This window comes from Tympanuchus pallidicinctus, unplaced genomic scaffold, assembly GCF_026119805.1.
Source record: "Tympanuchus pallidicinctus isolate F22 unplaced genomic scaffold, pur_lepc_1.0 scaffold89, whole genome shotgun sequence".
NCBI classification, from domain to species: Eukaryota; Metazoa; Chordata; class Aves; order Galliformes; family Phasianidae; genus Tympanuchus; species Tympanuchus pallidicinctus.
The window spans coordinates 1-120,785 of record NW_026294812.1 but is presented as its reverse complement, the minus strand read 5'-3'; the positions used below and the strand labels follow the sequence as shown (position 1 = coordinate 120,785).

Genomic DNA, 120,785 nt, shown 5'->3' with positions numbered 1-120,785 from the left:
AAAATGTAAAAGATTGAAAAGTTGCTGACTAAGTAAGCGACTTACATGCCGTACCTAAGATGAAGACTTGACGAAAAATAGCAAGTGATCACATGATTCAAGGCCGTACAATAATGGATCCTCAATAGCACATGAATAACATTTCATTGGGAAATATTAAATGTAGCATTTGCAAATGTTTACGTGTCTGACTTTGCGCTTCAATACTACTATTTCTCTGCAAGAGTTCTGTTATCTAGTTAGTACATAAAACAGGAATACTATCAGTGGCTGACAATTATGCAGGAGTATTCTTGTCAAGTATGGCAATACACAAGGGTCTGAAGCCTTCTTTTTTTTCTTGGCTCCAGGCTTGCTTTTTGAGGTATTTTTGGGGATAAGACTCTAACTGACTTACCCAGGAGGTGACTGATGAGTGTCACCGTGTGGCAGTCAACATAACTTTGTGGACATTTGAAAGCATTTCCTTTGGAACTCCTTGCCTTCAGAAGAGAGTTCTCAGGAGCTTTCACTAGCAGAAGATCTGGCCTGGGAGCAAATAACTCCAGCTTTGTGTGGGAGACTGGGGAATTATACCATCACGTACTGTGAAAAACAGGATGCAGGTGAGCACCTCCCCGCTCCCTCTTCTTTGCTGACGAGGTGTGGAAGATGGGAACAAAGGAGTTTCTGCTGAGATCCCAAAGCCAGAAGCTGCCGCTCCAAAGAGAGCTGACTCGATCACTTTGGACTTATGTATAGAAGTTGGTACTGCTGCCACTGCTGTCATCATCACCCAAACAACAACCCTTGACAACCCACCACTTCTGAAGATCAGCGTCTGAACTATGAACCAAACCTAGTGGTGACTCTCTCTCTCCTGCTTTCTGCAAAGACTCCTTGCTCTTATTTCCTGTCTTTACCACCCACCTTCCCTTCCCCACCTCCTTCAACAACTAGGACTTGTAGTAATCTGGTTGGGCTAGCATTTCACCCATCGTCCCCTAATCTCGCCATCAGGCATATGTATATTAAAAGAACCTTCTCTCCCTCCCGTATTAGGGAGACAAGGGTACCATATTACAAAGAAATACCAGTGGAATGACGATAGAGGTAGAAAGATACAGAGATGTTAATTTAAACTTGTATTTCACTAAATAATACCTCTGGATTTATTTTTGGACTTCATTTCATTTTGAAAAATTTTCACCAATACTACCCCCAGTCTCTGAAAAAATTGGTCAATGGAACACGAAAGAAGTTAAGGCACTCCATCTCCAAAGCTGCTTCAACGTCTTCAATGTCTTCCCGGGCTCCTGTCAAACAGAGTAACAGAGTGTGCATTTATTACATCAAAGGATAGAAGCACTGGAGGAAGGTCTCGTTATCTGAGCTGGAAGTGCCTTGATAGGATCACAGTGCTAAATAAGCCCCTTTGACAACAAAACAAAGTCCAAAATGGACTCACAAATCACAAGTGTTTAAAATCCAAGAGTAGAAATAGCTTTGTTTTAGATAGGTTGTTGTTAGCATTTTGTTTTGAGCCCTGCTGGTGGCAGTGGGGGGTCCAGGCCATCAGCCCCCTGCCGGGAGCCCGGCTGCTGGCAGCTGGGCACAGGGCAATTAGGGGACACTCACTGCATCCAGAAGGCGAGCCGTCGTCTCCTCACCTGCTCCTTCTTCTCCCGCAGGTGAACACGGGGCAGGGATGGTGGTCGGGCCCTGCTGCACATCCAGGGCTCGTGCAGGACACTGGGAGCCTGGCAGCGCAGTGGCACAGGCGGCCTCTGTCACCGCAGGGGCTCCCCAGCAGTGTGTGCCCACCCCAGGGGGCTGGGATGGGGCTGCTCCGTCACGCCACATGCCAAACGGAAGCCGAGCCCAAAGCCCAGCAGCCCTGCAGCCCCATTGTTGCCCCAGGTGCAGGCATGGGCTGCAGGGCCCAGTCCCACTCGGCACGCATTCTCCAGCTCCAGCTCCTCCAGCTCCTCTTGCAGGCGCTGTTTCTCCTGGAGCAGCACCTGGCAGACAAAAGTGTGAGTGCCCGTTGCCTGCTGCAGCCCTCCTGCAGGTCCCCAGCCTGGGGGCAAGCAGCCCCGATCCCCGCACCCCTCCACACTACCTCGATCTCCTCCCTCTTAGCCTGCAGCTGCTTTGCCAGCTGGGCGATGAGCTGCTTCTACTGCAAGACAACGGCTGGGCCACGTGGGATGGCTGTTCTGGGACCCACGGACCCCAGGGACCAGGACTGAGGTCCTCCTCACAGCCAGAGCTGTGAGGACGCCAAGCTCTGAGGACGCGCCCCTGCTTCACCCTATCTGCTCCAGCTCCTATTTCCTGGCAGCCACTCTTTTGCCCTGTGCTTGCTGGGATGCCTGCAGGAAAGGAGAAGAGGAGCAGCCATCAGGGCACCAGCATCAGCACATTCAGCATCCACTCACGCTATTCTTCCCTTAGAGCAGGACTCTGAATCCTGATGTCCTGATGTCACTCTGGAAACGAGAGAGAAAAAAGAGGCAAAGAAGAGAATAAAAAGTAGAAAGCAACACACGTCACTGTAGAGAAAGCCAGCAGGAAAGCTCAGCATAGGAGGGCTGTGGACACCCCCTGTGTCACAGCCCAACGTTTGGGGCAGCCCTCTGGGGCCCCATCTGTGCCCTCCCCCACAGAAAACTTGGTTCCAATGGGGTGGGGTTGACACCCCTCTCCTTTGTAATTAAGGTTTACTTGTTGATCATGGGGATTTGGGGATGTCCTCTGCATGTAAATAATAAGGAGAGGAGGAGTGGCTCTGGGGCTCCATATGTCACCCTGGGGGTAAACTTTGGGGACAGAGGTCAGTGCAGCATCCTGGCCCCAGAGCCCCAGAGCCCACTGCGGCCCCATCTCATAGCCATCCCTTATCCGTGTCCCACAACTTTATCCCATCCCATCTAAGGCTGTTGATGTGGTCTACCTAGACTTCAGCAAAGCCTTTGACACTGTCTCCCACAGCATTCTCCTGCAGAAGCTGGCAGCCCGAGGCTTGCATGGGTGCACTCTCGGCTGGGTGAGGAGCTGGCTGGAGGGCCGGGCTCAGAGAGTGGTGGTGAATGGAGTCAAATCCAGCTGGCGACCGGTCGTGAGCGGTGTTGCCCAGGGCTCGGTGCTGGGGCCTGTCCTCTTCAATATCTCGATTGATGACCTGGATGAGGGCATCGAGTGCACCCTCAGTAAATTTGCAGACGACACCAAATGGGCTGGAAGTGTGGATCTGCCTGGGGGTAGCGAGGCCCTGCAGAGGGATCTGGACAGGCGGGAGAGCTGGGCTGAAGCCAACGGGATGAGTTTCAACAAGGCCAAATGCCGGGTCCTGCACTTGGGCTACAACAACCCCAGGCGACGCTGCAGGCTTGGGGCGGTGTGGCTGGAGGACGGCGTAGAGGAAACGGACCTGGGGGTATGGATGCATGCTGGGCTGAATATGAGCCGACAGTGTGCCCAGGTGGCCAAGAAGGCCAATGGCATCCTGGCTTGCATCAGAAACAGCGTTGCAGGCAGGAACAGAGAGTTCCCCTGTACTCGGCACTGGTGAGGCCGCACCTCGAGTACCGTGTCCAGTTTGGGGCCCCTCACTGCAAGAAAGACATCGAGGCCCTGGAACGCGTTCAGAGGAGGGCAACAAAGCTGGTGAGGGGTCTGGAACACAGGCCGGATGAGGAGAGGCTGAAGGAGCTGGGAACGTTCAGCCTGGAGAAGAGGAGGCTCAGGGGAGACCTCGTTGCTCTCTGTAACTTCCTGGAGGGAGGTTGTAGCGAGCTGGGGGTCGGCCTCTGCTCTCGTGTCATCAGTGATAGGACCAGAGGGAATGGTTTCAAGCTACGGCAGGGGAGATTCAGGCTGGACATCAGGAAGTATTACTTTTCAGAAAGGGTGGCCAGGCACTGGAATGGATGCCCAGGGAGGTGGTGGAATCACCGAGCCTGGGGGTGTTCAAGGAAAGACTGGATGCTGTGTTGAGGGACATGGTTTAGTGGGAGCTATTGGCAATAGGCGAACGGTTGGACTGGGTGATCTTTGAGGTCTTTTCCAACCTTGGTGATTCTATGATTCTAACTGTTCTGTTTTCAAAGCACAGTTGGAATACTATGCGGTAAATAAGGTATCGGGCTGTTCACAGAACAGAAAAATGTAAAAGATTGAAAAGTTGCTGACTAAGTAAGCGACTTACATGCCGTACCTAAGATGAAGACTTGACGAAAAATAGCAAGTGATCACATGATTCAAGGCCGTACAATAATGGATCCTCAATAGCACATGAATAACATTTCATTGGGAAATATTAAATGTAGCATTTGCAAATGTTTACGTGTCTGACTTTGCGCTTCAATACTACTATTTCTCTGCAAGAGTTCTGTTATCTAGTTAGTACATAAAACAGGAATACTATCAGTGGCTGACAATTATGCAGGAGTATTCTTGTCAAGTATGGCAATACACAAGGGTCTGAAGCCTTCTTTTTTTTCTTGGCTCCAGGCTTGCTTTTTGAGGTATTTTTGGGGATAAGACTCTAACTGACTTACCCAGGAGGTGACTGATGAGTGTCACCGTGTGGCAGTCAACATAACTTTGTGGACATTGGAAAGCATTTCCTTTGGAACTCCTTGCCTTCAGAAGAGAGTTCTCAGGAGCTTTCACTAGCAGAAGATCTGGCCTGGGAGCAAATAACTCCAGCTTCGTGTGGGAGACTGGGGAATTATACCATCACGTACTGTGAAAAACAGGATGCAGGTGAGCACCTCCCCGCTCCCTCTTCTTTGCTGACAAGGTGTGGAAGATGGGAACAAAGGAGTTTCTGCTGAGATCCCAAAGCCAGAAGCTGCCGCTCCAAAGAGAGCTGACTCGATCACTTTGGACTTATGTATAGAAGTTGGTACTGCTGCCACTGCTGTCATCATCACCCAAACAACAACCCTTGACAACCCACCACTTCTGAAGATCAGCGTCTGAGCTATGAACCAAACCTAGTGGTGACTATCTCTCTCCTGCTTTCTGCAAAGACTCCTTGCTCTTATTTCCTGTCTTTACCACCCACCTTCCCTTCCCCACCTCCTTCAACAACTAGGACTTGTAGTAATCTGGTTGGGCTAGCATTTCACCCATCGTCCCCTAATCTCGCCATCAGGCATATGTATATTAAAAGAACCTTCTCTCCCTCCCGTATTAGGGAGACAAGGGTACCATATTACAAAGAAATACCAGTGGAATGACGATAGAGGTAGAAAGATACAGAGATGTTAATTTAAACTTGTATTTCACTAAATAATACCTCTGGATTTATTTTTGGACTTCATTTCATTTTGAAAAATTTTCACCAATACTACCCCCAGTCTCTGAAAAAATTGGTCAATGGAACACGAAAGAAGTTAAGGCACTCCATCTCCAAAGCTGCTTCAACGTCTTCAATGTCTTCCCGGGCTCCTGTCAAACAGAGTAACAGAGTGTGCATTTATTACATCAAAGGATAGGAGCACTGGAGGAAGGTCTCGTTATCTGAGCTGGAAGTGCCTTGATAGGATCACAGTGCTAAATAAGCCCCTTTGACAACAAAACAAAGTCCAAAATGGACTCACAAATCACAAGTGTTTAAAATCCAAGAGTAGAAATAGCTTTGTTTTAGATAGGTTGTTGTTAGCATTTTGTTTTGAGCCCTGCTGGTGGCAGTGGGGGTCCAGGCCATCAGCCCCCTGCCGGGAGCCCGGCTGCTGGCAGCTGGGCACAGGGCAATTAGGGGACACTCACTGCATCCAGAAGGCGAGCCGTCGTCTCCTCACCTGCTCCTTCTTCTCCCGCAGGTGAACACGGGGCAGGGATGGTGGTCGGGCCCTGCTGCACATCCAGGGCTCGTGCAGGACACTGGGAGCCTGGCAGCGCAGTGGCACAGGCGGCCTCTGTCACCGCAGGGGCTCCCCAGCAGTGTGTGCCCACCCCAGGGGGCTGGGATGGGGCTGCTCCGTCACGCCACATGCCAAACGGAAGCCGAGCCCAAAGCCCAGCAGCCCTGCAGCCCCATTGTTGCCCCAGGTGCAGGCATGGGCTGCAGGGCCCAGTCCCACTCGGCACGCATTCTCCAGCTCCAGCTCCTCCAGCTCCTCTTGCAGGCGCTGTTTCTCCTGGAGCAGCACCTGGCAGACAAAAGTGTGAGTGCCCGTTGCCTGCTGCAGCCCTCCTCCAGGTCCCCAGCCTGGGGGCAAGCAGCCCCGATCCCCGCACCCCTCCACACTACCTCGATCTCCTCCGTCTTAGCCTGCAGCTGCTTTGCCAGCTGGGCGATGAGCTGCTTCTACTGCAAGACAACGGCTGGGCCACGTGGGATGGCTGTTCTGGGACCCACGGACCCCAGGGACCAGGACTGAGGTCCTCCTCACAGCCAGAGCTGTGAGGACGCCAAGCTCTGAGGACGCGCCCCTGCTTCACCCTATCTGCTCCAGCTCCTATTTCCTGGCAGCCACTCTTTTGCCCTGTGCTTGCTGGGATGCCTGCAGGAAAGGAGAAGAGGAGCAGCCATCAGGGCACCAGCATCAGCACATTCAGCATCCACTCACGCTATTCTTCCCTTAGAGCAGGACTCTGAATCCTGATGTCCTGATGTCACTCTGGAAACGAGAGAGAAAAAAGAGGCAAAGAAGAGAATAAAAAGTAGAAAGCAACACACGTCACTGTAGAGAAAGCCAGCAGGAAAGCTCAGCATAGGAGGGCTGTGGACACCCCCTGTGTCACAGCCCAACGTTTGGGGCAGCCCTCTGGGGCCCCATCTGTGCCCTCCCCCACAGAAAACTTGGTTCCAATGGGGTGGGGTTGACACCCCTCTCCTTTGTAATTAAGGTTTACTTGTTGATCATGGGGATTTGGGGATGTCCTCTGCATGTAAATAATAAGGAGAGGAGGAGTGGCTCTGGGGCTCCATATGTCACCCTGGGGGTAAACTTTGGGGACAGAGGTCAGTGCAGCATCCTGGCCCCAGAGCCCCAGAGCCCACTGCGGCCCCATCTCATAGCCATCCCTTATCCGTGTCCCACAACTTTATCCCATCCCATCTAAGGCTGTTGATGTGGTCTACCTAGACTTCAGCAAAGCCTTTGACACTGTCTCCCACAGCATTCTCCTGCAGAAGCTGGCAGCCCGAGGCTTGCATGGGTGCACTCTCGGCTGGGTGAGGAGCTGGCTGGAGGGCCGGGCTCAGAGAGTGGTGGTGAATGGAGTCAAATCCAGCTGGCGACCGGTCGTGAGCGGTGTTGCCCAGGGCTCGGTGCTGGGGCCTGTCCTCTTCAATATCTCGATTGATGACCTGGATGAGGGCATCGAGTGCACCCTCAGTAAATTTGCAGACGACACCAAATGGGCTGGAAGTGTGGATCTGCCTGGGGGTAGCGAGGCCCTGCAGAGGGATCTGGACAGGCGGGAGAGCTGGGCTGAAGCCAACGGGATGAGTTTCAACAAGGCCAAATGCCGGGTCCTGCACTTGGGCTACAACAACCCCAGGCGATGCTGCAGGCTTGGGGCGGTGTGGCTGGAGGACGGCGTAGAGGAAACGGACCTGGGGGTATGGATGCATGCTGGGCTGAATATGAGCCGACAGTGTGCCCAGGTGGCCAAGAAGGCCAATGGCATCCTGGCTTGCATCAGAAACAGCGTTGCAGGCAGGAACAGAGAGTTCCCCTGTACTCGGCACTGGTGAGGCCGCACCTCGAGTACCGTGTCCAGTTTGGGGCCCCTCACTGCAAGAAAGACATCGAGGCCCTGGAACGCGTTCAGAGGAGGGCAACAAAGCTGGTGAGGGGTCTGGAACACAGGCCGGATGAGGAGAGGCTGAAGGAGCTGGGAACGTTCAGCCTGGAGAAGAGGAGGCTCAGGGGAGACCTCGTTGCTCTCTGTAACTTCCTGGAGGGAGGTTGTAGCGAGCTGGGGGTCGGCCTCTGCTCTCGTGTCATCAGTGATAGGACCAGAGGGAATGGTTTCAAGCTACGGCAGGGGAGATTCAGGCTGGACATCAGGAAGTATTACTTTTCAGAAAGGGTGGCCAGGCACTGGAGTGGATGCCCAGGGAGGTGGTGGAGTCACCGAGCCTGGGGGTGTTCAAGGAAAGACTGGATGCTGTGTTGAGGGACATGGTTTAGTGGGAGCTATTGGCAATAGGCGAACGGTTGGACTGGGTGATCTTTGAGGTCTTTTCCAACCTTGGTGATTCTATGATTCTAACTGTTCTGTTTTCAAAGCACAGTTGGAATACTATGCGGTAAATAAGGTATCGGGCTGTTCACAGAACAGAAAAATGTAAAAGATTGAAAAGTTGCTGACTAAGTAAGCGACTTACATGCCGTACCTAAGATGAAGACTTGACGAAAAATAGCAAGTGATCACATGATTCAAGGCCGTACAATAATGGATCCTCAATAGCACATGAATAACATTTCATTGGGAAATATTAAATGTAGCATTTGCAAATGTTTACGTGTCTGACTTTGCGCTTCAATACTACTATTTCTCTGCAAGAGTTCTGTTATCTAGTTAGTACATAAAACAGGAATACTATCAGTGGCTGACAATTATGCAGGAGTATTCTTGTCAAGTATGGCAATACACAAGGGTCTGAAGCCTTCTTTTTTTTCTTGGCTCCAGGCTTGCTTTTTGAGGTATTTTTGGGGATAAGACTCTAACTGACTTACCCAGGAGGTGACTGATGAGTGTCACCGTGTGGCAGTCAACATAACTTTGTGGACATTGGAAAGCATTTCCTTTGGAACTCCTTGCCTTCAGAAGAGAGTTCTCAGGAGCTTTCACTAGCAGAAGATCTGGCCTGGGAGCAAATAACTCCAGCTTCGTGTGGGAGACTGGGGAATTATACCATCACGTACTGTGAAAAACAGGATGCAGGTGAGCACCTCCCCGCTCCCTCTTCTTTGCTGACAAGGTGTGGAAGATGGGAACAAAGGAGTTTCTGCTGAGATCCCAAAGCCAGAAGCTGCCGCTCCAAAGAGAGCTGACTCGATCACTTTGGACTTATGTATAGAAGTTGGTACTGCTGCCACTGCTGTCATCATCACCCAAACAACAACCCTTGACAACCCACCACTTCTGAAGATCAGCGTCTGAGCTATGAACCAAACCTAGTGGTGACTATCTCTCTCCTGCTTTCTGCAAAGACTCCTTGCTCTTATTTCCTGTCTTTACCACCCACCTTCCCTTCCCCACCTCCTTCAACAACTAGGACTTGTAGTAATCTGGTTGGGCTAGCATTTCACCCATCGTCCCCTAATCTCGCCATCAGGCATATGTATATTAAAAGAACCTTCTCTCCCTCCCGTATTAGGGAGACAAGGGTACCATATTACAAAGAAATACCAGTGGAATGACGATAGAGGTAGAAAGATACAGAGATGTTAATTTAAACTTGTATTTCACTAAATAATACCTCTGGATTTATTTTTGGACTTCATTTCATTTTGAAAAATTTTCACCAATACTACCCCCAGTCTCTGAAAAAATTGGTCAATGTAACACGAAAGAAGTTAAGGCACTCCATCTCCAAAGCTGCTTCAACGTCTTCAATGTCTTCCCGGGCTCCTGTCAAACAGAGTAACAGAGTGTGCATTTATTACATCAAAGGATAGAAGCACTGGAGGAAGGTCTCGTTATCTGAGCTGGAAGTGCCTTGATAGGATCACAGTGCTAAATAAGCCCCTTTGACAACAAAACAAAGTCCAAAATGGACTCACAAATCACAAGTGTTTAAAATCCAAGAGTAGAAATAGCTTTGTTTTAGATAGGTTGTTGTTAGCATTTTGTTTTGAGCCCTGCTGGTGGCAGTGGGGGTCCAGGCCATCAGCCCCCTGCCGGGAGCCCGGCTGCTGGCGGCTGGGCACAGGGCAATTAGGGGACACTCACTGCATCCAGAAGGCGAGCCGTCGTCTCCTCACCTGCTCCTTCTTCTCCCGCAGGTGAACACGGGGCAGGGATGGTGGTCGGGCCCTGCTGCACATCCAGGGCTCGTGCAGGACACTGGGAGCCTGGCAGCGCAGTGGCACAGGCGGCCTCTGTCACCGCAGGGGCTCCCCAGCAGTGTGTGCCCACCCCAGGGGGCTGGGATGGGGCTGCTCCGTCACGCCACATGCCAAACGGAAGCCGAGCCCAAAGCCCAGCAGCCCTGCAGCCCCATTGTTGCCCCAGGTGCAGGCATGGGCTGCAGGGCCCAGTCCCACTCGGCACGCATTCTCCAGCTCCAGCTCCTCCAGCTCCTCTTGCAGGCGCTGTTTCTCCTGGAGCAGCACCTGGCAGACAAAAGTGTGAGTGCCCGTTGCCTGCTGCAGCCCTCCTCCAGGTCCCCAGCCTGGGGGCAAGCAGCCCCGATCCCCGCACCCCTCCACACTACCTCGATCTCCTCCCTCTTAGCCTGCAGCTGCTTTGCCAGCTGGGCGATGAGCTGCTTCTACTGCAAGACAACGGCTGGGCCACGTGGGATGGCTGTTCTGGGACCCACGGACCCCAGGGACCAGGACTGAGGTCCTCCTCACAGCCAGAGCTGTGAGGACGCCAAGCTCTGAGGACGCGCCCCTGCTTCACCCTATCTGCTCCAGCTCCTATTTCCTGGCAGCCACTCTTTTGCCCTGTGCTTGCTGGGATGCCTGCAGGAAAGGAGAAGAGGAGCAGCCATCAGGGCACCAGCACTCCCACGGAGCTCCGTCTGACAGCAGCTCCGTGCCGCCGTCCCCTCCCACCTCCTCCATCGGGGCAACCGGCGCCCGCAGGGCTGCAGCTGCAGACCCGCACGGGGTCTGAAAATCACCAAGCTTGATTGTACAAATCAGCACGTAACATAGCAACTCTTCTCTCCAGCAACCAGAAAAGAGAGATAGCAAAGGAATAATTGATTCACAGGTCTGGAAGACAAATACTGACACATTAAGAGCATGAGACAAACCCACTCTAGTTCAGACATAGCTGAAAGCTGTTGTCAGCCAAAGCCTCAGCAGTTACCAAAACGTAAACAAAGCTACGCTTAAGGCGTTCATTTTTTAAGTTGAACGCAATGCCTGGCATTACAAAAAATCAAAATAATCCTAAGTTCCTCTGGTTTGAATCAAAAAACGGGAGAAAATCACTCAGAAGCAGAACATTCACGACTTCTAAAATCACTCTGCCTTTTAGTCTTTGCATCCACCTGCCTTACCAAGAGAAGAACAAAAGCCTGTCTGCTAGGACCTCGGGGTCCTGATGGACGAGAGACTTAACATGAGCCAGCAGTGCGCTCTGGCAGCTCGAAAGGCAAATGGGATCCTGGGCTCCATCAGGAGAGGGGTGGTCAGCAGGGACAGGGAGGTGATTGTCCCTCTCTACTCGGCTCTTGTGAGGCCCCATCTGGAGTACTGTGTCCAGGTGTGGAGCCCTCAGTACAAGAAAGACAGAGAGATCTTGGAAAGGGTCCAGAGGAGGGCGACTAAGATGATCAGGGGGCTGGAGCACCTCCCCTATGAGGACAGGCTGAGGGAGTTGGGCTCGTTCAGCCTGGAGAAGAGAAGGCTGCGGGGTGACCTCATGGCAGCCTATCAATACCTGAAGGGAACCTACACCCAGGAGGGGAGTAAACTCTTCCAAAGGGCTGACAACAGCAGGACTAGGGGAAATGGATCCAAGTTGAAGGAGGGAAGATTGAGGTTGGATGTTAGGGGGAAGTTCTTCACAAGGAGAGTGGTTAGGCCCTGGAACGGGCTGCCCAGGGAGGTTGTGGATGCCCCGTCCTTGGACGTGTTCAAGGCCAGGTTGGACGGGGTCCTGGGCAACCTGATCTGAATGTGTGTGTTTGGTGGCCCTGCGAGGCAGGGGGGTTGGAACTACATGATCCTTGAGGTCCCTTCCAACCCGGGTGATTCTGTGATTCTGTGCTAGCCAGCAACCGGCCAGCAAAAACTACTGAAATTATCCGTCAGCAATGAAGAAGCAACAATACAAGGAAAAGTACATCAGCTGAGTTATTCACGCTTCAGAAGACCAAAAGGTACCAAGATCTGAACTACCTGAGCTCCACGGTCAGCCTTGCTCAAGCTACACCATCGCCTACTGCAGCTGGGACTTACTCTGTGTTCCTAAGCCTACTGCTTCGGTAGATCGGAAAGTCTGGTTGCATCAGCTGTAAAATACCAACAGCTCAGGGCTCTGTCTTACATGCAGCAAAACTTCATCTTAGCAGAGACAATTCCAACTAGTTTGGAAGCCACCCACTGTTGCCTGTGGATAGCAAAGATAAAATGGAATCCCACAGGCTCGTACTCTTAGCCTGTACTCCCACAGGTAGTGACAGAGCGCTCTAGAGTGGGATGTGACAATGACACGAGTCCCACAGCAGACAGAAACATTTAAAGGCAACAACACTGCTCTGAGGCAGTACCAGCAAGCGCACTGCGCTCTCCCCCCACGCCCCTGCTCTCACCAGTAACCTGCTGCTGCTCGGGGTCCTGCCGGCAGGAAGCTGCCCCAAGTGCTGCCCCACAGCCACCCCAAGCAGCCTCACCAGCACAGGGCTGCACTGAGCCCAGCAGCAGGCAGGGCACCCTGCACGGTGGAGGCCAGGCTGTGGCCGGCTCAGCTCCCACCCCGCTGTGCCTGCAGGCCCACTGACCCCACGCACAGCAGGTGCTGTGCCATCACAGCACAGGGGCAACAGAGGCATGTTCTCTGCGGGTTCTGTCCTATAAAGGCCACCACACAACCTGGCACTCTGAAGCTTACATGGATTAACACCTCGGGAGCCCCTCTCTTCAAGGAGCTCATTCTACAGGTCTGAGTCCCACAAAGGCTGTGGGGCGACGACAGTCGGCACTGCGGCAGATACCCTTCCTAAGCAAGATCCTGCTCCTAAGACACTCCAATTAGTGTGGCAGAACCCTACCTTATTTTCTGTTTAATCTCTGAATCAATCTCACGTGCATCCAAATAACAGACTCAGCACCTGCAACGAGTCTAGATTGAGCAAAGCCTTCGACAGAGGGAGCAAAGAGATCAAGACACCATGATGCAATGGGATGGAGTCCAAGCAGCTGGCCAAGCACACACCACGTGCATGCATTTCCAAGCTGAGCGTGCGCCTGGTGTTGGGACTGCATCATTCCCTATCAAAACAATTCCTGAGTACCCTCATGAAGAAAGCTATATGCCAACATCACTGGATTTAAGATTTAAGATTTCTAGATGCTTGTTTTCTTAATACGCACTGTTCACTTCTCCAAAGCTCCATTTCCTTTAGCCTTTCCATCTGAAGGGCTTCGAAAAACTCTTTGCAATAGCAATTCCATGATTGCTGTAATATACTTGGGTAGGTATTTGGACTTCAATCCAAATCATTTACGTGCTTTAGTGCCTGTGGTGGCAATGGTGATGGGAGGACGGGTGGAACAGATGGTCTTGTAGGTCGTTTCCTACCTTAGGATTCTATGACTTACCAATGCAAACAGTAATTAATTCCTTCCTTCTTCACAGATCTTAACAACTTGGCTTCCTCTTCCTCTCAACACTCTCTCCATCCACATGCCAGCAAGTCCTCTCTGATGCTTTCAACTGCTCTGCAAAATCAAAAATCACAGAAACTGTTCTCTGCTCTGGGAGAGTTCCAAAGCTTTTTGACCCGGCATAAAACTTGGGTCCCTCACATGATTTTTCCCAACTGTTAGAACTATCTTTTGTCATGCGCACATCACGTCTTTTCACATTTACCAACAGTTCTTGGAGATCCTCGAGAAAAGAAACAAAGGACATTCTTCCTTATTTCTCCTATCACTTGGCTACTACTTGGTGCTCCTCCACGACAGTGACACTACTAGCATATTCATTGTTGTTTCTGTTTTTAAGTAACAAAATATTTTTTTCCCATGAACTTCATTTGAAAACCAGAGACGGACAAACCTCAAGCTTTTGAGAGGTCTGAACTGGTCACGAAAAGCACTCCGAAGCTCAGAGGCTTATCAAAGCTAATCTGAGAATTTCCAAACGTCTCTGCTCTAGGCAGAGGCACAGAAACCCGTTGGCTCAGGACTGCCATCACTGACCGGGCTCGCCTCTCTCCCTGCTCCTCTCCCAACATCCAGGACTGGTTTTTACCATGTCCCTGCTGAAGAGCACACAAGGTACGCAAGCACACCGCTCTCCCTAGGAAAAACATGGCTCCTAGGCACCTGCACTGCAAACCTGTAAGCAGACGTTCAAGTCTCACAGCAATCAGAAAAACTTGAGACATACCCGAGGCCCCTGCTTAGCAATAATGTTTGCTGAATTTGGGCTCACACTATGATTCCAACGCCTCACCTTCCTGCCTTCCAACTGCCTTCACTGCGCTTCAAGCTAAGATCCAATGCCTTCATGCCCTTACGTAACAGCAGCTGCTTCATCAGCACAGAGCAAGGAACGTCTCCGTAATTACATCACACACCAGCCAGGCTGCTAAGGATCCATAACTCTTCTGGGACAGCCTCATCAAACCTTTCTGCATTAGCCTTGCTATCACCCGGAACTCGTCCCATTACTGCTTGGAGGGGTCAGAGCCTGAACTCGACTAGAAGGCCACCTGTCCTCAGGAAATCAGGCACACCTGATACAACCACACCCCTGAGGCTCCTCTGCTCAACTTCAGCGATTCCCAATGCTCGCTTAAAAAATAAAACCCACCGAGAGCATCAAACGCCAACACGTTTCGGTGGCACAGCCCAGCGCAGAGCTACGATCCCAAAGCCATTGTAAGGTTTGATTTCACAGTGCTGGGTGGGACGATTCAACTGCTTCAAGCTCAAACGCGATGCAAGGGAGTGATTAATCCGTACATCTCAGCGACCTCAAAACCTGACGCCTTGGAAAAAACGAACACAACAGACCATCTCAAAGAGCAGATAATCAATCTACAGAACTTAAGCCAGCAGGCAGTCCTGTGGCCAAATTCTGTGCTGGCAGCAGAGTCTTTTCACGACCATTAGGAACATTCCTAGTTACAGAGCTACCACAACTTGGGCACTAAATACACAGACCCACCTGGCAGAACAGCAAATACAGAAGCAACTTACCCTCCCCTTATCCAACTCCGCTCTCACATTTACAAGTGAAACTACAAGTTTAAATGCCGTGAAAACATCAGGGGATAAAAAAAAAAATCACCTGGTATTTTCCAGGCAAACCACCAAGATCATAGAATCACAGAATGCCCCAAGTTGTAAGGGATCCACAAGGATCACCAAGTCCAACCTGATGCTCCAGGAAGGACAACCCAAACGCAGATGGTCTTTCAGCTGCAGCAGCTCAGGACCAGGCCCACAGCCCTGGGGAGCCTGGCCACAACCACTGGTACCAGATGCAGCAAGCACAGGGAGCAGGCAGGTAGGCACAGCAAGCAGCTGTGACCAACCTGAGAGGGGGCCTGCTTACACAAATCAACCCGGGGCCTGCCTACACAAAGCTTTCACTCCAGTAAAGCTCCACCATTTGGACAGCCAGAACACAAACTGCCATTTCACTTCTCGTGGCTCTTCCCTGAACTCCCAGTTACTTCAGGGCCCTATCGCACTGCAACTGCTCATAATCGATAACCAAGATGATATCTATCAGACATAAGCAGCTCAGTTCTGCTTGGTGGCAATGACAGTCCATTCCCATTGCATCCCTTCATATGAGGAAAATCACGGCTGGCTTTCTGACAGCCTCCTGCACGATTCCCCCAGAAGCAGCCAGCACTTCTGAAAAGTGAAAGAAAGGAAGGTTCATGCAAACGGGCACACAAGGCTTGCAAGAGATGCAGTGCTCCACATCAGAGACAGGACCACCACAGTGCCGAAACACAGTTTATCACTAAAGGAAACATTGGAGAGCATATTCACAACTTCGGCATAATCTGCATAAGTAATGATTCAGCACGTATAGTTTTCTTATCATTCAGTTGGAGAAGGCAGGTGCTCTCACACATCAATCAGCAAGCACTTGGATGAGCCAGCCCTCTGGTTTTCACAGAGACAGACAGGCATCGCTACTGCTGGCTCTGACACCTAACCAGGAGATGCTTCAGCTCTTTAACGTGGACTTCATTCCTTCCATCAGCAGCTGCTCCTGAACTGGCCTTCATTCACACAGCCACACCACCAACTTCCAGCACGAGCTGACCTGCAAAACAGAGCAGAGAACGCTGGATGACAGCCAACGCAGAGATAACATGCTTGAATATTCACGAAGAACAAAGCAACGACAATACAGAAGAGCAGCTGCAACAACACAGCAGCAAAGAAAAAAAAGGAAACGCCCCGGCCCCCCCCCCCCGCACCTCCGGCCGCGCGTCGCCCCGCCCCCCGGCCCCGCGCAACACAAAAAGCAAAGCAGAAAGAAAGCCATCACGCACGTTGCGGCACAAACACCAGCACAATATCTGCATATTACAACAAACTCCACAGCACAGAACCTTCCAGAAACAAGCCCTGCCCCCGGGCCAGTCAGCCCTTACAGGAGCTCCAGGAGGGGCAGCCAGGCTCCGCCCCTTCCAGCCAGGCTCCATTGCCTTCAGCTGCGCTCGCACGGCTCACCGGCTGCTTTCCTCAGCTGCTCCGTCAGTGGGTCAGGCTGCGATTCAACGCTTCTCATGCAGCAGAGCAAAGCAAAAAATAGCAAAGCAAAGCTATCGATGAAATCGAAACAACAAAGAAAGCTTGCAGGATTCTAGGAAATAACAAAAATCCACAGGAAGCGATGCAGAAGGCAGGGTTATGGCTGCGTGTCTGCCTGAAGGAAACAGCTGCACATCTTCACTGCTGCTCCATGCACCCATCGCAGACAGCTGCACACAACAGGGCTCCTGCAGCACTCACAGCTCCTGTCAGCTTCACTTTTAAAGCCATCTGATCAGCTTCCAACTCCGTATTGCAAGTGCTTTAAAGAAAGAAGCACTAAAGCTGGCAAACGCATGACGGCTCCAGATAACAAACACCAAGTCAAATGGCACTTCAGGCAATAGGCATCCTTAAATTCGACCACCTCTTTTGGTTTATCCAGAGAGGCTTCTAGTTCTTTCAGAGCTTCTTCTCATCCCTGGAGCTGGAAAAACCAAGGGAAAAATGTTGAAATGGCTCCAAAACTCGTTCAATTTTCACTTAATCTCAATCTTGCCCTGCAGGTGGGTTTTTGCTCTACACAACATCTGACTACTTGGAAGAGCCCTAATGGCCGTCTGTCTACATTCAGCTATTGGCAATAGGCGAACGGTTGGACTGGGTGATCTTTGAGGTCTTTTCCAACCTTGGTGATTCTATGATTCTAACTGTTCTGTTTTCAAAGCACAGTTGGAATACTATGCGGTAAATAAGGTATCGGGCTGTTCACAGAACAGAAAAATGTAAAAGATTGAAAAGTTGCTGACTAAGTAAGCGACTTACATGCCGTACCTAAGATGAAGACTTGACGAAAAATAGCAAGTGATCACATGATTCAAGGCCGTACAATAATGGATCCTCAATAGCACATGAATAACATTTCATTGGGAAATATTAAATGTAGCATTTGCAAATGTTTACGTGTCTGACTTTGCGCTTCAATACTACTATTTCTCTGCAAGAGTTCTGTTATCTAGTTAGTACATAAAACAGGAATACTATCAGTGGCTGACAATTATGCAGGAGTATTCTTGTCAAGTATGGCAATACACAAGGGTCTGAAGCCTTCTTTTTTTTCTTGGCTCCAGGCTTGCTTTTTGAGGTATTTTTGGGGATAAGACTCTAACTGACTTACCCAGGAGGTGACTGATGAGTGTCACCGTGTGGCAGTCAACATAACTTTGTGGACATTGGAAAGCATTTCCTTTGGAACTCCTTGCCTTCAGAAGAGAGTTCTCAGGAGCTTTCACTAGCAGAAGATCTGGCCTGGGAGCAAATAACTCCAGCTTCGTGTGGGAGACTGGGGAATTATACCATCACGTACTGTGAAAAACAACAAGATGCAGGTGAGCACCTCCCCGCTCCCTCTTCTTTGCTGACAAGGTGTGGAAGATGGGAACAAAGGAGTTTCTGCTGAGATCCCAAAGCCAGAAGCTGCCGCTCCAAAGAGAGCTGACTCGATCACTTTGGACTTATGTATAGAAGTTGGTACTGCTGCCACTGCTGTCATCATCACCCAAACAACAACCCTTGACAACCCACCACTTCTGAAGATCAGCGTCTGAGCTATGAACCAAACCTAGTGGTGACTATCTCTCTCCTGCTTTCTGCAAAGACTCCTTGCTCTTATTTCCTGTCTTTACCACCCACCTTCCCTTCCCCACCTCCTTCAACAACTAGGACTTGTAGTAATCTGGTTGGGCTAGCATTTCACCCATCGTCCCCTAATCTCGCCATCAGGCATATGTATATTAAAAGAACCTTCTCTCCCTCCCGTATTAGGGAGACAAGGGTACCATATTACAAAGAAATACCAGTGGAATGACGATAGAGGTAGAAAGATACAGAGATGTTAATTTAAACTTGTATTTCACTAAATAATACCTCTGGATTTATTTTTGGACTTCATTTCATTTTGAAAAATTTTCACCAATACTACCCCCAGTCTCTGAAAAAATTGGTCAATGTAACACGAAAGAAGTTAAGGCACTCCATCTCCAAAGCTCCTTCAACGTCTTCAATGTCTTCCCGGGCTCCTGTCAAACAGAGTAACAGAGTGTGCATTTATTACATCAAAGGATAGGAGCACTGGAGGAAGGTCTCGTTATCTGAGCTGGAAGTGCCTTGATAGGATCACAGTGCTAAATAAGCCCCTTTGACAACAAAACAAAGTCCAAAATGGACTCACAAATCACAAGTGTTTAAAATCCAAGAGTAGAAATAGCTTTGTTTTAGATAGGTTGTTGTTAGCATTTTGTTTTGAGCCCTGCTGGTGGCAGTGGGGGTCCAGGCCATCAGCCCCCTGCCGGGAGCCCGGCTGCTGGCAGCTGGGCACAGGGCAATTAGGGGACACTCACTGCATCCAGAAGGCGAGCCGTCGTCTCCTCACCTGCTCCTTCTTCTCCCGCAGGTGAACACGGGGCAGGGATGGTGGTCGGGCCCTGCTGCACATCCAGGGCTCGTGCAGGACACTGGGAGCCTGGCAGCGCAGTGGCACAGGCGGCCTCTGTCACCGCAGGGGCTCCCCAGCAGTGTGTGCCCACCCCAGGGGGCTGGGATGGGGCTGCTCCGTCACGCCACATGCCAAACGGAAGCCGAGCCCAAAGCCCAGCAGCCCTGCAGCCCCATTGTTGCCCCAGGTGCAGGCATGGGCTGCAGGGCCCAGTCCCACTCGGCACGCATTCTCCAGCTCCAGCTCCTCCAGCTCCTCTTGCAGGCGCTGTTTCTCCTGGAGCAGCACCTGGCAGACAAAAGTGTGAGTGCCCGTTGCCTGCTGCAGCCCTCCTGCAGGTCCCCAGCCTGGGGGCAAGCAGCCCCGATCCCCGCACCCCTCCACACTACCTCGATCTCCTCCCTCTTAGCCTGCAGCTGCTTTGCCAGCTGGGCGATGAGCTGCTTCTACTGCAAGACAACGGCTGGGCCACGTGGGATGGCTGTTCTGGGACCCACGGACCCCAGGGACCAGGACTGAGGTCCTCCTCACAGCCAGAGCTGTGAGGACGCCAAGCTCTGAGGACGCGCCCCTGCTTCACCCTATCTGCTCCAGCTCCTATTTCCTGGCAGCCACTCTTTTGCCCTGTGCTTGCTGGGATGCCTGCAGGAAAGGAGAAGAGGAGCAGCCATCAGGGCACCAGCATCAGCACATTCAGCATCCACTCACGCTATTCTTCCCTTAGAGCAGGACTCTGAATCCTGATGTCCTGATGTCACTCTGGAAACGAGAGAGAAAAAAGAGGCAAAGAAGAGAATAAAAAGTAGAAAGCAACACACGTCACTGTAGAGAAAGCCAGCAGGAAAGCTCAGCATAGGAGGGCTGTGGACACCCCCTGTGTCACAGCCCAACGTTTGGGGCAGCCCTCTGGGGCCCCATCTGTGCCCTCCCCCACAGAAAACTTGGTTCCAATGGGGTGGGGTTGACACCCCTCTCCTTTGTAATTAAGGTTTACTTGTTGATCATGGGGATTTGGGGATGTCCTCTGCATGTAAATAATAAGGAGAGGAGGAGTGGCTCTGGGGCTCCATATGTCACCCTGGGGGTAAACTTTGGGGACAGAGGTCAGTGCAGCATCCTGGCCCCAGAGCCCCAGAGCCCACTGCGGCCCCATCTCATAGCCATCCCTTATCCGTGTCCCACAACTTTATCCCATCCCATCTAAGGCTGTTGATGTGGTCTACCTAGACTTCAGCAAAGCCTTTGACACTGTCTCCCACAGCATTCTCCTGCAGAAGCTGGCAGCCCGAGGCTTGCATGGGTGCACTCTCGGCTGGGTGAGGAGCTGGCTGGAGGGCCGGGCTCAGAGAGTGGTGGTGAATGGAGTCAAATCCAGCTGGCGACCGGTCGTGAGCGGTGTTGCCCAGGGCTCGGTGCTGGGGCCTGTCCTCTTCAATATCTCGATTGATGACCTGGATGAGGGCATCGAGTGCACCCTCAGTAAATTTGCAGACGACACCAAATGGGCTGGAAGTGTGGATCTGCCTGGGGGTAGCGAGGCCCTGCAGAGGGATCTGGACAGGCGGGAGAGCTGAGCTGAAGCCAACGGGATGAGTTTCAACAAGGCCAAATGCCGGGTCCTGCACTTGGGCTACAACAACCCCAGGCGACGCTGCAGGCTTGGGGTGGTGTGGCTGGAGGACGGCGTAGAGGAAACGGACCTGGGGGTATGGGTGCATGCTGGGCTGAATATGAGCCGACAGTGTGCCCAGGTGGCCAAGAAGGCCAATGGCATCCTGGCTTGCATCAGAAACAGCGTTGCAGGCAGGAACAGAGAGTTCCCCTGTACTCGGCACTGGTGAGGCCGCACCTCGAGTACCGTGTCCAGTTTGGGGCCCCTCACTGCAAGAAAGACATCGAGGCCCTGGAACGCGTTCAGAGGAGGGCAACAAAGCTGGTGAGGGGTCTGGAACACAGGCCGGATGAGGAGAGGCTGAAGGAGCTGGGAACGTTCAGCCTGGAGAAGAGGAGGCTCAGGGGAGACCTCGTTGCTCTCTGTAACTTCCTGGAGGGAGGTTGTAGCGAGCTGGGGGTCGGCCTCTGCTCTCGTGTCATCAGTGATAGGACCAGAGGGAATGGTTTCAAGCTACGGCAGGGGAGATTCAGGCTGGACATCAGGAAGTATTACTTTTCCGAAAGGGTGGCCAGGCACTGGAATGGATGCCCAGGGAGGTGGTGGAGTCACCGAGCCTGGGGGTGTTCAAGGAAAGACTGGATGCTGTGTTGAGGGACATGGTTTAGTGGGAGCTATTGGCAATAGGCGAACGGTTGGACTGGGTGATCTTTGAGGTCTTTTCCAACCTTGGTGATTCTATGATTCTAACTGTTCTGTTTTCAAAGCACAGTTGGAATACTATGCGGTAAATAAGGTATCGGGCTGTTCACAGAACAGAAAAATGTAAAAGATTGAAAAGTTGCTGACTAAGTAAGCGACTTACATGCCGTACCTAAGATGAAGACTTGACGAAAAATAGCAAGTGATCACATGATTCAAGGCCGTACAATAATGGATCCTCAATAGCACATGAATAACATTTCATTGGGAAATATTAAATGTAGCATTTGCAAATGTTTACGTGTCTGACTTTGCGCTTCAATACTACTATTTCTCTGCAAGAGTTCTGTTATCTAGTTAGTACATAAAACAGGAATACTATCAGTGGCTGACAATTATGCAGGAGTATTCTTGTCAAGTATGGCAATACACAAGGGTCTGAAGCCTTCTTTTTTTTCTTGGCTCCAGGCTTGCTTTTTGAGGTATTTTTGGGGATAAGACTCTAACTGACTTACCCAGGAGGTGACTGATGAGTGTCACCGTGTGGCAGTCAACATAACTTTGTGGACATTGGAAAGCATTTCCTTTGGAACTCCTTGCCTTCAGAAGAGAGTTCTCAGGAGCTTTCACTAGCAGAAGATCTGGCCTGGGAGCAAATAACTCCAGCTTCGTGTGGGAGACTGGGGAATTATACCATCACGTACTGTGAAAAACAACAAGATGCAGGTGAGCACCTCCCCGCTCCCTCTTCTTTGCTGACAAGGTGTGGAAGATGGGAACAAAGGAGTTTCTGCTGAGATCCCAAAGCCAGAAGCTGCCGCTCCAAAGAGAGCTGACTCGATCACTTTGGACTTATGTATAGAAGTTGGTACTGCTGCCACTGCTGTCATCATCACCCAAACAACAACCCTTGACAACCCACCACTTCTGAAGATCAGCGTCTGAGCTATGAACCAAACCTAGTGGTGACTATCTCTCTCCTGCTTTCTGCAAAGACTCCTTGCTCTTATTTCCTGTCTTTACCACCCACCTTCCCTTCCCCACCTCCTTCAACAACTAGGACTTGTAGTAATCTGGTTGGGCTAGCATTTCACCCATCGTCCCCTAATCTCGCCATCAGGCATATGTATATTAAAAGAACCTTCTCTCCCTCCCGTATTAGGGAGACAAGGGTACCATATTACAAAGAAATACCAGTGGAATGACGATAGAGGTAGAAAGATACAGAGATGTTAATTTAAACTTGTATTTCACTAAATAATACCTCTGGATTTATTTTTGGACTTCATTTCATTTTGAAAAATTTTCACCAATACTACCCCCAGTCTCTGAAAAAATTGGTCAATGTAACACGAAAGAAGTTAAGGCACTCCATCTCCAAAGCTGCTTCAACGTCTTCAATGTCTTCCCGGGCTCCTGTCAAACAGAGTAACAGAGTGTGCATTTATTACATCAAAGGATAGGAGCACTGGAGGAAGGTCTCGTTATCTGAGCTGGAAGTGCCTTGATAGGATCACAGTGCTAAATAAGCCCCTTTGACAACAAAACAAAGTCCAAAATGGACTCACAAATCACAAGTGTTTAAAATCCAAGAGTAGAAATAGCTTTGTTTTAGATAGGTTGTTGTTAGCATTTTGTTTTGAGCCCTGCTGGTGGCAGTGGGGGTCCAGGCCATCAGCCCCCTGCCGGGAGCCCGGCTGCTGGCAGCTGGGCACAGGGCAATTAGGGGACACTCACTGCATCCAGAAGGCGAGCCGTCGTCTCCTCACCTGCTCCTTCTTCTCCCGCAGGTGAACACGGGGCAGGGATGGTGGTCGGGCCCTGCTGCACATCCAGGGCTCGTGCAGGACACTGGGAGCCTGGCAGCGCAGTGGCACAGGCGGCCTCTGTCACCGCAGGGGCTCCCCAGCAGTGTGTGCCCACCCCAGGGGGCTGGGATGGGGCTGCTCCGTCACGCCACATGCCAAACGGAAGCCGAGCCCAAAGCCCAGCAGCCCTGCAGCCCCATTGTTGCCCCAGGTGCAGGCATGGGCTGCAGGGCCCAGTCCCACTCGGCACGCATTCTCCAGCTCCAGCTCCTCCAGCTCCTCTTGCAGGCGCTGTTTCTCCTGGAGCAGCACCTGGCAGACAAAAGTGTGAGTGCCCGTTGCCTGCTGCAGCCCTCCTGCAGGTCCCCAGCCTGGGGGCAAGCAGCCCCGATCCCCGCACCCCTCCACACTACCTCGATCTCCTCCGTCTTAGCCTGCAGCTGCTTTGCCAGCTGGGCGATGAGCTGCTTCTACTGCAAGACAACGGCTGGGCCACGTGGGATGGCTGTTCTGGGACCCACGGACCCCAGGGACCAGGACTGAGGTCCTCCTCACAGCCAGAGCTGTGAGGACGCCAAGCTCTGAGGACGCGCCCCTGCTTCACCCTATCTGCTCCAGCTCCTATTTCCTGGCAGCCACTCTTTTGCCCTGTGCTTGCTGGGATGCCTGCAGGAAAGGAGAAGAGGAGCAGCCATCAGGGCACCAGCATCAGCACATTCAGCATCCACTCACGCTATTCTTCCCTTAGAGCAGGACTCTGAATCCTGATGTCCTGATGTCACTCTGGAAACGAGAGAGAAAAAAGAGGCAAAGAAGAGAATAAAAAGTAGAAAGCAACACACGTCACTGTAGAGAAAGCCAGCAGGAAAGCTCAGCATAGGAGGGCTGTGGACACCCCCTGTGTCACAGCCCAACGTTTGGGGCAGCCCTCTGGGGCCCCATCTGTGCCCTCCCCCACAGAAAACTTGGTTCCAATGGGGTGGGGTTGACACCCCTCTCCTTTGTAATTAAGGTTTACTTGTTGATCATGGGGATTTGGGGATGTCCTCTGCATGTAAATAATAAGGAGAGGAGGAGTGGCTCTGGGGCTCCATATGTCACCCTGGGGGTAAACTTTGGGGACAGAGGTCAGTGCAGCATCCTGGCCCCAGAGCCCCAGAGCCCACTGCGGCCCCATCTCATAGCCATCCCTTATCCGTGTCCCACAACTTTATCCCATCCCATCTAAGGCTGTTGATGTGGTCTACCTAGACTTCAGCAAAGCCTTTGACACTGTCTCCCACAGCATTCTCCTGCAGAAGCTGGCAGCCCGAGGCTTGCATGGGTGCACTCTCGGCTGGGTGAGGAGCTGGCTGGAGGGCCGGGCTCAGAGAGTGGTGGTGAATGGAGTCAAATCCAGCTGGCGACCGGTCGTGAGCGGTGTTGCCCAGGGCTCGGTGCTGGGGCCTGTCCTCTTCAATATCTCGATTGATGACCTGGATGAGGGCATCGAGTGCACCCTCAGTAAATTTGCAGACGACACCAAATGGGCTGGAAGTGTGGATCTGCCTGGGGGTAGCGAGGCCCTGCAGAGGGATCTGGACAGGCGGGAGAGCTGGGCTGAAGCCAACGGGATGAGTTTCAACAAGGCCAAATGCCGGGTCCTGCACTTGGGCTACAACAACCCCAGGCGACGCTGCAGGCTTGGGGCGGTGTGGCTGGAGGACGGCGTAGAGGAAACGGACCTGGGGGTATGGATGCATGCTGGGCTGAATATGAGCCGACAGTGTGCCCAGGTGGCCAAGAAGGCCAATGGCATCCTGGCTTGCATCAGAAACAGCGTTGCAGGCAGGAACAGAGAGTTCCCCTGTACTCGGCACTGGTGAGGCCGCACCTCGAGTACCGTGTCCAGTTTGGGGCCCCTCACTGCAAGAAAGACATCGAGGCCCTGGAACGCGTTCAGAGGAGGGCAACAAAGCTGGTGAGGGGTCTGGAACACAGGCCGGATGAGGAGAGGCTGAAGGAGCTGGGAACGTTCAGCCTGGAGAAGAGGAGGCTCAGGGGAGACCTCGTTGCTCTCTGTAACTTCCTGGAGGGAGGTTGTAGCGAGCTGGGGGTCGGCCTCTGCTCTCGTGTCATCAGTGATAGGACCAGAGGGAATGGTTTCAAGCTACGGCAGGGGAGATTCAGGCTGGACATCAGGAAGTATTACTTTTCCGAAAGGGTGGCCAGGCACTGGAATGGATGCCCAGGGAGGTGGTGGAGTCACCGAGCCTGGGGGTGTTCAAGGAAAGACTGGATGCTGTGTTGAGGGACATGGTTTAGTGGGAGCTATTGGCAATAGGCGAACGGTTGGACTGGGTGATCTTTGAGGTCTTTTCCAACCTTGGTGATTCCATGATTCTAACTGTTCTGTTTTCAAAGCACAGTTGGAATACTATGCGGTAAATAAGGTATCGGGCTGTTCACAGAACAGAAAAATGTAAAAGATTGAAAAGTTGCTGACTAAGTAAGCGACTTACATGCCGTACCTAAGATGAAGACTTGACGAAAAATAGCAAGTGATCACATGATTCAAGGCCGTCCAATAATGGATCCTCAATAGCACATGAATAACATTTCATTGGGAAATATTAAATGTAGCATTTGCAAATGTTTACGTGTCTGACTTTGCGCTTCAATACTACTATTTCTCTGCAAGAGTTCTGTTATCTAGTTAGTACATAAAACAGGAATACTATCAGTGGCTGACAATTATGCAGGAGTATTCTTGTCAAGTATGGCAATACACAAGGGTCTGAAGCCTTCTTTTTTTTCTTGGCTCCAGGCTTGCTTTTTGAGGTATTTTTGGGGATAAGACTCTAACTGACTTACCCAGGAGGTGACTGATGAGTGTCACCGTGTGGCAGTCAACATAACTTTGTGGACATTGGAAAGCATTTCCTTTGGAACTCCTTGCCTTCAGAAGAGAGTTCTCAGGAGCTTTCACTAGCAGAAGATCTGGCCTGGGAGCAAATAACTCCAGCTTCGTGTGGGAGACTGGGGAATTATACCATCACGTACTGTGAAAAACAGGATGCAGGTGAGCACCTCCCCGCTCCCTCTTCTTTGCTGACAAGGTGTGGAAGATGGGAACAAAGGAGTTTCTGCTGAGATCCCAAAGCCAGAAGCTGCCGCTCCAAAGAGAGCTGACTCGATCACTTTGGACTTATGTATAGAAGTTGGTACTGCTGCCACTGCTGTCATCATCACCCAAACAACAACCCTTGACAACCCACCACTTCTGAAGATCAGCGTCTGAGCTATGAACCAAACCTAGTGGTGACTATCTCTCTCCTGCTTTCTGCAAAGACTCCTTGCTCTTATTTCCTGTCTTTACCACCCACCTTCCCTTCCCCACCTCCTTCAACAACTAGGACTTGTAGTAATCTGGTTGGGCTAGCATTTCACCCATCGTCCCCTAATCTCGCCATCAGGCATATGTATATTAAAAGAACCTTCTCTCCCTCCCGTATTAGGGAGACAAGGGTACCATATTACAAAGAAATACCAGTGGAATGACGATAGAGGTAGAAAGATACAGAGATGTTAATTTAAACTTGTATTTCACTAAATAATACCTCTGGATTTATTTTTGGACTTCATTTCATTTTGAAAAATTTTCACCAATACTACCCCCAGTCTCTGAAAAAATTGGTCAATGTAACACGAAAGAAGTTAAGGCACTCCATCTCCAAAGCTGCTTCAACGTCTTCAATGTCTTCCCGGGCTCCTGTCAAACAGAGTAACAGAGTGTGCATTTATTACATCAAAGGATAGGAGCACTGGAGGAAGGTCTCGTTATCTGAGCTGGAAGTGCCTTGATAGGATCACAGTGCTAAATAAGCCCCTTTGACAACAAAACAAAGTCCAAAATGGACTCACAAATCACAAGTGTTTAAAATCCAAGAGTAGAAATAGCTTTGTTTTAGATAGGTTGTTGTTAGCATTTTGTTTTGAGCCCTGCTGGTGGCAGTGGGGGTCCAGGCCATCAGCCCCCTGCCGGGAGCCCGGCTGCTGGCAGCTGGGCACAGGGCAATTAGGGGACACTCACTGCATCCAGAAGGCGAGCCGTCGTCTCCTCACCTGCTCCTTCTTCTCCCGCAGGTGAACACGGGGCAGGGATGGTGGTCGGGCCCTGCTGCACATCCAGGGCTCGTGCAGGACACTGGGAGCCTGGCAGCGCAGTGGCACAGGCGGCCTCTGTCACCGCAGGGGCTCCCCAGCAGTGTGTGCCCACCCCAGGGGGCTGGGATGGGGCTGCTCCGTCACGCCACATGCCAAACGGAAGCCGAGCCCAAAGCCCAGCAGCCCTGCAGCCCCATTGTTGCCCCAGGTGCAGGCATGGGCTGCAGGGCCCAGTCCCACTCGGCACGCATTCTCCAGCTCCAGCTCCTCCAGCTCCTCTTGCAGGCGCTGTTTCTCCTGGAGCAGCACCTGGCAGACAAAAGTGTGAGTGCCCGTTGCCTGCTGCAGCCCTCCTGCAGGTCCCCAGCCTGGGGGCAAGCAGCCCCGATCCCCGCACCCCTCCACACTACCTCGATCTCCTCCGTCTTAGCCTGCAGCTGCTTTGCCAGCTGGGCGATGAGCTGCTTCTACTGCAAGACAACGGCTGGGCCACGTGGGATGGCTGTTCTGGGACCCACGGACCCCAGGGACCAGGACTGAGGTCCTCCTCACAGCCAGAGCTGTGAGGACGCCAAGCTCTGAGGACGCGCCCCTGCTTCACCCTATCTGCTCCAGCTCCTATTTCCTGGCAGCCACTCTTTTGCCCTGTGCTTGCTGGGATGCCTGCAGGAAAGGAGAAGAGGAGCAGCCATCAGGGCACCAGCATCAGCACATTCAGCATCCACTCACGCTATTCTTCCCTTAGAGCAGGACTCTGAATCCTGATGTCCTGATGTCACTCTGGAAACGAGAGAGAAAAAAGAGGCAAAGAAGAGAATAAAAAGTAGAAAGCAACACACGTCACTGTAGAGAAAGCCAGCAGGAAAGCTCAGCATAGGAGGGCTGTGGACACCCCCTGTGTCACAGCCCAACGTTTGGGGCAGCCCTCTGGGGCCCCATCTGTGCCCTCCCCCACAGAAAACTTGGTTCCAATGGGGTGGGGTTGACACCCCTCTCCTTTGTAATTAAGGTTTACTTGTTGATCATGGGGATTTGGGGATGTCCTCTGCATGTAAATAATAAGGAGAGGAGGAGTGGCTCTGGGGCTCCATATGTCACCCTGGGGGTAAACTTTGGGGACAGAGGTCAGTGCAGCATCCTGGCCCCAGAGCCCCAGAGCCCACTGCGGCCCCATCTCATAGCCATCCCTTATCCGTGTCCCACAACTTTATCCCATCCCATCTAAGGCTGTTGATGTGGTCTACCTAGACTTCAGCAAAGCCTTTGACACTGTCTCCCACAGCATTCTCCTGCAGAAGCTGGCAGCCCGAGGCTTGCATGGGTGCACTCTCGGCTGGGTGAGGAGCTGGCTGGAGGGCCGGGCTCAGAGAGTGGTGGTGAATGGAGTCAAATCCAGCTGGCGACCGGTCGTGAGCGGTGTTGCCCAGGGCTCGGTGCTGGGGCCTGTCCTCTTCAATATCTCGATTGATGACCTGGATGAGGGCATCGAGTGCACCCTCAGTAAATTTGCAGACGACACCAAATGGGCTGGAAGTGTGGATCTGCCTGGGGGTAGCGAGGCCCTGCAGAGGGATCTGGACAGGCGGGAGAGCTGGGCTGAAGCCAACGGGATGAGTTTCAACAAGGCCAAATGCCGGGTCCTGCACTTGGGCTACAACAACCCCAGGCGACGCTGCAGGCTTGGGGCGGTGTGGCTGGAGGACGGCGTAGAGGAAACGGACCTGGGGGTATGGATGCATGCTGGGCTGAATATGAGCCGACAGTGTGCCCAGGTGGCCAAGAAGGCCAATGGCATCCTGGCTTGCATCAGAAACAGCGTTGCAGGCAGGAACAGAGAGTTCCCCTGTACTCGGCACTGGTGAGGCCGCACCTCGAGTACCGTGTCCAGTTTGGGGCCCCTCACTGCAAGAAAGACATCGAGGCCCTGGAACGCGTTCAGAGGAGGGCAACAAAGCTGGTGAGGGGTCTGGAACACAGGCCGGATGAGGAGAGGCTGAAGGAGCTGGGAACGTTCAGCCTGGAGAAGAGGAGGCTCAGGGGAGACCTCGTTGCTCTCTGTAACTTCCTGGAGGGAGGTTGTAGCGAGCTGGGGGTCGGCCTCTGCTCTCGTGTCATCAGTGATAGGACCAGAGGGAATGGTTTCAAGCTACGGCAGGGGAGATTCAGGCTGGACATCAGGAAGTATTATTTTTCCGAAAGGGTGGCCAGGCACTGGAATGGATGCCCAGGGAGGTGGTGGAGTCACCGAGCCTGGGGGTGTTCAAGGAAAGACTGGATGTTGTGTTGAGGGACATGGTTTAGTGGGAGCTATTGGCAATAGGCGAATGGTTGGACTGGGTGATCTTTGAGGTCTTTTCCAACCTTGGTGATTCCATGATTCTAACTGTTCTGTTTTCAAAGCACAGTTGGAATACTATGCGGTAAATAAGGTATCGGGCTGTTCACAGAACAGAAAAATGTAAAAGATTGAAAAGTTGCTGACTAAGTAAGCGACTTACATGCCGTACCTAAGATGAAGACTTGACGAAAAATAGCAAGTGATCACATGATTCAAGGCCGTACAATAATGGATCCTCAATAGCACATGAATAACATTTCATTGGGAAATATTAAATGTAGCATTTGCAAATGTTTACGTGTCTGACTTTGCGCTTCAATACTACTATTTCTCTGCAAGAGTTCTGTTATCTAGTTAGTACATAAAACAGGAATACTATCAGTGGCTGACAATTATGCAGGAGTATTCTTGTCAAGTATGGCAATACACAAGGGTCTGAAGCCTTCTTTTTTTTCTTGGCTCCAGGCTTGCTTTTTGAGGTATTTTTGGGGATAAGACTCTAACTGACTTACCCAGGAGGTGACTGATGAGTGTCACCGTGTGGCAGTCAACATAACTTTGTGGACATTGGAAAGCATTTCCTTTGGAACTCCTTGCCTTCAGAAGAGAGTTCTCAGGAGCTTTCACTAGCAGAAGATCTGGCCTGGGAGCAAATAACTCCAGCTTCGTGTGGGAGACTGGGGAATTATACCATCACGTACTGTGAAAAACAGGATGCAGGTGAGCACCTCCCCGCTCCCTCTTCTTTGCTGACAAGGTGTGGAAGATGGGAACAAAGGAGTTTCTGCTGAGATCCCAAAGCCAGAAGCTGCCGCTCCAAAGAGAGCTGACTCGATCACTTTGGACTTATGTATAGAAGTTGGTACTGCTGCCACTGCTGTCATCATCACCCAAACAACAACCCTTGACAACCCACCACTTCTGAAGATCAGCGTCTGAGCTATGAACCAAACCTAGTGGTGACTATCTCTCTCCTGCTTTCTGCAAAGACTCCTTGCTCTTATTTCCTGTCTTTACCACCCACCTTCCCTTCCCCACCTCCTTCAACAACTAGGACTTGTAGTAATCTGGTTGGGCTAGCATTTCACCCATCGTCCCCTAATCTCGCCATCAGGCATATGTATATTAAAAGAACCTTCTCTCCCTCCCGTATTAGGGAGACAAGGGTACCATATTACAAAGAAATACCAGTGGAATGACGATAGAGGTAGAAAGATACAGAGATGTTAATTTAAACTTGTATTTCACTAAATAATACCTCTGGATTTATTTTTGGACTTCATTTCATTTTGAAAAATTTTCACCAATACTACCCCCAGTCTCTGAAAAAATTGGTCAATGTAACACGAAAGAAGTTAAGGCACTCCATCTCCAAAGCTGCTTCAACGTCTTCAATGTCTTCCCGGGCTCCTGTCAAACAGAGTAACAGAGTGTGCATTTATTACATCAAAGGATAGGAGCACTGGAGGAAGGTCTCGTTATCTGAGCTGGAAGTGCCTTGATAGGATCACAGTGCTAAATAAGCCCCTTTGACAACAAAACAAAGTCCAAAATGGACTCACAAATCACAAGTGTTTAAAATCCAAGAGTAGAAATAGCTTTGTTTTAGATAGGTTGTTGTTAGCATTTTGTTTTGAGCCCTGCTGGTGGCAGTGGGGGTCCAGGCCATCAGCCCCCTGCCGGGAGCCCGGCTGCTGGCAGCTGGGCACAGGGCAATTAGGGGACACTCACTGCATCCAGAAGGCGAGCCGTCGTCTCCTCACCTGCTCCTTCTTCTCCCGCAGGTGAACACGGGGCAGGGATGGTGGTCGGGCCCTGCTGCACATCCAGGGCTCGTGCAGGACACTGGGAGCCTGGCAGCGCAGTGGCACAGGCGGCCTCTGTCACCGCAGGGGCTCCCCAGCAGTGTGTGCCCACCCCAGGGGGCTGGGATGGGGCTGCTCCGTCACGCCACATGCCAAACGGAAGCCGAGCCCAAAGCCCAGCAGCCCTGCAGCCCCATTGTTGCCCCAGGTGCAGGCATGGGCTGCAGGGCCCAGTCCCACTCGGCACGCATTCTCCAGCTCCAGCTCCTCCAGCTCCTCTTGCAGGCGCTGTTTCTCCTGGAGCAGCACCTGGCAGACAAAAGTGTGAGTGCCCGTTGCCTGCTGCAGCCCTCCTGCAGGTCCCCAGCCTGGGGGCAAGCAGCCCCGATCCCCGCACCCCTCCACACTACCTCGATCTCCTCCGTCTTAGCCTGCAGCTGCTTTGCCAGCTGGGCGATGAGCTGCTTCTACTGCAAGACAACGGCTGGGCCACGTGGGATGGCTGTTCTGGGACCCACGGACCCCAGGGACCAGGACTGAGGTCCTCCTCACAGCCAGAGCTGTGAGGACGCCAAGCTCTGAGGACGCGCCCCTGCTTCACCCTATCTGCTCCAGCTCCTATTTCCTGGCAGCCACTCTTTTGCCCTGTGCTTGCTGGGATGCCTGCAGGAAAGGAGAAGAGGAGCAGCCATCAGGGCACCAGCATCAGCACATTCAGCATCCACTCACGCTATTCTTCCCTTAGAGCAGGACTCTGAATCCTGATGTCCTGATGTCACTCTGGAAACGAGAGAGAAAAAAGAGGCAAAGAAGAGAATAAAAAGTAGAAAGCAACACACGTCACTGTAGAGAAAGCCAGCAGGAAAGCTCAGCATAGGAGGGCTGTGGACACCCCCTGTGTCACAGCCCAACGTTTGGGGCAGCCCTCTGGGGCCCCATCTGTGCCCTCCCCCACAGAAAACTTGGTTCCAATGGGGTGGGGTTGACACCCCTCTCCTTTGTAATTAAGGTTTACTTGTTGATCATGGGGATTTGGGGATGTCCTCTGCATGTAAATAATAAGGAGAGGAGGAGTGGCTCTGGGGCTCCATATGTCACCCTGGGGGTAAACTTTGGGGACAGAGGTCAGTGCAGCATCCTGGCCCCAGAGCCCCAGAGCCCACTGCGGCCCCATCTCATAGCCATCCCTTATCCGTGTCCCACAACTTTATCCCATCCCATCTAAGGCTGTTGATGTGGTCTACCTAGACTTCAGCAAAGCCTTTGACACTGTCTCCCACAGCATTCTCCTGCAGAAGCTGGCAGCCCGAGGCTTGCATGGGTGCACTCTCGGCTGGGTGAGGAGCTGGCTGGAGGGCCGGGCTCAGAGAGTGGTGGTGAATGGAGTCAAATCCAGCTGGCGACCGGTCGTGAGCGGTGTTGCCCAGGGCTCGGTGCTGGGGCCTGTCCTCTTCAATATCTCGATTGATGACCTGGATGAGGGCATCGAGTGCACCCTCAGTAAATTTGCAGACGACACCAAATGGGCTGGAAGTGTGGATCTGCCTGGGGGCAGCGAGGCCCTGCAGAGGGATCTGGACAGGCGGGAGAGCTGGGCTGAAGCCAACGGGATGAGTTTCAACAAGGCCAAATGCCGGGTCCTGCACTTGGGCTACAACAACCCCAGGCGACGCTGCAGGCTTGGGGCGGTGTGGCTGGAGGACGGCGTAGAGGAAACGGACCTGGGGGTATGGATGCATGCTGGGCTGAATATGAGCCGACAGTGTGCCCAGGTCGCCAAGAAGGCCAATGGCATCCTGGCTTGCATCAGAAACAGCGTTGCAGGCAGGAACAGAGAGTTCCCCTGTACTCGGCACTGGTGAGGCCGCACCTCGAGTACCGTGTCCAGTTTGGGGCCCCTCACTGCAAGAAAGACATCGAGGCCCTGGAACGCGTTCAGAGGAGGGCAACAAAGCTGGTGAGGGGTCTGGAACACAGGCCGGATGAGGAGAGGCTGAAGGAGCTGGGAACGTTCAGCCTGGAGAAGAGGAGGCTCAGGGGAGACCTCGTTGCTCTCTGTAACTTCCTGGAGGGAGGTTGTAGCGAGCTGGGGGTCGGCCTCTGCTCTCGTGTCATCAGTGATAGGACCAGAGGGAATGGTTTCAAGCTACGGCAGGGGAGATTCAGGCTGGACATCAGGAAGTATTATTTTTCCGAAAGGGTGGCCAGGCACTGGAATGGATGCCCAGGGAGGTGGTGGAGTCACCGAGCCTGGGGGTGTTCAAGGAAAGACTGGATGTTGTGTTGAGGGACATGGTTTAATGGGAGCTATTGGCAATAGGCGAATGGTTGGACTGGGTGATCTTTGAGGTCTTTTCCAACCTTGGTGATTCCATGATTCTAACTGTTCTGTTTTCAAAGCACAGTTGGAATACTATGCGGTAAATAAGGTATCGGGCTGTTCACAGAACAGAAAAATGTAAAAGATTGAAAAGTTGCTGACTAAGTAAGCGACTTACATGCCATACCTAAGATGAAGACTTGACGAAAAATAGCAAGTGATCACATGATTCAAGGCCGTACAATAATGGATCCTCAATAGCACATGAATAACATTTCATTGGGAAATATTAAATGTAGCATTTGCAAATGTTTACGTGTCTGACTTTGCGCTTCAATACTACTATTTCTCTGCAAGAGTTCTGTTATCTAGTTAGTACATAAAACAGGAATACTCAGTGGCTGACAATTATGCAGGAGTATTCTTGTCAAGTATGGCAATACACAAGGGTCTGAAGCCTTCTTTTTTTTCTTGGCTCCAGGCTTGCTTTTTGAGGTATTTTTGGGGATAAGACTCTAACTGACTTACCCAGGAGGTGACTGATGAGTGTCACCGTGTGGCAATCAACATAACTTTGTGGACATTGGAAAGCATTTCCTTTGGAACTCCTTGCCTTCAGAAGAGAGTTCTCAGGAGCTTCCACTAGCAGAAGATCTGGCCTGGGAGCAAATAACTCCAGCTTCGTGTGGGAGACTGGGGAATTATACCATCACGTACTGTGAAAAACAGGATGCAGGTGAGCACCTCCCCGCTCCCTCTTCTTTGCTGACAAGGTGTGGAAGATGGGAACAAAGGAGTTTCTGCTGAGATCCCAAAGCCAGAAGCTGCCGCTCCAAAGAGAGCTGACTCGATCACTTTGGACTTATGTATAGAAGTTGGTACTGCTGCCACTGCTGTCATCATCACCCAAACAACAACCCTTGACAACCCACCACTTCTGAAGATCAGCGTCTGAGCTATGAACCAAACCTAGTGGTGACTATCTCTCTCCTGCTTTCTGCAAAGACTCCTTGCTCTTATTTCCTGTCTTTACCACCCACCTTCCCTTCCCCACCTCCTTCAACAACTAGGACTTGTAGTAATCTGGTTGGGCTAGCATTTCACCCATCGTCCCCTAATCTCGCCATCAGGCATATGTATATTAAAAGAACCTTCTCTCCCTCCCGTATTAGGGAGACAAGGGTACCATATTACAAAGAAATACCAGTGGAATGACGATAGAGGTAGAAAGATACAGAGATGTTAATTTAAACTTGTATTTCACTAAATAATACCTCTGGATTTATTTTTGGACTTCATTTCATTTTGAAAAATTTTCACCAATACTACCCCCAGTCTCTGAAAAAATTGGTCAATGTAACACGAAAGAAGTTAAGGCACTCCATCTCCAAAGCTGCTTCAACGTCTTCAATGTCTTCCCGGGCTCCTGTCAAACAGAATAACAGAGTGTGCATTTATTACATCAAAGGCTAGGAGCACTGGAGGAAGGTCTCGTTATCTGAGCTGGAAGTGCCTTGATAGGATCACAGTGCTAAATAAGCCCCTTTGACAACAAAACAAAGTCCAAAATGGACTCACAAATCACAAGTGTTTAAAATCCAAGAGTAGAAATAGCTTTGTTTTAGATAGGTTGTTGTTAGCATTTTGTTTTGAGCCCTGCTGGTGGCAGTGGGGGTCCAGGCCATCAGCCCCCTGCCGGGAGCCCGGCTGCTGGCAGCTGGGCACAGGGCAATTAGGGGACACTCACTGCATCCAGAAGGCGAGCCGTCGTCTCCTCACCTGCTCCTTCTTCTCCCGCAGGTGAACACGGGGCAGGGATGGTGGTCGGGCCCTGCTGCACATCCAGGGCTCGTGCAGGACACTGGGAGCCTGGCAGCGCAGTGGCACAGGCGGCCTCTGTCACCGCAGGGGCTCCCCAGCAGTGTGTGCCCACCCCAGGGGGCTGGGATGGGGCTGCTCCGTCACGCCACATGCCAAACGGAAGCCGAGCCCAAAGCCCAGCAGCCCTGCAGCCCCATTGTTGCCCCAGGTGCAGGCATGGGCTGCAGGGCCCAGTCCCACTCGGCACGCATTCTCCAGCTCCAGCTCCTCCAGCTCCTCTTGCAGGCGCTGTTTCTCCTGGAGCAGCACCTGGCAGACAAAAGTGTGAGTGCCCGTTGCCTGCTGCAGCCCTCCTGCAGGTCCCCAGCCTGGGGGCAAGCAGCCCCGATCCCCGCACCCCTCCACACTACCTCGATCTCCTCCGTCTTAGCCTGCAGCTTCTTTGCCAGCTGGGCGATGAGCTGCTTCTACTGCAAGACAACGGCTGGGCCACGTGGGATGGCTGTTCTGGGACCCACGGACCCCAGGGACCAGGACTGAGGTCCTCCTCACAGCCAGAGCTGTGAGGACGCCAAGCTCTGAGGACGCGCCCCTGCTTCACCCTATCTGCTCCAGCTCCTATTTCCTGGCAGCCACTCTTTTGCCCTGTGCTTGCTGGGATGCCTGCAGGAAAGGAGAAGAGGAGCAGCCATCAGGGCACCAGCACTCCCACGGAGCTCCGTCTGACAGCAGCTCCGTGCCGCCGTCCCCTCCCACCTCCTCCATCGGGGCAACCGGCACCCGCAGGGCTGCAGCTGCAGACCCGCACGGGGTCTGAAAATCACCAAGCTTGATTGTACAAATCAGCACGTAACATAGCAACTCTTCTCTCCAGCAACCAGAAAAGAGAGATAGCAAAGGAATAATTGATTCACAGGTCTGGAAGACAAATACTGACACATTAAGAGCATGAGACAAACCCACTCCAGTTCAGACATAGCTGAAAGCTGTTGTCAGCCAAAGCCTCAGCAGTTACCAAAACGTAAACAAAGCTACGCTTAAGGCGTTCATTTTTTAAGTTGAACGCAATGCCTGGCATTACAAAAAATCAAAATAATCCTAAGTTCCTCTTGTTTGAATCAAAAAACGAGAGAAAATCACTCAGAAGCAGAACATTCACGACTTCTAAAATCACTCTGCCTTTTAGTCTTTGCATCCACCTGCCTTACCAAGAGAAGAACAAAAGCCTGTCTGCTAGGACCTCGGGGTCCTGATGGACGAGAGACTTAACATGAGCCAGCAGTGCGCTCTAGCAGCTCGAAAGGCAAATGGGATCCTGGGCTCCATCAGGAGAGGGGTGGTCAGCAGGGAGAGGGAGGTGATTGTCCCTCTCTACTCGGCTCTTGTGAGGCCCCATCTGGAGTACTGTGTCCAGGTGTGGAGCCCTCAGTACAAGAAAGACAGAGAGATCTTGGAAAGGGTCCAGAGGAGGGCGACTAAGATGATCAGGGGGCTGGAGCACCTCCCCTATGAGGACAGGCTGAGGGAGTTGGGCTCGTTCAGCCTGGAGAAGAGAAGGCTGCGGGGTGACCTCATGGCAGCCTATCAATACCTGAAGAGAACCTACACCCAGGAGGGGAGTAAACTCTTCCAAAGGACTGACAACAGCAGGACTAGGGGAAATGGATCCAAGTTGAAGGAGGGAAGATTGAGGTTGGATGTTAGGGGGAAGTTCTTCACAAGGAGAGTGGTTAGGCCCTGGAACGGGCTGCCCAGGGAGGTTGTGGATGCCCCGTCCTTGGACGTGTTCAAGGCCAGGTTGGACGCGGTCCTGGGCAACCTGATCTGAATGTGTGTGTTTGGTGGCCCTGCGAGGCAGGGGGGTTGGAACTACATGATCCTTGAGGTCCCTTCCAACCCGGGTGATTCTGTGATTCTGTGCTAGCCAGCAACCGGCCAGCAAAAACTACTGAAATTATCCGTCAGCAATGAAGAAGCAACAATACAAGGAAAAGTACATCAGCTGAGTTATTCACGCTTCAGAAGACCAAAAGGTACCAAGATCTGAACTACCTGAGCTCCACGGTCAGCCTTGCTCAAGCTACACCATCGCCTACTGCAGCTGGGACTTACTCTGTGTTCCTAAGCCTACTGCTTCGGTAGATCGGAAAGTCTGGTTGCATCAGCTGTAAAATACCAACAGCTCAGGGCTCTGTCTTACATGCAGCAAAACTTCATCTTAGCAGAGACAATTCCAACTAGTTTGGAAGCCACCCACTGTTGCCTGTGGATAGCAAAGATAAAATGGAATCCCACAGGCTCGTACTCTTAGCCTGTACTCCCACAGGTAGTGACAGAGCGCTCTAGAGTGGGATGTGACAATGACACGAGTCCCACAGCAGACAGAAACATTTAAAGGCAACAACACTGCTCTGAGGCAGTACCAGCAAGCGCACTGCGCTCTCCCCCCACGCCCCTGCTCTCACCAGTAACCTGCTGCTGCTCGGGGTCCTGCCGGCAGGAAGCTGCCCCAAGTGCTGCCCCACAGCCACCCCAAGCAGCCTCACCAGCACAGGGCTGCACTGAGCCCAGCAGCAGGCAGGGCACCCTGCACGGTGGAGGCCAGGCTGTGGCCGGCTCAGCTCCCACCCCGCTGTGCCTGCAGGCCCACTGACCCCACGCACAGCAGGTGCTGTGCCATCACAGCACAGGGGCAACAGAGGCATGTTCTCTGCGGGTTCTGTCCTATAAAGGCCATCACACAACCTGGCACTCTGAAGCTTACATGGATTAACACCTCGGGAGCCCCTCTCTTCAAGGAGCTCATTCTACAGGTCTGAGTCCCACAAAGGCTGTGGGGCGACGACAGTCGGCACTGCGGCAGATACCCTTCCTAAGCAAGATCCTGCTCCTAAGACACTCCAATTAGTGTGGCAGAACCCTACCTTATTTTCTGTTTAATCTCTGAATCAATCTCACGTGCATCCAAATAACAGACTCAGCACCTGCAACGAGTCTAGATTGAGCAAAGCCTTCGACAGAGGGAGCAAAGAGATCAAGACACCATGATGCAATGGGATGGAGTCCAAGCAGCTGGCCAAGCACACACCACGTGCATGCATTTCCAAGCTGAGCGTGCGCCTGGTGTTGGGACTGCGTCATTCCCTATCAAAACAATTCCTGAGTACCCTCATGAAGAAAGCTATATGCCAACATCACAGGATTTAAGATTTAAGATTTCTAGATGCTTGTTTTCTTAATACGCACTGTTCACTTCTCCAAAGCTCCATTTCCTTTAGCCTTTCCATCTGAAGGGCTTCGAAAAACTCTTTGCAATAGCAATTCCATGATTGCTGTAATATACTTGGGTAGGTATTTGGACTTCAATCCAAATCATTTACGTGCTTTAGTGCCTGTGGTGGCAATGGTGATGGGAGGACGGGTGGAACAGATGGTCTTGTAGGTCGTTTCCTACCTTAGGATTCTATGACTTACCAATGCAAACAGTAATTAATTCCTTCCTTCTTCACAGATCTTAACAACTTGGCTTCCTCTTCCTCTCAACACTCTCTCCATCCACATGCCAGCAAGTCCTCTCTGATGCTTTCAACTGCTCTGCAAAATCAAAAATCACAGAAACTGTTCTCTGCTCTGGGAGAGTTCCAAAGCTTTTTGACCCGGCATAAAACTTGGGTCCCTCACATGATTTTTCCCAACTGTTAGAACTATCTTTTGTCATGCGCACATCACGTCTTTTCACATTTACCAACAGTTCTTGGAGATCCTCGAGAAAAGAAACAAAGGACATTCTTCCTTATTTCTCCTATCGCTTGGCTACTACTTGGTGCTCCTCCACGACAGTGACACTGCTAGCATATTCATTGTTGTTTCTGTTTTTAAGTAACAAAATATTTTTTTCCCATGAACTTCATTTGAAAACCAGAGACGGACAAACCTCAAGCTTTTGAGAGGTCTGAACTGGTCACGAAAAGCACTCCGAATCTCAGAGGCTTATCAAAGCTAATCTGAGATTTTCCAAACGTCTCTGCTCTAGGCAGAGGCACAGAAACCCGTTGGCTCAGGACTGCCATCACTGACCGGGCTCGCCTCTCTCCCTGCTCCTCTCCCAACATCCAGGACTGGTTTTTACCATGTCCCTGCTGAAGAGCACACAAGGTACGCAAGCACACCGCTCTCCCTAGGAAAAACATGGCTCCTAGGCACCTGCACTGCAAACCTGTAAGCAGACGTTCAAGTCTCACAGCAATCAGAAAAACTTGAGACATACCCGAGGCCCCTGCTTAGCAATAATGTTTGCTGAATTTGGGCTCACACTATGATTCCAACTCCTCACCTTCCTGCCTTCCAACTGCCTTCACTGCGCTTCAAGCTAAGATCCAGTGCCTTCATGCCCTTACGTAACAGCAGCTGCTTCATCAGCACAGAGCAAGGAACGTCTCCGTAATTACATCACACACCAGCCAGGCTGCTAAGGATCCATAACTCTTCTGGGACAGCCTCATCAAACCTTTCTGCATTAGCCTTGCTATCACCCGGAACTCGTCCCATTACTGCTTGGAGGGGTCAGAGCCTGAACTCGACTAGAAGGCCACCTGTCCTCAGGAAATCAGGCACACCTGATACAACCACACCCCTGAGGCTCCTCTGCTCAACTTCAGCGATTCCCAATGCTCACTTAAAAAATAAAACCCACCGAGAGCATCAAACGCCAACACGTTTCGGTGGCACAGCCCAGCGCAGAGCTACGATCCCAAAGCCATTGTAAGGTTTGATTTCACAGTGCTGGGTGGGACGATTCAACTGCTTCAAGCTCAAACGCGATGCAAGGGAGTGATTAATCCGTACATCTCAGCGACCTCAAAACCTGACGCCTTGGAAAAAACGAACACAACAGACCATCTCAAAGAGCAGATAATCAATCTACAGAACTTAAGCCAGCAGGCAGTCCTGTGGCCAAATTCTGTGCTGGCAGCAGAGTCTTTTCACAACCATTAGGAACATTCCTAGTTACAGAGCTAGAGTAACAGAGTGTGCATTTATTACATCAAAGGATAGAAGCACTGGAGGGATGGGGTGCGGATGCGCGGGAGCGAGCGGGGCAAGGCAGAGCTCCGGGGATGGCGGCCGGGAGTGGGGCTGGGGGGGGAGATCCGCAGGGAGATGCGGCGAGGGGAAGATGGAGGAGGGGGGGGAAGGGTGGAAGGGAAGAGGTGAAGAGAGGGGGGGAGGGAGGGGAGAAGGGAGGGCTGGTGGTGACAGGACAAGGGGAACGGCTTAAACTGAGCCAGGGGAGGTTGAGGTCAGATGGGAGGGAGGAGGAAGTTTTTCCCCCCGAGGGCGGTGAGGCACTGGCACAGGCTGCCCAAGGAGGCTGTGGGTGCCCCAGCCCTGCAGGCGGTGGAGGCCAGGCTGGATGTGGCTCTGGGCAGCCTGGGCTGCTGGTTGGCGACCTGCACACAGCAGGGGGTTGGAAGCAGGTGAGCGGTGCGGGGCTTTGCAGCTGGTCAGGGGGCTGCAAAGGCAGGCTGAGGGACGTGGGCTTGTTCAGCCTGGAGGAAAGAAGGCTGCGGGGTGAGCTCACTGCAGCGTGCAGCAGCTCAAGGGAGCCTGCAGACAGGAGGGGAGGGAAGTCTGGGGAAGGGGAGATGGCAGCAGGACGAGGGGAAACGGTTTGGAGCGGAGGGAGGGGAGATGGAGGTTGGACGTCAGGGGGAAGTTCTGCACCGAGAGATGGAGAGGGGCTGGAACAGCTGCCCAGAGAGACTGTGGATGCAGAGCAACGGTCTAGCATGGAAAGCAGAGAGCCCCTTCTGCAGGGGCTTGGAACTCGATGATCTCGGGGGTCCCCTCCAACCCAAACCGTTCTACGATGCTGTGCTTTACAGACCCAGCCAGGTGAGAGAGCTGGGTGCCTTATGGCACGGCGTGCTTGGCCACAGGGAGCTTTGGCAGCAGAGGTTTGCTGTCAGGAGGCACGAAGGCCTCCTTCCTGACCATCGCAAGTCTCTCTGCTGCTTCAACTCGTCCATGTGGACACCAACAGTGGGATTTTCCGAGTGCCTTTAAGGACTGATCCCCCCTTGACGCCTGTTGGGTATCTCAGAGCAGCTGGGAGGAAGCAGACAGTACAGAAACGTCCTGAAAATGTTCCTGCGTGTCCCTAAACTGTCGAGCTGCAACAAGAAATCTGCCTTAAGAAGAATTTGACTTCAGCAGAACACAGGAATGATTCCTCTTCCTTTTATTTCTCTTCTCAGTAACTCCGTTTGCTCTGGCCTCTCTTCCTCTCCTCTGTGTCTTGTGTGTGTTGTGGGTGAGAGTCCAACCCACTGATGGAAGTGACCTCTTACAGCAGATGCTGTAAGCTGGCCAGACCCCCCAGACTCACACGAGCCCCCCCTGGACACCCCAGGACACTTCTGGCACCCTTCTGGATGACTCCACCACGACTGAGACCCACATGAGGACTGCCTGGACCCTACCAGACCCTCCTGGGACGGCTCCAGACTCAGTCTGGGACGCTGCTCCGAATTTGCCCCCAGCGATTCCGGGGGGGGACAGTCAGAGAGCTGAGGACGAGCGGCTGGAGGAGTGTGGAGAAGAGAAGGACCTGGTGGTGCTGGTTGGTGCTCGGCTCGACAGGAGCTGACGGCGTGCCCAGGTGGCCAAAGGGCCAATGGCATCCTGGCCTGCATTGGAAATGGGGCAGGGAGGTGAGCGTCCTCCTCTGCTCGGCATTAGGGACCATTGGGATCCGCAGGGTGACATGGGGACCCATACGGTGCCTTAGTGACCCATAGGTATCCACAGGGTGCCCTGGGGATGGATTAGAATCCACAGGGTGCCATGGTGACCCTTAGGGTGCCTTAGTGACCCATAGGGATCTGTAGGGTGCCATGGGGACCTGTAGGGTGCCTTAGGGACCCATTAGGACCCTTAGGATGCCTTAGGGACCCATTAGGACCCTTAGGGTGCCTTAGGGACCCATTAGGATCCATAGGGTGCCATGGGGATCCACAGGGTTCCTTAGGGACCCATTAAGATCCATAGGGTGCCACGGGGACCCATACGGTGCCATGGGGATTGATTAGGATCCACAAGGTGCCATGGTGACCGTTAGGGTGCCTTAGTGACCCATAGGGATCCATAGGGTGCCATGGGGACCTGTAGGGTGCCTTAGGGACCCATTAGGACCCTTAGGGTGCCTTAGGGACACATTAGGATCCATAGTGTGCCAGGGTAACCTGTTAGGACCAATATGGTGCCATGGGCAACTGTATGGTGCCTTAGGGAACTATTATGATCCAGAGGGTGACATGGCGACACATTAGGATCCATAGGGTGACCTAGGGACCCATTAGGATCCATAGGGTGCCTCAGGACCCCTAGGGTGCCTTAGAGACCCATAAGGATTTATAGGGTGCCATAGGGTCCTGTAAGGATCTTCAGGGTGCGTTATGGACCATTAGGATCCATAGGGTGCTGTGAGGACCTGTAGGGTGACTTAGGGACCCATTAGGACACTTAGGGTGCCTTAGGGACCCATTGGGACACATTGGATGCCTAAGGGACCTATTAGAATCCTTATGGTGCCAGGAGAACCTGTTAGGATCAATATGGTGCCATGGGGAACCATTGAGTGCCTTAGAACATTAGGTACCCATTAGGTTCCATAGGGTCCCCATTAGCACATTAGGATCCGTAGGTTGCTTTAGGGACCCATAGGGATCCATAGGGTGCCATGGGGACCTATAAGGTGCCTTAGGGACGTATTAGGATCCATAGGGTGCCTTAGGGACCCACTGGGACCCACAGGGTACCTTAGGGACCATTAGGATCCGTAGGGTGCCTCAGGACCCCGAGGGTGCCTTTGGGACCTGTTAGGATTTATAGGGTGCAACAAGGAACTGTAGGGTGCCTTAGGGACCCATTAGGATTCACAGGGTGCCAGGGAAACCCTTAGGGTGCTTTAGGGGCCCATTAGGATCCATAGGGTGCCTTAGGTCCCCCTTAGGATTCATAGGGTGCCATAGGGACACATAGGATCCTGAGGGTGCCTCATGAACCATTAGGATCCATAGGGTGCTACGGGGAACGTACCGTGCCTTAGGGACCCATTAGGACCCATAGGGTGCCAGGGGAACCGGTTAGGATCAATATGGTGCCATGGTGACCCATTGGGTGCCTTAGAGACCCATTAGGATCCATGAGGTGCCATGGAGACTTGTAGGGTGCCTTAGGGAACTATTACGATCCATAGGGTGCCATACGGACCCACTCGGATCCATAGAGTGCCATGGGGACCCACTAGGATCCATAGGGTGCCATGGGTTCCCATCAGGATCCTCAGGGTGCCTTATGGACCATTAGGATCCATAGGGTGCTATGGGGAACGTACGGTGCCTTAGGGACCTATTAGGACCCATAGGGTGCCATGGGGACCCATAGGGATCCATAGGATGCCTTAGGGACCCATTAGGATCCATAGGGTGCCAGGGGAATCTGTTAGGATCCATAGAGTGCCATGGGAACCCATTGTATGTTTTAGAGAACCATTAGGATCCATAGGGTGCCGGGGAAACCCATAGGGTGCTTTAGAGACCCATTAGGATCTATAGGGTGCCATGGGGACCTGTAGGGTGCCTTAGGGACCCATTAGGATCCTTAGGGAACCAGGGGGACCCATTAGGATCCATAGAGTGCTATGGGGACCTGTAGGGTGCCTTAGGGATGCATTAGGATTTATAGGGTGCCATGGAGACCTACGAGGCTCCCTAGTCCACCCTTGGGTGCCATAAGTATCCATAGGGTGCCATGGGGACCACATACAGGCCACACCTCGAACGCTGTGTTCAGTTTTGGGCCCCTCACTGCAGGAAAGACGTTGAGGCCCCAATGTGCAGAGAAGGGCAACGAAAGTGGTGAGGGGTCTGGAGCACAGGGCTGCTGAGGATGCCGATGGCATGGAGAGCAGAGGAACGAAGGGAGAGCAGGCAGAGGGGGGCCGGCACTCCCAGCCGGGCCGGGCAGCAGCCACCGCCTCACAATGCATCACAATGGGCCTCACAAGCGCCGTCATGGCGTCGCCGCGACGACGTTTGTGACACGGGCGCCCAGGGGGGTATAAAGGCGGAGCGCGGCGGCGGGTCCCACATCCTGAAGGAGCATCTGGCCGAGAGCAGACGCATCCGCAGGAGGAGCTCCAGCATGGCTGGCGCGAACGAGGAGCGAGCCGCCGGCACGAGGCGGAACAGGAGGAGTGAGGCCGGCCCCGCAGCGGGGCGCGCCTCCGGACCCATGGACACGGACAGCAAAGGTGTGCGGGGCCGCGGCCAGCTCGGAGCGGGGCTGCAGCCGCCCTTGGTGCTGAGACGGCGCGTCGCTCTGCCGCCTCGCTCCCGCCTGGCAGCCGGAGGGGCGCCGGGCAGCGGCAGATCGGAGCGTGACCTGCTTTTCCTCTGCCCTGCAGAGCGAGTCGCCGTCTGGGACGCGGTGGCCGCCTACGTCCGGGAGCAGCTCGTGGCACACAAGGTGCGTCGGCCGGCAGTTCCTCCTCTCCCCGTCCGGCCTGGGCTTCCTCTGAGGCTTTCCCTGCATACGCAGCGGGAGACTCCCGCCGCACTTCTCTCCTGGGCGTCCTACGGGCTCCCTGCAGACGCACGATCCCTCGTGCCGGGCGCTGTCGGATCTCGGGGCCGATGCCACTCTCTGGAAGCCTCTGGATCCCGCGAAGCCGCTTCCGCCCCGCCTGCTGTGCCGCATCTGGGAGGGCAAGGGGCAGGAGAGCGCCATGCGGCCCTTCCCAAAGCCATTCCCGACGCCCCGGCTCGTGCCTCTGAGTGGCGGCAGAGGCTCCTGAGCTCTGTCCCTGCGTCGGAGCCCCTGCGGCTCTTCCCGCCGGCCGGCCCGTAACCCTTCTGCCCTGCCTTTCTCTTCCGCCCACAGGGGGTCTGGATTCCCACCTTCGGCTCCTTTGACACCGTCTCCAAAGACGTCTGGACCGAGGACGGGACCGTGACTCTGCGGTGGCCCGTGTTCCACCTGGCCGCCAACCTCATGGCCACGCACCACCTCAAGGCCCGCAGGGAGTCCCTGCCAGGTAGGAGGGGGGATTCCGCTGCTTCCGGCTGCGTGGACGGGGCCGAGGGCCGCTGCCTCTGTGCCCACCAGCAAAGCTCCCCCTCTGAGGAGCCTGTCCGAACGCGGGGCTGTTCCGGCTGAGCTCCGCCAGCAGCTCTTCTAGGGAAGCGCCTGTGGGAAACCAACCCTGCCGTCAATTCTGTCCCTCGCATCTTTCAGTGCACAGGAAGTTGGAACCGCTGATATACAGCAAGGCGGCCGCAGGTGCCGCCGTGAGCTGGCAGAGCCTGAGGACCGGCATCCAGAGCACCGTGTCCCTGCTCTCCGGCTGCCTGCGGGACGGGCAGAACGTAGCCGTCGTGCTGAAGGACGTCGGCGTGCTGCTCATAGACGGGCTGACGTTCCATATGAGATTCTACTACGGCTTCCTGGAGCAGCTGTCTGGGAAAGAGGAGCTCAGCAGAGCTGCTCTCAAGGTGAGCCGCCATTTCTGCGCGGCCCAGGCAGAGCCGTGACCTCGCGGTGCCCGCACGCGGCCCACCAGGAGCTGCCGGCTGCTCGGGCCGTGTGAGTGCCGAGCTGCTGCCGGCTCTCCCTGCCTCGGGCTCCCCGCGTCCCCGGCGCCTCAGCCGTGACCAGGACGTCCCACCTCCTCCCCGTTTCTCCCCCGCAGGCCCCCTGGCTGCTGGACGCGGTGGTGTCCCCGGCAGCACCGTTGGCCTCCCTGGCGCTCTCCGGCTGCCTCATCGTCTTTCCCATGTGAGTGCGTTGGTGGCTGTGGCTGCTGCCTGGTGCGGCCGCTCGGCTCTCGTTGCGCAGCGCTTGTTCCTCGTGTCCGTGCCTGTCCTGCCCGTGAGCGTGTGTCGTGGGATCGCAGACTGAGCTGGGCTGGACGGAACCCCGAAAGGCACCTCGCCCACCCCCCTGCGGGGAATAGGGACCCCAGAGGAGGTTGCTCTGAGCCTGGTCCAGCAGGCCTCGACTGCCCGTCCGGGCGTCCGCCAGCTCTCTGGGCAAGATGCTGCGGTGCCTCGCCGCCCTTCTGTCCAGCGCTCCTTCCTTACGTCTGACCCAAACCTTCCCTCCTGCCCTTGGAAGCTATTTCCCCTGCCCCCGTCCCGACGGACCCTGCTCGAGGCTTTAGAAAGCAGCGTCCTGCACGCAGTGTGACAACGTGCCTGAGAGCAGACGGCCAGAGAGCAGCAAGGAGCGCTGGAGCGCTGCGTCACACCACTCCCTGTCTTCTCCTCTCGCGCAGGTTTCACATGGAGTTGGTGCCCAAAGCACTGCCCACAATGCGCCGCAAGGCCTCAGCGAGCCTCTCTGGTCGGGAGAAAACAAAGCAAGACGACGCTTTGCCACCTCTTGCACCTCTCGACCAGGGCAAGAAAGGTAAAGCAGCCGCCGGCTCCTTCCCGCGGCACGGGCAGCCAAGCGGAGCTGGGAAATGCCCCGCTGACCATCAGCCCAGGGGTCTGATGGCGGCACAGCTTCCCGTCAGCTCAGCACGGCCCCAAAGCCATCGGCCCCCGGCCCCTTCCCATCAGCGACTGCCGGCCTCTCCCAAACAAAGGCGCTGGCTGTGCCGTGTCCCTGGCCCCGGCTTGGTCCGGGCTGATCTCAGGCCCTGCCCTCCCCCGACCGAAGGATCCGGCCCCCAAAGTCACCCCGCCACCTAGTTGTCGCCCCCCGGCTCCTCTTTCCCAAAGCCGACGCCTCCCCTTCCCCATTGCAGTGAGATTTGCTGCCCGGCCGACCTTCATCAAGCGGCTGAGCTCAGACAGCATGGATGGAGGACAGCTCCGGCGGATCAGGAGCTTGCTGCTGAAGGAGAGCTCCAAGGCCAGGTGAGGCTGGAGGCTCCGGCCTGCCGTGCACACGGGGGCGACCCGATGAGAGCCCATTCCCCAGCCCAAAGGGTCCCTGTTGGTGGGGATGAGGACCGGGACCCCCCGGCTCACAGGGCCGCCCCTCTGCGCGTCTCAGGAGCCACGGGGCAGCCGGCGAGCAGCCTGTGGGCAGGGCTATGTTGCGGCCCAGGCTCCCGGCTCAGGCTGCCGGCGTGCGGCCCGAAGCCATCGGCCACTCACGCGGCCCCCTCCCGCTCTGTCCTTCCAGTCTGCTGCCGCCGATCCAGCCGCTGCCCGAAGCCCAGGAGCAGCCGGTGAGCTGCCAGCCGCAGGGGGAGGCAGGAACGTGGAGCCAGCAAGATCTGCGCCGAGCACCGGGAGGCAAACACGTGAGATTCCCCGAGGAACTGGGAGAAGGAAAAGCCCATCGTGCGGGTGCGGCGCGAATCCTGCCGGCGGCCAAGCACTCGCCCTCTCAGATCACCTTGAGGATAGCAGCGTTCCAAGGAGGCTCCCGAAGATCTGCCTCCAGGGCTGCGTTCACAGAGCCGCACGGCAGAGCATCCAGGCTCCCGCTGGCGTGCGACTCGGTGTGGCTCCTCAGGCAGAGGGTGAAGAAGAAGAGGGCGGCGCAAGAAGCGCTGGAGCAGGCGGCAGCATCAGTGCCTCGTGCGGAGCCCAGGCTACCCGAGGAGCCTCCCGTCCACCGCTCTGGATCCCTGCCGCCCCTACGGGAAGAAACGGAGGCTCCCGAGAGTCAGGCCACGCAGAGCGAGGCCCCCCCCCGCAGGAGGTGCCCCATGCTGGCCATGCTGAGGCGGGCATGGTGCGCCCAGTGCGGAGGCCGCAGAACAGAGGCGTGAATCCCAGCCGCAGCGCATCTCCAACACAAGCGGGCTGCCCAGGGCCCTGTCCGACCCGGCCTCCAGGGACGGGGCACCCACAGCCTCCCTCCCTGGGCATCCTGTTCCCGCAGCTCTGCGCACAGCGATCTGACCCAACATCCCATCTTCCACTCGGCACCGCTTCCCTTGGCTGACCATCAGCCACGCCATCAGAACTGACTCCCCTCCCATCCGCAGGCTCCCTTTCGGGATGGAAGGCTGCGACGCCGTCACCCCGCAGCCTTCCCTTCTGCAGACCAACCAAGGAGACCTGGAGCGAAATGTTGAGGGGCAGAACCATCAATAAACATCCTTTCAACATCCCCACACTGCCTGCGATGGCATCACTGCGTCCGTTTGCGCCGGTGGAGGGAGAAAGCATTGCGGGAGGGCATCAGAGCGTCCATCAGAGCCTGTGGGCAGACATGGGACCCCACAGAGACCCCCTAGGGACAAAGAGGGAGACACAGAGACCCAACAGGGACACAGAGACACCCCACAGGGACAGCATAGGGACAGACAGGGACCCCATAGGGACCCCATAAGGATACATAGAGACATCAAAGGGACACATAGGGAGCCAGTAGGGACACAGAGAAATCATATAGAGACCCCACAGGGACACACAGGGACACAGAGAGCCCCCATAGGGGAAGACACCCATAGAGACCCCATAGGCAGACAACCAGGCTGCCGCTTCGGGCACAGCAGCCAGGCGGGATCTGCTCCGGCAGGGCGGCCTGGGCCTTGCACTGCCTTCCCGAGCGGGCAGCCAGCACCTAGCCTGGCCGGGTGGCTGCTGGCCTGTCTGGGCTACCCAGGCCAGCCAGCTCTTGCCTGCCAGGGTCCCCCGGCCAGCCCGCAGGGCTCCGGAAGAGCAGAGCTACACACGGGCCGGCCGGCCACAGCCTTTCGCCTGGCTGCACTGCCCTGAGCGGCCTGGCCCAGCTGGCTGCCAGGGGGCTTCGGGCCTCCTAAGGGTTCCCCAGGTCAGCGCTTTGAGGGCTACTATGGGGTCCCTGCATGTCCCTATGGGGCTTCTATGGAGTCTCCAACGGGTCTCTCTGTGTCTCAGTTGGGTCCCTATGTGCCCCTGTGTGTCCCTATGGGGTCCCTATGGAGTCTCTCTGTGTCCCTTTTGTGTCTCTGTGGGGTCTCTCTGTGTCCCTCTGTGTTCCTATCGGGTCCCTGTGTGTCCCTCTTGGTCCCTGTGGGGTCCCTATGGGGTCCCTGCGTGTCCCTATGGGGTCCCTATGTGCCTCTGTGTGTCTCTATGAGGTGCCTATGGCGTCTCTGTGTGTCCCTGTGGGGTCCCTGCAAGCAGCAGAGCGCAGAGAGAACCGTGCTCCCTGTTTTCCCCTCTTGCCGACGCTGATCTCTTTCTCCCCCGGCTCCTCACCGCCTCAGTGCTGCAGGTTCGCCATCCTTCGTACGCTTCGCTCCTCGCATGAACGCCAAGTCAACCCGCCCCGAGCCGGCGCTCCGAGTCCCGGGGCCGCGCCGCGGGGCCCCGCTCCGCTCCTGCGCCACCGCCTCCTGGCGTCGCGGCGCGATGACGTCACTCGGCGGGGACGGCGCCGTCGCTATGGAGACGCCGCCGCGCAAGCGCCGTCGCCGCGGGGGCGGCTTCCCGCGCCGCAACGAGGGAGGCGCGCCGTCGCCACGGCAACGCGGCCGCACGAAGCCCCCGGGGGGCGGACGGAGAGCCGTCAGGGATGGGGTGCGGAGGCGCCGGAGCGAGCGGGGCAAGGCGGAGCTCCGGGGATGGCGGCCGGGAGTGGGGCTGGGGGGGGAGATCCGCAGGGAGATGCGGCGAGGGGAAGATGGAGGAGGGGGGGGAAGGGTGGAAGGGAAGAGGTGAAGAGAGGGGGGGAGGGAGGGGAGAAGGGAGGGCTGGTGGTGACAGGACAAGGGGAACGGCTTAAACTGAGCCAGGGGAGGTTGAAGTCAGATGGGAGGGAGGACGAAGTTTTTCCCCCCGAGGGCGGTGAGGCACTGGCACAGAGGTATCTCAGAGCAGCTGGGAGGAAGCAGACAGTACAGAAACGTCCTGAAAATGTTCCTGCGTGTCCCTAAACTGTCGAGCTGCAACAAGAAATCTGCCTTAAGAAGAATTTGACTTCAGCAGAACTCAGGAATGATTCCTCTTCCTTTTATTTCTCTTCTCAGTAACTCCGTTTGCTCTGGCCTCTCTTCCTCTCCTCTGTGTCTTGTGTGTGTTGTGGGTGAGAGTCCAACCCACTGATGGAAGTGCTGTGATCCTCTTACAGCAGATGCTGTAAGCTGGCCAGACCCCCCAGACTCACACGAGCCCCCTCTGTACACCCCAGGACACCTCTGGGACTCTTCTGGATGACCACCACGACTGAGACCCACATGAGGACTGCCTGGACCCTACCAGACCCTCCTGGGACGGCTCCAGACTCAGTCTGGGACGCTGCTCCGAATTTGCCCCCAGCGATTCCGGGGGAGGCAGTCAGAGAGCTGGGGACGAGCGGCTGGAGGAGTGTGGAGAGGAGAAGGACCTGGTGGTGCTGGTTGGTGCTCGGCTCAACAGGAGCTGACGGCGTGCCCAGGTGGCCAAAGGGCCAACGGCATCCTGGCCTGCATTGGAAATGGGGCAGGGAGGTGAGCGTCCCCCTCTGCTCGGCATTAGGGACCATTGGGATCCGCAGGGTGACATGGGGACTCGTAGGGTGCCTTAGGGAGCCATTAGGATCCATAGGGTGCCAGGGGAACATAGGGTTCCACGGGGATCCACAGGGTGCTATGGGGACCCATTAGAATCCATAGGGTGCCTTAAGAACCCATGAGGATATATAGGGTGCCACGGGAACTCACAATGTGCCTTAGGGACTCATTAGGATTTGTAGGGTGCCAGGGGGACCCGTTAGGATCCATTGGGTGCCATGAGGACCCATAGGGTGCCTTAGGGACCCATTAGGATCCATAGGGTGCCATGGGGACCCCTAGGATGCCTCAGGGACCCACTAGAATTTTAGGGTGGCATTGTGTCACATAGCGTGCTTTAGGGACCCTTTAGGATCGATACGGTGCCACAAGGACCCGTAGAGTGCCTGAGGGACCTGTTAGGATCCATACGGTGTATTAAGGACCCATTAGGGTTCTGTGTGGTGCCATAAGGACCCATAGGGTGCCTTAGGCACACACTAGGATCCATAGGGTGCCAGGGGGACTCATAGCGTGCCTTACAGACCATTAGGATCCACAGGTTGCCACAGAGTGCCTTAGGGACCCTTTAGGATTCATAGGGTGCCATGGGGACCCCTAGGATTCCATAGGGTCCCATTAAGATCCATGGGGTGCCACAAGGACATGTAGAGTGCCTGAGGGACCCATTAAGATCTATAGGGTGCCATAGGGACCCGTTAGGATCCATAAGTTGAAATGGGAACACGTAGGGTGCCTTAGAGACTTGTTTGGATCTATAGGGTGCCAGGGGGACTCATTAGGATCCATTGGGTGCTTTGGGGATCCATAGGGTGCCTTAGGGACCTAGTAAGATCCATAGGGTGCCATGTGCACCCATCGGGTGCCTTAGGGTTCCATTAATATACATAGGGTGTCTTAGGGGCCCACTAGGATCCGTAGGGTGCCATGGGGATTCATGGGATGCCTTAGGAACCCATAAGGATTCATAGGGTGCCATGAGGACCCATAGCGTGCCGTTGGCACCCATTAGGATCCATAGGGTGCCATGGGGACCCATGGGGTGCCTTAAGGACCCATTAGGATCCATAGGATGCCATGGAGACCCATAGGGTGCTTTTGGGACCCGTTAGTGTCCATAGGCTGCCAAGGGGACCCATTAGGATCCATAGGGTGCCGTGGAGACCCATTAGAACCCACAGGGTGCCACTGAGACCCTCAGGGTGCCTTTGGGACCCATTAGGATCCATAGGGAATGAAGACCCCTAGGGTGTCTGAGGGACCCACTAGCATTTTAGGGTGCCATGGGGACCTATAGGGAGCTTTAGAGACCCATTAGGATCTATAGAATGCCATGGGGTTCCATTAGGATGAATAGGGTGCCAGGGGGACCCATTAGGATCCATAGGGTGCCATGGGGATCCCTAGGGTGCTTGAGGGACGCCTTAGAATTGTAGGGTGCCATGGGTACCCGTAGTGTGCTTTAGGGACCCAGTGGGATTCATAGGGTGCCACAAGGACCCGTAGAGTGCCTGAGGGACCTGTTAGGATCCATAAGGTGCCATGGGGACCCATAGTGTACCTTAGGGATCCATTTGGATCCGTAGGGTGCCATGGGGACCCATTAGGATCCATAGGGTGCCAGGGGGATCCATCGAGTGCCTTAGGGTCCTATTAGGATCCAAAGGGTGCCATGGGGACCCGTAAGGGGCCTTCGGGACACATTCGGACCCATTGGGTGCCATAGGGACCCATAGTGTGCCTTAGGGACCAACAAGGATCCATAGGGTGGCATGGGGACCCCTAGGGTGCTTTTGGGACCCATTAGGATCCATAGGCTGCTACGGGGACCCATTAGGATCCATCGGGTGCCTTAGGCACCCATCGGGTGCCTTAAGGACCCATTAGGATCCATAGGGTGTCATGGGCACCCATCGGGTGCCGTACGGACCCATTAGGATCAATAAGGTGCCACGGGTACACAGGGTACCTTAGGGAGCCATGAGGACCCATACGGTGCCATAGGGATCCATAGTGTGCCTTAGGGATACATCAGGATCCCTAGGGTGCTATGTGGACCCATTAGGATCCATTAGGTGCCTTAGGGATCCATAGGGTGCCTTAGGGATCCATTAAGATCCATACACTGCCAAGGGGACCCATTAGGATCCATAGGGTGTCATGGGCACCCATCGGGTGCCTTAGGGACCCATTAGGATCAATAGGGTGCCACGGGTACACAGGGTACCTTAGGGAGCCATTAGGATCCAGAGGGTGCCATGGGGACCCGTAGGGTGCTTTAGGGATCTGTTAGGATCCATAGAGTGACATGGGAACCCATTAGGATTCATAGGGTGCCACGGGGACCCACAGGGTGCCTTAGGGACTCATTAGGATTTGTAGGGTGCCTTAGGGACCCATTAGGATCCATAGGGTGCCAGGGGGACCCATAGGGTGCCTTAGGCACCCGTTACGATCCATAGGGTGCCATGGGGACCCCGAGGGTGCCTGAGCGACCCACTAGATTTTTAGGGTGGCTTTGGGACCCATAGGGTGCCACAAGGACACACAGGGTGCTTTAGGGGCATGTTAGGAGCCGTAGGGTGCCATGGAAACATATAGGGTGCCTTAGGGACCCATTAGAATCCATAGGGTGCTATGGGGACCCATAGGATGCCTTAGGGACCCGTTAGGATGCATAGAGTTCCACGGGGACACACAGAGTGCCTTAGGGAGCCATTAGGATCCATAGGGTGCCATGGGGACCCATTAGGATCCATAGGGTGCCATGGGGACCCATTGAGTGCCTTAGGGACCCTTTAGGATCCATAGGGTGCCACAAAGACCCGTAGAGTGTCTGAGGGACCCGTTAGGATCCATAGGGTGTCATGGGGACCCATAGGGCCTAAAGCCAGAGGCAGAGGCACAGCTGTGCCTTCCTGTTGCTTTCGGCTGATTCCTGTAGGGCTGCACTGACCGCTCTGAGGCCATGCTGCTCCGTACTGGTTGTCACTTGGCCATGCTGCACGTTTCTGGTCCGTACTGCTGGGCACTCCTCCCAGCTCCTACTTGTTCCTCTGGGACCCCGCTGACCACTACAAGGCCATACTGGGTTTTTACTGGGCTGCACAAGGGTCATCTTCACTTCTCTGTTGCTTTACTTCAATTAAGCCCCATTCCATGAACCCCATTCACCCCATAGGTGAGTCTCCTGTTTCCTACACTTTGGATCTGGGAGGTGACCACTCCTTTGCCTATGATGCAAGCGCAGCGGTGATGCAGGCACTCGCTGAGGTCACAATGGTGGCCGGGCTGGGAGCGTTTGTGGCCCAGCTGGGAGCAGAGCTGGTGGTCTGGTGAGCGTGGTGCACACTTAGACTGAGCTCTGTGCTTTCCTTGAGAGATCTTCCTTGAGAGCCCGCTGGGAGCAGCGCTGCGGCGTGTGCGTCAGCTGGGCACCGCTCCGGCTGGGCAGTGACCAGGTGAGCTGGGTTGGTGCCGGCTGGGTGCCGGGAGGTGTCTCAGCAGAAAAGCTGGGCTGGGGAGCAGTTGCCAGCTCCGGCGGTGCCCCTCAGCACGGCTGTTTGCAGGGGAAATGGTTCTTGTTCAGCTTCCATCCCACGTTTCAGTGAGGATGATGAGCTGTCCTTCCTCCCCTGGAAATTCACGGCTGAGCCCCGCCTTCACGTCGCACATTGAAAAGCAGGGAGAGCACAAGCTTCTCAGAGCACAGCTCGTGCCCCCTGCCCCACGGGGGGCTGGGTGCAGAGCTGTTGAGGAGATGGAGAAGGGCGCTTGCTGGCACAAGCCGTGGCAGTCAGACCCAAACTGGACCTGGTGGCAGGCAGCTCTGGCAGCCAACTGACGTCCAGACGCTGCCCTCCTCGAGAGACGAAGAAGAAAGCTGGGAAGATGCTTCTTCCTCCTGATGTTTCACTGGTGGATCCTTTCTGCAGGGTTCCTGTCCAAAAGGAGATTTTGAGAGACCGAGGCAATCAAAGACAGAGGGAAGCAGCTCGATCCAAGAGCAGAGAAGTTCCTGCGCGCAGCCCTCGGAACTTCAGCTTCCCCAGAGACAGCGGCCATGTCTCAGGCAGGGGACGACCGCAGTTCCGCTTCCTGCTCTGGGAGAGGAAAGGTACGGCTGGGTTTCCTTGGCTTGGCTCTTCCTTTTTCTCATGTTGAAGGGAACGGCTGGAGCAGGGGGAGCCCTGCAGGTCCTTTGGGACCTCAGGAACCAGTTGGATGCTGCGCGCGCTGCTGATGGCGTGGGCACGGCTCAGGCCGTATTTTCCCTTAGTGATCAAGAACGTGTCAGCACTCTGCCGTCCCACCTCTGGCCCGACCTGGAAGCTGTCTGCAAACCTTGGCTGCCCGTTCCCTCCAACGTTTCTTCTTTCTCTCCTCAGAAGCAGCGCGGCGCGGTTCCCCGCGTTGGGGAGCAGCAGCCAGCAGGCTGCCAGAGATCCCACGGCGCCTGGCAGCGCACAGAGGGACGCGATGGGGACGGGCCGTCCTCACTGCCGCGCAAAAGTAAGTTTCTGCAGTCCTCTGTCGTGAAGGATGGAGGGATGAATGTGGAGTGTGACTTCTGAGCGGGTGCAGTGCTGTAGGGATGTCCAGTAACCACGGTGGAAGTGTGAGAAAGGCCGACAGCGACAGCCGATGGCAGCAGCGAGACAGAAGTCTGTGTGCAAGTGGTGCTGCTCAGAGCTGAGCGCATTCCCTCCAGGGACAAGAGATCCGTGTCTCGACGTTTGCACCCGGTAGCGTTTTGTTTGCTGGTGCAGCTTTGCTCTGCAGAATGCAGAGCTGTCAGGCAGTCCGGGGTTCCTCTGCTGCCATCTGACAGGAAGGAGAGCAGTAGTGCTTTGTGTGAGCGCAGTGCAGTTTGAACATCAGTTTCTGCTCTGGCTGTAGAACAGCGTCTTTTGGATTTGGGGGGGGTGTGGGCTGACAGGACAGCGCTGCTCCTGGTGTCTGTGCAGTCACACTGGATCTGTTGTTGCAGGGACGGAGCCTGCGCGTCCGTGGGATGGTGCTGGGCCCGGGGGGAAGCGGAAAGCCTCCGCAGGTAAGGAGCTCCTGTGAGCTGTGCTGTGGGTGCTGCCTCTAAGCAGGGCTGCGTGCAGGGCTGTGTGTGATGGAGGAGAGAGGAAAGGGTGCTGCAGATCTGTGCTGACTGCACAAGTGGCACAAGGCTGTAGCAGTGGAAAGGAAATTGAAGAAACTGCGCTTGAAGAGCAGCAGTTTGTGTCTGACTGTGCCCAAGTCTTCCTCCAAGGAGCTGCTCTTCATGTCTTTCCTGCTTTCTTTCTTCAGAAGCTGATGCCAGCCTCCCTCTGAAGCGCAGCCATGCGGAAAGGCAGGGCAGGAGCACAGAATGGGACGTGGCACCCAAGAGAGGTACAGACACCCAGCAGGCATCGGGGCTTGGTGCACTGCCTTTCTAATCAGGCTTTCTGCCTGTTCTTTCCTGGGACTGTTGTCACTGTGTGCTGGTTGTGGTCACAACCACAGTGAGCATTCCTGCACTGATTAGAAATGGGAGCCCACAGTTCACCTGAGATCCCAAGCTCCGTGACTGTGAACACTCCAGATGAGATGTGCCAGCATCGCGGCCCATTCTGCAGACTGAAAGCAGCAGTGCGCCCTGGTTCAATCTCGTTGCTTCTTGTCTTTTCGCAGAGATCGGTGCTGAGCCAAACGGCCATCTCCACGTGAAGGTGGTGCAGCAGGGGCGTTCCGAGAGAGCTTGTCTCCCTGAGAGAGCTCCAGCTCCTCTCCAGGCTGGAGGGCTTCCTGGCAGAGCAGGTCCCAGCACAGGGGGAAGAGCTTCCCCTGCCGCGTGCCCCCGCTCCGTCTGCAAGGCCCAGGCTGGATGCAAACGCAAGGCCTTGGAGGAAGGGACACCAGCAGCAGCGCAGCTGCCTGCCCACAAGAGAGCCAGGGCTGAGAGCGGAGGCAGCGTGCCGGCTCCAGCAGCGCAGCCTGGGCCTGCCGCAGCGCGGAGCTCCGGGCGCAGAGGTGAGCAGGGCTGTGTACCGCTGTGCTGAGCTGCTGCCCTTTGCCAGCACGCTGAGTTTGCTCAGGGTCTGCTTTGCCTTTTCCTTTTGTGTCGAGGGGAAATGGGTTGAAGGCTGCCAAGTCTGAAGGCAGCCAGGTGCCAGAATGTGCAACCCCGTCTCTTTAACTGCATGGTGGTCTTCTGCACGTCCCACTGGAAATGTCATTCACTGGGGGGTTCCTCGTCCAATTTCCTTTGTCTTTTTTCTGCCGTCTGCTTTTATGGTACCCACGTTTCTGCAGTTCTGCTGTTGACAAAAGAAATTCCTCTTTTGTCTTGCCTGATAGCAAGAAGACAACGCCAAAAACAAAGGAGAGCAGAACTGAAGAAGGCTTCTCTGAGAGCCGCAGCTGCACGTGCAGAGGTGAGTCCTCGGTGAGCACAGATGCGGCTCTTGTTGTTGTCAGGGCCTCCGTCTGTCAGACATGGAAGAGATTTCCCAAGGGAAGCACTGTCCTGTTTCTACACTCGCTCTGTTTCTTTCCAGTCCTCCGCCATGAACAGCCTGGTGGAGATGATGCAGAAGCTGCAGCTGCACGACTGAGAGGAGGAGCATCAGCAGGCAGCGCTGCAGTGCGCGGCGTTGCAGGGCAGCGCTCCGAGTGCCGCCCAACTCGGCACTCCAACTTTGGTTGTAGTCAATAAAAACATGGCATGCTAACTCAGAGAACGATGCCGTAGAGATGGCTGAGTTTCCCAGGGCAGCGCTGAGTACTTTTTGCTTTATGCTGAGTGTACACTGAGCCAAGTTCCCCAAAAGGACGGCGTTTCCTCTGGGCTGTTGGTCCAGAGCAGCATCTCTGCACTTAGGAGCGCCACGCTGCCATCCCGGCACTGCTCTGCTCACAGACAGCGCTCCAGGTCGTGGCACTCAGAAGGTGCCCCTCTGTCGTGCAGCCCTCCCCAGCGCCTGCCTGCCTGTCCCTGTGTGGGCTGCGATGGAGCTTTTCCTTTGCAGCGCCCGGTGTGACGCCGTGTCCTGGTTCCGTCGGTGCCATCCTGCAGGCTGCTGTGCACAGCGCAGTGCTGCGGAGCTGTGCTTCCCGGCCCTGTGCTCTCCGGCACTCTGGTGTGAGTTCTGCCTCTCCCAGGCATCTCCTGTTCCCAGGAACCTCCGCTGCTCCCTTGCACGCAGAGCTGTGTGCACAGCCCTGTGCAGAACCGCACACCCACGTGCAAGGACTTCCCTGCACACACTGCTGTGCATCCACACGCACAAGCACATCCTCGCACGGCCCTGTGTGCACACTCCATCCGTGTGCACACAACCGTGTGCAAAACCACACAGCCTTGTGCAAAGACCTCGATGCACAGCCCCGTGTTGGCACACACACACACCCGTGTGCAAACCCACCCCTTTGCACGGCAACACGCATGAAGGCACGAGCGGAGCTGCAGCCCTGCACACAGCCGTGCGCACACACACACACACACGCAAAAGTAACATTCACGTGCAAACACCCTGCACACACCCACGTGCAATGCACACTCATATGCAGCACCACCTCTAAGATGATCGGAGGGCTGGAGCACCTCTGCTGTGAGGAAAGGCTGAGGGAGCTGGGCTTGTTTAGCTTGGAGAAGACAAGGCTCCAGGGAGACCTCATGGTGGCCTTGCAGTGCTTGAAGGAAGTGTATAAACAGGAGGGGGAACGGCTGTGTGTGAGGGTGGATGGTGACAGGACAAGGGGGAATGGTTTTAAAGTGAGACAGGAGATTTAGGTTAGATATTAGGAGCAAGATTTTCCCCCCGAGGGCGGTGAGGCACTGGCACAGGCTGCCCAAGGAGGCTGTGGGTGCCCCAGCCCTGCAGGCAGTGGAGGCCAGGCTGGATGTGGCTCTGGGCAGCCTGGGCTGCTGGTTGGCGACCTGCACGCAGCAGGGGGTTGGAAGCAGGTGAGCGGTGCGGGGCTTTGCAGCTGGTCAGGGGGCTGCAAAGGCAGGCTGAGGGACGTGGGCTTGTTCAGCCTGGAGGAAAGAAGGCTGCGGGGTGAGCTCACTGCAGCGTGCAGCAGCTCAAGGGAGCCTGCAGACAGGAGGGGAGGGAAGTCTGGGGAAGGGGAGATGGCAGCAGGACGAGGGGAAACGGTTTGGAGTGGAGGGAGGGGAGATGGAGGTTGGACGTCAGGGGGAAGTTCTGCACCGAGAGATGGAGAGGGGCTGGAACAGCTGCCCAGAGAGACTGTGGATGCAGAGCAACGGTCTAGCATGGAAAGCAGAGAGCCCCTTCTGCAGGGGCTTGGAACTCGATGATCTCGGGGGTCCCCTCCAACCCAAACCGTTCTACGATGCTGTGCTTTACAGACCCAGCCAGGTGAGAGAGCTGGGTGCCTTATGGCACGGCGTGCTTGGCCACAGGGAGCTTTGGCAGCAGAGGTTTGCTGTCAGGAGGCACGAAGGCCTCCTTCCTGACCATCGCAAGTCTCTCTGCTGCTTCACAAAGGTCAACTCATCCATGTGGACACCAACAGTGGGATTTTCCGAGTGCCTTTAAGGACTGATCCCCCCTTGACGCCTGTTGGGTATCTCAGAGCAGCTGGGAGGAAGCAGACAGTACAGAAACGTCCTGAAAATGTTCCTGCGTGTCCCTAAACTGTCGAGCTGCAACAAGAAATCTGCCTTAAGAAGAATTTGACTTCAGCAGAACACAGGAATGATTCCTCTTCCTTTTATTTCTCTTCTCAGTAACTCCGTTTGCTCTGGCCTCTCTTCCTCTCCTCTGTGTCTTGTGTGTGTTGTGGGTGAGAGTCCAACCCACTGATGGAAGTGCTGTGATCCTCTTACAGCAGATGCTGTAAGCTGGCCAGACCCCCCAGACTCACACGAGCCCCCCCTGGACTCCCCAGGACACCTCTGGGACCCTTCTGGATGACTCCACCACGACTGAGACCCACATGAGGACTGCCTGGACCCTACCAGACCCTCCTGGGACGGCTCCAGACTCAGTCTGGGACGCTGCTCCGAATTTGCCCCCAGCGATTCCGAGGGGGGACAGTCAGAGAGCTGGGGACAAGCGGCTGGAGGAGTGTGGAGAGGAGAAGGACCTGGTGGTGCTGGTTGGTGCTCGGCTCAACAGGAGCTGACGGCGTGCCCAGGTGGCCAAAGGGCCAACGGCATCCTGGCCTGCATTGGAAATGGGGCAGGGAGGTGAGCGTCCTCCTCTGCTCGGCATTAGGGACCATTGGGATCCGCAGGGTGACATGGGGACCCATACGGTGCCTTAGTGACCCATAGGTATCCACAGGGTGCCATGGGGACCTGTAGGGTGCCTTAGTGACCCATAGGGCTCCATAGGGTGCCATGGGGATGGATTAGAATCCACAGGGTGCCATGGTGACCCTTAGGGTGCTTTAGTGACCCATAAGGATCCATAGGGTGCCATGAAGACCTGTAGGGTGCCTTAGGGACCCATTAGGACCCTTAGGGTGCCTTAGGGACCCATTAGGATCCACAGGGTGCCATGGGGTTCCACAGGGTTCCTTAGGGACCCATTAAGATCCATAGGGTGCCACGGGGACCCATACGGTGCCATGGGGATTGATTAGGATCCACAAGGTGCCATGGTGACCGTTAGGGTGCCTTAGTGACCCATAGGGATCCATAGGGTGCCATGGGGACCTGTAGGGTGCCTTAGGGACCCATTAGGACCCTTAGGGTGCCTTAGGGACACATTAGGGTCCATAGTGTGCCAGGGTAACCTGTTAGGACCAATATGGTGCCATGGGCAACTGTATGGTGCCTTAGGGAACTATTATGATCCAGAGGGTGACATGGGGACACATTAGGATCCATAGGGTGACTTAGGGACCCATTAGGATACATAGGGTGTCTCAGGACCCCTAGGGTGCCTTAGAGACCCATAAGGATTTATAGGGTGCCATAGGGTCCTGTAAGGATCTTCAGGGTGCGTTATGGACCATTAGGATCCATAGGGTGCTGTGAGGACTTGTAGGGTGACTTAGGGACCCATTAGGACACTTAGGGTGCCTTAGGGACCCATTGGGACACATTGGATGCCTAAGGGACCTATTAGAATCCTTATGGTGCCAGGGGAACCTGTTAGGATCAATATGGTGCCATGGGGAACCATTGAGTGCCTTAGAACATTAGGTACCCATTAGGTTCCATAGAGTCCCCATTAGCACATTAGGATCCGTAGGTTGCTTTAGGGACCCATAGGGATCCATAGGGTGCCTTAGGGACCCACTGGGACCCACAGGATGCCTTAGGGACCATTAGGATCCGTAAGGTGCCTCAGGACCCCGAGGGTGCCTTTGGGACCTGTTAGGATTTATAGGGTGCAACAAGGAACTGTAGGGTACCTTAGGGACCCATTTGGATTCATAGGGTGCCAGGGAAACCCTTAGGGTGCTTTAGGGACCCATTAGGATCCATAGGGTGCCTTAGGGCCCCCTTAGGATTCATAGGGTGCCATAGGGACACATAGGATCCTGAGGGTGCCTCATGAACCATTAGGATCCATAGGGTGCTATGGGGAACGTACGGTGCCTTAGGGACCCATTAGGACCCATAGGGTGCCAGGGGAACCGTTTAGGATCAATATGGTACCATGGTGACTCATTGGGTGCCTTAGAGACCCATTAGGATCCGTAGGGTGCTAGGGGGACCCATAGGGTGTCTTAGGGACCCACTAGGATTCATAGGGTTCCAGGGGAACCGGTTAGGATCAATATGGTGCCATGGTGCCAGGGGAATCTGTTAGGATCCATAGAGTGCCATGGGAACCCATTGTGTGTTTTAGAGAACCATTAGGATCCATAGGGTGCCGGGGAAACCCATAGGGTGCTTTAGAGACCCATTAGGATCTATAGGGTGCCATGGGGACCTGTAGGGTGCCTTAGGGACCCATTAGGATCCTTAGGGAACCAGGGGGACCCATTAGGATCCATAGAGTGCTATGGGGACCTGTAGGGTGCCTTAGGGATGCATTAGGATTTATAGGGTGCCATGGAGACCTACGAGGCTCCCTAGTCCACCCTTGGGTGCCATAAGTATCCATAGGGTGCCATGGGGACCACATACAGGCCACACCTCGAACGCTGTGTTCAGTTTTGGGCCCCTCACTGCAGGAAAGACGTTGAGGCCCCAATGTGCAGAGAAGGGCAACGAAAGTGGTGAGGGGTCTGGAGCACAGGGCTGCTGAGGATGCCGATGGCATGGAGAGCAGAGGAACGAAGGGAGAGCAGGCAGAGGGGGGCCGGCACTCCCAGCCGGGCCGGGCAGCAGCCACCGCCTCACAATGCATCACAATGGGCCTCACAAGCGCCGTCATGGCGTCGCCGCGACGACGTTTGTGACACGGGCGCCCAGGGGGGTATAAAGGCGGAGCGCGGCGGCGGGTCCCACATCCTGAAGGAGCATCTGGCCGAGAGCAGACGCATCCGCAGGAGGAGCTCCAGCATGGCTGGCGCGAACGAGGAGCGAGCCGCCGGCACGAGGCGGAACAGGAGGAGTGAGGCCGGCCCCGCAGCGGGGCGCGCCTCCGGACCCATGGACACGGACAGCAAAGGTGTGCGGGGCCGCGGCCAGCTCGGAGCGGGGCTGCAGCCGCCCTTGGTGCTGAGACGGCGCGTCGCTCTGCCGCCTCGCTCCCGCCTGGCAGCCGGAGGGGCGCCGGGCAGCGGCAGATCGGAGCGTGACCTGCTTTTCCTCTGCCCTGCAGAGCGAGTCGCCGTCTGGGACGCGGTGGCCGCCTACGTCCGGGAGCAGCTCGTGGCACACAAGGTGCGTCGGCCGGCAGTTCCTCCTCTCCCCGTCCGGCCTGGGCTTCCTCTGAGGCTTTCCCTGCATACGCAGCGGGAGACTCCCGCCGCACTTCTCTCCTGGGCGTCCTACGGGCTCCCTGCAGACGCACGATCCCTCGTGCCGGGCGCTGTCGGATCTCGGGGCCGATGCCACTCTCTGGAAGCCTCTGGATCCCGCGAAGCCGCTTCCGCCCCGCCTGCTGTGCCGCATCTGGGAGGGCAAGGGGCAGGAGAGCGCCATGCGGCCCTTCCCAAAGCCATTCCCGACGCCCCGGCTCGTGCCTCTGAGTGGCGGCAGAGGCTCCTGAGCTCTGTCCCTGCGTCGGAGCCCCTGCGGCTCTTCCCGCCGGCCGGCCCGTAACCCTTCTGCCCTGCCTTTCTCTTCCGCCCACAGGGGGTCTGGATTCCCACCTTCGGCTCCTTTGACACCGTCTCCAAAGACGTCTGGACCGAGGACGGGACCGTGACTCTGCGGTGGCCCGTGTTCCACCTGGCCGCCAACCTCATGGCCACGCACCACCTCAAGGCCCGCAGGGAGTCCCTGCCAGGTAGGAGGGGGGATTCCGCTGCTTCCGGCTGCGTGGACGGGGCCGAGGGCCGCTGCCTCTGTGCCCACCAGCAAAGCTCCCCCTCTGAGGAGCCTGTCCGAACGCGGGGCTGTTCCGGCTGAGCTCCGCCAGCAGCTCTTCTAGGGAAGCGCCTGTGGGAAACCAACCCTGCCGTCAATTCTGTCCCTCGCATCTTTCAGTGCACAGGAAGTTGGAACCGCTGATATACAGCAAGGCGGCCGCAGGTGCCGCCGTGAGCTGGCAGAGCCTGAGGACCGGCATCCAGAGCACCGTGTCCCTGCTCTCCGGCTGCCTGCGGGACGGGCAGAACGTAGCCGTCGTGCTGAAGGACGTCGGCGTGCTGCTCATAGACGGGCTGACGTTCCATATGAGATTCTACTACGGCTTCCTGGAGCAGCTGTCTGGGAAAGAGGAGCTCAGCAGAGCTGCTCTCAAGGTGAGCCGCCATTTCTGCGCGGCCCAGGCAGAGCCGTGACCTCGCGGTGCCCGCACGCGGCCCACCAGGAGCTGCCGGCCGCTCGGGCCGTGTGAGTGCCGAGCTGCTGCCGGCTCTCCCTGCCTCGGGCTCCCCGCGTCCCCGGCGCCTCAGCCGTGACCAGGACGTCCCACCTCCTCCCCGTTTCTCCCCCGCAGGCCCCCTGGCTGCTGGACGCGGTGGTGTCCCCGGCAGCACCGTTGGCCTCCCTGGCGCTCTCCGGCTGCCTCATCGTCTTTCCCATGTGAGTGCGTTGGTGGCTGTGGCTGCTGCCTGGTGCGGCCGCTCGGCTCTCGTTGCGCAGCGCTTGTTCCTCGTGTCCGTGCCTGTCCTGCCCGTGAGCGTGTGTCGTGGGATCGCAGACTGAGCTGGGCTGGACGGAACCCCGAAAGGCACCTCGCCCACCCCCCTGCGGGGAATAGGGACCCCAGAGGAGGTTGCTCTGAGCCTGGTCCAGCAGGCCTCGACTGCCCGTCCGGGCGTCCGCCAGCTCTCTGGGCAAGATGCTGCGGTGCCTCGCCGCCCTTCTGTCCAGCGCTCCTTCCTTACGTCTGACCCAAACCTTCCCTCCTGCCCTTGGAAGCTATTTCCCCTGCCCCCGTCCCGACGGACCCTGCTCGAGGCTTTAGAAAGCAGCGTCCTGCACGCAGCGTGACAACGTGCCTGAGAGCAGACGGCCAGAGAGCAGCAAGGAGCGCTGGAGCGCTGCGTCACACCACTCCCTGTCTTCTCCTCTCGCGCAGGTTTCACATGGAGTTGGTGCCCAAAGCACCGCCCACAATGCGCCGCAAGGCCTCAGCGAGCCTCTCTGGTCGGGAGAAAACAAAGCAAGACGACGCTTTGCCACCTCTTGCACCTCTCGACCAGGGCAAGAAAGGTAAAGCAGCCGCCGGCTCCTTCCCGCGGCACGGGCAGCCAAGCGGAGCTGGGAAATGCCCCGCTGACCATCAGCCCAGGGGTCTGATGGCGGCACAGCTTCCCGCCAGCTCAGCACGGCCCCAAAGCCATCGGCCCCCGGCCCCTTCCCATCAGCGACTGCCGGCCTCTCCCAAACAAAGGCGCTGGCTGTGCCGTGCCCCTGGCCCCGGCTTGGTCCGGGCTGATCTCAGGCCCTGCCCTCCCCCGACCGAAGGATCCGGCCCCCAAAGTCACCCCGCCACCTAGTCGTCGCCCCCCGGCTCCTCTTTCCCAAAGCCGACGCCTCCCCTTCCCCATTGCAGTGAGATTTGCTGCCCGGCCGACCTTCATCAAGCGGCTGAGCTTAGACAGCATGGATGGAGGACAGCTCCGGCGGATCAGGAGCTTGCTGCTGAAGGAGAGCTCCAAGGCCAGGTGAGGTTGGAGGCTCCAGCCTGCCGTGCACACGGGGGCGACCCGATGAGAGCCCATTCCCCAGCCCAAAGGGTCCCTGTTGGTGGGGATGAGGACCGGGACCCCCCGGCTCACAGGGCCGCCCCTCTGCGCGTTTCAGGAGCCACGGGGCAGCCGGCGAGCAGCCTGTGGGCAGGGCTATGTTGCGGCCCAGGCTCCCGGCTCAGGCTGCCGGCGTGCGGCCCGAAGCCATCGGCCACTCACGCGGCCCCCTCCCGCTCTGTCCTTCCAGTCTGCTGCCGCCGATCCAGCCGCTGCCCGAAGCCCAGGAGCAGCCGGTGAGCTGCCAGCCGCAGGGGGAGGCAGGAACGTGGAGCCAGCAAGATCTGCGCCGAGCACCGGGAGGCAAACACGTGAGATTCCCCGAGGAACTGGGAGAAGGAAAAGCCCATCGTGCGGGTGCGGTGCGAATCCTGCCGGCGGCCAAGCACTCGCCCTCTCAGATCACCTTGAGGATAGCAGCGTTCCAAGGAGGCTCCCGAAGATCTGCCTCCAGGGCTGCGTTCACAGAGCCGCACGGCAGAGCATCCAGGCTCCCGCTGGCGTGCGACTCGGTGTGGCTCCTCAGGCAGAGGGTGAAGAAGAAGAGGGCGGCGCAAGAAGCGCTGGAGCAGGCGGCAGCATCAGTGCCTCGTGCGGAGCCCAGGCTACCCGAGGAGCCTCCCGTCCACCGCTCTGGATCCCTGCCGCCCCTACGGGAAGAAACGGAGGCTCCCGAGAGTCAGGCCGCGCAGAGCGAGGCCCCCCCCCGCAGGAGGTGCCCCATGCTGGCCATGCTGAGGCAGGCATGGTGCGCCCAGTGCGGAGGCCGCAGAACAGAGGCGTGAATCCCAGCCGCAGCGCATCTCCAACACAAGCGGGCTGCCCAGGGCCCTGTCCGACCCGGCCTCCAGGGACGGGGCACCCACAGCCTCCCTCCCTGGGCATCCTGTTCCCGCAGCTCTGCGCACAGCGATCTGACCCAACATCCCATCTTCCACTCGGCACCGCTTCCCTTGGCTGACCATCAGCCACGCCATCAGAACTGACTCCCCTCCCATCCGCAGGCTCCCTTTCGGGATGGAAGGCTGCGACGCCGTCACCCCGCAGCCTTCCCTTCTGCAGACCAACCGAGGAGACCTGGAGCGAAATGTTGAGGGGCAGAACCATCAATAAACATCCTTTCAACATCCCCACACTGCCTGCGATGGCATCACTGCGTCCGTTTGCACCGGTGGAGGGAGAAAGCATTGCGGGAGGGCATCAGAGCGTCCATTAGAGCCTGTGGGCAGACATGGGACCCCACAGAGACCCCCTAGGGACAAAGAGGGAGACACAGAGACCCAACAGGGACACAGAGACACCCCACAGGGACAGCATAGGGACAGACAGGGACCCCATAGGGACCCCATAAGGATACATAGAGACATCAAAGGGACACATAGGGACCCAGTAGGGACACAGAGAAATCATATAGAGACCCCACAGGGACACAGAGAGCCCCCATAGGGGAAGACACCCATAGAGACCCCATAGGCAGACAACCAGGCTGCCGCTTCGGGCACAGCAGCCAGGCGGGATCTGCTCCGGCAGGGCGGCCTGGGCCTTGCACTGCCTTCCCGAGCGGGCAGCCAGCACCTAGCCTGGCCGGGTGGCTGCTGGCCTGTCTGGGCTACCCAGGCCAGCCAGCTCTTGCCTGCCAGGGTCCCCCGGCCAGCCCGCAGGGCTCCGGAAGAGCAGAGCTACACACGGGCCGGCCGGCCACCGCCTTTCGCCTGGCTGCGCTGCCCTGAGCGGCCTGGCCCAGCTGGCTGCCAGGGGGCTTCGGGCCTCCTAAGGGTTCCCCAGGTCAGCGCTTTGAGGGCTACTATGGGGTCCCTGCATGTCCCTATGGGGCTTCTATGGAGTCTCCAACGGGTCTCTCTGTGTCTCAGTTGGGTCCCTATGTGCCCCTGTGTGTCCCTATGGGGTCCCTATGGAGTCTCTCTGTGTCCCTTTTGTGTCTCTGTGGGGTCTCTCTGTGTCCCTCTGTGTTCCTATCGGGTCCCTGTGTGTCCCTCTTGGTCCCTGTGGGGTCCCTATGGGGTCCCTGCGTGTCCCTATGGGGTCCCTATGTGCCTCTGTGTGTCTCTATGAGGTGCCTATGGCGTCTCTGTGTGTCCCTGTGGGGTCCCTGCAAGCAGCAGAGCGCAGAGAGAACCGTGCTCCCTGTTTTCCCCTCTTGCCGACGCTGATCTCTTTCTCCCCCGGCTCCTCACCGCCTCAGTGCTGCAGGTTCGCCATCCTTCGTACGCTTCGCTCCTCGCACGAACGCCAAGTCAACCCGCCCCGAGCCGGCGCTCCGAGTCCCGGGGCCGCGCCGCGGGGCCCCGCTCCGCTCCTGCTCCGCCGCCTCCTGGCGTCGCGGCGCGATGACGTCACTCGGCGGGGACGGCGCCGTCGCTATGGAGACGCCGCCGCGCAAGCGCCGTCGCCGCGGGGGCGGCTTCCCGCGCCGCAACGAGGGAGGCGCGCCGTCGCCACGGCAACGCGGCCGCACGAAGCCCCCGGGGGGCGAACGGAGAGTCGTCGGGGATGGGGTGCGGAGGCGCCGGAGCGAGCGGGGCAAGGCGGAGCTCCGGGGATGGCGGCCGGGAGTGGGGCTGGGGGGGGAGATCCGCAGGGAGATGCGGCGAGGGGAAGATGGAGGAGGGGGGGGAAGGGTGGAAGGGAAGAGGTGAAGAGAGGGGGGGAGGGAGGGGAGAAGGGAGGGCTGGTGGTGACAGGACAAGGGGAACGGCTTAAACTGAGCCAGGGGAGGTTGAGGTCAGATGGGAGGGAGGACGAAGTTTTTCCCCCCGAGGGCGGTGAGGCACTGGCACAGAGGTATCTCAGAGCAGCTGGGAGGAAGCAGACAGTACAGAAACATCCTGAAAATGTTCCTGCGTGTCCCTAAACTGTCGAGCTGCAACAAGAAATCTGCCTTAAGAAGAATTTGACTTCAGCAGAACTCAGGAATGATTCCTCTTCCTTTTATTTCTCTTCTCAGTAACTCCGTTTGCTCTGGCCTCTCTTCCTCTCCTCTGTGTCTTGTGTGTGTTGTGGGTGAGAGTCCAACCCACTGATGGAAGTGCTGTGATCCTCTTACAGCAGATGCTGTAAGCTGGCCAGACCCCCCAGACTCACACGAGCCCCCTCTGTACACCCCAGGACACCTCTGGGACTCTTCTGGATGACCACCACGACTGAGACCCACATGAGGACTGCCTGGACCCTACCAGACCCTGCTGGGACGGCTCCAGACTCAGTCTGGGACGCTGCTCCGAATTTGCCCCCAGCGATTCCGGGGGGGGACAGTCAGAGAGCTGGGGACGAGCGGCTGGAGGAGTGTGGAGAGGAGAAGGACCTGGTGGTGCTGGTTGGTGCTCGGCTCAACAGGAGCTGACGGCGTGCCCAGGTGGCCAAAGGGCCAACGGCATCCTGGCCTGCATTGGAAATGGGGCAGGGAGGTGAGCGTCCCCCTCTGCTCGGCATTAGGGACCATTGGGATCCGCAGGGTGACATGGGGACTCGTAGGGTGCCTTAGGGAGCCATTAGGATCCATAGGGTGCCAGGGGAACATAGGGTTTCACGGGGATCCACAGGGTGCTATGGGGACCCATTAGAATCCATAGGGTGCCTTAGGAACCCATGAGGATATATAGGGTGCCACGGGGACTCACAGTGTGCCTTAGGGACTCATTAGGATTTGTAGGGTGCCAGGGGGACCCGTTAGGATCCATTGGGTGCCATGAGGACCCATAGGGTGCCTTAGGGACCCATTAGGATCCATAGGGTGCCATGGGGACCCCTAGGATGCCTCAGGGACCCACTAGAATTTTAGGGTGGCATTGTGTCACAGAGCGTGCTTTAGGGACCCTTTAGGATCGATACGGTGCCACAAGGACCCGTAGAGTGCCTGAGGGACCTGTTAGGATCCATACGGTGTATTAAGGACCCATTAGGGTTCTGTGTGGTGCCATAAGGACCCATAGGGTGCCTTAGGCACACACTAGGATCCATAGGGTGCCAGGGGGACTCATAGCGTGCCTTACAGACCATTAGGATCCACAGGTTGCCACAGGGACCCACAGAGTGCCTCAGGGACCCTTTAGGATTCATAGGGTGCCATGGGGACCCCTAGGATGCCATAGGGTCCCATTAAGATCCATGGGGTGCCACAAGGACCTGTAGAGTGCCTGAGGGACCCATTAAGATCTATAGGGTGCCATAGGGACCCTTTAGGATCCATAAGTTGAAATGGGAACACGTAGGGTGCCTTAGGGACTTGTTTGAATCTATAGGGTGCCAGGGGGACTCATTAGGATCCATTGGGTGCTTTGGGGATCCATAGGGTGCCTTAGGGACCTAGTAAGATCCATAGGGTGCCATGTGCACCCATCGGGTGCCTTAGGGTTCCATTAATATACATAGGGTGTCTTAGGGGCCCACTAGGATCCGTAGGGTGCCATGGGGATTCATGGGATGCCTTAGGGACCCATAAGGATTCATAGGGTGCCATGAGGACCCATAGCATGCCGTTGGCACCTATTAGGATCCATAGGGTGCCATGGGGACCCATGGGGTGCCTTAAGGACCCATTAGGATCCATAGGATGCCATGGAGACCCATAGGGTGCTTTTGGGACCCGTTAGTGTCCAGAGGCTGCCAAGGGGACCCATTAGGATCCATAGGGTGCCGTGGAGACCCATTAGAACCCACAGGGTGCCGCTGAGACCCTCAGGGTGCCTTTGGGACCCATTAGGATCCATAGGGAATGAAGACCCCTAGGGTGTCTGAGGGACCCACTAGCATTTTAGGGTGCCATGGGGACCTATAGGGAGCTTTAGAGACCCATTAGGATCTATAGAATGCCATGGGGTTCCATTAGGATGAATAGGGTGCCAGGGGGACCCATTAGGATCCATAGGGTGCCATGGGGATCCCTAGGGTGCTTGAGGGACGCCTTAGAATTGTAGGGTGCCATGGGTACCCGTAGTGTGCTTTAGGGACCCAGTGGGATTCATAGGGTGCCACAAGGACCCGTAGAGTGCCTGAGGGACCTGTTAGGATCCATAAGGTGCCATGGGGACCCATAGTGTACCTTAGGGATCCATTTGGATCCGTAGGGTGCCATGGGGACCCATTAGGATCCATAGGGTGCCAGGGGGATCCATCGAGTGCCTTAGGGTCCTATTAGGATCCAAAGGGTGCCATGGGGACCCGTAAGGGGCCTTCGGGACACATTCGGACCCATTGGGTGCCATAGGGACCCATAGTGTGCCTTAGGGACCAACAAGGATCCATAGGGTGGCATGGGGACCCCTAGGGTGCTTTTGGGACCCATTAGGATCCATAGGCTGCTACGGGGACCCATTAGGATCCATCGGGTGCCTTAGGCACCCATCGGGTGCCTTAAGGACCCATTAGGATCCATAGGGTGTCATGGGCACCCATCGGGTGCCGTACGGACCCATTAGGATCAATAAGGTGCCACGGGTACACAGGGTACCTTAGGGAGCCATGAGGACCCATATGGTGCCATAGGGATCCATAGTGTGCCTTAGGGATACATCAGGATCCCTAGGGTGCTATGTGGACCCATTAGGATCCATTAGGTGCCTTAGGGATCCATAGGGTGCCTTAGGGATCCATTAAGATCCATACACTGCCAAGGGGACCCATTAGGATCCATAGGGTGTCATGGGCACCCATCGGGTGCCTTAGGGACCCATTAGGATCAATAGGGTGCCACGGGTACACAGGGTACCTTAGGGAGCCATTAGGATCCAGAGGGTGCCATGGGGACCCGTAGGGTGCTTTAGGGATCTGTTAGGATCCATAGAGTGACATGGGAACCCATTAGGATTCATAGGGTGCCACGGGGACCCACAGGGTGCCTTAGGGACTCATTAGGATTTGTAGGGTGCCTTAGGGACCCATTAGGATCCATAGGGTGCCAGGGGGACCCCGAGGGTGCCTGAGCGACCCACTAGATTTTTAGGGTGGCTTTGGGACCCATAGGGTGCCACAAGGACACACAGGGTGCTTTAGGGGCATGTTAGGAGCCGTAGGGTGCCATGGAAACATATAGGGTGCCTTAGGGACCCATTAGAATCCATAGGGTGCTATGGGGACCCATAGGATGCCTTAGGGACCCGTTAGGATGCATAGAGTTCCACGGGGACACACAGAGTGCCTTAGGGAGCCATTAGGATCCATAGGGTGCCATGGGGACCCATTAGGATCCATAGGGTGCCATGGGGACCCATCGAGTGCCTTAGGGACCCTTTAGGATCCATAGGGTGCCACAAAGACCCGTAGAGTGTCTGAGTGACCCGTTAGGATCCATAGGGTGTCATGGGGACCCATAGGGCCTAAAGCCAGAGGCAGAGGCCGGCACTGGCCCTGGGCACAGCTGTGCCTTCCTGTTGCTTTCGGCTGATTCCTGTAGGGCTGCACTGACCGCTCTGAGGCCATGCTGCTCCGTACTGGTTGTCACTTGGCCATGCTGCACGTTTCTGGTCCGTACTGCTGGGCACTCCTCCCAGCTCCTACTTGTTCCTCTGGGACCCCGCTGACCACTACAAGGCCATACTGGGTTTTTACTGGGCTGCACAAGGGTCATCTTCACTTCTCTGTTGCTTTACTTCAATTAAGCCCCATTCCATGAACCCCATTCACCCCATAGGTGAGTCTCCTGTTTCCTACACTTTGGATCTGGGGGGTGACCACTCCTTTGCCTATGATGCAAGCGCAGCGGTGATGCAGGCACTCGCTGAGGTCACAATGGTGGCCGGGCTGGGAGCGTTTGTGGCCCAGCTGGGAGCAGAGCTGGTGGTCTGGTGAGCGTGGTGCACACTTAGACTGAGCTCTGTGCTTTCCTTGAGAGATCTTCCTTGAGAGCCCGCTGGGAGCAGCGCTGCGGCGTGTGCGTCAGCTGGGCACCGCTCCGGCTGGGCAGTGACCAGGTGAGCTGGGTTGGTGCCGGCTGGGTGCCGGGAGGTGTCTCAGCAGAAAAGCTGGGCTGGGGAGCAGTTGCCAGCTCCGGCGGTGCCCCTCAGCACGGCTGTTTGCAGGGGAAATGGTTCTTGTTCAGCTTCCATCCCACGTTTCAGTGAGGATGATGAGCTGTCCTTCCTCCCCTGGAAATTCACGGCTGAGCCCCGCCTTCACGTCGCACATTGAAAAGCAGGGAGAGCACAAGCTTCTCAGAGCACAGCTCGTGCCCCCTGCCCCACGGGGGGCTGGGTGCAGAGCTGTTGAGGAGATGGAGAAGGGCGCTTGCTGGCACAAGCCGTGGCAGTCAGACCCAAACTGGACCTGGTGGCAGGCAGCTCTGGCAGCCAACTGACGTCCAGACGCTGCCCTCCTCGAGAGACGAAGAAGAAAGCTGGGAAGATGCTTCTTCCTCCTGATGTTTCACTGGTGGATCCTTTCTGCAGGGTTCCTGTCCAAAAGGAGATTTTGAGAGACCGAGGCAATCAAAGACAGAGGGAAGCAGCTCGATCCAAGAGCAGAGAAGTTCCTGCGCGCAGCCCTCGGAACTTCAGCTTCCCCAGAGACAGCGGCCATGTCTCAGGCAGGGGACGACCGCAGTTCCGCTTCCTGCTCTGGGAGAGGAAAGGTACGGCTGGGTTTCCTTGGCTTGGCTCTTCCTTTTTCTCATGTTGAAGGGAACGGCTGGAGCAGGGGGAGCCCTGCAGGTCCTTTGGGACCTCAGGAACCAGTTGGATGCTGCGCGCGCTGCTGATGGCGTGGGCACGGCTCAGGCCGTATTTTCCCTTAGTGATCAAGAACGTGTCAGCACTCTGCCGTCCCACCTCTGGCCCGACCTGGAAGCTGTCTGCAAACCTTGGCTGCCCGTTCCCTCCAACGTTTCTTCTTTCTCTCCTCAGAAGCAGCGCGGCGCGGTTCCCCGCGTTGGGGAGCAGCAGCCAGCAGGCTGCCAGAGATCCCACGGCGCCTGGCAGCGCACAGAGGGACGCGATGGGGACGGGCCGTCCTCACTGCCGCGCAAAAGTAAGTTTCTGCAGTCCTCTGTCGTGAAGGATGGAGGGATGAATGTGGAGTGTGACTTCTGAGCGGGTGCAGTGCTGTAGGGATGTCCAGTAACCACGGTGGAAGTGTGAGAAAGGCCGACAGCGACAGCCGATGGCAGCAGCGAGACAGAAGTCTGTGTGCAAGTGGTGCTGCTCAGAGCTGAGCGCATTCCCTCCAGGGACAAGAGATCCGTGTCTCGACGTTTGCACCCGGTAGCGTTTTGTTTGCTGGTGCAGCTTTGCTCTGCAGAATGCAGAGCTGTCAGGCAGTCCGGGGTTCCTCTGCTGCCATCTGACAGGAAGGAGAGCAGTAGTGCTTTGTGTGAGAGCAGTGCAGTTTGAACATCAGTTTCTGCTCTGGCTGTAGAACAGCGTCTTTTGGATTTGGGGGGGGTGTGGGTTGACAGGACAGCGCTGCTCCTGGTGTCTGTGCAGTCACACTGGATCTGTTGTTGCAGGGACGGAGCCTGCGCGTCCGTGGGATGGTGCTGGGCCCGGGGGGAAGCGGAAAGCCTCCGCAGGTAAGGAGCTCCTGTGAGCTGTGCTGTGGGTGCTGCCTCTAAGCAGGGCTGCGTGCAGGGCTGTGTGTGATGGAGGAGAGAGGAAAGGGTGCTGCAGATCTGTGCTGACTGCACAAGTGGCACAAGGCTGTAGCAGTGGAAAGGAAATTGAAGAAACTGCGCTTGAAGAGCAGCAGTTTGTGTCTGACTGTGCCCAAGTCTTCCTCCAAGGAGCTGCTCTTCATGTCTTTCCTGCTTTCTTTCTTCAGAAGCTGATGCCAGCCTCCCTCTGAAGCGCAGCCATGCGGAAAGGCAGGGCAGGAGCACAGAATGGGACGTGGCACCCAAGAGAGGTACAGACACCCAGCAGGCATCGGGGCTTGGTGCACTGCCTTTCTAATCAGGCTTTCTGCCTGTTCTTTCCTGGGACTGTTGTCACTGTGTGCTGGTTGTGGTCACAACCACAGTGAGCATTCCTGCACTGATTAGAAATGGGAGCCCACAGTTCACCTGAGATCCCAAGCTCCGTGACTGTGAACACTCCAGATGAGATGTGCCAGCATCGCGGCCCATTCTGCAGACTGAAAGCAGCAGTGCGCCCTGGTTCAATCTCGTTGCTTCTTGTCTTTTCGCAGAGATCGGTGCTGAGCCAAACGGCCATCTCCACGTGAAGGTGGTGCAGCAGGGGCGTTCCGAGAGAGCTTGTCTCCCTGAGAGAGCTCCAGCTCCTCTCCAGGCTGGAGGGCTTCCTGGCAGAGCAGGTCCCAGCACAGGGGGAAGAGCTTCCCCTGCCGCGTGCCCCCGCTCCGTCTGCAAGGCCCAGGCTGGATGCAAACGCAAGGCCTTGGAGGAAGGGACACCAGCAGCAGCGCAGCTGCCTGCCCACAAGAGAGCCAGGGCTGAGAGCGGAGGCAGCGTGCCGGCTCCAGCAGCGCAGCCTGGGCCTGCCGCAGCGCGGAGCTCCGGGCGCAGAGGTGAGCAGGGCTGTGTACCGCTGTGCTGAGCTGCTGCCCTTTGCCAGCACGCTGAGTTTGCTCAGGGTCTGCTTTGCCTTTTCCTTTTGTGTCGAGGGGAAATGGGTTGAAGGCTGCCAAGTCTGAAGGCAGCCAGGTGCCAGAATGTGCAACCCCGTCTCTTTAACTGCATGGTGGTCTTCTGCACGTCCCACTGGAAATGTCATTCACTGGGGGGTTCCTCGTCCAATTTCCTTTGTCTTTTTTCTGCCGTCTGCTTTTATGGTACCCACGTTTCTGCAGTTCTGCTGTTGACAAAAGAAATTCCTCTTTTGTCTTGCCTGATAGCAAGAAGACAACGCCAAAAACAAAGGAGAGCAGAACTGAAGAAGGCTTCTCTGAGAGCCGCAGCTGCACGTGCAGAGGTGAGTCCTCGGTGAGCACAGACGCGGCTCTTGTTGTTGTCAGGGCCTCCGTCTGTCAGACATGGAAGAGATTTCCCAAGGAAGCGCTGTCCTGTTTCTACACTCGCTCTGTTTCTTTCCAGTCCTCCGCCATGAACAGCCTGGTGGAGATGATGCAGAAGCTGCAGCTGCACGACTGAGAAGAGGAGCATCAGCAGGCAGCGCTGCAGTGCGCGGCGTTGCAGGGCAGCGCTCCGAGTGCCGCCCAACTCGGCACTCCAACTTTGGTTGTAGTCAATAAAAACATGGCATGCTAACTCAGAGAACGATGCCGTAGAGATGGCTGAGTTTCCCAGGGCAGCGCTGAGTACTTTTTGCTTTATGCTGAGTGTACACTGAGCCAAGTTCCCCAAAAGGACGGCGTTTCCTCTGGGCTGTTGGTCCAGAGCAGCATCTCTGCACTTAGGAGCGCCACGCTGCCATCCCGGCACTGCTCTGCTCACAGACAGCGCTCCAGGTCGTGGCACTCAGAAGGTGCCCCTCTGTCGTGCAGCCCTCCCCAGCGCCTGCCTGCCTGTCCCTGTGTGGGCTGCGATGGAGCTTTTCCTTTGCAGCGCCCGGTGTGACGCCGTGTCCTGGTTCCGTCGGTGCCATCCTGCAGGCTGCTGTGCACAGCGCAGTGCTGCGGAGCTGTGCTTCCCGGCCCTGTGCTCTCCGGCACTCTGGTGTGAGTTCTGCCTCTCCCAGGCATCTCCTGTTCCCAGGAACCTCCGCTGCTCCCTTGCACGCAGAGCTGTGTGCACAGCCCTGTGCAGAACCGCACACCCACGTGCAAGGACTTCCCTGCACACACCGCTGTGCATCCACACGCACAAGCACATCCTCGCACGGCCCTGTGTGCACACTCCATCCGTGTGCACACAACCGTGTGCAAAACCACACAGCCTTGTGCAAAGACCTCGATGCACAGCCCCGTGTTGGCGCACACACACACCCGTGTGCAAACCCACCCCTTTGCACGGCAACACGCATGAAGGCACGAGCGGAGCTGCAGCCCTGCACACAGCCGTGCGCACACACACACACACACACGCAAAAGTAACTTTCACGTGCAAACACCCTGCACACACCCACGTGCAATGCACACTGATATGCAGCACCACCTCTAAGATGATCGGAGGGCTGGAGCACCTCTGCTGTGAGGAAAGGCTGAGGGAGCTGGGCTTGTTTAGCTTGGAGAAGACAAGGCTCCAGGGAGACCTCATGGTGGCCTTGCAGTGCTTGAAGGAAGTGTATAAACAGGAGGGGGAACAGCTGTGTGTGAGGGTGGATGGTGACAGGACAAGGGGGAATGGTTTTAAAGTGAGACAGGAGATTTAGGTTAGATATTAGGAGCAAGATTTTCCCCCCGAGGGCGGTGAGGCACTGGCACAGGCTGCCCAAGGAGGCTGTGGGTGCCCCAGCCCTGCAGGCGGTGGAGGCCAGGCTGGATGTGGCTCTGGGCAGCCTGGGCTGCTGGCTGGCGACCTGCACGCAGCAGGGGGTTGGAAGCAGGTGAGCGGTGCGGGGCTTTGCAGCTGGTCAGGGGGCTGCAAAGGCAGGCTGAGGGACGTGGGCTTGTTCAGCCTGGAGGAAAGAAGGCTGCGGGGTGAGCTCACTGCAGCGTGCAGCAGCTCAAGGGAGCCTGCAGACAGGAGGGGAGGGAAGTCTGGGGAAGGGGAGATGGCAGCAGGACGAGGGGAAACGGTTTGGATCGGAGGGAGGGAGGGGAGATGGAGGTTGGACGTCAGGGGGAAGTTCTGCACCGAGAGATGGAGAGGGGCTGGAACAGCTGCCCAGAGAGGCTGTGGATGCCCCATCCGTCCCTGGGGATGACATCGCTGTGTCCCCAGCCTCAGGGCGTCACACTCTTGCTCATTTCTTTCTGGGCGCAGAGCAGACGGTCATCACGGCCCATAGCACCCCATAGTGACTCCATAGCCCCCCATAGAGCCCACAGAGCCCCATAGCACCCTATAGGGACCCAACAGCATCCCACAGCATTCCATAGTGACACCACAGCACCCCATAGAGCCCCATAGTGACACCACAGCACCCCATAGAGATTCCATAGAGCCCCACAGTGACCCCATAGCATCCCACAGAGCCCCATAGCATCCCATAGAGCCCCACAGCACCCCATAGTGCCCCCATAGTGCCCCAAACACCCCACAGCACCCCATAGCACCCCACAACACCCCTTACCTGTAGCAGTAGTTGGGCACAGACCAGATGGTCAGCACGATCCATAGAGCCTACAGAGCCCCATAGAATCAGAGAATAACAGAATTGCAGGGCTTGGAATGGAGCTCCAAAGCTCATGGAGTCCAGCCCCCTGCCCAAGCAGTTCCTACAGCAGGTCGCAGAGGTCGGCATCCAGGCAGGTCTTGAACATCTCCAGAGAAGGAGACTCCACCACTTCCCTGGGCAGCCTGTTCCAGTGCTCCGTCACCTCACAGTAAAGAGGTGTGGAACTTCCTATGCTGCAGTTCCCAGCCGTTTCCCCTTGTCCTGTCTCCACTCACCACTGAGAAGAGTCCAGCCTCGCCATTCTGCCCCCCATACCTCAGATACTGATAGACCTGGATCAGGTCCCCTCTGAGCCTTCTTTTCTCCAGGCTGAACAGACCCAGTTCACTCAGCCTCTCCCCATAGCAGAGATGCTCCAGGCCCCTCACCGTCTTTGTGGCCCTCCGCTGGGCTCTTTCCAAGAGATAGGGATCTCTTGTCTGTTTTGTACGGGGGAGCCCAGAACTGGACGCAGTGCTCCAGATGAGGCCTCACCAGGGCAGAGCAGAGGGGGAGAATCGCCTCCCTCGACCTGCTGGCCACGCTCTTTGCAATGCACCCCAGGAGGCCATTGGCCCTCTTGGCCAGCAGGGCACACTGCTGGCTCACGGCTGACCTGCTGTTCCCCAGGTCCCTCTCTGCAGAGCTCCTCTCCAGCAGCTCAGGCCATGTTGAAGAGGCATGGCCAACCCTGGGAGCACAGTTGACCTGTGCAAGCAGAAGGGCTGGCCCCGAGGCCCACACCTCCCCGACCTCATTTAAGGGCTGGCAGCCAAGAGAAAAGATCTCTGTTTAAAAATGGCTTCTTGCTGGGATTTTTTTCGTAAGCCTTGATCTTTGGAGCTGGGTGAGCTGCTCCTTCCAAATTATTGGCAGTGATCTCTTTCTGGGGTTATCCATAAGCTGATCAGAGGTAACTCCAACCTGTTTTTCTTACCACGCATCTTATGTCCATGTGTTATTTCATGCTACACATCAGACTGTGTTTTTTGTTTCTCTGAGTGCTTTTGGTCTCAGTTTTTAAGTCCTGCATCTCGGGTAAGTCTGTATCTGCGTAGCCAGTCATTACAGAAGTTCCAGTTCTGCAGTGCGTACCTGCACGCTCTTTTCTTCATTCGTTTGTCTGTATGCCGGTTATGCCAGCAGGCTGGAGAAATGGTCAGGCTGAAACTCCATTGGTTCAACAAGGACAAGGGCAAAGGCCTGCATCTGGAACAGCCCTGCACACGTCTGTGTGCTGGAGACTGTTCAGCTGGAAAGCAGCCTTGCAGAATAAGAACAGCAGGTCTTCGTGAACATGGAGCTGATCATAAGGCAGCAAGGAGTGACAAGGACACGTTGGTGTCCCCAGCAGCTCAAGGGCATTGACTCTGCTGCTCCACTCAGCGCTGATGATACGCATCTGAAGCGTGGCGTTCAGCAGTGGGTTCCCAGAACTGGGAGGAAAATGAACAGCCCCATGGCTGTCCACGGCGCGTGGCCAGCAGCAGTTCCACCACCAGCGGTGTGTTGGGTAACGGCAGCTCCTAGGTGTGGCTCTGCCCCACAGCTGCCCCAAAGCGCCCCTTTGGGGTCTTCCCATAGGTGTCCTTTAGCTGTCCCACAGTGTTGTAGGGCTTCCCCACATCCCAGCAGATCCCCCCAGGTGCCTGTGGGGTGTGGGAGAAACGCTCTCGTTGTTGCTGTTCCATCAGGCGCAGCTCGGTGCGGCAACACAGCTCATTTCTCATTGCTGAGATGACTTCCAGCAGCACATAGCTGACACACAGAGCTGTGCTGACCACGGCAGGGTGCAGCTCCTTGTTGCAGAGTCCTGTAGCAGTGAGTGACCGTGCAAAAGGGGAATCCCACCGCTGATGTTCTCCTTCTGCACCACGATGTGTTCCTTCCTCCCTGTGCTGCGCTGCTGTCTTTGAGTTCTTTGTCCGATTCTCAGAGTCGTTGCAGCGACTGCTCCAAATCCTGATGTTGGAGCAATTTCTCCCCACCACGAGATCCATTCCAAGCTGCACTGTCCCTCCTGCTCCAACAGCCCCAGTCCGGAACGCTTTCTTGTAAGGAGTTCTGCTGTTCCTTCTGCAGCTGACTTGGATTTCTTCTCCCACTGTCCCCATGAAGGAGTTGATTTGCTTCAGTCCATCCCAGCTCCATTCTTGGTTCAAGCATCCCTCATTGCCACGCAGCACCGCACCTGCCGAGCTCCAGTCCCTTCCCCAGTCTCCGTGGGATCAGTTTGTTCTGTTCTCATCCAGTTAGAGAATCACAGAATCACAGAATCACCCGGGTTGGAAGGGACCTCAAGGATCATGTAGTTCCAACCCCCCTGCCTAGCAGGGCCACCAAACACACACATTCAGATCAGGTTGCCCAGGACCCCGTCCAACCTGGCCTTGAACACGTCCAAGGACGGGGCATCCACAACCTCCCTGGGCAGCCCGTTCCAGGGCCTAACCACTCTCCTTGTGAAGAACTTCCCCCTAACATCCAACCTCAATCTTCCCTCCTTCAACTTGGATCCATTTCCCCTAGTCCTGCTGTTGTCAGCCCTTTGGAAGAGTTTACTCCCCTCCTGGGTGTAGGTTCCCTTCAGGTATTGATAGGCTGCCATGAGGTCACCCCGCAGCCTTCTCTTCTCCAGGCTGAACGAGCCCAACTCCCTCAGCCTGTCCTCATAGGGGAGGTGCTCCAGCCCCCTGATCATCTTAGTCGCCCTCCTCTGGACCCTTTCCAAGATCTCTCTGTCTTTCTTGTACTGAGGGCTCCACACCTGGACACAGTACTCCAGATGGGGCCTCACAAGAGCCGAGTAGAGAGGGACAATCACCTCCCTCTCCCTGCTGACCGCCCCTCTCCTGATGGAGCCCAGGATCCCATTTGCCTTTCGAGCTGCCAGAGCGCACTGCTGGCTCATGTTAAGTCTCTCGTCCATCAGGACCCCCAGGTCCTTCTCTGCCGAGCTGCTCTCAAGGACCACTCCTCCCAGCCTGTACGGGTGCCTGGGGTTCTTCCGGCCCAAATGCAAAACCTTGCACTTTGCCGTGTTGAACCTCATCAGGTTCACCCGAGCCCAGCTTTCCAGCCTGTCGAGGTCCCTCTGAATGGCATCCCTTCCTTCCACCGTATCAACTGCACCACTCAGCTTGGTGTCGTCAGCAAACTTGCTGAGGGTGCACTCAATTCCCTCATCGATGTCATTAATAAAGATGTTAAAGAGCACCGGTCCCAAGACAGACCCTTGGGGGACACCACTTGTTACCGGCCTCCACCTGGACATAGAGCCATTGACCACCCTCTGTCTGTGGCCTTTCAACCAATTGCTTATCCATCGGGTCGTCCACCCATCAAATCCACTTCCCTCCAATTTGGAGATGAGGATGTGGTGGGGGACCATGTCAAAGGCCTTGCTCAGGTCCAGGTAAATGACATCGGTCGCCTTCCCTTCGTCCACCAATGCCGTCACTCCATCATAGAAGGCCACAAGATTAGTTAGGCATGACCTTCCTTTGGTGAAGCCGTGCTGGCTGTCTCGGATCACATGCTCATTTTTTATGTGATCCAGCATGTTGTCCAGGAGGATCTGTTCCATGATCTTCCCAGGCATGGAGGTGAGACTCACCGGCCTGTAGTTCCCCGGGTCCTCCCTGCTCCCCTTCTTGTATATGGGAGTGACGTGACCCTTCCTCCAGTCATCCGGGACCTCACCTGACAGCCACAACTTCTCAAATATGATGGAGAGCGGCTCGGCAACCACCTCAGCCAGCTCCTTCAGGACCCTGGGATGCACGCCATCTGGCCCCATAGACTTGTATTCATTCAGTCTAAGGAGGTACTCTCGGACTTGCTCTGCCCTTACAGTGGGGAGGGATTTACCTCCTTGGTCCCCACATAGAGGTTTGGGGATGCAGGGTTCATGGACGTGAAGAAGACTAGAATCCTGGCCACCAGTGAAGACCGAGGTGAAGAACTCATTCAGCACCTCAGCTTTCTCTTCATCTGTTGAAGCCAGTTCTCCTTTTAAATTTACCAAAGTAGGTACGCCCGTTTTGGCCTGTCTCTTCTGGCCAATAAACAGAAGAAGAAACAGAACAGAGAAACAGAAGCTTCCCCACCAGCACCCCTTATCCCTGCTCTGGGCTCCCCCAGCACCCCGCCGTGTTTTCCTACTGTTCTTCCTTACCCCCTCGGGTTGCCCTTGGGATCTCACAAACACTCAGAGTCCCTGACAGAACCCCCATCACCGTCCCAGGACCCCCACTGCCCACCCGGGGCTCTGGTGCTGCACCCAGCATCCTCAGTGCGCCGAGCCGCTGTGCTGCACCCTGAGCCCTTCTGCAGCGCTGCAGATCCCAGGGCAGCGGGCGCAGCTCTGCGTCTCACCGCCCGGCCCAGGAACGCCACCCCTGCACTGTCTGAAAGGCTTTTCTTGGCTCCTGGCACATCTCCCATCTGCAGAGCACACCAGGAGTGTCTCTCAGGCGCTCTGGGTTCACCCCGCAGCGTCCAAACGAGGAATCCTGCAGCAACCCACATCTCAGCATGGGGCTGCAGCTGTGCCCCAGTGCGCATTAAAGAGAGGAGGATGAAGGAGCGCAGCGGGGCATCTTTCCTCCAGACATTTCCCACCGTCTGCGTGTTGGCTGTGCCACGCGAGCGGCATTTGGCCACAGAGCTATGAGTGCAGGTGTGTGTGCACGCAGGGTGTGCAGAGATCATACAATCACAGAATGGCCTGGGTTGAAAAGGAGCACAGCGCTCACCTGCTTCCAACCCCCTGCTGCGTGCAGGTCGCCAGCCAGCAGCCCAGGCTGCCCAGAGCCACATCCAGCCTGGCCTCCACCGCCTGCAGGGCTGGGGCACCCACAGCCTCCTTGGGCAGCCTGTGCCAGTGCCTCACCGCCCTCGGGGGGAAAATCTTGCTCCTAATATCTAACCTAAATCTCCTGTCTCACTTTAAAACCATTCCCCCTTGTCCTGTCACCATCCACCCTCACACACAGCCGTTCCCCCTCCTGTTTATACACTTCCTTCAAGCACTGCAAGGCCACCATGAGGTCTCCCTGGAGCCTTGTCTTCTCCAAGCTAAACAAGCCCAGCTCCCTCAGCCTTTCCTCACAGCAGAGGTGCTCCAGCCCTCCGATCATCTTAGAGGTGGTGCTGCATATCAGTGTGCATTGCACGTGGGTGTGTGCAGGGTGTTTGCACGTGAATGTTACTTTTGCGTGTGTGTGTGTGTGTGCGCACGGCTGTGTGCAGGGCTGCAGCTCCGCTCGTGCCTTCATGCGTGTTGCCGTGCAAAGGGGTGGGTTTGCACACGGGTGTGTGTGTGCGCCAACACGGGGCTGTGCATCGAGGTCTTTGCACAAGGCTGTGTGGTTTTGCACACGGTTGTGTGCACACGGATGGAGTGTGCACACAGGGCCGTGCGAGGATGTGCTTGTGCGTGTGGATGCACAGCAGTGTGTGCAGGGAAGTCCTTGCACGTGGGTGTGCGGTTCTGCACAGGGCTGTGCACACAGCTCTGCGTGCAAGGGAGCAGCGGAGGTTCCTGGGAACAGGAGATGCCTGGGAGAGGCAGAACTCACACCAGAGTGCCGGAGAGCACAGGGCCGGGAAGCACAGCTCCGCAGCACTGCGCTGTGCACAGCAGCCTGCAGGATGGCACCGACGGAACCAGGACACGGCGTCACACCGGGCGCTGCAAAGGAAAAGCTCCATCGCAGCCCACACAGGGACAGGCAGGCAGGCGCTGGGGAGGGCTGCACGACAGAGGGGCACCTTCTGAGTGCCACGACCTGGAGCGCTGTCTGTGAGCAGAGCAGTGCCGGGATGGCAGCGTGGCGCTCCTAAGTGCAGAGATGCTGCTCTGGACCAACAGCCCAGAGGAAACGCCGTCCTTTTGGGGAACTTGGCTCAGTGTACACTCAGCATAAAGCAAAAAGTACTCAGCGCTGCCCTGGGAAACTCAGCCATCTCTACGGCATCGTTCTCTGAGTTAGCATGCCATGTTTTTATTGACTACAACCAAAGTTGGAGTGCCGAGTTGGGCGGCACTCGGAGCGCTGCCCTGCAACGCCGCGCACTGCAGCGCTGCCTGCTGATGCTCCTCTTCTCAGTCGTGCAGCTGCAGCTTCTGCATCATCTCCACCAGGCTGTTCATGGCGGAGGACTGGAAAGAAACAGAGCGAGTGTAGAAACAGGACAGCGCTTCCTTGGGAAATCTCTTCCATGTCTGACAGACGGAGGCCCTGACAACAACAAGAGCCGCGTCTGTGCTCACCGAGGACTCACCTCTGCACGTGCAGCTGCGGCTCTCAGAGAAGCCTTCTTCAGTTCTGCTCTCCTTTGTTTTTGGCGTTGTCTTCTTGCTATCAGGCAAGACAAAAGAGGAATTTCTTTTGTCAACAGCAGAACTGCAGAAACGTGGGTACCATAAAAGCAGACGGCAGAAAAAAGACAAAGGAAATTGGACGAGGAACCCCCCAGTGAATGACATTTCCAGTGGGACGTGCAGAAGACCACCATGCAGTTAAAGAGACGGGGTTGCACATTCTGGCACCTGGCTGCCTTCAGACTTGGCAGCCTTCAACCCATTTCCCCTCGACACAAAAGGAAAAGGCAAAGCAGACCCTGAGCAAACTCAGCGTGCTGGCAAAGGGCAGCAGCTCAGCACAGCGGTACACAGCCCTGCTCACCTCTGCGCCCGGAGCTCCGCGCTGCGGCAGGCCCAGGCTGCGCTGCTGGAGCCGGCACGCTGCCTCCGCTCTCAGCCCTGGCTCTCTTGTGGGCAGGCAGCTGCGCTGCTGCTGGTGTCCCTTCCTCCAAGGCCTTGCGTTTGCATCCAGCCTGGGCCTTGCAGACGGAGCGGGGGCACGCGGCAGGGGAAGCTCTTCCCCCTGTGCTGGGACCTGCTCTGCCAGGAAGCCCTCCAGCCTGGAGAGGAGCTGGAGCTCTCTCAGGGAGACAAGCTCTCTCGGAACGCCCCTGCTGCACCACCTTCACGTGGAGATGGCCGTTTGGCTCAGCACCGATCTCTGCGAAAAGACAAGAAGCAACGAGATTGAACCAGGGCGCACTGCTGCTTTCAGTCTGCAGAATGGGCCGCGATGCTGGCACATCTCATCTGGAGTGTTCACAGTCACGGAGCTTGGGATCTCAGGTGAACTGTGGGCTCCCATTTCTAATCAGTGCAGGAATGCTCACTGTGGTTGTGACCACAACCAGCACACAGTGACAACAGTCCCAGGAAAGAACAGGCAGAAAGCCTGATTAGAAAGGCAGTGCACCAAGCCCCGATGCCTGCTGGGTGTCTGTACCTCTCTTGGGTGCCACGTCCCATTCTGTGCTCCTGCCCTGCCTTTCCGCATGGCTGCGCTTCAGAGGGAGGCTGGCATCAGCTTCTGAAGAAAGAAAGCAGGAAAGACATGAAGAGCAGCTCCTTGGAGGAAGACTTGGGCACAGTTAGACACAAACTGCTGCTCTTCAAGCGCAGTTTCTTCAATTTCCTTTCCACTGCTACAGCCTTGTGCCACTTGTGCAGTCAGCACAGATCTGCAGCACCCTTTCCTCTCTCCTCCATCACACACAGCCCTGCACGCAGCCCTGCTTAGAGGCAGCACCCACAGCACAGCTCACAGGAGCTCCTTACCTGCGGAGGCTTTCCGCTTCCCCCCGGGCCCAGCACCATCCCACGGACGCGCAGGCTCCGTCCCTGCAACAACAGATCCAGTGTGACTGCACAGACACCAGGAGCAGCGCTGTCCTGTCAACCCACACCCCCCCCAAATCCAAAAGACGCTGTTCTACAGCCAGAGCAGAAACTGATGTTCAAACTGCACTGCGCTCACACAAAGCACTACTGCTCTCCTTCCTGTCAGACGTCAGCAGAGGAACCCCGGACTGCCTGACAGCTCTGCATTCTGCAGAGCAAAGCTGCACCAGCAAACAAAACGCTACCGGGTGCAAACGTCGAGACACGGATCTCTTGTCCCTGGAGGGAATGCGCTCAGCTCTGAGCAGCACCACTTGCACACAGACTTCTGTCTCGCTGCTGCCATCGGCTGTCGCTGTCGGCCTTTCTCACGCTTCCACCGTGGTTACTGGACATCCCTACAGCACTGCACCCGCTCAGAAGTCACACTCCACATTCATCCCTCCATCCTTCACGACAGAGGACTGCAGAAACTTACTTTTGCGCGGCAGTGAGGACGGCCCGTCCCCATCGCGTCCCTCTGTGCGCTGCCAGGCGCCGTGGGATCTCTGGCAGCCTGCTGGCTGCTGCTCCCCAACGCGGGGAACCGCGCCGCGCTGCTTCTGAGGAGAGAAAGAAGAAACGTTGGAGGGAACGGGCAGCCAAGGTTTGCAGACAGCTTCCAGGTCGGGCCAGAGGTGGGACGGCAGAGTGCTGACACGTTCTTGATCACTAAGGGAAAATACGGCCTGAGCCGTGCCCACGCCATCAGCAGCGCGCGCAGCATCCAACTGGTTCCTGAGGTCCCAAAGGACCTGCAGGGCTCCCCCTGCTCCAGCCGTTCCCTTCAACATGAGAAAAAGGAAGAGCCAAGCCAAGGAAACCCAGCCGTACCTTTCCTCTCCCAGAGCAGGAAGCGGAACTGCGGTCGTCCCCTGCCTGAGACATGGCCGCTGTCTCTGGGGAAGCTGAAGTTCCGAGGGCTGCGCGCAGGAACTTCTCTGCTCTTGGATCGAGCTGCTTCCCTCTGTCTTTGATTGCCTCGGTCTCTCAAAATCTCCTTTTGGACAGGAACCCTGCAGAAAGGATCCACCAGTGAAACATCAGGAGGAAGAAGCATCTTCCCAGCTTTCTTCTTCGTCTCTCGAGGAGGGCAGCGTCTGGACGTCAGTTGGCTGCCAGAGCTGCCTGCCACCAGGTCCAGTTTGGGTCTGACTGCCACGGCTTGTGCCAGCAAGCGCCCTTCTCCATCTCCTCAACAGCTCTGCACCCAGCCCCCCGTGGGGCAGGGGGCACGAGCTGTGCTCTGAGAAGCTTGTGCTCTCCCTGCTTTTCAATGTGCGACGTGAAGGCGGGGCTCAGCCGTGAATTTCCAGGGGAGGAAGGACAGCTCATCATCCTCACTGAAACGTGGGATGGAAGCTGAACAAGAACCATTTCCCCTGCAAACAGCCGTGCTGAGGGGCACCGCCGGAGCTGGCAACTGCTCCCCAGCCCAGCTTTTCTGCTGAGACACCTCCCGGCACCCAGCCGGCACCAACCCAGCTCACCTGGTCACTGCCCAGCCGGAGCGGTGCCCAGCTGACGCACACGCCGCAGCGCTGCTCCCAGCGGGCTCTCAAGGAAGATCTCTCAAGGAAAGCACAGAGCTCAGTCTAAGTGTGCACCACGCTCACCAGACCACCAGCTCTGCTCCCAGCTGGGCCACAAACGCTCCCAGCCCGGCCACCATTGTGACCTCAGCGAGTGCCTGCATCACCGCTGCGCTTGCATCATAGGCAAAGGAGTGGTCACCCCCCAGATCCAAAGTGTAGGAAACAGGAGACTCACCTATGGGGTGAATGGGGTTCATGGAATGGGGCTTAATTGAAGTAAAGCAACAGAGAAGTGAAGATGACCCTTGTGCAGCCCAGTAAAAACCCAGTATGGCCTCGTAGTGGTCAGCGGGGTCCCAGAGGAACAAGTAGGAGCTGGGAGGAGTGCCCAGCAGTACGGACCAGAAACGTGCAGCATGGCCAAGTGACAACCAGTACGGAGCAGCATGGCCTCAGAGCGGTCAGTGCAGCCCTACAGGAATCAGCCGAAAGCAACAGGAAGGCACAGCTGTGCCCAGGGCCAGTGCCGGCCTCTGCCTCTGGCTTTAGGCCCTATGGGTCCCCATGACACCCTATGGATCCTAACGGGTCCCTCAGACACTCTACGGGTCTTTGTGGCACCCTATGGATCCTAAAGGGTCCCTAAGGCACTCGATGGGTCCCCATGGCACCCTATGGATCCTAATGGGTCCCCATGGCACCCTATGGATCCTAATGGCTCCCTAAGGCACTCTGTGTGTCCCCGTGGAACTCTATGCATCCTAACGGGTCCCTAAGGCATCCTATGGGTCCCCATAGCACCCTATGGATTCTAATGGGTCCCTAAGGCACCCTATATGTTTCCATGGCACCCTATGGCTCCTAACGTGTCCCTAAAGCACCCTGTGTGTCCTTGTGGCACCCTATGGGTCCCAAAGCCACCCTAAAAATCTAGTGGGTCGCTCAGGCACCCTCGGGGTCCCCATGGCACCCTATGGATCGTAACGGGTGCCTAAGGCACCCTATGGGTCCCCCTGGCACCCTATGGATCCTAATGGGTCCCTAAGGCACCCTACAAATCCTAATGAGTCCCTAAGTCACCCTACGGGTCCCCATGGCACCCTCTGGATCCTAATGGCTCCCTAAGGTACCCTGTGTACCCGTGGCACCCTATTGATCCTAATGGGTCCCTAAGGCACCCGATGGGTGCCCATGACACCCTATGGATCCTAATGGGTCCCCTTGGCAGTGTATGGATCTTAATGGATCCCTAAGGCACCCTATGGATCCCTAAGGCACCGTATGGATCCTAATGGGTCCACATAGCACCCTAGGGATCCTGATGTATCCCTAAGGCACCCTATGGATCCCTATGGCACCGTATGGGTCCTCATGGCTCCCTAAGGTACCCTGTGTAGCCGTGGCACCATATTGATCCTAATGGGTCCCTAAGGCACCCGATGGGTGCCTAAGGCACCCGATGGATCCTAATGGGTCCCCGTAGCAGCCTATGGATCCTAACGGGTCCCAAAAGCACCCTAGGGGTCCCCATGCCACCCTATTGATCCTTGTTGGTCCCTAAGGCACACTATGGGTCCCTATGGCACCCAATGGGTCCGAATGTGTCCCGAAGGCCCCTTACGGGTCCCCATGGCACCCTTTGGATCCTAATAGGACCCTAAGGCACTCGATGGATCCCCCTGGCACCCTATAGATCCTAATGGGTCCCCATGGCACCCTACGGATCCAAATGGATCCCTAAGGTACACTATGGGTCCCCATGGCACCTTATGGATCCTAACAGGTCCCTCAGGCACTCTACGGGTCCTTGTGGCACCCTATGAATCCCACTGGGTCCCTAAAGCACACTATGGGTACCCATGGCACCCTACAATTCTAATGCGTCCCTCAAGCACCCTAGGGATCCCCATGGCACCCTATGGATCCTAATGGGTCCCCCTGGCACCCTATTCATCCTAATGGAACCCCATGGCATTCTATAGATCCTAATGGGTCTCTAAAGCTCCCTATAGGTCCCCATGGCACCCTAAAATGCTAGTGGGTCCCTCAGACACCCTAGGGGTCTTCATTCCCTATGGATCCTAATGGGTCCCAAAGGCACCCTGAGGGTCTCAGTGGCACCCTGTGGGTTCTAATGGGCCTCCACGGCACCCTATGGATCCTAATGGGTCCCCTTGGCAGCCTATGGACACTAACGGGTCCCAAAAGCACCCTATGGGTCTCCATGGCACCCTATGGATCCTAATGGGTCCTTAAGGCACCCCATGGGTCCCCATGGCACCCTATGGATCCTAATGGGTGCCAACGGCACGCTATGGGTCCTCATGGCACCCTATGAATCCTAATGGGTCCCTAAGGCATCCCATGAATCCCCATGGCACCCTACGGATCCTAGTGGGCCCCTAAGACACCCTATGTATATTAATGGAACCCTAAGACACCCGATGGGTGCACATGGCACCCTATGGATCTTACTAGGTCCCTAAGGCACCCTATGGATCCCCAAAGCACCCAATGGATCCTAATGAGTCCCCCTGGCATCCTATAGATCCAAACGGGTCTCTAAGGCACCCTACGTGTTCCCATTTCAACTTATGGATCCTAAAGGGTCCCTATGGCACCCTATAGATCTTAATGGGTCCCTCAGGCACTCTACAGGTCCTTGTGGCACCCCATGGATCTTAATGGGACCCTATCGCATCCTAGGGGTCCCCATGGCACCCTATGAATCCTAAAGGGTCCCTGAGGCACTCTGTGGGTCCCTGTGGCAACCTGTGGATCCTAATGGTCTGTAAGGCACGCTATGAGTCCCCCTGGCACCCTATGGATCCTAGTGTGTGCCTAAGGCACCCTATGGGTCCTTATGGCACCACACAGAACCCTAATGGGTCCTTAATACACCGTATGGATCCTAACAGGTCCCTCAGGCACTCTACGGGTCCTTGTGGCACCGTATCGATCCTAAAGGGTCCCTAAAGCACGCTCTGTGACACAATGCCACCCTAAAATTCTAGTGGGTCCCTGAGGCATCCTAGGGGTCCCCATGGCACCCTATGGATCCTAATGGGTCCCTAAGGCACCCTATGGGTCCTCATGGCACCCAATGGATCCTAACGGGTCCCCCTGGCACCCTACAAATCCTAATGAGTCCCTAAGGCACACTGTGAGTCCCCGTGGCACCCTATATATCCTCATGGGTTCTTAAGGCACCCTATGGATTCTAATGGGTCCCCATAGCACCCTGTGGATCCCCGTGGAACCCTATGTTCCCCTGGCACCCTATGGATCCTAATGGCTTCCTAAGGCACCCTACGAGTCCCCATGTCACCCTGCGGATCCCAATGGTCCCTAATGCCGAGCAGAGGGGGACGCTCACCTCCCTGCCCCATTTCCAATGCAGGCCAGGATGCCGTTGGCCCTTTGGCCACCTGGGCACGCCGTCAGCTCCTGTTGAGCCGAGCACCAACCAGCACCACCAGGTCCTTCTCCTCTCCACACTCCTCCAGCCGCTCGTCCCCAGCTCTCTGACTGTCCCCCCCCGGAATCGCTGGGGGCAAATTCGGAGCAGCGTCCCAGACTGAGTCTGGAGCCGTCCCAGGAGGGTCTGGTAGGGTCCAGGCAGTCCTCATGTGGGTCTCAGTCGTGGTGGTCATCCAGAAGAGTCCCAGAGGTGTCCTGGGGTGTACAGAGGGGGCTCGTGTGAGTCTGGGGGGTCTGGCCAGCTTACAGCATCTGCTGTAAGAGGATCACAGCACTTCCATCAGTGGGTTGGACTCTCACCCACAACACACACAAGACACAGAGGAGAGGAAGAGAGGCCAGAGCAAACGGAGTTACTGAGAAGAGAAATAAAAGGAAGAGGAATCATTCCTGAGTTCTGCTGAAGTCAAATTCTTCTTAAGGCAGATTTCTTGTTGCAGCTCGACAGTTTAGGGACACGCAGGAACATTTTCAGGACGTTTCTGTACTGTCTGCTTCCTCCCAGCTGCTCTGAGATACCCAACAGGCGTCAAGGGGGGATCAGTCCTTAAAGGCACTCGGAAAATCCCACTGTTGGTGTCCACATGGACGAGTTGAAGCAGCAGAGAGACTTGCGATGGTCAGGAAGGAGGCCTTCGTGCCTCCTGACAGCAAACCTCTGCTGCCAAAGCTCCCTGTGGCCAAGCACGCCGTGCCATAAGGCACCCAGCTCTCTCACCTGGCTGGGTCTGTAAAGCACAGCATCGTAGAACGGTTTGGGTTGGAGGGGACCCCCGAGATCATCGAGTTCCATTCCTGCAGAGGGGGCTCTGCTTTCCACGCTGGAGCAGCAGCCCGTTGTGCTGAGCTTTCTGAAGCCCCTTCCAGTCTCAGCAGGGAATAAAGCAGCCCGGGTGGAATGGATGCACTGGGGCTCTCTGAGGACACGAGGAGCCTTGGGAGCACGGCAGATGGGTCAGATACGACGCCATCCTCAAGGCAGCAGCCGGCTTCCAGCAGGAACACATACAGCATCCGTGCCACCAGGTTCCTTTAGGAGTTTAATGGAGAAGAAGGCGTCCGGAACAACGCAGCAAGTCCACGGCCAGAACTGAATACGAAGGGAAGCCTTGCAAACCTTCACCGCCCTCTTGAGTTCTGCACACCATACCTGGTGCTGGCAGCCATTGTCCCAATGATCCCCTCTCAGAATTCCCACTTGGCTCCCACTTCCAGCCATCGATCAAACCCGAGAAGGCCACAAAAGGAGAAAGCAGCTGGCAGAAGGCACGGCCTGCGAGGACAGAAGGAACTGAGCTGCTCACCGCTTCCCTTCAGCGCTGAAACTTGGGCCCCCCGCATTGCTGCCTGAGGCCACAAGAGAAGGATTCCGCACAGACAGCCTGGCACCGATGCACACGCACAGCTGAAAGGAAACCACCCAACATCACAGGACCGTTGCTCTGCATCCACAGCCTCTCTGGGCAGCTGTTCCAGCCCCTCTCCATCTCTCGGTGCAGAACTTCCCCCTGACGTCCAACCTCCATCTCCCCTCCCTCCGCTCCAAACCGTTTCCCCTCGTCCTGCTGCCATCTCCCCTTCCCCAGACTTCCCTCCCCTCCTGTCTGCAGGCTCCCTTGAGCTGCTGCACGCTGCAGTGAGCTCACCCCGCAGCCTTCTTTCCTCCAGGCTGAACAAGCCCACGTCCCTCAGCCTGCCTTTGCAGCCCCCTGACCAGCTGCAAAGCCCCGCACCGCTCACCTGCTTCCAACCCCCTGCTGCGTGCAGGTCGCCAACCAGCAGCCCAGGCTGCCCAGAGCCACATCCAGCCTGGCCTCCACCGCCTGCAGGGCTGGGGCACCCACAGCCTCCTTGGGCAGCCTGTGCCAGTGCCTCACCGCCCTCGGGGGGAAAAACTTCCTCCTCCCTCCCATCTGACCTCAACCTCCCCTGGCTCAGTTTAAGCCGTTCCCCTTGTCCTGTCACCACCAGCCCTCCCTTCTCCCCTCCCTCCCCCCCTCTCTTCACCTCTTCCCTTCCACCCTTCCCCCCCCTCCTCCATCTTCCCCTCGCCGCATCTCCCTGCGGATCTCCCCCCCCAGCCCCACTCCCGGCCGCCATCCCCGGAGCTCCGCCTTGCCCCGCTCGCTCCCGCGCCTCCGCACCCCATCCCTGACGGCTCTCCGTTCGCCCCCCGGGGGCTTCGTGCGGCCGCGTTGCCGTGGCGACGGCGCGCCTCCCTCGTTGCGGCGCGGGAAGCCGCCCCCGCGGCGACGGCGCTTGCGCGGCGGCGTCTCCATAGCGACGGCGCCGTCCCCGCCGAGTGACGTCATCGCGCCGCGACGCCAGGAGGCGGCGGCGCAGGAGCGGAGCGGGGCCCCGCGGCGCGGCCCCGGGACTCGGAGCGCCGGCTCGGGGCGGGTTGACTTGGCGTTCGTGCGAGGAGCGAAGCGTACGAAGGATGGCGAACCTGCAGCACTGAGGCGGTGAGGAGCCGGGGGAGAAAGAGAGCAGCGTCGGCAAGAGGGCAAAACGGAGCACGGTTCTCTCTGCGCTCTGCTGCTTGCAGGGACCCCACAGGGACACACAGAGACGCCATAGGCACCTCATAGAGACACACAGAGGCACATAGGGACCCCATAGGGACACGCAGGGACCCCATAGGGACCCCACAGGGACCAAGAGGGACACACAGGGACCCGATAGGAACACAGAGGGACACAGAGAGACCCCACAGAGACACAAAAGGGACACAGAGAGACTCCGTAGGGACCCCATAGGGACACACAGGGGCACATATGGACCCCACTGGGACACAGAGAGACCCGTTGGAGACTCCATAGAAGCCCCATAGGGACACGCAGGGACCCCATAGCAGCCCTCAAAGCGCTGACCTGGGGAACCCTAAGGAGGCCCGAAGCCCCCTGGCAGCCAGCTGGGCCAGGCCGCTCAGGGCAGTGCAGCCAGGCGAAAGGCTGTGGCCGGCCGGCCCGTGTGTAGCTCTGCTCTTCCGGAGCCCTGCGGGCTGGCCGGGGGACCCTGGCAGGCAAGAGCTGGCTGGCCTGGGTAGCCCAGACAGGCCAGCAGCCACCCGGCCAGGCTAGGTGCTGGCTGCCTGCTCGGGAAGGCAGTGCAAGGCCCAGGCCGCCCTGCCGGAGCAGATCCCGCCTGGCTGCTGTGCCCGAAGCGGCAGCCTGGTTGTCTGCCTATGGGGTCTCTATGGGTGTCTTCCCCTATGGGGGCTCTCTGTGTCCCTGTGTGTCCCTGTGGGGTCTCTATATGATTTCTCTGTGTCCCTACTGGGTCCCTATGTGTCCCTTTGATGTCTCTATGTATCCCTATGGGGTCCCTATGGGGTCCCTGTCTGTCCCTATGCTGTCCCTGTGGGGTGTCTCTTGTGTCCCTGTTGGGTCTCTGTGTCTCCCTCTTTGTCCCTAGGGGGTCTCTGTGGGGTCCCATGTCTGCCCACAGGCTCTGATGGACGCTCTGATGCCCTCCCGCAATGCTTTCTCCCTCCACCGGCGCAAACAGACGCAGTGATGCCATCGCAGGCAGTGTGGGGATGTTGAAAGGATGTTTATTGATGGTTCTGCCCCTCAACATTTCGCTCCAGGTCTCCTCGGTTGGTCTGCAGAAGGGAAGGCTGCGGGGTGACGGCGTCGCAGCCTTCCATCCCGAAAGGGAGCCTGCGGATGGGAGGGGAGTCAGTTCTGATGGCGTGGCTGATGGTCAGCCAAGGGAAGCGGTGCCGAGTGGAAGATGGGATGTTGGGTCAGATCGCTGTGCGCAGAGCTGCGGGAACAGGATGCCCAGGGAGGGAGGCTGTGGGTGCCCCGTCCCTGGAGGCCGGGTCGGACAGGGCCCTGGGCAGCCCGCTTGTGTTGGAGATGCGCTGCGGCTGGGATTCACGCCTCTGTTCTGCGGCCTCCGCACTGGGCGCACCATGCCCGCCTCAGCATGGCCAGCATGGGGCACCTCCTGCGGGGGGGGGCCTCGCTCTGCGCGGCCTGACTCTCGGGAGCCTCCGTTTCTTCCCGTAGGGGCGGCAGGGATCCAGAGCGGTGGACGGGAGGCTCCTCGGGTAGCCTGGGCTCCGCACGAGGCACTGATGCTGCCGCCTGCTCCAGCGCTTCTTGCGCCGCCCTCTTCTTCTTCACCCTCTGCCTGAGGAGCCACACCGAGTCGCACGCCAGCGGGAGCCTGGATGCTCTGCCGTGCGGCTCTGTGAACGCAGCCCTGGAGGCAGATCTTCGGGAGCCTCCTTGGAACGCTGCTATCCTCAAGGTGATCTGAGAGGGCGAGTGCTTGGCCGCCGGCAGGATTCGCACCGCACCCGCACGATGGGCTTTTCCTTCTCCCAGTTCCTCGGGGAATCTCACGTGTTTGCCTTCCGGTGCTCGGCGCAGATCTTGCTGGCTCCACGTTCCTGCCTCCCCCTGCGGCTGGCAGCTCACCGGCTGCTCCTGGGCTTCGGGCAGCGGCTGGATCGGCGGCAGCAGACTGGAAGGACAGAGCGGGAGGGGGCCACGTGAGTGGCCGATGGCTTCGGGCCGCACGCCGGCAGCCTGAGCCGGGAGCCTGGGCCGCAACATAGCCCTGCCCACAGGCTGCTCGCCGGCTGCCCCGTGGCTCCTGAGACGCGCAGAGGGGCGGCCCTGTGAGCCGGGGGGTCCCGGTCCTCATCCCCACCAACAGGGACCCTTTGGGCTGGGGAATGGGCTCTCATCGGGTCGCCCCCGTGTGCACGGCAGGCCGGAGCCTCCAGCCTCACCTGGCCTTGGAGCTCTCCTTCAGCAGCAAGCTCCTGATCCGCCGGAGCTGTCCTCCATCCATGCTGTCTGAGCTCAGCCGCTTGATGAAGGTCGGCCGGGCAGCAAATCTCACTGCAATGGGGAAGGGGAGGCGTCGGCTTTGGGAAAGAGGAGCCGGGGGGCGACGACTAGGTGGCGGGGTGACTTTGGGGGCCGGATCCTTCGGTCGGGGGAGGGCAGGGCATGAGATCAGCCCGGACCAAGCCGGGGCCAGGGGCACGGCACAGCCAGCGCCTTTGTTTGGGAGAGGCCGGCAGTCGCTGATGGGAAGGGGCCGGGGGCCGATGGCTTTGGGGCCGTGCTGAGCTGGCGGGAAGCTGTGCCGCCATCAGACCCCTGGGCTGATGGTCAGCGGGGCATTTCCCAGCTCCGCTTGGCTGCCCGTGCCGCGGGAAGGAGCTGGCGGCTGCTTTACCTTTCTTGCCCTGGTCGAGAGGTGCAAGAGGTGGCAAAGCGTCGTCTTGCTTTGTTTTCTCCCGACCAGAGAGGCTCGCTGAGGCCTTGCGGCGCATTGTGGGCGGTGCTTTGGGCACCAACTCCATGTGAAACCTGCGCGAGAGGAGAAGACAGGGAGTGGTGTGACGCAGCGCTCCAGCGCTCCTTGCTGCTCTCTGGCCGTCTGCTCTCAGGCACGTTGTCACGCTGCGTGCAGGACGCTGCTTTCTAAAGCCTCGAGCAGGGTCCGTCGGGACGGGGGCAGGGGAAATAGCTTCCAAGGGCAGGAGGGAAGGTTTGGGTCAGACGTAAGGAAGGAGCGCTGGACAGAAGGGCGGCGAGGCACCGCAGCATCTTGCCCAGAGAGCTGGCGGACGCCCGGACGGGCAGTCGAGGCCTGCTGGACCAGGCTCAGAGCAACCTCCTCTGGGGTCCCTATTCCCCGCAGGGGGGTGGGCGAGGTGCCTTTCGGGGTTCCGTCCAGCCCAGCTCAGTCTGCGATCCCACGACACACGCTCACGGGCAGGACAGGCACGGACACGAGGAACAAGCGCTGCGCAACGAGAGCCGAGCGGCCGCACCAGGCAGCAGCCACAGCCACCAACGCACTCACATGGGAAAGACGATGAGGCAGCCGGAGAGCGCCAGGGAGGCCAACGGTGCTGCCGGGGACACCACCGCGTCCAGCAGCCAGGGGGCCTGCGGGGGAGAAACGGGGAGGAGGTGGGACGTCCTGGTCACGGCTGAGGCGCCGGGGACGCGGGGAGCCCGAGGCAGGGAGAGCCGGCAGCAGCTCGGCACTCACACGGCCCGAGCGGCCGGCAGCTCCTGGTGGGCCGCGTGCGGGCACCGCGAGGTCACGGCTCTGCCTGGGCCGCGCAGAAATGGCGGCTCACCTTGAGAGCAGCTCTGCTGAGCTCCTCTTTCCCAGACAGCTGCTCCAGGAAGCCGTAGTAGAATCTCATATGGAACGTCAGCCCGTCTATGAGCAGCACGCCGACGTCCTTCAGCACGACGGCTACGTTCTGCCCGTCCCGCAGGCAGCCGGAGAGCAGGGACACGGTGCTCTGGATGCCGGTCCTCAGGCTCTGCCAGCTCACGGCGGCACCTGCGGCCGCCTTGCTGTATATCAGCGGTTCCAACTTCCTGTGCACTGAAAGATGCGAGGGACAGAATTGACGGCAGGGTTGGTTTCCCACAGGCGCTTCCCTAGAAGAGCTGCTGGCGGAGCTCAGCCGGAACAGCCCCGCGTTCGGACAGGCTCCTCAGAGGGGGAGCTTTGCTGGTGGGCACAGAGGCAGCGGCCCTCGGCCCCGTCCACGCAGCCGGAAGCAGCGGAATCCCCCCTCCTACCTGGCAGGGACTCCCTGCGGGCCTTGAGGTGGTGCGTGGCCACGAGGTTGGCGGCCAGGTGGAACACGGGCCACCGCAGAGTCACGGTCCCGTCCTCGGTCCAGACGTCTTTGGAGACGGTGTCAAAGGAGCCGAAGGTGGGAATCCAGACCCCCTGTGGGCGAAAGAGAAAGGCAGGGCAGAAGGGTTACGGGCCGGCCGGCGGGAAGAGCCGCAGGGGCTCCGACGCAGGGACAGAGCTCAGGAGCCTCTGCCGCCACTCAGAGGCACGAGCCGGGGCGTCGGGAATGGCTTTGGGAAGGGCCGCATGGCGCTCTCCTGCCCCTTGCCCTCCCAGATGCGGCACAGCAGGCGGGGCGGAAGCGGCTTCGCGGGATCCAGAGGCTTCCAGAGAGTGGCATCGGCCCCGAGATCCGACAGCGCCCGGCACGAGGGATCGTGCGTCTGCAGGGAGCCCGTAGGACGCCCAGGAGAGAAGTGCGGCGGGAGTCTCCCGCTGCGTATGCAGGGAAAGCCTCAGAGGAAGCCCAGGCCGGACGGGGAGAGGAGGAACCGCCGGCCGACGCACCTTGTGTGCCACGAGCTGCTCCCGGACGTAGGCGGCCACCGCGTCCCAGACGGCGACTCGCTCTGCAGGGCAGAGGAAAAGCAGGTCACGCTCCGATCTGCCGCTGCCCGGCGCCCCTCCGGCTGCCAGGCGGGAGCGAGGCGGCAGAGCGACGCGCCGTCTCAGCACCAAGGGCGGCTGCAGCCCCGCTCCGAGCTGGCCGCGGCCCCGCACACCTTTGCTGTCCGTGTCCATGGGTCCGGAGGCGCGCCCCGCTGCGGGGCCGGCCTCACTCCTCCTGTTCCGCCTCGTGCCGGCGGCTCGCTCCTCGTTCGCGCCAGCCATGCTGGAGCTCCTCCTGCGGATGCGTCTGCTCTCGGCCAGATGCTCCTTCAGGATGTGGGACCCGCCGCCGCGCTCCGCCTTTATACCCCCCTGGGCGCCCGTGTCACAAACGTCGTCGCGGCGACGCCATGACGGCGCTTGTGAGGCCCATTGTGATGCATTGTGAGGCGGTGGCTGCTGCCCGGCCCGGCTGGGAGTGCCGGCCCCCCTCTGCCTGCTCTCCCTTCGTTCCTCTGCTCTCCATGCCATCGGCATCCTCAGCAGCCCTGTGCTCCAGACCCCTCACCACTTTCGTTGCCCTTCTCTGCACATTGGGGCCTCAACGTCTTTCCTGCAGTGAGGGGCCCAAAACTGAACACAGCGTTCGAGGTGTGGCCTGTATGTGGTCCCCATGGCACCCTATGGATACTTATGGCACCCAAGGATGGACTAGGGAGCCTCGTAGGTCTCCATGGCACCCTATAAATCCTAATGCATCCCTAAGGCACCCTACAGGTCCCCATAGCACTCTATGGATCCTAATGGGTCCCCCTGGTTCCCTAAGGATCCTAATGGGTCCCTAAGGCACCCTACAGGTCCCCATGGCACCCTATAGATCCTAATGGGTCTCTAAAGCACCCTATGGGTTTCCCCGGCACCCTATGGATCCTAATGGTTCTCTAAAACACACAATGGGTTCCCATGGCACTCTATGGATCCTAACAGATTCCCCTGGCACCATGGCACCATATTGATCCTAACCGGTTCCCCTGGAACCCTATGAATCCTAGTGGGTCCCTAAGACACCCTATGGGTCCCCCTAGCACCCTACGGATCCTAATGGGTCTCTAAGGCACCCAATGAGTCACCATGGTACCATATTGATCCTAAACGGTTCCCCTGGCACCCTATGGGTCCTAATGGGTCCCTAAGGCACCGTACGTTCCCCATAGCACCCTATGGATCCTAATGGTTCATGAGGCACCCTCAGGATCCTATGTGTCCCTATGGCACCCTATGAATCCTAAGGGGGCCCTAAGGCACCCTATGGATCCTAATGGGTCCCTAAAGCACCCTAAGGGTTTCCCTGGCACCCTATGAATCCAAATGGGTCCCTAAGGTACCCTACAGTTCCTTGTTGCACCCTATAAATCCTAACAGGTCCCAAAGGCACCCTCGGGGTCCTGAGGCACCTTACGGATCCTAATGGTCCCTAAGGCATCCTGTGGGTCCCAGTGGGTCCCTAAGGCACCCTATGGATCCCTATGGGTCCCTAAAGCAACCTACGGATCCTAATGTGCTAATGGGGACTCTATGGAACCTAATGGGTACCTAATGTTCTAAGGCACTCAATGGTTCCCCATGGCACCATATTGATCCTAACAGGTTCCCCTGGCACCATAAGGATTCTAATAGGTCCCTTAGGCATCCAATGTGTCCCAATGGGTCCCTAAGGCACCCTAAGTGTCCTAATGGGTCCCTAAGTCACCCTACAGGTCCTCACAGCACCCTATGGATCCTAATGGTCCATAACGCACCCTGAAGATCCTTACAGGACCCTATGGCACCCTATAAATCCTTATGGGTCTCTAAGGCACCCTAGGGGTCCTGAGGCACCCTATGGACCCTAATGGGTCCCTAAGTCACCCTATGGATCCTAATGTGTCCCCATGTCACCCTCTGGATCATAATAGTTCCCTAAGGCACCATACAGTTGCCCATGGCACCATATTGGTCCTAACAGGTTACCCTGGCACACTATGGATCCTAATGTGTCCCTAAGGCACCCTAAGGGTCCTAATGGGTCCCTAAGGCACCCTACAGGTCCCCATGGCACCCTATGGATCCCTATGGGTCACTAAGGCACCCTAACGGTCACCATGGCACCTTGTGGATCCTAATCAATCCCCATGGCACCGTATGGGTCCCCGTGGCACCCTATGGATCTTAATGGGTCCCTAAGGAACCCTGTGGATCCCCATGGCACCCTATGGATCCTAATGGGTCCCTAAGGCACCCTAAGGGTCCTAATGGGTCCCTAAGGCACCCTACAGGTCTTCATGGCACCCTATGGATCCTTATGGGTCACTAAAGCACCCTAAGGGTCACCATGGCACCCTGTGGATTCTAATCCATCCCCATGGCACCCTATGGATCCCTATGGGTCACTAAGGCACCCTACAGGTCCCCATGGCACCCTGTGGATACCTATGGGTCACTAAGGCACCGTATGGGTCCCCATGTCACCCTGCAGATCCCAATGGTCCCTAATGCCGAGCAGAGGAGGACGCTCACCTCCCTGCCCCATTTCCAATGCAGGCCAGGATGCCGTTGGCCCTTTGGCCACCTGGGCACGCCGTCAGCTCCTGTTGAGCCGAGCACCAACCAGCACCACCAGGTCCTTCTCCTCTCCACACTCCTCCAGCCGCTCGTCCCCAGCTCTCTGACTGTCCCCCCTCGGAATCGCTGGGGGCAAATTCGGAGCAGCGTCCCAGACTGAGTCTGGAGCCGTCCCAGGAGGGTCTGGTAGGGTCCAGGCAGTCCTCATGTGGGTCTCAGTCGTGGTGGAGTCATCCAGAAGGGTCCCAGAGGTGTCCTGGGGTGTCCAGGGGGGGCTCGTGTGAGTCTGGGGGGTCTGGCCAGCTTACAGCATCTGCTGTAAGAGGATCACAGCACTTCCATCAGTGGGTTGGACTCTCACCCACAACACACACAAGACACAGAGGAGAGGAAGAGAGGCCAGAGCAAACGGAGTTACTGAGAAGAGAAATAAAAGGAAGAGGAATCATTCCTGTGTTCTGCTGAAGTCAAATTCTTCTTAAGGCAGATTTCTTGTTGCAGCTCGACAGTTTAGGGACACGCAGGAACATTTTCAGGACGTTTCTGTACTGTCTGCTTCCTCCCAGCTGCTCTGAGATACCCAACAGGCGTCAAGGGGGGATCAGTCCTTAAAGGCACTCGGAAAATCCCACTGTTGGTGTCCACATGGATGAGTTGACCTTTGTGAAGCAGCAGAGAGACTTGCGATGGTCAGGAAGGAGGCCTTCGTGCCTCCTGACAGCAAACCTCTGCTGCCAAAGCTCCCTGTGGCCAAGCACGCCGTGCCATAAGGCACCCAGCTCTCTCACCTGGCTGGGTCTGTAAAGCACAGCATCGTAGAACGGTTTGGGTTGGAGGGGACCCCCGAGATCATCGAGTTCCAAGCCCCTGCAGAAGGGGCTCTCTGCTTTCCATGCTAGACCGTTGCTCTGCATCCACAGTCTCTCTGGGCAGCTGTTCCAGCCCCTCTCCATCTCTCGGTGCAGAACTTCCCCCTGACGTCCAACCTCCATCTCCCCTCCCTCCACTCCAAACCGTTTCCCCTCGTCCTGCTGCCATCTCCCCTTCCCCAGACTTCCCTCCCCTCCTGTCTGCAGGCTCCCTTGAGCTGCTGCACGCTGCAGTGAGCTCACCCCGCAGCCTTCTTTCCTCCAGGCTGAACAAGCCCACGTCCCTCAGCCTGCCTTTGCAGCCCCCTGACCAGCTGCAAAGCCCCGCACCGCTCACCTGCTTCCAACCCCCTGCTGCGTGCAGGTCGCCAACCAGCAGCCCAGGCTGCCCAGAGCCACATCCAGCCTGGCCTCCACTGCCTGCAGGGCTGGGGCACCCACAGCCTCCTTGGGCAGCCTGTGCCAGTGCCTCACCGCCCTCGGGGGGAAAATCTTGCTCCTAATATCTAACCTAAATCTCCTGTCTCACTTTAAAACCATTCCCCCTTGTCCTGTCACCATCCACCCTCACACACAGCTGTTCCCCCTCCTGTTTATACACTTCCTTCAAGCACTGCAAGGCCACCATGAGGTCTCCCTGGAGCCTTGTCTTCTCCAAGCTAAACAAGCCCAGCTCCCTCAGCCTTTCCTCACAGCAGAGGTGCTCCAGCCCTCCGATCATCTTAGAGGTGGTGCTGCATATCAGTGTGCATTGCACGTGGGTGTGTGCAGGGTGTTTGCACGTGAAAGTTACTTTTGCGTGTGTGTGTGTGTGTGTGCGCACGGCTGTGTGCAGGGCTGCAGCTCCGCTCGTGCCTTCATGCGTGTTGCCGTGCAAAGGGGTGGGTTTGCACACGGGTGTGTGTGTGCGCCAACACGGGGCTGTGCATCGAGGTCTTTGCACAAGGCTGTGTGGTTTTGCACACGGTTGTGTGCACACGGATGGAGTGTGCACACAGGGCCGTGCGAGGATGTGCTTGTGCGTGTGGATGCACAGCGGTGTGTGCAGGGAAGTCCTTGCACGTGGGTGTGCGGTTCTGCACAGGGCTGTGCACACAGCTCTGCGTGCAAGGGAGCAGCGGAGGTTCCTGGGAACAGGAGATGCCTGGGAGAGGCAGAACTCACACCAGAGTGCCGGAGAGCACAGGGCCGGGAAGCACAGCTCCGCAGCACTGCGCTGTGCACAGCAGCCTGCAGGATGGCACCGACGGAACCAGGACACGGCGTCACACCGGGCGCTGCAAAGGAAAAGCTCCATCGCAGCCCACACAGGGACAGGCAGGCAGGCGCTGGGGAGGGCTGCACGACAGAGGGGCACCTTCTGAGTGCCACGACCTGGAGCGCTGTCTGTGAGCAGAGCAGTGCCGGGATGGCAGCGTGGCGCTCCTAAGTGCAGAGATGCTGCTCTGGACCAACAGCCCAGAGGAAACGCCGTCCTTTTGGGGAACTTGGCTCAGTGTACACTCAGCATAAAGCAAAAAGTACTCAGCGCTGCCCTGGGAAACTCAGCCATCTCTACGGCATCGTTCTCTGAGTTAGCATGCCATGTTTTTATTGACTATAACCAAAGTTGGAGTGCCGAGTTGGGCGGCACTCGGAGCGCTGCCCTGCAACGCCGCGCACTGCAGCGCTGCCTGCTGATGCTCCTCTTCTCAGTCGTGTAGCTGCAGCTTCTGCATCATCTCCACCAGGCTGTTCATGGCGGAGGACTGGAAAGAAACAGAGCGAGTGTAGAAACAGGACAGCGCTTCCTTGGGAAATCTCTTCCATGTCTGACAGACGGAGGCCCTGACAACAACAAGAGCCGCGTCTGTGCTCACCGAGGACTCACCTCTGCACGTGCAGCTGCGGCTCTCAGAGAAGCCTTCTTCAGTTCTGCTCTCCTTTGTTTTTGGCGTTGTCTTCTTGCTATCAGGCAAGACAAAAGAGGAATTTCTTTTGTCAACAGCAGAACTGCAGAAACGTGGGTACCATAAAAGCAGACGGCAGAAAAAAGACAAAGGAAATTGGACGAGGAACCCCCCAGTGAATGACATTTCCAGTGGGACGTGCAGAAGACCACCATGCAGTTAAAGAGACGGGGTTGCACATTCTGGCACCTGGCTGCCTTCAGACTTGGCAGCCTTCAACCCATTTCCCCTCGACACAAAAGGAAAAGGCAAAGCAGACCCTGAGCAAACTCAGCGTGCTGGCAAAGGGCAGCAGCTCAGCACAGCGGTACACAGCCCTGCTCACCTCTGCGCCCGGAGCTCCGCGCTGCGGCAGGCCCAGGCTGCGCTGCTGGAGCCGGCACGCTGCCTCCGCTCTCAGCCCTGGCTCTCTTGTGGGCAGGCAGCTGCGCTGCTGCTGGTGTCCCTTCCTCCAAGGCCTTGCGTTTGCATCCAGCCTGGGCCTTGCAGACGGAGCGGGGGCACGCGGCAGGGGAAGCTCTTCCCCCTGTGCTGGGACCTGCTCTGCCAGGAAGCCCTCCAGCCTGGAGAGGAGCTGGAGCTCTCTCAGGGAGACAAGCTCTCTCGGAACGCCCCTGCTGCACCACCTTCACGTGGAGATGGCCGTTTGGCTCAGCACCGATCTCTGCGAAAAGACAAGAAGCAACGAGATTGAACCAGGGCGCACTGCTGCTTTCAGTCTGCAGAATGGGCCGCGATGCTGGCACATCTCATCTGGAGTGTTCACAGTCACGGAGCTTGGGATCTCAGGTGAACTGTGGGCTCCCATTTCTAATCAGTGCAGGAATGCTCACTGTGGTTGTGACCACAACCAGCACACAGTGACAACAGTCCCAGGAAAGAACAGGCAGAAAGCCTGATTAGAAAGGCAGTGCACCAAGCCCCGATGCCTGCTGGGTGTCTGTACCTCTCTTGGGTGCCACGTCCCATTCTGTGCTCCTGCCCTGCCTTTCCGCATGGCTGCGCTTCAGAGGGAGGCTGGCATCAGCTTCTGAAGAAAGAAAGCAGGAAAGACATGAAGAGCAGCTCCTTGGAGGAAGACTTGGGCACAGTCAGACACAAACTGCTGCTCTTCAAGCGCAGTTTCTTCAATTTCCTTTCCACTGCTACAGCCTTGTGCCACTTGTGCAGTCAGCACAGATCTGCAGCACCCTTTCCTCTCTCCTCCATCACACACAGCCCTGCACGCAGCCCTGCTTAGAGGCAGCACCCACAGCACAGCTCACAGGAGCTCCTTACCTGCGGAGGCTTTCCGCTTCCCCCCGGGCCCAGCACCATCCCACGGACGCGCAGGCTCCGTCCCTGCAACAACAGATCCAGTGTGACTGCACAGACACCAGGAGCAGCGCTGTCCTGTCAACCCACACCCCCCCCAAATCCAAAAGACGCTGTTCTACAGCCAGAGCAGAAACTGATGTTCAAACTGCACTGCGCTCACACAAAGCACTACTGCTCTCCTTCCTGTCAGATGGCAGCAGAGGAACCCCGGACTGCCTGACAGCTCTGCATTCTGCAGAGCAAAGCTGCACCAGCAAACAAAACGCTACCGGGTGCAAACGTCGAGACACGGATCTCTTGTCCCTGGAGGGAATGCGCTCAGCTCTGAGCAGCACCACTTGCACACAGACTTCTGTCTCGCTGCTGCCATCGGCTGTCGCTGTCGGCCTTTCTCACGCTTCCACCGTGGTTACTGGACATCCCTACAGCACTGCACCCGCTCAGAAGTCACACTCCACATTCATCCCTCCATCCTTCACGACAGAGGACTGCAGAAACTTACTTTTGCGCGGCAGTGAGGACGGCCCGTCCCCATCGCGTCCCTCTGTGCGCTGCCAGGCGCCGTGGGATCTCTGGCAGCCTGCTGGCTGCTGCTCCCCAACGCGGGGAACCGCGCCGCGCTGCTTCTGAGGAGAGAAAGAAGAAACGTTGGAGGGAACGGGCAGCCAAGGTTTGCAGACAGCTTCCAGGTCGGGCCAGAGGTGGGACGGCAGAGTGCTGACACGTTCTTGATCACTAAGGGAAAATACGGCCTGAGCCGTGCCCACGCCATCAGCAGCGCGCGCAGCATCCAACTGGTTCCTGAGGTCCCAAAGGACCTGCAGGGCTCCCCCTGCTCCAGCCGTTCCCTTCAACATGAGAAAAAGGAAGAGCCAAGCCAAGGAAACCCAGCCGTACCTTTCCTCTCCCAGAGCAGGAAGCGAAACTGCGGTCGTCCCCTGCCTGAGACATGGCCGCTGTCTCTGGGGAAGCTGAAGTTCCGAGGGCTGCGCGCAGGAACTTCTCTGCTCTTGGATCGAGCTGCTTCCCTCTGTCTTTGATTGCCTCGGTCTCTCAAAATCTCCTTTTGGACAGGAACCCTGCAGAAAGGATCCACCAGTGAAACATCAGGAGGAAGAAGCATCTTCCCAGCTTTCTTCTTCGTCTCTCGAGGAGGGCAGCGTCTGGACGTCAGCTGGCTGCCAGAGCTGCCTGCCACCAGGTCCAGTTTGGGTCTGACTGCCACGGCTTGTGCCAGCAAGCGCCCTTCTCCATCTCCTCAACAGCTCTGCACCCAGCCCCCCGTGGGGCAGGGGGCACGAGCTGTGCTCTGAGAAGCTTGTGCTCTCCCTGCTTTTCAATGTGCGACGTGAAGGCGGGGCTCAGCCGTGAATTTCCAGGGGAGGAAGGACAGCTCATCATCCTCACTGAAACGTGGGATGGAAGCTGAACAAGAACCATTTCCCCTGCAAACAGCCGTGCTGAGGGGCACCGCCGGAGCTGGCAACTGCTCCCCAGCCCAGCTTTTCTGCTGAGACACCTCCCGGCACCCAGCCGGCACCAACCCAGCTCACCTGGTCACTGCCCAGCCGGAGCGGTGCCCAGCTGACGCACACGCCGCAGCGCTGCTCCCAGCGGGCTCTCAAGGAAGATCTCTCAAGGAAAGCACAGAGCTCAGTCTAAGTGTGCACCACGCTCACCAGACCACCAGCTCTGCTCCCAGCTGGGCCACAAACGCTCCCAGCCCGGCCACCATTGTGACCTCAGCGAGTGCCTGCATCACCGCTGCGCTTGCATCATAGGCAAAGGAGTGGTCACCCCCCAGATCCAAAGTGTAGGAAACAGGAGACTCACCTATGGGGTGAATGGGGTTCATGGAATGGGGCTTAATTGAAGTAAAGCAACAGAGAAGTGAAGATGACCCTTGTGCAGCCCAGTAAAAACCCAGTATGGCCTCGTAGTGGTCAGCGGGGTCCCAGAGGAACAAGTAGGAGCTGGGAGGAGTGCCCAGCAGTACGGACCAGAAACGTGCAGCATGGCCAAGTGACAACCAGTACGGAGCAGCATGGCCTCAGAGCGGTCAGTGCAGCCCTACAGGAATCAGCCGAAAGCAACAGGAAGGCACAGCTGTGCCCAGGGCCAGTGCCGGCCTCTGCCTCTGGCTTTAGGCCCTATGGGTCCCCATGACACCCTATGGATCCTAACGGGTCCCTCAGACACTCTACGGGTCTTTGTGGCACCCTATGGATCCTAAAGGGTCCCTAAGGCACTCGATGGGTCCCCATGGCACCCTATGGATCCTAATGGGTCCCCATGGCACCCTATGGATCCTAATGGCTCCCTAAGGCACTCTGTGTGTCCCCGTGGAACTCTATGCATCCTAACGGGTCCCTAAGGCATCCTATGGGTCCCCATAGCACCCTATGGATTCTAATGGGTCCCTAAGGCACCCTATATGTTTCCATGGCACCCTATGGCTCCTAACGTGTCCCTAAAGCACCCTGTGTGTCCTTGTGGCACCCTATGGGTCCCAAAGCCACCCTAAAAATCTAGTGGGTCGCTCAGGCACCCTCGGGGTCCCCATGGCACCCTATGGATCGTAACGGGTGCCTAAGGCACCCTATGGGTCCCCCTGGCACCCTATGGATCCTAATGGGTCCCTAAGGCACCCTACAAATCCAAATGAGTCCCTAAGTCACCCTACGGGTCCCCATGGCACCCTCTGGATCCTAATGGCTCCCTAAGGTACCCTGTGTACCCGTGGCACCCTATTGATCCTAATGGGTCCCTAAGGCACCCGATGGGTGCCCATGACACCCTATGGATCCTAATGGGTCCCCTTGGCAGTGTATGGATCTTAATGGATCCCTAAGGCACCCTATGGATCCCTAAGGCACCGTATGGATCCTAATGGGTCCACATAGCACCCTAGGGATCCTGATGTATCCCTAAGGCACCCTATGGATCCCTAAGGCACCGTATGGATCCTAATGGGTCCACATAGCACCCTAGGGATCCTGATGTATCCCTAAGGCACACTATGGATCCCTATGGCACCGTATGGGTCCTCATGGCTCCCTAAGGTACCCTGTGTAGCCGTGGCACCATATTGATCCTAATGGGTGCCTAAGGCACCCGATGGATCCTAATGGGTCCCCGTAGCAGCCTATGGATCCTAACGGGTCCCAAAAGCACCCTAGGGGTCCCCATGCCACCCGATGGATCCTTGTTGGTCCCTAAGGCACACTATGGGTCCCTATGGCACCCAATGGGTCTGAATGTGTCCCGAAGGCCCCTTACGGGTCCCCATGGCACCCTTTGGATCCTAATAGGACCCTAAGGCACTTGATGGATCCCCCTGGCACCCTATAGATCCTAATGGGTCCCCATGGCACCCTACGGATCCAAATGGATCCCTAAGGTACACTATGGGTCCCCATGGCACCTTATGGATCCTAACAGGTCCCTCAGGCACTCTACGGGTCCTTTTGGCACCCTATGAATCCCACTGGGTCCCTAAAGCACACTATGGGTACCCATGGCACCCTACAATTCTAATGCGTCCCTCAAGCACCCTAGGGATCCCCATGGCACCCTATGGATCCTAATGGGTCCCCCTGGCACCCTATTCATCCTAATGGAACCCCATGGCATTCTATAGATCCTAATGGGTCTCTAAAGCTCCCTATAGGTCCCCATGGCACCCTAAAATGCTAGTGGGTCCCTCAGACACCCTAGGGGTCTTCATTCCCTATGGATCCTAATGGGTCCCAAAGGCACCCTGAGGGTCTCAGTGGCACCCTGTGGGTTCTAATGGGTCTCTACGGCACCCTATGGATCCTAATGGGTCCCCTTGGCAGCCTATGGACACTAACGGGTCCCAAAAGCACCCTATGGGTCTCCATGGCACCCTATGGATCCTAATGGGTCCTTAAGGCACCCCATGGGTCCCCATGGCACCCTATGGATCCTAATGGGTGCCAACGGCACGCTATGGGTCCTCATGGCACCCTATGAATCCTAATGGGTCCCTAAGGCATCCCATGAATCCCCATGGCACCCTACGGATCCTAGTGGGCCCCTAAGACACCCTATGTATATTAATGGAACCCTAAGACACCCGATGGGTGCACATGGCACCCTATGGATCTTACTAGGTCCCTAAGGCACCCTATGGATCCCCAAAGCACCCAATGGATCCTAATGAGTCCCCCTGGCATCCTATAGATCCAAACGGGTCTCTAAGGCACCCTACGTGTTCCCATTTCAACTTATGGATCCTAAAGGGTCCCTATGGCACCCTATAGATCTTAATGGGTCCCTCAGGCACTCTACAGGTCCTTGTGGCACCCCATGGATCTTAATGGGACCCTATCGCATCCTAGGGGTCCCCATGGCACCCTATGAATCCTAAAGGGTCCCTGAGGCACTCTGTGGGTCCCTGTGGCAACCTGTGGATCCTAATGGTCTGTAAGGCACGCTATGAGTCCCCCTGGCACCCTATGGATCCTAGTGTGTGCCTAAGGCACCCTATGGGTCCTTATGGCACCACACAGAACCCTAATGGGTCCTTAATACACCGTATGGATCCTAACAGGTCCCTCAGGCACTCTACAGGTCCTTGTGGCACCGTATCGATCCTAAAGGGTCCCTAAAGCACGCTATGTGACACAATGCCACCCTAAAATTCTAGTGGGTCCCTGAGGCATCCTAGGGGTCCCCATGGCACCCTATGGATCCTAATGGGTCCCTAAGGCACCCTATGGGTCCTCATGGCACCCAATGGATCCTAACGGGTCCCCCTGGCACCCTACAAATCCTAATGAGTCCCTAAGGCACACTGTGAGTCCCCGTGGCACCCTATATATCCTCATGGGTTCTTAAGGCACCCTATGGATTCTAATGGGTCCCCATAGCACCCTGTGGATCCCCGTGGAACCCTATGTTCCCCTGGCACCCTATGGATCCTAATGGCTTCCTAAGGCACCCTACGAGTCCCCATGTCACCCTGCGGATCCCAATGGTCCCTAATGCCGAGCAGAGGGGGACGCTCACCTCCCTGCCCCATTTCCAATGCAGGCCAGGATGCCGTTGGCCCTTTGGCCACCTGGGCACGCCGTCAGCTCCTGTTGAGCCGAGCACCAACCAGCACCACCAGGTCCTTCTCCTCTCCACACTCCTCCAGCCGCTCGTCCCCAGCTCTCTGACTGTCCCCCCCCGGAATCGCTGGGGGCAAATTCGGAGCAGCGTCCCAGACTGAGTCTGGAGCCGTCCCAGGAGGGTCTGGTAGGGTCCAGGCAGTCCTCATGTGGGTCTCAGTCGTGGTGGTCATCCAGAAGAGTCCCAGAGGTGTCCTGGGGTGTACAGAGGGGGCTCGTGTGAGTCTGGGGGGTCTGGCCAGCTTACAGCATCTGCTGTAAGAGGATCACAGCACTTCCATCAGTGGGTTGGACTCTCACCCACAACACACACAAGACACAGAGGAGAGGAAGAGAGGCCAGAGCAAACGGAGTTACTGAGAAGAGAAATAAAAGGAAGAGGAATCATTCCTGAGTTCTGCTGAAGTCAAATTCTTCTTAAGGCAGATTTCTTGTTGCAGCTCGACAGTTTAGGGACACGCAGGAACATTTTCAGGACGTTTCTGTACTGTCTGCTTCCTCCCAGCTGCTCTGAGATACCCAACAGGCGTCAAGGGGGGATCAGTCCTTAAAGGCACTCGGAAAATCCCACTGTTGGTGTCCACATGGACGAGTTGAAGCAGCAGAGAGACTTGCGATGGTCAGGAAGGAGGCCTTCGTGCCTCCTGACAGCAAACCTCTGCTGCCAAAGCTCCCTGTGGCCAAGCACGCCGTGCCATAAGGCACCCAGCTCTCTCACCTGGCTGGGTCTGTAAAGCACAGCATCGTAGAACGGTTTGGGTTGGAGGGGACCCCCGAGATCATCGAGTTCCATTCCTGCAGAGGGGGCTCTGCTTTCCACGCTGGAGCAGCAGCCCGTTGTGCTGAGCTTTCTGAAGCCCCTTCCAGTCTCAGCAGGGAATAAAGCAGCCCGGGTGGAATGGATGCACTGGGGCTCTCTGAGGACACGAGGAGCCTTGGGAGCACGGCAGATGGGTCAGATACGACGCCATCCTCAAGGCAGCAGCCGGCTTCCAGCAGGAACACATACAGCATCCGTGCCACCAGGTTCCTTTAGGAGTTTAATGGAGAAGAAGGCGTCCGGAACAACGCAGCAAGTCCACGGCCAGAACTGAATACGAAGGGAAGCCTTGCAAACCTTCACCGCCCTCTTGAGTTCTGCACACCATACCTGGTGCTGGCAGCCATTGTCCCAATGATCCCCTCTCAGAATTCCCACTTGGCTCCCACTTCCAGCCATCGATCAAACCCGAGAAGGCCACAAAAGGAGAAAGCAGCTGGCAGAAGGCACGGCCTGCGAGGACAGAAGGAACTGAGCTGCTCACCGCTTCCCTTCAGCGCTGAAACTTGGGCCCCCCGCATTGCTGCCTGAGGCCACAAGAGAAGGATTCCGCACAGACAGCCTGGCACCGATGCACACGCACAGCTGAAAGGAAACCACCCAACATCACAGGACCGTTGCTCTGCATCCACAGCCTCTCTGGGCAGCTGTTCCAGCCCCTCTCCATCTCTCGGTGCAGAACTTCCCCCTGACGTCCAACCTCCATCTCCCCTCCCTCCGCTCCAAACCGTTTCCCCTCGTCCTGCTGCCATCTCCCCTTCCCCAGACTTCCCTCCCCTCCTGTCTGCAGGCTCCCTTGAGCTGCTGCACGCTGCAGTGAGCTCACCCCGCAGCCTTCTTTCCTCCAGGCTGAACAAGCCCACGTCCCTCAGCCTGCCTTTGCAGCCCCCTGACCAGCTGCAAAGCCCCGCACCGCTCACCTGCTTCCAACCCCCTGCTGCGTGCAGGTCGCCAACCAGCAGCCCAGGCTGCCCAGAGCCACATCCAGCCTGGCCTCCACCGCCTGCAGGGCTGGGGCACCCACAGCCTCCTTGGGCAGCCTGTGCCAGTGCCTCACCGCCCTCGGGGGGAAAAACTTCCTCCTCCCTCCCATCTGACCTCAACCTCCCCTGGCTCAGTTTAAGCCGTTCCCCTTGTCCTGTCACCACCAGCCCTCCCTTCTCCCCTCCCTCCCCCCCTCTCTTCACCTCTTCCCTTCCACCCTTCCCCCCCCTCCTCCATCTTCCCCTCGCCGCATCTCCCTGCGGATCTCCCCCCCCAGCCCCACTCCCGGCCGCCATCCCCGGAGCTCCGCCTTGCCCCGCTCGCTCCCGCGCCTCCGCACCCCATCCCTGACGGCTCTCCGTTCGCCCCCCGGGGGCTTCGTGCGGCCGCGTTGCCGTGGCGACGGCGCGCCTCCCTCGTTGCGGCGCGGGAAGCCGCCCCCGCGGCGACGGCGCTTGCGCGGCGGCGTCTCCATAGCGACGGCGCCGTCCTCGCCGAGTGACGTCATCGCGCCGCGACGCCAGGAGGCGGCGGCGCAGGAGCGGAGCGGGGCCCCGCGGCGCGGCCCCGGGACTCGGAGCGCCGGCTCGGGGCGGGTTGACTTGGCGTTCGTGCGAGGAGCGAAGCGTACGAAGGATGGCGAACCTGCAGCACTGAGGCGGTGAGGAGCCGGGGGAGAAAGAGAGCAGCGTCGGCAAGAGGGGAAAACAGGGAGCGCGGTTCTCTCTGCGCTCTGCTGCTTGCAGGGACCCCACAGGGACACACAGAGACGCCATAGGCACCTCATAGAGACACACAGAGGCACATAGGGACCCCATAGGGACACGCAGGGACCCCATAGGGACCCCACAGGGACCAAGAGGGACACATAGGGACCCGATAGGAACACAGAGGGACACAGAGAGACCCCACAGAGACGCAAAAGGGACACAGAGAGACTCCGTAGGGACCCCATAGGGACACACAGGGGCACATATGGACCCCACTGGGACACAGAGAGACCCGTTGGAGACTCCATAGAAGCCCCATAGGGACACGCAGGGACCCCATAGCAGCCCTCAAAGCGCTGACCTGGGGAACCCTAAGGAGGCCCGAAGCCCCCTGGCAGCCAGCTGGGCCAGGCCGCTCAGGGCAGTGCAGCCAGGCGAAAGGCTGTGGCCGGCCGGCCCGTGTGTAGCTCTGCTCTTCCGGAGCCCTGCGGGCTGGCCGGGGGACCCTGGCAGGCAAGAGCTGGCTGGCCTGGGTAGCCCAGACAGGCCAGCAGCCACCCGGCCAGGCTAGGTGCTGGCTGCCTGCTCGGGAAGGCAGTGCAAGGCCCAGGCCGCCCTGCCGGAGCAGATCCCGCCTGGCTGCTGTGCCCGAAGCGGCAGCCTGGTTGTCTGCCTATGGGGTCTCTATGGGTGTCTTCCCCTATGGGGGCTCTCTGTGTCCCTGTGTGTCCCTGTGGGGTCTCTATATGATTTCTCTGTGTCCCTACTGGCTCCCTATGTGTCCCTTTGATGTCTCTATGTATCCCTATGGGGTCCCTATGGGGTCCCTGTCTGTCCCTATGCTGTCCCTGTGGGGTGTCTCTGTGTCCCTGTTGGGTCTCTGTGTCTCCCTCTTTGTCCCTAGGGGGTCTCTGTGGGGTCCCATGTCTGCCCACAGGCTCTGATGGACGCTCTGATGCCCTCCCGCAATGCTTTCTCCCTCCACCGGCGCAAACAGACGCAGTGATGCCATCGCAGGCAGTGTGGGGATGTTGAAAGGATGTTTATTGATGGTTCTGCCCCTCAACATTTCGCTCCAGGTCTCCTCGGTTGGTCTGCAGAAGGGAAGGCTGCGGGGTGACGGCGTCGCAGCCTTCCATCCCGAAAGGGAGCCTGCGGATGGGAGGGGAGTCAGTTCTGATGGCGTGGCTGATGGTCAGCCAAGGGAAGCGGTGCCGAGTGGAAGATGGGATGTTGGGTCAGATCGCTGTGCGCAGAGCTGCGGGAACAGGATGCCCAGGGAGGGAGGCTGTGGGTGCCCCGTCCCTGGAGGCCGGGTCGGACAGGGCCCTGGGCAGCCCGCTTGTGTTGGAGATGCGCTGCGGCTGGGATTCACGCCTCTGTTCTGCGGCCTCCGCACTGGGCGCACCATGCCCGCCTCAGCATGGCCAGCATGGGGCACCTCCTGCGGGGGGGGGCCTCGCTCTGCGCGGCCTGACTCTCGGGAGCCTCCGTTTCTTCCTGTAGGGGCGGCAGGGATCCAGAGCGGTGGACGGGAGGCTCCTCGGGTAGCCTGGGCTCCGCACGAGGCACTGATGCTGCCGCCTGCTCCAGCGCTTCTTGCGCCGCCCTCTTCTTCTTCACCCTCTGCCTGAGGAGCCACACCGAGTCGCACGCCAGCGGGAGCCTGGATGCTCTGCCGTGCGGCTCTGTGAACGCAGCCCTGGAGGCAGATCTTCGGGAGCCTCCTTGGAACGCTGCTATCCTCAAGGTGATCTGAGAGGGCGAGTGCTTGGCCGCCGGCAGGATTCGCACCGCACCCGCACGATGGGCTTTTCCTTCTCCCAGTTCCTCGGGGAATCTCACGTGTTTGCCTTCCGGTGCTCGGCGCAGATCTTGCTGGCTCCACGTTCCTGCCTCCCCCTGCGGCTGGCAGCTCACCGGCTGCTCCTGGGCTTCGGGCAGCGGCTGGATCGGCGGCAGCAGACTGGAAGGACAGAGCGGGAGGGGGCCACGTGAGTGGCCGATGGCTTCGGTCCGCACGCCGGCAGCCTGAGCCGGGAGCCTGGGCCGCAACATAGCCCTGCCCACAGGCTGCTCGCCGGCTGCCCCGTGGCTCCTGAGACGCGCAGAGGGGCGGCCCTGTGAGCCGGGGGGTCCCGGTCCTCATCCCCACCAACAGGGACCCTTTGGGCTGGGGAATGGGCTCTCATCGGGTCGCCCCCGTGTGCACGGCAGGCCGGAGCCTCCAGCCTCACCTGGCCTTGGAGCTCTCCTTCAGCAGCAAGCTCCTGATCCGCCGGAGCTGTCCTCCATCCATGCTGTCTGAGCTCAGCCGCTTGATGAAGGTCGGCCGGGCAGCAAATCTCACTGCAATGGGGAAGGGGAGGCGTCGGCTTTGGGAAAGAGGAGCCGGGGGGCGACGACTAGGTGGCGGGGTGACTTTGGGGGCCGGATCCTTCGGTCGGGGGAGGGCAGGGCATGAGATCAGCCCGGACCAAGCCGGGGCCAGGGGCACGGCACAGCCAGCGCCTTTGTTTGGGAGAGGCCGGCAGTCGCTGATGGGAAGGGGCCGGGGGCCGATGGCTTTGGGGCCGTGCTGAGCTGGCGGGAAGCTGTGCCGCCATCAGACCCCTGGGCTGATGGTCAGCGGGGCATTTCCCAGCTCCGCTTGGCTGCCCGTGCCGCGGGAAGGAGCCGGCGGCTGCTTTACCTTTCTTGCCCTGGTCGAGAGGTGCAAGAGGTGGCAAAGCGTTGTCTTGCTTTGTTTTCTCCCGACCAGAGAGGCTCGCTGAGGCCTTGCGGCGCATTGTGGGCGGTGCTTTGGGCACCAACTCCATGTGAAACCTGCGCGAGAGGAGAAGACAGGGAGTGGTGTGACGCAGCGCTCCAGCGCTCCTTGCTGCTCTCTGGCCGTCTGCTCTCAGGCACGTTGTCACGCTGCGTGCAGGACGCTGCTTTCTAAAGCCTCGAGCAGGGTCCGTCGGGACGGGGGCAGGGGAAATAGCTTCCAAGGGCAGGAGGGAAGGTTTGGGTCAGACGTAAGGAAGGAGCGCTGGACAGAAGGGCGGCGAGGCACCGCAGCATCTTGCCCAGAGAGCTGGCGGACGCCCGGACGGGCAGTCGAGGCCTGCTGGACCAGGCTCAGAGCAACCTCCTCTGGGGTCCCTATTCCCCGCAGGGGGGTGGGCGAGGTGCCTTTCGGGGTTCCGTCCAGCCCAGCTCAGTCTGCGATCCCACGACACACGCTCACGGGCAGGACAGGCACGGACACGAGGAACAAGCGCTGCGCAACGAGAGCCGAGCGGCCGCACCAGGCAGCAGCCACAGCCACCAACGCACTCACATGGGAAAGACGATGAGGCAGCCGGAGAGCGCCAGGGAGGCCAACGGTGCTGCCGGGGACACCACCGCGTCCAGCAGCCAGGGGGCCTGCGGGGGAGAAACGGGGAGGAGGTGGGACGTCCTGGTCACGGCTGAGGCGCCGGGGACGCGGGGAGCCCGAGGCAGGGAGAGCCGGCAGCAGCTCGGCACTCACACGGCCCGAGCGGCCGGCAGCTCCTGGTGGGCCGCGTGCGGGCACCGCGAGGTCACGGCTCTGCCTGGGCCGCGCAGAAATGGCGGCTCACCTTGAGAGCAGCTCTGCTGAGCTCCTCTTTCCCAGACAGCTGCTCCAGGAAGCCGTAGTAGAATCTCATATGGAACGTCAGCCCGTCTATGAGCAGCACGCCGACGTCCTTCAGCACGACGGCTACGTTCTGCCCGTCCCGCAGGCAGCCGGAGAGCAGGGACACGGTGCTCTGGATGCCGGTCCTCAGGCTCTGCCAGCTCACGGCGGCACCTGCGGCCGCCTTGCTGTATATCAGCGGTTCCAACTTCCTGTGCACTGAAAGATGCGAGGGACAGAATTGACGGCAGGGTTGGTTTCCCACAGGCGCTTCCCTAGAAGAGCTGCTGGCGGAGCTCAGCCGGAACAGCCCCGCGTTCGGACAGGCTCCTCAGAGGGGGAGCTTTGCTGGTGGGCACAGAGGCAGCGGCCCTCGGCCCCGTCCACGCAGCCGGAAGCAGCGGAATCCCCCCTCCTACCTGGCAGGGACTCCCTGCGGGCCTTGAGGTGGTGCGTGGCCACGAGGTTGGCGGCCAGGTGGAACACGGGCCACCGCAGAGTCACGGTCCCGTCCTCGGTCCAGACGTCTTTGGAGACGGTGTCAAAGGAGCCGAAGGTGGGAATCCAGACCCCCTGTGGGCGAAAGAGAAAGGCAGGGCAGAAGGGTTACGGGCCGGCCGGCGGGAAGAGCCGCAGGGGCTCCGACGCAGGGACAGAGCTCAGGAGCCTCTGCCGCCACTCAGAGGCACGAGCCGGGGCGTCGGGAATGGCTTTGGGAAGGGCCGCATGGCGCTCTCCTGCCCCTTGCCCTCCCAGATGCGGCACAGCAGGCGGGGCGGAAGCGGCTTCGCGGGATCCAGAGGCTTCCAGAGAGTGGCATCGGCCCCGAGATCCGACAGCGCCCGGCACGAGGGATCGTGCGTCTGCAGGGAGCCCGTAGGACGCCCAGGAGAGAAGTGCGGCGGGAGTCTCCCGCTGCGTATGCAGGGAAAGCCTCAGAGGAAGCCCAGGCCGGACGGGGAGAGGAGGAACCGCCGGCCGACGCACCTTGTGTGCCACGAGCTGCTCCCGGACGTAGGCGGCCACCGCGTCCCAGACGGCGACTCGCTCTGCAGGGCAGAGGAAAAGCAGGTCACGCTCCGATCTGCCGCTGCCCGGCGCCCCTCCGGCTGCCAGGCGGGAGCGAGGCGGCAGAGCGACGCGCCGTCTCAGCACCAAGGGCGGCTGCAGCCCCGCTCCGAGCTGGCCGCGGCCCCGCACACCTTTGCTGTCCGTGTCCATGGGTCCGGAGGCGCGTCCCGCTGCGGGGCCGGCCTCACTCCTCCTGTTCCGCCTCGTGCCGGCGGCTCGCTCCTCGTTCGCGCCAGCCATGCTGGAGCTCCTCCTGCGGATGCGTCTGCTCTCGGCCAGATGCTCCTTCAGGATGTGGGACCCGCCGCCGCGCTCCGCCTTTATACCCCCCTGGGCGCCCGTGTCACAAACGTCGTCGCGGCGACGCCATGACGGCGCTTGTGAGGCCCATTGTGATGCATTGTGAGGCGGTGGCTGCTGCCCGGCCCGGCTGGGAGTGCCGGCCCCCCTCTGCCTGCTCTCCCTTCGTTCCTCTGCTCTCCATGCCATCGGCATCCTCAGCAGCCCTGTGCTCCAGACCCCCTCACCACTTTCGTTGCCCTTCTCTGCACATTGGGGCCTCAACGTCTTTCCTGCAGTGAGGGGCCCAAAACTGAACACAGCGTTCGAGGTGTGGCCTGTATGTGGTCCCCATGGCACCCTATGGATACTTATGGCACCCAAGGATGGACTAGGGAGCCTCGTAGGTCTCCATGGCACCCTATAAATCCTAATGCATCCCTAAGGCACCCTACAGGTCCCCATAGCACTCTATGGATCCTAATGGGTCCCCCTGGTTCCCTAAGGATCCTAATGGGTCCCTAAGGCACCCTACAGGTCCCCATGGCACCCTATAGATCCTAATGGGTCTCTAAAGCACCCTATGGGTTTCCCCGGCACCCTATGGATCCTAATGGTTCTCTAAAACACACAATGGGTTCCCATGGCACTCTATGGATCCTAACAGATTCCCCTGGCACCATGGCACCATATTGATCCTAACCGGTTCCCCTGGAACCCTATGAATCCTAGTGGGTCCCTAAGACCACCCTATGGGTCCCCCTAGCACCCTACGGATCCTAATGGGTCTCTAAGGCACCCAATGAGTCACCATGGTACCATATTGATCCTAAACGGTTCCCCTGGCACCCTATGGGTCCTAATGGGTCCCTAAGGCACCGTACGTTCCCCATAGCACCCTATGGATCCTAATGGTTCATGAGGCACCCTCAGGATCCTATGTGTCCCTATGGCACCCTATGAATCCTAAGGGGGCCCTAAGGCACCCTATGGATCCTAATGGGTCCCTAAAGCACCCTAAGGGTTTCCCTGGCACCCTATGAATCCAAATGGGTCCCTAAGGTACCCTACAGTTTCCTTGTTGCACCCTATAAATCCTAACAGGTCCCAAAGGCACCCTCGGGGTCCTGAGGCACCTTACGGATCCTAATGGTCCCTAAGGCATCCTGTGGGTCCCAGTGGGTCCCTAAGGCACCCTATGGATCCCTATGGGTCCCTAAAGCAACCTACGGATCCTAATGTGCTAATGGGGACTCTATGGAACCTAATGGGTACCTAATGTTCTAAGGCACTCAATGGTTCCCCATGGCACCATATTGATCCTAACAGGTTCCCCTGGCACCATAAGGATTCTAATAGGTCCCTTAGGCATCCAATGTGTCCCAATGGGTCCCTAAGGCACCCTAAGTGTCCTAATGGGTCCCTAAGTCACCCTACAGGTCCTCACAGCACCCTATGGATCCTAATGGTCCATAACGCACCCTGAAGATCCTTACAGGACCCTATGGCACCCTATAAATCCTTATGGGTCTCTAAGGCACCCTAGGGATCCTGAGGCACCCTATGGATCCTAATGGGTCCCTAAGTCACCCTATGGATCCTAATGTGTCCCCATGTCACCCTCTGGATCATAATAGTTCCCTAAGGCACCATACAGTTGCCCATGGCACCATATTGGTCCTAACAGGTTACCCTGGCACACTATGGATCCTAATGTGTCCCTAAGGCACCCTAAGGGTCCTAATGGGTCCCTAAGGCACCCTACAGGTCCCCATGGCACCCTATGGATCCCTATGGGTCACTAAGGCACCCTAACGGTCACCATGGCACCTTGTGGATCCTAATCAATCCCCATGGCACCGTATGGGTCCCCGTGGCACCCTATGGATCTTAATGGGTCCCTAAGGAACCCTGTGGATCCCCATGGCACCCTATGGATCCTAATGGGTCCCTAAGGCACCCTAAGGGTCCTAATGGGTCCCTAAGGCACCCTACAGGTCTTCATGGCACCCTATGGATCCTTATGGGTCACTAAAGCACCCTAAGGGTCACCATGGCACCCTGTGGATTCTAATCCATCCCCATGGCACCCTATGGATCCCTATGGGTCACTAAGGCACCCTACAGGTCCCCCATGGCACCCTGTGGATACCTATGGGTCACTAAGGCACCGTATGGGTCCCCATGTCACCCTGCAGATCCCAATGGTCCCTAATGCCGAGCAGAGGAGGACGCTCACCTCCCTGCCCCATTTCCAATGCAGGCCAGGATGCCGTTGGCCCTTTGGCCACCTGGGCACGCCGTCAGCTCCTGTTGAGCCGAGCACCAACCAGCACCACCAGGTCCTTCTCCTCTCCACACTCCTCCAGCCGCTCGTCCCCAGCTCTCTGACTGTCCCCCCTCGGAATCGCTGGGGGCAAATTCGGAGCAGCGTCCCAGACTGAGTCTGGAGCCGTCCCAGGAGGGTCTGGTAGGGTCCAGGCAGTCCTCATGTGGGTCTCAGTCGTGGTGGAGTCATCCAGAAGGGTCCCAGAGGTGTCCTGGGGTGTCCAGGGGGGGCTCGTGTGAGTCTGGGGGGGTCTGCCAGCTTACAGCATCTGCTGTAAGAGGATCACAGCACTTCCATCAGTGGGTTGGACTCTCACCCACAACACACACAAGACACAGAGGAGAGGAAGAGAGGCCAGAGCAAACGGAGTTACTGAGAAGAGAAATAAAAGGAAGAGGAATCATTCCTGTGTTCTGCTGAAGTCAAATTCTTCTTAAGGCAGATTTCTTGTTGCAGCTCGACAGTTTAGGGACACGCAGGAACATTTTCAGGACGTTTCTGTACTGTCTGCTTCCTCCCAGCTGCTCTGAGATACCCAACAGGCGTCAAGGGGGGATCAGTCCTTAAAGGCACTCGAAATCCCACTGTTGGTGTCCACATGGATGAGTTGACCTTTGTGAAGCAGCAGAGAGACTTGCGATGGTCAGGAAGGAGGCCTTCGTGCCTCCTGACAGCAAACCTCTGCTGCCAAAGCTCCCTGTGGCCAAGCACGCCGTGCCATAAGGCACCCAGCTCTCTCACCTGGCTGGGTCTGTAAAGCACAGCATCGTAGAACGGTTTGGGTTGGAGGGGACCCCCGAGATCATCGAGTTCCAAGCCCCTGCAGAAGGGGCTCTCTGCTTTCCATGCTAGACCGTTGCTCTGCATCCACAGTCTCTCTGGGCAGCTGTTCCAGCCCCTCTCCATCTCTCGGTGCAGAACTTCCCCCTGACGTCCAACCTCCATCTCCCCTCCCTCCACTCCAAACCGTTTCCCCTCGTCCTGCTGCCATCTCCCCTTCCCCAGACTTCCCTCCCCTCCTGTCTGCAGGCTCCCTTGAGCTGCTGCACGCTGCAGTGAGCTCACCCCGCAGCCTTCTTTCCTCCAGGCTGAACAAGCCCACGTCCCTCAGCCTGCCTTTGCAGCCCCCTGACCAGCTGCAAAGCCCCGCACCGCTCACCTGCTTCCAACCCCCTGCTGCGTGCAGGTCGCCAACCAGCAGCCCAGGCTGCCCAGAGCCACATCCAGCCTGGCCTCCACTGCCTGCAGGGCTGGGGCACCCACAGCCTCCTTGGGCAGCCTGTGCCAGTGCCTCAACGCCCTCGGGGGGAAAATCTTGCTCCTAATATCTAACCTAAATCTCCTGTCTCACTTAAAACCATTCCCCCTTGTCCTGTCACCATCCACCCTCACACACAGCTGTTCCCCCTCCTGTTTATACACTTCCTTCAAGCACTGCAAGGCCACCATGAGGTCTCCCTGGAGCCTTGTCTTCTCCAAGCTAAACAAGCCCAGCTCCCTCAGCCTTTCCTCACAGCAGAGGTGCTCCAGCCCTCCGATCA

At 57.3% G+C, this 120,785-nt stretch overlaps 7 protein-coding genes across 21 annotated transcripts; 4 read left to right on the top strand and 3 right to left on the bottom strand.

Annotated features, from left to right (window-relative positions):
* Positions 1-43,823: 43,823 nt before the first annotated feature.
* Positions 43,824-48,671, top strand: LOC128074283 (uncharacterized). The gene is made up of 8 exons (XM_052669980.1): positions 43,824-44,942; positions 45,096-45,157; positions 45,572-45,725; positions 45,926-46,182; positions 46,380-46,465; positions 46,965-47,098; positions 47,442-47,553; positions 47,825-48,671. Exons 1-8 carry the CDS (start codon positions 44,579-44,581, stop codon positions 48,417-48,419), a joined length of 1,764 nt encoding a protein of 587 aa, XP_052525940.1. The 5' UTR covers positions 43,824-44,578; the 3' UTR covers positions 48,420-48,671.
* Positions 48,672-50,970: 2,299 nt separating this feature from the next.
* Positions 50,971-66,528, top strand: LOC128074284 (coiled-coil domain-containing protein 81-like). 7 transcript variants are annotated; one of them, XM_052669984.1, is made up of 9 exons: positions 50,971-51,068; positions 62,462-62,707; positions 62,861-62,922; positions 63,337-63,490; positions 63,691-63,947; positions 64,145-64,230; positions 64,730-64,863; positions 65,207-65,318; positions 65,590-66,528. In XM_052669984.1, exons 1-9 carry the CDS (start codon positions 51,056-51,058, stop codon positions 66,182-66,184), a joined length of 1,659 nt encoding a protein of 552 aa, XP_052525944.1. In that variant the 5' UTR covers positions 50,971-51,055; the 3' UTR covers positions 66,185-66,528. The 7 variants fall into 7 exon arrangements, with proteins under 7 accessions (XP_052525944.1, XP_052525946.1, XP_052525943.1 ...); XM_052669983.1 differs by having other exon boundaries at positions 50,973-51,068; positions 62,268-62,707; XM_052669985.1 differs by lacking the exon at positions 50,971-51,068 and adding an exon at positions 60,227-60,324.
* On the top strand, positions 55,027-57,825 carry LOC128074285 (zinc finger CCCH domain-containing protein 11A-like). Its single transcript, XM_052669989.1, has 7 exons — positions 55,027-55,248; positions 55,520-55,643; positions 56,122-56,184; positions 56,433-56,516; positions 56,799-57,137; positions 57,465-57,541; positions 57,665-57,825. The coding sequence occupies exons 1-7, from the start codon at positions 55,195-55,197 to the stop codon at positions 57,719-57,721; spliced, it is 798 nt and encodes a 265-aa protein (XP_052525949.1). The 5' UTR covers positions 55,027-55,194; the 3' UTR covers positions 57,722-57,825.
* A 6,231-nt stretch (positions 66,529-72,759) lies between the features above and the next one.
* Positions 72,760-75,453, top strand: LOC128074287 (zinc finger CCCH domain-containing protein 11A-like). Its single transcript, XM_052669991.1, has 7 exons — positions 72,760-72,981; positions 73,253-73,376; positions 73,855-73,917; positions 74,166-74,249; positions 74,532-74,870; positions 75,198-75,274; positions 75,397-75,453. Exons 1-7 carry the CDS (start codon positions 72,928-72,930, stop codon positions 75,451-75,453), a joined length of 798 nt encoding a protein of 265 aa, XP_052525951.1. The 5' UTR covers positions 72,760-72,927.
* An 8,237-nt stretch (positions 75,454-83,690) lies between these two features.
* Positions 83,691-92,607, bottom strand: LOC128074286 (zinc finger CCCH domain-containing protein 11A-like). The gene is made up of 9 exons (XM_052669990.1): positions 92,488-92,607; positions 91,062-91,616; positions 86,163-86,344; positions 85,768-85,891; positions 85,227-85,289; positions 84,895-84,978; positions 84,274-84,612; positions 83,870-83,946; positions 83,691-83,747 (listed from the first exon to the last, which is right to left on the bottom strand). Exons 3-9 carry the CDS (start codon positions 86,214-86,216, stop codon positions 83,691-83,693), a joined length of 798 nt encoding a protein of 265 aa, XP_052525950.1. The 5' UTR covers positions 86,217-86,344; positions 91,062-91,616; positions 92,488-92,607.
* A 1,276-nt stretch (positions 92,608-93,883) lies between these two features.
* LOC128074281 (coiled-coil domain-containing protein 81-like) lies at positions 93,884-119,268 on the bottom strand. 9 transcript variants are annotated; one of them, XM_052669975.1, is made up of 9 exons: positions 119,155-119,268; positions 97,705-97,950; positions 97,490-97,551; positions 96,922-97,075; positions 96,465-96,721; positions 96,182-96,267; positions 95,549-95,682; positions 95,094-95,205; positions 93,884-94,822 (listed from the first exon to the last, which is right to left on the bottom strand). In XM_052669975.1, exons 1-9 carry the CDS (start codon positions 119,165-119,167, stop codon positions 94,228-94,230), a joined length of 1,659 nt encoding a protein of 552 aa, XP_052525935.1. In that variant the 5' UTR covers positions 119,168-119,268; the 3' UTR covers positions 93,884-94,227. The 9 variants fall into 9 exon arrangements, with proteins under 9 accessions (XP_052525935.1, XP_052525932.1, XP_052525934.1 ...); XM_052669972.1 differs by having other exon boundaries at positions 97,705-98,144; positions 119,155-119,250; XM_052669974.1 differs by lacking the exon at positions 119,155-119,268 and adding an exon at positions 109,302-109,415.
* On the bottom strand, positions 112,947-117,152 carry LOC128074282 (uncharacterized). Its single transcript, XM_052669979.1, has 8 exons — positions 116,768-117,152; positions 116,553-116,614; positions 115,985-116,138; positions 115,528-115,784; positions 115,245-115,330; positions 114,612-114,745; positions 114,157-114,268; positions 112,947-113,885 (listed from the first exon to the last, which is right to left on the bottom strand). The coding sequence occupies exons 1-8, from the start codon at positions 117,129-117,131 to the stop codon at positions 113,291-113,293; spliced, it is 1,764 nt and encodes a 587-aa protein (XP_052525939.1). The 5' UTR covers positions 117,132-117,152; the 3' UTR covers positions 112,947-113,290.
* Positions 119,269-120,785: the final 1,517 nt, after the last annotated feature.

Excerpts from the sequence above, each read along its gene's own strand:
- LOC128074283 (XM_052669980.1), top strand. The coding sequence starts at position 44,579 with ATGCCGATGGCATGGAGAGCAGAGGAACGAAGGGAGAGCAGGCAGAGG. Across the intron at positions 45,158-45,571 it reads AGCAGCTCGTGGCACACAAG|GGGGTCTGGATTCCCACCTT; the intron begins GTGCGTCGGCCG and ends TTCCGCCCACAG. Across the intron at positions 46,466-46,964 it reads TGCCTCATCGTCTTTCCCAT|GTTTCACATGGAGTTGGTGC; the intron begins GTGAGTGCGTTG and ends CCTCTCGCGCAG.
- LOC128074287 (XM_052669991.1), top strand. The coding sequence starts at position 72,928 with ATGTCTCAGGCAGGGGACGACCGCAGTTCCGCTTCCTGCTCTGGGAGA. Across the intron at positions 74,871-75,197 it reads GCGGAGCTCCGGGCGCAGAG|CAAGAAGACAACGCCAAAAA; the intron begins GTGAGCAGGGCT and ends CTTGCCTGATAG. Across the intron at positions 75,275-75,396 it reads CCGCAGCTGCACGTGCAGAG|TCCTCCGCCATGAACAGCCT; the intron begins GTGAGTCCTCGG and ends GTTTCTTTCCAG.
- LOC128074286 (XM_052669990.1), bottom strand. The coding sequence starts at position 86,216 with ATGTCTCAGGCAGGGGACGACCGCAGTTCCGCTTCCTGCTCTGGGAGA. Across the intron at positions 84,613-84,894 it reads GGACGTGGCACCCAAGAGAG|AGATCGGTGCTGAGCCAAAC; the intron begins GTACAGACACCC and ends GTCTTTTCGCAG. Across the intron at positions 83,748-83,869 it reads CCGCAGCTGCACGTGCAGAG|TCCTCCGCCATGAACAGCCT; the intron begins GTGAGTCCTCGG and ends GTTTCTTTCCAG.
- LOC128074284 (XM_052669983.1), top strand. The coding sequence starts at position 62,344 with ATGCCGATGGCATGGAGAGCAGAGGAACGAAGGGAGAGCAGGCAGAGG. Across the intron at positions 62,708-62,860 it reads CATGGACACGGACAGCAAAG|AGCGAGTCGCCGTCTGGGAC; the intron begins GTGTGCGGGGCC and ends TCTGCCCTGCAG. Across the intron at positions 64,231-64,729 it reads TGCCTCATCGTCTTTCCCAT|GTTTCACATGGAGTTGGTGC; the intron begins GTGAGTGCGTTG and ends CCTCTCGCGCAG.
- LOC128074282 (XM_052669979.1), bottom strand. The coding sequence starts at position 117,131 with ATGCCGATGGCATGGAGAGCAGAGGAACGAAGGGAGAGCAGGCAGAGG. Across the intron at positions 115,785-115,984 it reads CCGCAGGGAGTCCCTGCCAG|TGCACAGGAAGTTGGAACCG; the intron begins GTAGGAGGGGGG and ends CGCATCTTTCAG. Across the intron at positions 115,331-115,527 it reads TCAGCAGAGCTGCTCTCAAG|GCCCCCTGGCTGCTGGACGC; the intron begins GTGAGCCGCCAT and ends TCTCCCCCGCAG.
- LOC128074285 (XM_052669989.1), top strand. The coding sequence starts at position 55,195 with ATGTCTCAGGCAGGGGACGACCGCAGTTCCGCTTCCTGCTCTGGGAGA. Across the intron at positions 55,249-55,519 it reads CCTGCTCTGGGAGAGGAAAG|AAGCAGCGCGGCGCGGTTCC; the intron begins GTACGGCTGGGT and ends TTCTCTCCTCAG. Across the intron at positions 56,517-56,798 it reads GGACGTGGCACCCAAGAGAG|AGATCGGTGCTGAGCCAAAC; the intron begins GTACAGACACCC and ends GTCTTTTCGCAG.
- LOC128074281 (XM_052669972.1), bottom strand. The coding sequence starts at position 98,068 with ATGCCGATGGCATGGAGAGCAGAGGAACGAAGGGAGAGCAGGCAGAGG. Across the intron at positions 95,683-96,181 it reads TGCCTCATCGTCTTTCCCAT|GTTTCACATGGAGTTGGTGC; the intron begins GTGAGTGCGTTG and ends CCTCTCGCGCAG. Across the intron at positions 95,206-95,548 it reads TCTCGACCAGGGCAAGAAAG|TGAGATTTGCTGCCCGGCCG; the intron begins GTAAAGCAGCCG and ends TCCCCATTGCAG.